Source organism: Dama dama, chromosome 8, assembly GCF_033118175.1.
Source record: "Dama dama isolate Ldn47 chromosome 8, ASM3311817v1, whole genome shotgun sequence".
Lineage (NCBI taxonomy): Eukaryota > Metazoa > Chordata > Mammalia > Artiodactyla > Cervidae > Dama > Dama dama.
In genome coordinates this window covers 4,659,320-4,790,000 of record NC_083688.1, presented here as the reverse complement: position 1 = coordinate 4,790,000, position 130,681 = coordinate 4,659,320, and the positions used below count along the sequence as shown (strand labels likewise).

Below are 130,681 nucleotides of genomic sequence, written 5' to 3'. Positions count from 1 at the left end.
GGCTGGGGCCGGCCGAGGGCCCGGAGCTCCACCGTGGGTAGTTGGTCCACTGCGATCGGGCGGGAAGAAGGCTGACGTCAGGCTCCTCGGCCCCTGTCATTTTGGTTTCTCCTAAACACCAGGCCCTGTGCTCATTCCTGAGGTGGGGGTGATTCAGGGCTGCTAGAGTGTTTATTCCTTGGCTCTCCTGCTCCACGGGTTTTAAACAGTTCAGCGTTCTTGCCAGCGTTGCCAAGTTTCCCCTGGCCCCTGGGTTCCTAACGGGGCTCTGCTCGGACAGCGCGTGGGCTGCTTCCTGTGTCCTGCCCCCATCTGCCTGGTGGGCCCCAGCTCCCCACCTCGGTCTCTAACCCCTTAGCAGGGAGTCAGCGCTGTTCTCAGAGGCTTCAAGTCGACCCCCTCTGCAGACGTGGGAGATGAGGGTTCTCAGGGGCGTTTTGTCCCTCCTGTCTCTGATTGTCCTCATACTGCCCAGCAGCAGGCACAGAGAGATGAAGGAGATTGTCAGGGTCACACAGCAAGATGGTACCAGAGCGGGCGCAAACCTCCTGGATGTCCAAGGGGCTACCAGACAGACAGGTTGGGGGAAGGAGGCCCAGCCTGCTCTTGTGGAGCCCTGAGAATGTTTCTTTACCTTCCCAACTAGGGGCTGAGCTGGAGGGTCAGCAGTCATCTTTACTGTAAGTGGCTGAGCTGAGAACCAGGTCCAGCTCCCAAGGGTCAAGACTGGGTGTCCCACCCACTTGCCGCGTGACTTTGGGTCAGCTCTTCCTTCTCTCTGCACCCCCTTTCCTCCCAAGTGCGGCCGGTTTGCTCCTTGTCAGGATCGCAGGCCAATACCACCTAGTACACGACACAGAAATGTTTCACACACTGTTAAGAACTTGAGGGAAAGTGTGATTGAAGACAGGAGGAGAAGTGGACAACAGAGGACGAGACGGTTGGATGGCATGACTGACTCAGTGGACATGAGTTTGAACAAGCTCTGGGAGATGGTGAAGGACAGGGAGACCTGGCGTACTGCAGTCCATGGGGTCACAAAGAGTTGGATGCGACTGAGCGACTGAACAACAACAGAATGACTGATTGAAGATGGGAGGCCACCCACATGCCCCCTGAACCAGTCTGCAGGGAGCTCCCAGAGTACAAAGTATCTTCCCAGTGTGGCCCGCCACTGTGCTATTGGGTTATTGCTTATAGGCACCTTATAAACTTTTGTTAAAGAACAGATAAATTGTTTCCCAGGTGGAATTGGAGAGACCAAGCCCTATACAGGGTAGAAGCAGGATTTAAGTAGTAGGAGGGCTATGGGGTGGGTTCAGCAGAAAGTTTCAGGCGTTGGCCAAGACATAAACAGCTTGGCCAAAGTCCACACTTTGATGTCAGGGTGATAGCAACAGCGAGGGAGGAGCCATCAGCAACTGTTTACGACTTTTTGTCCTTCTCAATTTTTTCTTTTCAGTTAACTAGGTAAGCGCCCTGCCCTGGTCAAAGTGCTGCATTCATTCATTCATCCACCCATTCATTCATTCACCAAAAAAGTATGCCTCGCATAATGCCAGGAGCTGGGGCTGTGGGCATGAGTGTGGATGAGACTGCTAGGTCTGTTTTTCAGTCTGGCAATCAGGAGATAGGGAGGAGGAAATTACAAGTGTGATTTCTGTTACCAAGGAGACACACAGGGTGCTGTGTGCGCAGATAGGGCAACCTGGGGCTGTAGAAAGGCTGTCCTAGAGGCCGTGCCGTGGAGGTTGTGGCCTTAAAGAACAGACGAGACCGGGAAGAGCATTCCAGGCAGGGGCAGCAGTAAGTGGGAGATGGGACAAAACTTGGTGCTCTCGGGAGTTAATTTGCCTGCAGGCTCAGAAGATGACGCTTGGGAGGTGGCCGGGGTGGGCGCGTGCAGGGAAGGCCTGGTTCAAGACTTGGGGCTGGATCATAAGGGCGGTGAGGGGAGTGATGTGGTCAGGTCTGCATTTTTGAGATAATCGCAGAGGCTGCTTTGTGGAGAATGGAGGGAAAGGGCAAGGCTGGAGGCCGGGAAACCCTTTAGGAGGCCGCCGGAGCGGCCCCAGGAGAGACCACAGTGGTCTGAACACCCGCTATAGCCCCCACCCACTCCACCCCACCCCACCCCACCCCACCCCACCCCACACGCTGCCCAGGGTGGGCGGTGCGGCAAGGAGGGGGTCTGGCCCTAGAGGCCCCCCAGAGTCCCCTGCCCTGTGGGCGTGGACCTTCCTCTTCTCCTGCTTTCCTGCAAATAACTAGCGGGCCTCCAGGAACTTTGATCTAACAGAGGAGAAAGGCGAAGTTTCCAAAAAGTTCTGAAATAAGGTAGAAAATGGGGATGTAGCTTCAGGGTCCCCCAGGCCATGCGGGTGTATCAGGGAAGGCTTTCCAGAGGAGGCGGCATTTGAACTGCTTCCTCGGGCCACAGTGAATGGAATGGAAGGCTTCCAAGGAGCCAAGCTTTGGATAGAGGACAGTGAGGAGATAGGATGCTCCTACAGAGGACAGATAGGAGATAGCCAAGCTTTGGAGAGAGGACAGAGAGGACAGTGATTCCCTGGGAAAAGACCCTGATGCTGGGAAAGATTGAAGGCAGGAGGAGAAGGGGACGACAGAGGATGAGATGGCTGGATGGCATCACCGACTCGATGGACACGAGTTTGGGTAAACTCCGGGAGTTGGCGATGGACAGGGAAGCTTGGCGTGCTGCGGTCCATGGGGTCACAGAGTCAGACACGACTGAGCGACTGAACTGAACTGAAGGTATAGTCTGGCCGGGGGTAAAGATTAATGAGTAACCAGTGCTGACTGACCCCACTGCCAGAGAGGGGCGCTGGGAGTCTGGGACCTGGGGGTCCTGCCCTTTCCCCAGTGGCCCTGAGGACGGGGTGCCCAGGCCTGTCTCGGCTCCCTGATGAGCCTCAGAAAGGCTCCCTTTCCCCACAGGGCTCCTGGTGGGGGAATTAGTGAGGGGCAGATGTAAACAGAGGAACAAATTTCTGGGAAACATTCAGGAAATAAGCTGAGAGAGGATCCAACTTCAGGGAGGTGGGCCTGGCTGCTCGATCTCCTTAAAATCTTGGAGTGCTTGTGTTAAAGGGGGATTTGTAACCACCTAATTCAACAGCAACCCACTCCAGTACTCTTGCCTGGAAAATCCCATGGACGGAGAAGCCTGGTAGGCTATAGTCAGTCCGTGGGGTCGCAAAGAGTCGGACACGACTGAGCGACTTCACTTTCACTATTTTACAGGAGGAAAGACTAAGGGGTGATGTGAGCGTCTACCATGTGCCTGGCACTTACGTGTCAGCCTTGTGACCGTCATACTAACCACAGGGAGCAGGTTCATCCTCATTACTGACCTGGGAAGGCTGAGGCTCAGTGATCAGTTAGGGAATTAGGACCTGTAAGCAGGCAGCAGCCTCCTGATTACTCAAGATTCTGGCTTCAGTCCCAAACTGCCACTCGATTTGGCAGAAACTGCCTCCCTGGGAAAACCGCCTGGGGACGGGGATGGGACTGTTGGGCAGTGGCCAGAGGCCCGGGGAGCTGATAGGGGCTGGACGCTGGCCCGGCCGACATGCTAATTACCTTTCGCCTTTGCCCAGCACTTGACAGTGAGGTCCTTCCGCCCACCCCCTTCACCACCTGTCCGTGATCCCACGGCCAACAGGTGGCAAAGCCAGGGCTGAAGCCCAGGCCTGTGTCCCCCCAGCCCAGACCCCTATCTCCCAGCTCCCGGCATTGCCCCGGGGGCCCGGGACCAGGTCCCCAGTGGCCCCTGTCTGGAGACGTCCCCAGCCTCCCGACCTCATGCTCACCGTGTGTGAGGAGTGGCTCCTGACCCAGAAGACAGACCCTCCTCCTTCCCAGGCTCCTCCCCACCAGCTCCTCCCCTCCTCTCCGGGGAAGGCAGGAGTCCGGTTACAGGGTAAACACCGCCGGGTCAATATTTACCTCCGCCTGGAGCCGGAGCCTGCCTCCCACGAGCCGCCTCCCCAGGTGTGCGGGCCTGCCCCGAGCTGGTCACCGAAGGCAAGGCCGAGGGTGGTGATGCAGCTTCAGCCTGCGGCCCTCGCCGAGACGCGCTTAGTTTTCCCATCTGTAAAATGGAGTGGCTGGAACAGACTGATTCAAGGGGCCCTTTTCAGCCATGATATGTAGGATTCCAGGCGTCGTGCTCTGGTTCAGAGCACCGGCGTGGAGTTGGCCAGACCGGGGTTTCCATCTCAGCTCTGCATTTCCTCCCTGTGAGGTCAGTCCCTTCCAGCTTCAGTTTCCCCAGTTTGTAAAATGAGCTGCTAACGGACCTGTTTTGGAGGATCACTGGTGAGGATTAACGAGATGACGCCTTGATGCGCAGAGTTTGGGGCACAGGATAAGAAGTGAGTGGGGCGTCCCTGGTGGCTCAGACGGTAAAGAATCTGCCTGCAGTGCTAGAGACCCGGGTTTGATCCCTGGGCCGGGAAGATCCTCTAGAGGAGGGCATGGCAACCCACTCCAGTATTCTTGCCTGGAGAATCCCATGGACAGAGCCTGGTGGGCTGCAGTCCACGGGGTCACAAGGAGTCGGACACGACTGAGCGACTCACACACATAGACACAAGAAGTGAGTACGTGGTGGTGGCTGGTGGTAGTGGTTGGTGGTGGCGGCTGTTATTCCAAATAAACATTTGATAATCCTCTGGATCCAGGCACTGGGTTGCGTCACTTGGGAACAAGAACCAAGGGTGGGGACTGTAACCTCAAACCCTCCTAGTATTTGGGCGGGGGGAACCCAGGCGTTGAAATAGCCCCTGGGTTAACACCACACACCACACACACACACACACACAGGAGTTGTAAAAGCCCCTGGGTTAACACCACACACACACACACACACACACATCACACGCACACACCCAGGTCCAGGACTGACCTCAGCGATCTGTGGCGTGAGAGGGGTGAGGGAGGAGGCAGGGGGAGGACGGATGCACTTCCGAAGCGGTCAGTTCACAGGAGCTTCGCGTCCAGTGCAGAGAGCAGCTGTTGCCTCCAGCCCTGGAGAGGAGGGGGCTGGGGAGGCCCAGGGGGGCTCGGCCAGCTGGCAGGAGTGGCCCCGGGTCCAGCCTGGCTCCCTCGCTTTCTGCGCTGTCTCTTGGGACACGTCACCTCTCTGGGCTTCGTTTGCCTGTCTCTCCTATGGAGATGGTGGCGCCTGCTTGGTACTCCAGTTGAAACAGTTGTATCAGATGCTGTTTCGGAAGAACCCAGCTCTCTCCTGGCACATCCAGGGGGCTCAGCCTGTTTTATCAGCCGCTTTTATGGTTATAAGAACCACTCGCTGGTCCTGCTCATCAGCGTGCTTCTTGAGGGCATGATTGTGCATTTTTTAAAATCGTGACAGAGGGACTTTCCTGGTGGTCCTGTCGTTAAGAATCCGCCTGCCGGTGCAGGGGCCACAGGTTCGATTCCTGGTTGGGGAGCTGAGATGCCACCTGGCCACAGAGCAGCTCAGCCCATGGGCCACAACCACTGAGTCCGTGCTCTGGAGCCCGTGAGCCACAACAAGAGAAGCCCCTGCAGTGAGGAGTAGCCCCTGCTCACCGCAGCTAGAGAAAGCCCACACACAGCACCGAAGACCCAGTACAGCCATGAATGTAAAATTAATTAAAACGTTGCAGCATAATTTACACCCGATGCACACATCTTGTACAACTCAGTTTTCACAGATGTACACACCTACATAACCACCACCTAGAGCAAAATACAGAACCTTCCCGCGGCCCCCAGAGAGTTCCCATGTGCCCCACCCCTTCCCGTGGGAAGTTCCCAGGTCAATCCCCCGGCTACAGGGGCCGCTGACCCATCTTCTGTTGCTCTGTTTTGCCTGATTTTGGACTCTGTCTGCGTGAATTCACACGTGTGTACGCCCGGGTCTGGTTCCTTTCCGCTTCCGTCAGCACTGAAGGTCTGTACCGCCTCTGAGCTGTGGCCAGGATTCCTGCCTTTGGGCTCTGTTATCTGCTGCTGGGTGGATGTGCACCGTCGTGGATGATGTTTGAGTTGATTCCAGGTTGGGGCGGCAGTGACATTCCCGTGCCTGTCTCTTGGGTGGGTCGTAGGAGTGGAACCGCCCGGTCGGAGGGTCAGTGTGTGTTTCCTAGAAACTGCCACACCGTTCTCCAAGGAGGGCTCTGTTCACCTCTTTGCCCGGGGACCCACGGCCTAACCTAGAGTACCTGCTTGATGAATGTCTTTTTAAAGAAAGATGGAATTTGAGTCCTTGCTTGGTCTTAAGGCTTCAGACCTATGCCGATGCCCTCAGGACTGACCGGTCTGGGCAGGGGCTCTGCCCAGATCCCGAGCTTTGTCTCGGAGCCCCTCAGTCCTCAGGGCGGGACGAGAGTCTGGCCTGGGGAGCCCAGGCCGTGAGGCTCGGCCACTGATTGGCTGTGGGGCCTTGGGAAGCCCCTCCCCTCCCTGGTCCTAGTTTTTGCTTCTCCCAAAAGTGGTGTGGAGTGAAGGTTTCCGTGGCTCCTCGTCTGGGCGCATCTGCTCCCCGTTGCTCCATGCTTTTCCATCTCCGGGCTTGCTCCGGTGCCCCTGTGTCCCGTATCTCCAAGGAAGGACCCTTTAGGAAAGTGGGTCGTCTCTTCGTTCTTGGCACCCTCGCTAAATATCTCCTCATGAATCAGTCCTCTCTGGGTGAGATTCCCCACCCCTAGAGGAGGCCCCTGGCTGTGGGAGCCCCACCCATGGAGGCTCTCCAACGGTAACAGGGCCAACCTGGATCTGAATCCTGCCGCTGCCGGCTCTGTGACCTTGGGCAAGCCAGTCCACCTCTGAGTTCCTGCATCCTCTTCTGCAGGGTTGATGAGGCTGAAGTGAGGTCCTGCCTCATGGTGGGGGCAGCAGAACCCCCGCCCATGAGGAGCTGCCTTAAGCCACAGATTTAAACAGGCAAACCAGTCCACCAGAAAGATCCCATCAGAGAAAGGAGAGAAAAGGAAAACAGGGATGAGGCTGTGAGCTGGGGAAGGGGAAACTCTCGATGGCTGGGAATGGATGAGGAGGGGTGGCCAGGCAGAGATGCGGGGAGCGGAGAGAATTCCAAACAGGACAGCAAGTGCAAAGGGCCTGAGACAGAGACGGGGGTTTGGCACAATATGAGTGGCCGGAAGGCTGGTGGGACTGGCTGATGGATGGAGGGAGCAAGGGGGAAGTGGGTAGGAAGAGGTGGGTGTGGAGAGAGCAGGTCCTACAGGGCCTTGTCAGGGGTGGGGGGTCATTGGCATTTCCTTTTTAAAATTAATTAATTTTTGGTTGCACTGGGTCTTCCTTGCTGGGCGTGGGCTTTTCTCTCCTTGTGTCTGAGCGGGGGCCTAGCTACTCTTGGTGTGGTGCATGGGCTTCGCATTGCGGTGGCTTCTTTTGTCGCCGAGCACAGGCTCTAGCGCGTTTGGGCTTTCGTAGTTGCAGCCTACGGCCTCAATAGTTATGACACACAGGCTTTAGTTAGTTGCCCGCGGCTTGTGGAATCTTCCCGGACCAGGAATCGAATGTGTGTCTCCTGCATCAGCAGGCGGACTCCCATCCAGTGTACTACCAGGGAAGTCCGGCATTTCGTTTTTCACAGTGATGGGGAACCTGCAGGGCTCCAGACAGGGAGGGGACGCATTTGGCTTTAGGAAGGCCCTGGCTGCTGTGTGGGGAGATGGCCTGTAGGGGGCAGGAGTGAGGCAGGGAGGGCCGCGTCCAGTGGGAGGGCCTTTCACCTGTCCTGCAGGCGAGGCTTCTGTTACGCCAGGACGTGGGGTTTGAGCAGCTCCTTCAGAGGAGGGGAGAGAGGTGATGGGACCATCCCAAGTGCTGAAGACATTCCTGGAAGCTGAACCTGGTGGGCAGAGAACTGACCCTTGGGGCCAGAGAGACCGGTCTTAACACCTGCCTTCGAACTCAGCCTTCCAGAGCAAGCTTCGGGTCCTCCCAGGGGGACCCCTTTCCCAGCACCCCAGGCCCTGGGAACCCAGGGACATGGAGCAAGAAGGGCCCCTCTGCACCCCCTGCCGAGAAGTGAGGCGGAGGAAGTGATGGCCTCCAGGGCTCCCAGTCCTCCCCCCTCCACAAGGCTGCAGCTCCCACGGCCCGGCTCCAGGCTGTCCTGTGGCTTTGTGGTTCCCGGGTTTCCCCAGCTGGTGTGAGAAAGGAGGCGGCCACAAGAAAGCGGTCCTTCACCTTCCTCTGCCCCTGAGTGGGTGGTTCCTCGGTATCCTGCTGGGCTTCCCCGGGCAGTGGGGAGGGAAGCCACAGGGAGGGCAGGGCCTGGGAGTTCATGGTCTCATGAGAGCCACGTGTAAGTGGGAACTTAGATGTCATCTAGAGCGGCCACTTCGTGGGAAGACAAAGGCTCAGGAAGGGAAAGAACAGTCTTGTGGACCCTGACTGCTTCCCCTTCCGTGGGAGCCCTTTGCAGCCAGCAAGAGTTAAGGTTAGTTCGAGGTCTTTCTGTATATCCTCCCTTAAGCATCTGCTCTGGCTTCAGCTGGTGTCTTTGAGGAAAAAGGGATCTGGAAGTTGAAACCCTGGAAAACAAAGGGCCTGTATCTGGGAGAGGAAAGGGATTGGAATAGAGGCATTTAGTGGGAAGAGGAAGGGAATTCAGAAGGCTGAAAAAAAGTTGGAATTCAAGCTGAATCAGCATTTGCTGAATGCACCTTCTGTGCCAGGTATGGGGGTATCTCTGCCCCCCGCAAGGGACTCCCAGGCCTGTGGGAGAGACAGACAAGTCAATTAGCAGCAACAAGTGAGAAGCCACAGTCTCTGATTTGGCCCAGGGAGGTGATTATTTTGAGCTGGGTCTTGAAGGATGAGTAGGAGCTCGCCAGCCAGGCAGAGCCAGAGTTTAAATCGAAAGAGTCTGTCTTGGCCTGGCCCCACTGCCCTGTGAGCCTTAGGAGATGTGATTCCTCTGGTCCTGGGCCGCTGAGCGTGGGCCCTGGGCAAGTGTCCAGCCATTTCTCAGCCAACCCCTGCTCCTGTCCTCTCAAACCTTGCTGCCTCCTGCTTCTGCCAGGGTGGTGAGTGGTTGACCAGCCTTGTGTGGAGAGTCTCTGCCCTCTCTCTCTGTCCAGCACTTGGGTCCTGAGAAGGACGCACAGATTCCACTGCCGGTGCACCTGTGGCTGCAGTGAAGGCGCAGAGTCGGTGAAGGATTTCCTCTTTCATTTTGCACCTCTCCTCACCTCCCTGCACCAACCCCCACCCCCCGCAACCTGAGATGTACTTTGCATAACGCACTTCCTCAGATCTTTCCAACAACCCCCCGGCAATTAGAGGTTGGTTGTCACCATTTTAAGCCTGCAAAACGCCTGACCTGCCTCTTGAGAAATCTGTATGCAGGTCAGGAAGCAACAGTTAGAACTCGACATGGAACAACAGACTGGTTCCAAATAGGAAAAAGAGTACGTCAAGGCTGTATATTGTCACCCTCCTTATTTAACTTATATGCAGAGTACATCATGAGAAACGCTGGGCTGGATGAAGCACAAGCTGGAATCAAGATTGCCAGGAGAAACATCAGTAACCTCAGATATGCAGATGACACCACCCTTATGGCAGGAAGTGAAGAAGAACTAAAGAGCCTCTTGATGAAAGTGAAAGAAGAGAGTGAAAAAGTTGGCTTAAAGCTCAACATTCAAAAAACAAAGATCATGGCATCCAGTCCCATCACTTCGTGGCAAATAGATGGGAAAACAGTAGAAACAGTGGCAGATTTTATTTTGTTGGGCTCAAAAATCACTACAGATGGTGACTGCAGCCATGAAATTAAAAGACGTTTACTCTTCCTTGGAAGAAAAGTTATGACCAACCTAGGCAGAGATGTTACTTTGCCAACAAAGGTCCGTCTAGTCAAGGCTATGGTTTTTCCAGCAGTCATGTATGGATGTGAGAGTTGGACTATACAGAAAGCTGAGTGCCAAAGAATTGATGCTTTTGAACTGTGGTGTTGGAGAAGACTCTTGAGAGTCACTTGGACTGCAAGGAGATCCACCCAGTCCATCCTAAAGGAAATCAGTCCTGAATATTCATTGGAAAGCCTAATGTTGAAGCTGAAACTCCAATCCTTTGGCCACCTGATGTGAAGAGCTGACTCATTTGAAAATACCCTGATGCTCGGAAAGATTGAAGGCAGGAGGAGAAGGGGATGACAGAGGATGAGATGGTTGGATGGCATCACTGACTCAATGGACATGAGTTTGGGTGGGGTCCAGGAGTTGGTGTTGGACAGGGAGGCCTGGCGTGCTGCAGTCCACGGGGTCGCAAAGAGTCGGGTACAGCTAAGCAACTGAACTGAACTGAACTGTCACCATCTTAAGCCTGCAGAAGGCAACAAAGAGAGGTTGAGCTGCATGTCCACGGGCACACGGCTAAGCAAATACTCTAGAATTTGCTCCTCAATTGGTCTAACTCTGCGGCCTGTGATCACGTTTCTAAGCCATGAGAAAGCAGACCTGTTCACGATAGGCTGGCCTTTCTGGTGACAGGTGCTCCCACCCCCATCCACGCAGCCTCTGGGCTTCTCATCAGGGCCCCAGGACTGCTGCAGGGGGGCGGTGACAGTATCACTTGACTGTATTAGTGGCAGCCCTGCTCAAGCCCAAGTGTGCGTGAGAATCCTCAGGGACCCCGGTGACAAGTGCACATTTCATTGCCATTGTCACACACATTCTGATTCCGTCTGAGTGGAGTAGGGCACAGGCCGGAACTTACGTTTCCAGTGAGCTTCCTGATTCTGATGCTGGTGGGTGATTGATCACATTTGGGCAACCCTGACTTACTGCACATCCGCTCTGGAGCCAGCGCCCTTGTGGGCCTTTGTACTGTCATTTCAGCCATCAGAACATTGCCTGGTGGGGGAAGTTGGTACAAAAGAAAGTGGGGAGTCTTGAGACTTTGACCAGTCATAATGAGGACATTAGTAACCCACGTGTCATACGTATTTAATCTTCAGATTAATTGGCTGAGGAAACTAAGGCTCAGAGAGGTTCAGGGACTTAGAACCCACATCCCTCAGCCGCTGATGCCTGTGTTCTCAGCCCTGCACGTGGCCTCTTTTGCACATTTCCAAACACAGGTTCTTAGAGGCCTGGAATCAAAGGAAATATGGGAAGATTGGTGGTGGTGGTAACTACCATTTATTGACCAACTCCTATGTGCCAGACACAGAGTATAGAATGGTGAGCACACAGAAGTGGTCTTGGGTGATTGCACAGATTTCTGATTTTGAGCAGGATACTGTGTGACCTCATGTCTGAAGAGTCCATCTCAGGCAGGGGTTGGGGGGAGGGCATCTCTCAGGAAGAAGCAATTGAGAAGGAATCTGAAAGGTGAGGTACGTATTAACCAGGTGAAAAGATAGAAAAGGACTCTAGGGTAAGAGAATGGCATGTGCAAAGGTCCTGAGGTGGGTGACCTATACAGCATGTTCAGCATAGCTGGAGTAGAAAGTAAAAGTGACCCAAGGTGTGCAGAGGGGTTTGCCAGGCCCTGAGCCCCATGGGGCTGTGTGACCAGGTGAGCAACTTGGACTTCATCCCAACAGCAGTGGAACATGGAAAGCCACGAGATTGTGTGTGTTTTCAAGTCAGTAAACTTTATAGGCTTTATTTTCTTCTACAACGAAAGATCCCACTTAAGCCTGTGAAGGAAGAAAAGGCAAACATGTCTAACTCGAGGGGTGGACGGTCCACCCGGCCCTGGATGGGGTGCCAGCAGGGGATGGCAGGACCCGAGTCGCCTTTTATTAAACTCTCTCTGGCTGCTGAGTGGAGACAGGCTAGGGTGAGGGGGCAGGAGTGGAGGTGGGAGATGGTGGCCCTACCCGACGGAGTGGAAGGGAGAAGCAGACAGAGATGCTGGGGGTTGAGCTGATCACTTTGATGAGTGAGGACAGGGCCCGGGAGGTGTGTGAGCTGCTCTGGGTCAGGGTCACTCAGCTTGTTGGCAGGCCTTCCCGCAGAGCTCTGACTCAGGGCTGAGCTTCCGGGCAGCCCTTTTGCAGAGGTCCTCCTGCCAGGCCTTCTCATGCCTGCACCCACTCCCGACTCCCCAGGGGTGGGGCCTGCTGACTTCAGGGGTGTGGGGGCTTCATGGCACAGATCTGTCTTTGAAGCATCTACCAGGGGGAAGGTGGTGCTCTGACCCCCGGATTCTTTCCTTATGACCTCTGCTCTCTGCTCTCTGCTCTCTGCCCGGCCATCCCCAGGCTTTGAAGGAGTCCACAGAAGTGGGGCTGGGATGGGGACTGGAGCCGCTGTGCTTACATGGCCTCTGCTTGGGCAGGAGTGGGGGCCCTTCCAAGGATCTGAGGAGATGCCCTGCTGCGGAAAGAAAGGACCAGAGCCTGGGCCTCTGCCAGTGGGGTCCCCCCGCCAGAAGTAGGAGACGCCCCTGCACCCACACCTCTTGAGCTGGAAAGAGCTGGCTGCCATTTAAGGTTTTTCTCCTCCCCCTCCCAGCCCCACATTAACTCCCTGGCACATGCCACCTCTGAGATGTTCAACTAGATGAATTTCTCACCCTGCAGGCCTCCCCCCTGCTCTAAGCCATCCCCTCTGCGGTTCTACGAGCCGTGATGCTCCTGCATGAACCGCATCCCCTTTGTATGGGAGCTCCCATTTTCCTCTCTGTGGCTCAGGCTCCCCTCTCTTCTCTCCAGGTTCCAGAGCCCACTCTCCTCTCGGGACCCTGCTCCCTGGGAATCGTCCCTGGACCTTGGACCTGGGTGTGATCTCTCTCTGGGGCCCAGGTCCCCTGCTCTCCCAGGGATGGTACACACACACAGACGTGCACACAGACACACATGTGCACACACATGCACACACACGTGCACACAAGGGCTGGGTCCTTCTCCCCCTGACACACAGGGTGTGCGCGCTCAGTCTCTTCAGTCGTGTCCGACTCTTTGCGACCCCATGGACTGTAGCCCGCCAGGCTCATCTGTCCCCGGGATTCTCCAGTCAGGAATACCGGAGTGGGTTGCCATACCCTCCTCCAGGGTATATTCCTGACCCAGGGATCAAACCCACATCTTGTGGCGTCTCCTGCATTGCAGGCAGATTCCTTACCGCTGAGCCACAGTAGGTACACAAGTAGGTAGTGACACATAGTAGGTACTCAAGAAATGTATTCTCTTTCTCCTCCCACCCCCCCAGCCTTGTGGCCCCTTCTGAGTCCCTCTCCCCTACATGGGTATTTTTGCTTAGGGGGCCACATGCTGTGTGACACCCGGGCCTGGGAAGCAATTATTAACTCGGGACATTGGGACAGGGAAAAGGCTCAATGCTACCAGCCCAGCCCCCTGCCCTGATGTCTTGTTGAGTCGGTTTGAGGCAAGTGTGGGATACGACAGAGGAAGTGCCCTTCCCACCGCCGGGAGCTCAGCTGAGGACATTGGTGCCCTGGTAGGACAGGGGCAGCAGCATTGGAAGTGAGCTGGGGGTTGACGTAAGAGCCACTGGTGGCTTCTTGGGGAAAGAAGCCAGGATCTCCCGGGCCTGGAGGACCGTGTCTGGACGCCTGCTGGATGCAGCGCTGTGGGCCACCTGTCCTCCCCGTCCTCGTACCTGTCTGCTCCGCGGCGCGGGAGGCAGCAGCCACCACCGAGTGAACCCTACCTCCCAGCCGGCCCTGTGGCGAACGGCAATTGCACATCATCAGAGTCAGTCTAAAGAAATGGGTCCTGAGACCTGCCTCATGGTCTGGTGGTTAAGACTGCACTTCTGCTGCGGGGGACGTGGGTCCCATCCCTGGTTGGGGAGCTAAGATCCCACATGTTGCACAGCCACCCTCACCACGCCCCCCCGCCCACGCCAAAAAAAGAGAGAGATAGGTCCTAGTGTGTCCCCATTTAACAGATGAGGAAACTGAGGCTTGGTGAGGCAAGGGGACTCGGCCAAAGCCACACATCTCAGAGCTGTGACTCCAGAGCCAGGAGTGTTTTGCAGATTCCTCTGGAGTGTCTTAACTTCCGGGCTGGGTTAGGGTGGGCTTGTGGCTCAGAAAAGCCATCAAGCAGTGGGGAGAGAGGCTAGCCAAGGAGCATGAGAAGAAGATTGCTCTGGAACCCTGACTTGGGATCTCCCTGGAGGAAAGCAGGTGGTCCCCTCCAGGGAGGGACCAGGCGGCCGGAAGCAAGTTTTGAGCTGGATGAGGAGCTGGCACTGTTCTGTCCTCTGGGCACTTAATGCCCTTTAGTTGTGCCTGTGGCTTCCCTGCCCTGGAGGGGAAGCCCTGGAGGGCAGAGACCCTGCCTCTTGGCCCACCTGCTCTTGGCAGACGAAAGACGAGTTGGGGGTGGGGTGCAACCCCACAGTGCTGGAAGAGGGGAGCTATCGGGATGGAGAACAGCCTTCCCGGGCCAGAGGGATGGTCCTGGAGCCAGTGCATGGTTCACAGGATCACCAGGGACGGGCTATTAAGTGTTAACGCCAGCTAATGGCGACATAGAGTACGATACATAAAAATTGCACTTTGCAAGCAATTGTGAGCCCCGTCTGTTGTGTCATATGTTTCTTTCAAGAGCAGATCTGGAACAAAATGTCAGGGAGCATCTCTGCCACTGATCTAGGATCCCTCCAGACTGAAGAGGGATTTTTTTTCCCTTCTTTGGTGATCTGAGAGTTTTCTTACTGTCCCCAAGTGCCAGTGAGTCAGCCATAAAGCTCATTCAGGAAAGTCCGGAGGAATCTTTCTCCTTCGTCAGGTTCCATCTGGGCAGGGCCAGGTGACACCCAGTGACACAGTCGAGGTTGGGGGAGGAAAACCAGGCACGCTCCACCAGCCGCTTGTCCCTGCCACCCCCGCCTGCGTTTGTCATCCGTTCCCAGGGCACAGAGCCATCTCAGCCCGGGCTGGCAGGCAGATCAGTGACCGCAGGGCTCCTCCAGCTTGACTCAGCGCAGCCCTGGCCCTCTCTGGGGGAACATGAGTCACTTCTTCAACCCTGGAGTGTTTCTCTTTGTGTGGAAAGAAGGGGAACGGAATGGGGGTGGGGATAGCCCCACTTGGGGCTCGTTTCCCAGGCCACAGAGGGAGGGGTTCCAGGCGACTGTTGGAGGGGGCAGCCGGACCCAGTTAAGTCAGTAAACTGCTGAACTGAGCAAGTGGAAGGTCCCTCCCCTTGACCAAGCCTGATCTCTTTCCTCTGCCCGCCCCCCAGCACCCTCAGTTCAGTTCAGTTCAGTCGCTCAGTCGTGTCCGACTCTGCAACCCTGTGAACTGCAGCACGCCAGGCCTCCCTGTCCATCACCAACTCCCAGAGTTCACCCAAACTCATGTCCATTGTGTTGGTGATGCCATCCGACCATCTCATCCTCTGTCGTCCCCTTCTCCTCCTGCCTTCAATCGTTCCCAGCATCAGGGTCTTTGCCAAGGAGTTGGCTCTTTGCATCAGGTGGCCAAATTATTGGAGTTTCAGCTTCAGCATCATATCTTCCAATGAACATTCAGGACTGATTTCCTTTGGGGCATGCTACTCCTTTCTATCCCTTGTGAAGTGAGTGAAGTGAAAGTCACTCAGTCGTGTCCAGCTCTTTGCAACCCCGTGAACTATACAGCCAATGGAATTCTCCAGGCCAGAATACTGGAGTGGGTAGCCTTTTCCTTCTCCAGGGGATCTTCCCAACCCAGGGGTGGAACTCAGGTCTTAACCGCTCTTTAACTTGACTAGGTTAAGAAGGTATCTGGGGATGGGAGATGTTAATTAGGATTGACTGTTCTGCGGATTTGAAAACCTGACTTCAGCAAGGGTGAGAGGTGTGATGAATTCCATCCATTAGTGGTGTCTGCCAGGGCGTGGGGACAGGGGTGCCGCTTCGCTGGAGAGGAACTGGGAGGCCTGGGTTTGCCCTTCCCCTCTTGCCCAGATTCCCTGTTATTTTCTAGGTGACCTTAGAAAAATCCTTTTCCTTCTTTGAGACACTTTTCTCATCTGTAACACAGGGCAAACAATTACCGCCCACAGGTGTTGAAAGATAAATGAGGAAGCATCTGCAGAGCAGCCTCATTTCCTTTGCATCCTAACTCAGATGTCACTTTCTCAGAGACCCCTTCCTGGCCTCACTCCTGAAAATTGTCCCTCCCTTCATTTTCTGTCCGTTTCCCTGCTTGATTTTTCTCGTTAGCTCTCACTACAATCCAACACACTGCCTATTTTTTATTCATTTTCTTTCCTTCTCTCACTAACCCATAAGGATTTCTGTGGGTCTTGTTCCCTGGTCTAGCCGCTTAGAACGGGGCTGCCACGTGGTAGGCGCATAAACATTTGTAAAAGAACGAGTAAGTGAAAAAGCGAGTGAAAAAATGAACAAAGTCATGTGAGCCCGGGGCACAGTGCATAGGCGTTCGTAGGGCCTGGGTTCCTCTTCGTCCTTCTCCAGCTGCGTTATTCTGGACGGCTGAGTCCTTTCTCCCCACTCTCTCCAGGTCAGCTCGTCCACTGTTTGAAAAATGGTTTGGCTTTTCTGGGTCTTAGTTGCGGCATGTGGGATCTGGTCCCCTGGATGGAAGCTGGCCCCCTGCATGGAGAGCTTGGAGCCTTAGCCTCTGGACCACCAGGGGAGCCCCCTGCCCACCCACTTTTGAGGGTTCATACTAGTGCATGAGATTGCCCTGGGCAATAGAGTGGGGGGCGGTTATAATAAAATTAAAAGTTACTGGGGGAGGTGGGAAGGAGGTTAAAGAGGGAAGGGTATATATATACATATACTTACGGCGGATTCACGTTCTAGAGCAGAACCAACACAACACTGTAAAGCAGCTATCCTCCAACTAAAAATAATAAATAAATAAAAGGCACTGTTTTGGAGTCAGATGCAGAAGGTACATGCATTTTTAAGATTGTGTTTTTAAAAGAAGCTTCAGCGAAGACTTTCCTCCGTGTCCTCAGACCTCCCTGGCTCCAGACTCAGTCTCTGGGTTTCTTTGGGAAGGTGTGAGGAGGCTTGGTTTGGGAAATGACCCCAATCTGGAAGCCCCACGGCCTGCCCTCCCTCCCTTCTGAGCCCCTGCCCGGGATTTCGGCAAACGTGCACGGTTTCTGCAGGGCACACACCCCAGCGTGTCTCATCCAAGGCCTCGGCCGATCCCCTTCTTAAGCTGTTTCTTTTTTTCCAGGAGAGTCAGTCCCTGGGATCTGGAGCCTTGAAACCTCCTTTCTTTAAATAAGCATTTTGTTTTGAAATAATTTGGGGCTTCCCTGGTGGCTCAGACAGAAAAGAATCCATCTGCCATATAGGAAACCCGGCTTCGATCCTGGGGTTGGGAAGATCTCCTGGAGAATGGAATGGCTACCCACTCCAGTATTCTTGCCTGGAGAATTCCATGGACAGAGGAGCCAGGCGGGCCACAGTCCATGGGATCGCAGAGTCAGACATGACTGAGTAACTTTCACTTTGGAATAATTTTAGGTTAACAGAAAGGTTGCAAAGATGATAAGGCGTTTCGGTTTCCTCCTCACCCAGCTCCCCCTCATGGTATTAATAACATCTCTCATGACCACAGGACATTTGTGAAAACCGAGACACCATCAGTGGTTCATTGAGGTTCATTAAACCCACTCTGGATTTCACTGGTGTTTACATGCATGTTCTTTTCTGTTCCAGAATCCCATCTGAGACACACACGACAGTTAATCGTCCTGTCTACTTAGCCTCCTCTGGCCTGTGACCGTTTCTCAGACCTGCCTTGTTTTTTATGACCTCGGCGATGTTGAGGGCACAGGGCAGGTATTTTGTGGAACATCCTTCTGTTTGGATTTGTCCTAGGGCGTCTTTGTGATGCCTTCCTCTCTGCTGCGCAGTGGTCCCCAAGGCCACGGCCTTTTCCTCTGCCCTGGACTCTACCCACCTCTCTTCCACTGATGCTGCCTGTCCATGGTGAAGACCGCCTCCGCCCTCCTGTGTCCCAAACCTGGCTTTTCCTGCCCTCAGTCAGTGGCTTATCTGTTCAGTTGCCTGCTTGGAGCTCAAAGTGCCACCCAGATGCCTCCTTGCTCCGGTTCTATCAATATCCTGCCTCCCCTCCACTTTCCACCCATACCCTCTATCAGCCACCCTTGTCCCTGGCTTAAGGCGAGGTCTCCTGCCCTCACCTGCCTCCAGCCTTGCCCCTCCAACTTGCCTCCTCACTGCAGCTTTGGCCAACTTTCTGAAACATGTCTGGCCGTTCTGCTTAGATGCACCCCATTGTCCTGGGAGAAGTCAGACTCCTCCATAGGAGTTCTCAGGTTTTCGTGTCCGAGTCTTTGCCCCTTTCTCCAGCATCATCTCCGGCCTTTCTCCACCCTGTCATCCCTGCTTCAGCCAAATAGAGATACAGTACCCTTGCTGCCCCCCAGGGCAGCTTACTCTGCCCTTCAACCTCTACCCCTCTGCATAGACTGTGCCATCTTTGTCTGTTTCCTGCCGTTAGAATGTGAATTTCATGAGGATAGAGATCTTACTGGGCTTGTTCTCCACTTCCCTACAGTACCTTGGACAGTGCCTGGCACATAGTAGGTGCCTGATGGTGGTGGCAAGATGGGGTGGGGGGCAAGATGGGTGGCAAGAGGGGTGATGGGGGTTGCCATTTCCTTCTCCAGGAGATTTTCCCGACCCAGGGATCAAACCTGCATCTCTTGTATCTCCTGCGTTGCAGGCAGATTATTTACCACTGAGCCACCAAGGAAGCCCAGGTGCTTGATAAATACTTATTAACCAAGGTGAGAAGAGCATGGGGTAAGAAAGTTATTTATCAGATAATCTCAGATAAGCGTGAAAGTGCGGCAGTGAGAAATGCTGTGAAGGCAGGGTTCATGGTGCTGCGCGTGCCTGCGTTAGGGGCCTGGACTCGTGGAGGTCAGAGAGATAATGATGCTGTCCGTGCAATCTGAGGGGAGGTGCTGTAGCTAGGAGGGGAGAGAAGAGCATTCTAGGTACAGGGCGTGTGCAGAGGCCCGGTGAGTGAAGGGAATATGAAGGACTGGAAAGAAAAGCAGAGTTAGTGGGGCCCAGCCAGGGTAGGGAGAGCGAGGGAACGTTGTGACGTGAGGCCAAACGGGGCGGCAGGGCCAGAGCTTGGGGTGGGTGCTTATCATTGTTAGCTTCATCCTCAGAGCCCTATGAGGCCACTGATGGGGGTATGAGAGACAGAGAGAAGGAGGGGGAGAAGACAGGGAGAAAGAACCATGATCGTGTCTAGGGTCCGTGACTTTGGACAGGTCATCTAGTCTGCCTGAGTGTCAGTCTCCTTGTTTATAAAACTGGGGACAGAACCACCTACTTTATAGGGTCGTTGAGGGGATCAAATGAAATAAACGTAAAGCACTTGGTCCCATTTTGGTGCATGGTTGGGGGCCTGGTAAATGTCCCATTTCTTCCCTCCCTTTGTCCCCCCACCACCAGCAGCAACAGACTGGGAAAGAGACGTTAACGAGCCCTGTTCACAGCTCAGCCGAGCTCTCTGCTCACGGCCCTTCCCCTTTCCCTGCCATCTCAGCCTCTGCCCAGCAGGGAGGGAGGCGATGCCCATCTGTCCCTCCCATCCCAGGCCCACCTCCTGCTCTGACCAACCGGGCGCTAGGATCCCCACGGCCTGCCTCTCCCTGGGCTCTGCAGGGACCAGCGAGCGACAGGAAAGCCAGCCGACGTGTTCAGCTCGCTCTGGGGCTCACGAGTTTGAGTGCAGAAGGGCTGTGCCTGTCCTGGTGACCCAGGAGCCCACCCAGGCCCGCCCACTGCTCGCAGAGCACCACCCGCCCTGCTTTGTGGCCACCATCTCTCAAGTTCCCTTCTGTACGCGCTTTGCACTCATCACCCTGTTGAAGCCACATCCGTGCAGGACATGAATCAGTGTCCGCTTTTCACAGATGAGGAAACTGAGGCCCAGGGAGGTGACATGACATTCCCAGGCTCTCACTGCTTGTTGGTGGCAGGTCCACCTGACCTGGAGACCTGGCGCCCTGCTTTGCCTCATGTTGGACTTGGAGGCTAAGAACCCTGGGAGGAGCCTTGGAGGTTATAGCCAGTGCCTCTGAATGCAGCCAGTCTTGGCATATGGAGAGAGGCAGTTTGTATTATTTTGCAAGATTGTCCCACATAGAGCAGAAAGTGAACAACTCTGGCCCCTAGGCTTAAAGGTGAGTCCTCCCCAGTCATTTGACAACCAAAAGTGCTCCCAGATATATCCAAAAACTCCTTAGAGGGGTAGAAGTGCCCCCAAATTGAGACCTGCTGATAATTGAGTAAAAAGAACGGTTATACTAACATTATTGAGGGCCCGCTGCTGCTTCTGTGTCGTCACTGCAGTCATGTCTGACTCCGTGCGACCCTACGGGCGGCAGCCCATCAGTGTCACACAGTAGGTGAGCATCGGGGGTGAGTTTGAACTCAGGACTGGCAGAGCAGCATTCTTTTCACTCCATCTGATGCTCAGGACAAGATGAGCCCCGCTGACTGGAGCTAGCCAGAGAAGCCACTGGCCCGTGGTCAGGGGAGGAATTCCACCTCTGTAGCCTGATGCCTGGGATCTACTGCCGTTGCCTCCACCCAGACACCTTTGCTGTGTTTGTCCTCATCCCGTTTCTCTCCCTCCATCACCCCGAATCTTATGCCCTTGGACTGGGCCCATCAAGCCCCTCCTCTAGCCTCAGTCTTTCTCCTCCTCCTTGGAATTATCCTAATCTTTCACGGAGTGGGACATTTTAGAGGATCATGTGGCCAAACTCATATGAAGAAAGTGCTGGTGTGGTGCCAGGCAGGTCCTGTGGGTTCAGGAAATGTTTGCTAACTCTGACCTCCATTGTCCTGCCCGACTCCATCCTCTGACTGTCCCTCTGTCCCTCTTCCTCTCCTCTTCATCTCTGACTTTTTCGGTCCTCACCTGGTTAGGTATGTAGGCCAGCTTCTGAAGCTCAGTGACAAGCCGGCCCCACCTCCCTGTCTCCTATGCCAGTGGTTGGCACTGTTGTCTTTGCCACAGGGCCGGGGGCCTTGGCTGGAGCACATGAGAGGAGGGGGCCCTGGCATGGTCCCAGCATGTGCCCTCAGCCTGCCCTTTGCACTGACCAGGTAAGAAGGGCTGACTGGTCTCCTGCCCTCAGAGCACCGCTGGCATTTCCATGGCAGCTGTATAGCCAGGCCCTTGGCTCCTGCTGGGCAGAGTCACCAGGTGCCCCCCAGGTGCCCCCAGTTCCTGGACGGTCAGCCTCTGTTTGGAGGCTAGAGGTGGGCAACACTCACCTGCCCTCAATTCTTAGAGAGGGGAGCAGCACGTGGCTCAGGTGGGGTGTGGGGTCTTCCGGTTTCATCTGACATACCCCTGTCCCCAGTCCATCTGACTGGGCAGCTGCCCGTGACTTCTCTCTGAGCTTTGGTTTTCTTATCTATAAGATGGGGATGTAATGCTGATCGCAGAAATCGTCCCAGCTGCCTGCATGAGCCTGGGGGTGGTGGGGCAGGGGGACACCTTGGTCAACGAGCCTGGAGAAGCTGTCCTGGGACAGAGCTGAAGGGAGGCGGGAGCAGACCAACAGGACACGGCTCTGTTTCATTAGGACTTGGGAGTCAGATCGGCCCATCCAAGCAGAGTGGTCTGCGCCTTTCTTCTCCAAGCCTCTGTTTATCCTCCCTAAAGTGAAGATAGTTCTTCCTGTATGACAGGATTGCTGGGAGCATGGAATAAGATATATGTGGCATGCCAAATGTGGCGCCTGACCCAGTATACGAGAGGTACTCATTAGGCGTTGATTACGTTTAAGGGCACTGGGTAGTCACAGCCCCAAGGAGGGGTGTTTCCTGTGGTCAGCCCTGCCTGCACAGACCTAGGTCCTCCACAGACGCCATTCCTGGGCAGGGTTGCTGGGCGCCCCTAGGACGTGCCCCGCCATGGGGAATTCCTCCTGCGTTATTCACACAGACTTCCCCAGGAAGGCCGAGCCCCTCTCTGTAAACGTCCCCTGCCGCCCCGTTATCTGGCTTTCCCTGAAGGCCTTTGTCGATTTCTGGTTTGTGTTAGGTTGTTTGTGTCCCGTCTTATCTCCCCCAGGAGACAGGGGCAGCCAGCTGAGTCACAGTGACCTGCGTGTGGGTCCCCAGCTCTGCCACGATCGGCTGTGGGGTGCTGCGCAGGTGCCTTCACTTCTTGGAACTTCGGTTTTCTCTTCTGTAGAAATGGGGATAATAAAACCTCCAGCACAGAGTGGTCATGAAGATTATATGAAAAGGCCGTATGGTGCCTGGTGCGGGGCAGAGGATGAGTCAGAGAGAGCCTGTCCCCACCCCCTTTTCCAAACCAGCAGCAGCGGGATCCTGCACACTCTGACACAGGGGCCAGGGAAGAACCTCACAGATAATCAAGTCACCCACCACCTGGGCGATGGGCAGAGGCAGCTGCACAGCCTCCGTCTGCTGGAAGTTCCCAGGACCTCATGGCTGAGAGGAAGCTGGGACCTCAGGAAGTCTCCCCGGAAGGAAGAGTGGAAGAGAAGACACAGATGAGACCCCTGCAGGGATGTGGGCAGGCCTGGAGGTTAAGAGCACAGACTCTGGATCAAGCACTCACTTCTTCCACTTAATGAGGGCTGTGTGATCCCAGATTAGTGAACTGACCTCTCTGGGCCTCAGCGCTCCACCTGGGAAACAGGGTACAACGATGCACCCCATCTCCTGGGCTTGCTCTGTGAAGGTGATGAGGTGAAGCATGAAAAGTGCTTGGCACTGTTTGGTCAAGATTTGCTGTTATTTATTTTTAAGAAGTGCTCTCTAGGGCCTACCGAGTGCTTCACCAAACTCCTCAATTTCCCCTAAAACAATTACCGGTGAAGTTTTGTTGTTGTTGTTGTTGTTTAATTTTACGAGTTTATTTTTCCAGTACCTTCCAGGAACCAGGCACTGTGCTTCATGCCTTCATCATTTTAACTCACATAATCCTTTTTTTTAAGTTGGTTTTTTTTGTGATGTGGACCATTTTTAAAGTTTTTGTTGAATTTGTTACCATATTGCTTCTGTTTTACGTTTTGATTTTTTGGCCTCAAGGCCTGTAGGATCTTCGCTCCCCCACCAGGGATCTAACCCACACCTCCCGCATTGGAAGGCAAAGTCTTAGCCACTGTACCACCAGGGAAGTCTCTGCCCCATGTAATCTTCATTGTCATCTCTCGTCCCCATTTTGTAGACGAGGAAACTGAGCCTCTGAGAAACTGGGCCACCTGTCCCGGTCCACATGGCCCTTGACTCCCAGAGTCCAGCCCTGTCTCACTTTGCCCCTTTTCTGGGGATCGTTATGGACTGGCTTGGGAATGTCTTGCCAGGTATCAGCTGGATACAGCAAACCCTAAACACAATCTGTGCGGAGAATCTGTAAACAGAGGATCCGGAGTGGGGTGGAGGCACCCGGGAGAGTGAAAGCCAGCTGGGAAGGGAGCTGGAGGCAGGAGCCTGTGACCGCGTGTGTTTATTCAGCCTGTTCCAGGCAGGCAGGGGGCCCTGGCCAGCCAGTGTAAACATCCGGCCTGCCTGTCGGCCTGCTGGGGGGAGGCTGAGGCAGCCGAGGAACCAGCAACCAGGGCCGCCTGGTGGCAGCTCGGCGGGGTACCTTGTAGACGAGAGGACGGCACTCAGTGTTGGGCGCCTAGTACGTGTCATGTCACTTACACAGAGCATCTTATCACATCTTTTACAGTAGCCCTTTTTGGTCTCTCTCATTATTTTTACCTTGCTGATGAGGAAACAGCCCTGGGAATGGTATAGCCCCCAGCTGTCAAAAGCGCACAGAAGTTGGTTTGCTGAGAGGGTGAGTTTGTCAAAGAGTAGCTTAGACAATATTCCTTTGCTTCCACTTCTGCTGGTGCCACTCTTCCTGGACAAACTTTGCTGGGACCCTAATTCCCTTTCTCTCCTGCTGGGGTGTGCCATCTGGGAGCTGTAGTCCTTGCTGTAAATCGCCTCCCCTGATTTAGTGCTTCTTAGCCCATCACCGCGTGCGGGACTGGCCGGGCTGAGGAAGGCTGGCTCAGGGTTTCTGCCTCTTTCTTGACCAGGGAAGGGAATTTGGCTGGCGCTGGTTTTGCGGCCTTGCGGAGTGAGCCTGATGGATTGACAAGACCTTAGGTCTCATTCCCGCCCATTTAACAGATGGAGAAACAGAAGCCCAGAGAGGAGAAATGTTTGTCCCAAAGACTCGCCGTGAATGGCCAAGGCAGAACCGGTGTTCAGGTCTCCGGGGAGGACACCCCTAGTCCTTGTTAATGGGGGTGGGGGTGGGGTTAGGAAAGGACAGGGATGGGGTAAGTGTGTTCCTGATGCGTCATGATCAGAAATCGGATTTCACGGCCACCCCACTCCCTTCTGCCCTCTCCAAGCCGTGCCCCAGAGATGCCCTTGGACTCTGGGAAACTCGGATAAAATCCTGTGTCTGTGCCAGCGGGTTGGTCTCACTTGGTTCCAGTGGTTGAGAGCCCATGCAGGGGCCCTGCTCCCCCACCTGCTGCCCCTTTCTGCCCCAGGTCTTGTCCTGCCCCATCCCCGTACGCTCCCACCACCCCCAACGCCACCCTACTCCCCCCCACCCAGGTTCATCTTGGAGTCCAACAGAACGACCACTTGCGTTGTGCCAAAGCTGGGAGGAATCATTTAAATATTGACTTGGCCAAAAGGGTCGTTTTGGGTCTTTCTGTAAATCTTACAGAAAATCCTGAACGACCCTTTTGGCCAATCCAACATGACAGCGTCCAGCGCCTGGGCACTGGATGCCCATGGGGCTCAGGCCGGACCAGAGATGTTCCTGCCCCCCCTCGGAGAGGGGGCTGGCGGTGGCCCCAGTCGGAGGTTGAGGTCACACCTCTTGCCTGGATTTGAACCAGGATCCACACACCCAAGGGTCCACACCCTCGGCCACACCTCTTAGAGCCTGGGATCTGGGACAGCCACCCCAGAGGGTTGGTTTGGGTACGAGGCGGTTCAGACTCCACCTGGAGCGTAAGGAGTGCAGTCTCAGGTGAGTCCGAGGAGATTTGGGCGGGCAGGGAGCCCAGCTTTGCTGCCCACCTCGCAGCTGGAAGGGGCGCCGAGGCCAGAGCCGGCGAGGCTGAGGAGGGCTGGGGCCGCGGTGGGAGTCTGGCCAGCCAGGCCCATGACTCTCCTCCTGTGTCCCGGCCAAGGGACCACGATTGCCCAATCCCCACATGCGTCACCAGTTAGGAATCACTGAAGGCCGGGCCTCGGGATGAGTGAACCCTTTTCTCCTCTTGATCTGAGGCCTGTGGACTGGCCCTGCACCTCCATCCGTTTGTTTTGGGAGACTCTCCCCACAGCTGTGGGGACAAGAGCAGCTGCCGTGCGCCTGGCCCCGCAACAGCACCCCACACCCTACGGGGTGCCAGCCCCCGCCCCTGCAACTATGCACCAGGCTCTTTCCAAACCCAGCCGTGTTTGATTCTCAGATAAGTTGTGGGAACTAACAGAGGGTCTTATGATCCCACTTCCTGGAGGAGAAGACTGAGATCTCGCAGCCACAAAGCCCGATTCTGCCTCTCCGTCCAAGTGTGCCTGCTTCCAAAGCCCATGCCTTTTTTGATATGGGACAGAATAGTTCAGACATATAAAAAGCATAGAGTTCAGCAAAAAAGAAACACTGGTGAACCTACCATCCAGCTTAAGAACTAGAACATTCCAGATGCAGCTGAAGGCCCCACATGGCTCCCTCCCTGATCCCATTGCCTACCACACCCCCCCCCACCAACCCCGGCTTCCAGAAGAAATGGCTTTCTTAAATGACCGCCTCAGTTCTTTTACTAGGTCTTTCTGCCTCCCCTGATGATACATGTGTGTGTTAGTCACTCAGTCGTGTCCGACTCTGTGCAACCCCACGGACTGTAGCCCACCAGGCTCCTCTGTCTGTGGGATTTTCCAGGCAAGAATACTGGAGCGGGTTGCCATTCCCTCCTCCAGGGGATTTTCCATGACCCCGGGATCAAACTTGGGTCTCCTGCATTGCAGGCAGATTCTTTACCGAATGAAGCACCAGGGAAGCCCAAATGGTACGTAGCATTGCTTCTGTGTTTGAAAACTTAATACTAGTAATTGGTACAAGGCTTTTCTCTCTGCATGTTGTGCTGGGTTGGGCCCAGGTCGCTGCAGTGGGGTAGCGTGTCATGTGTCACATGCATCGGCACGGTTATGCCAGCCGGGAGAGGCAGCCATTTAAGTTGCCACTCATTCACTACTTTTTTTTTTTTTTTGAGGCAGTCTTTTTATTTTATCTTATTTATGTTTGGCTGTGCTGGGTCTTCACTGCTGCACGGGCTTTTTCTCGTCTTTGCAGCGACTGGGGGCTACTCTCTGGTTGCAACGTGAGGGCTTCTCATTGCGGTCTTCTCTTATTGTGGCGCACGGGCGTAATTGTCCCGCGGCATGTGGGATCTTCCCGGACCGGGGATGGAACCCATGTCTCCTGCATTGGCAGGCGAATTCTTCACCACTGAGCCACCAGGATAGCCCCCTCATCCACTATTTAGATGATGCCACGGAGCTTCCTTGTCCGTGTCTCTGAACACGGGAGAGTGCCCAAGTTGTGTATATATTTGGCTACCTGAGGCAAAGAGCCGACTCATTGGAAAAGACCCTGATGCTGGGAAAGATGGAGGGCAAGAGGAGAAGGGGGCGACAGAGGATGAGATGGTTGGATGGCACCACCAACTCGATGGGCATGAGTTTGAGCAGGCTCTACAAGATAGTGGAGGGCAGGGAAGCCTGGCGAGCTGCAGCCCAGGGGGTGGCGAAGAGTCGGACACGACTGAGCGACTGCACAGCAACAGTGTTAAGGAGGGGCTTCAGTAAGCCCCCTGTATCACAGGACTCTCTGCTGAGAGAGCTGATGAATAATTTGGGGGGAGGTTCCTGCTCGAAGAGTTAAAAACCCATAATGACAAGAGTGTTCCTATTTTGTCTGCTGCTATGAACTGCACCCAGAACAGTGTCCGGCACATAGTAGGTGTATAGTAGATACCTGTTGACTAGGTATGCGTGTTCCAAGCTCTATGTGAAGCCTTGACGTTCACAGCCGTAAGCAGTCTGCTGTGCAGATGGGTTCCTTCCACCTCACAGATGAGCTAAGGCCTCAGAGAGGTTAAGTCATGGTCCCAGCATCCCAGAGCCAGCAGCAGCCCAGTCAGTCAACTCCAGAGCCTGCTCTCTTTCCTAATTCCAGGCATCCTCTGAAATTGTCTGTGTAGTCAGCGGAGGCTTCAGAGGCTAGGAGCTACTTCTAAACCCTAGTTACTTGGGGACTTCCCTGGTGGTCCAGTGGCTAAGACTCCACGCTCCCACTAAAGGGGGCCTGGGTTCGATCCCTGGTCTGGGAACTAGACCCCACATGCCTCAACTAAGACATAGTATAGCCAAATAAATACATAAAAATAACTAGGTATTTTTGAAAAATAAAGTCTAGTTGGCTAGATAGAGGTGCTTAGGGCTTTTAAGGTGGTCTGGAGGCTGGCAGGGTGTGGTGGAGTCTGCTGGTTGTAGCTTGGAATGCCACCATGGGGTCGGCGGAGTGGTGGGGGTGGGGTGGTGAGTAACATCTCACTTTTGAGGCTGATCCATGGGAGAACTGCAAAGGCTGGGACCATGCTGGGTTCTGATGCAGTCAGTGGGAAAGACCTGTCATAGTGCAGGCAGCCTCACCCCTCAGAAGAATCATTTGTGTGGGGCGCGAGCAAACCCAGATTCAAATCCCAGACCAGCCACTTAGTAAATGTGTGGCTTTGGGTTAAGTCACTCAGCCTCTCTGAACCCTGTCATCTCCATCTGTTCAGTGAGGATATGGACTTTCTCTTGCAAAGTTGTTAATGTGTTTAGAATTGAGCATAACAGGCGCAGTGCCTGGATAGCACAGTAACTGCAGTGCAGGGGAGAAGGATATTCCGTTAGGGATACATACACATCACTGCAGGTGCTCACAGACGGGGCAGCTTAGGACACTTAATGGAGGACATCTGATTTGGGTTCTGAATGGTGAATAGAAGTTCTCCAAACCAAAGAGTAGACTATAGGTCCAGCAACTTCTACGTGTCCCGACTGGACTTGGTATTGAGAGAAACATCATAGTGTTGCTTTCAAAAAGCAAAGGGAAATGTAAGTTGCTTACAATCTGATAGAGGTGCGTGACCTCTGATGATGATGCTGACCACATAGATAAAGAATCAGGAGTTAATGGTACTGGGATCCGAGGAACACATGAAAACGGTGGGCTAGGGCAGTCAGGAAGTTCTGGGGGTAAGTGGTAGGGCTTGAATGAGAAAGGAAGATGAGAGGGAGAGAGACTGCGTGATTCTTGGCTTCCTGGCTGGGCTAGGGGAGGGAAGGGGCCTCCCCAGCCTGGCAGGCGACTGGGGACAAACCGTCTGTGTCACCAAGCCTTGTGCTGTTTTCGCCTTTCGAAGAGAGGTTGTTTCTGATTGTGCAATTGCAGATTGGCTCCTGCGCCGGCCGGAGGAGAAGCCAAAGCCCCAGAGGGAGGGAGGAAGAGCCCGAGCTGGATGGCTACGCAGCCAGGAGTTTGGGGGCCCAGGAGGGGGTTCGGGAATGGCGCTGAATGAGTTTCCCAGGCAGGGACGCCAGCCTGGCCTTGGCAGACCTCCCTGCCCAGAACTCCCCTGCCCAGAACTCCCTCCATTCTGCAGGACCCTGTGGTGCCCGAGAGGTGGGCGGACTGGGTTTGGATTATAGCCTCTCCCCGGCTGTGTGACCTTGAACCAGTTACCTAACCTCTCTGTGCCACTCCTTTCAAATCTCTCACATGTGACCGCTGCGATGGTTAAACCAGAAAGCACGGGTAACGCGCACGGGGCCTGATGAAGTCGCTGCTCAGGGAACGGGTTCTGTCGCTGCTGCTCTTGTGATTTAGCAGCGGCAGCGGCTACCCCATGGCGGCCGCTATCTGCCGTCACCGCCCCCGTGGCCCAGGCCACGGTCTTGCTCCGGGGTGAACGCCAGCGTCATCCCAGCTGCCTCGCCATCTCTCCCTGAGCCGGAATGTTCCTATGCCGTGGTATTAACGTCCAGCATCACAGCCTGTCCCCTCGGCGGGGGCCCCTCTTAAGAGGGGGCGGAATTTGAGCTCTGATGTGCCTTTTCCCAGATTATTTCCTTAATTCTCACCCTGTGAAGTAGGTTCAGGTGTCTCCACTTTGTAGTTGAGAAAACGTGCTCCGAGAGGTACGGTGCCTTGCCCAGGGTCGCATAGCAGTAAATTACAGGGATGCAAGCCCAGGTCTCTCTGATCCTGAACCATCACTCTTCCCACCCCAGGAAGGGGCGGCGGCTTGTTCCCATGGCCGGGAGCCTGGTGCTGTCCCTCCCTGCAGCCACCCTGCGCCCCCTTTTTGGCCATGTCCCCCAGCTCCTTGTTCTCCAGCCCCCTCGACGGCTCTGCACCTGGGGACCGCTCTGGGCCAAGACTGCAGACGGGGCAGCCTGTGTCATCCCCCACCGTCAGCAGGAGTCGGGCCTCCTCACCCCAGCAGGCATTTCCTCCCGAGCTCCCCAGGCAGCCTGACACATGTGTGATGAGGGGAGTAATGGGGACCAGATGGGAGGCTGAGCCCGGGGTGGGCTCTGTTAGGCAGACATTCCTGGTCACTGAGGCAACGCCAGCCCAGTAGCATCTGGTTTGGCCAAGGGTCCAGCCTGATTGGCTGGGGCTGGACTTGGGGAGTTGCACCGTCGCCCCCCCCCTCGCCGCCCCCGGGAGGCCCTGATGTGGCAGCAGGTGGGGATGAGCAGGTGGTTCCTGCTGAGACAGCGTTTAGGAGTCCAGGAGGCAATAACAGGGCCCGGAGGGGCAGAGGGAAAACAGCAGGGCGTTCAGAGCCAGACCTGGCACCCGGTCCTGGCTGTCACTCTCGGTCACTGTCACCCCAGCAAGTCATTGCACTTCTCTGGGCTGCAGTTTCGTCATCTGCATCGTAGGGAGACAATGATAGTACTTACGCCATGGTTGCTTGAGAGAATCAAATGCATAGCAGTGCTGAGGTCAGAATGCTTTACATATTTTATTTCATCTCATTCTCATAGCCACCCATGAGACTAGTCTGTGGCTCTGTGATGGTCTCTCTTTTACGGGTAAACTGAGGCTCAGGGGTCATGGCACTTGCAAAAGTCAGACAGGTCATAGGAGGCAGAGCTGGGACCTGAACCCAGGCTTCCAGGGACCCTTTAAGATTTCACGGCTGGGTGACTGGGACAGCCGCATACCCGGTCCCCAGGGCAGCCCGTAACCCCAGTAGCATGGTGGGATCTGGTGGTCAGGTGTGCGGAGTGCCGGGGAACACAGAGGAAGGAAAGCGTGTGGGGCCAGGGTCTCCGGGGTGTATCTGTCAGCTGCCCTCCCCCCTCTGCTTGCTGACAGTAGCCCTTCCCTTTGGAAACTGCCCCTGCCCTGCTCCTCAAGCTGTCAGCTGGGCGCCAGTCACAGGATCTTGCCCTGCCCCTTCCCAGGGAGGTCACATGCCCCAGGCCTGGCCAATCAGAGCCCTTCCCTGAGACTCTCTAATTCAACCCAGAGAAAGGGAGGGGTTCTTTTCTCTAGGGCTCTCAGCTGCCCAGACGCAAGCCTGGCCCCCTTCTGTGGGTTCCGAGGATGTCAGGAGATAAGGACATGGGACACACAAAGGGAAGGTGAGGGTGGGAGTAGACGCAGGGGGAGCTGCTCCAGCAGCCCAGCGCCGGAACTGGCTTTCCTGCTGCCCGAGGTCTGATCCTCCCTCGCTTCCAGGCAGTTGCAAGCCCCGTTCGCTTTGTTCCAAAATTCCGTAGGAGCTGAGCTCCTGTCACTTACAATGCTGAGGGCTTCCCCGGTGGCGCAGACAGTAAAGAATCTGCCTCCTAACACAGGAAGCTCGAGTTCCATCCCTGGGTCGGGAAGATCCCCTGGAGAAGGGAATGGTTAGCCACTCCCAGTATACTTTCCTGGGAAATCCTGTGGACAGAGGAGCCTGGCGGGCTACAGTCCACGGGGGTCATAAACAGTCGGACACAACTGAGTGACTAACATACACACAACCATGAGGGTCCTGACTGAGGGGGCTTCACAGAGGAGGTGGCGTTTGAGCCACGTGTTAAAGGGGTTTTTGGATAATCAGCGATGGTGAGGTGGCCTCAGGCAAGAGAAGCTGGTGAGAAGAGCCTGCTTGTGACTTGCCTGCGGGGCTGGCAGAGTGTGAGGTTCGGGCAGTGCCTAATTACATCGTCCTAACAATCTGGTGAGGTCGACGCTGTTATTCTGTCAGTTTCTAGATGGGAAAACAAAGGCACAGAGGTTCAGCAGTTTGCTTACGATTACATCGCTGGTAAACGACATAGCTGGGGCTTTGAACCTAAGCCGTCTGGCTCCAGCGCTCCTTCTTTTAACCACAGAGTAGAAATGACCACCCTCTGACTACAGCCTCGAGTTCTTTCCATGGAACACCATGTCTCATAGCCCAGCAGGGACGCAGCTGCAGAGCCCGCAATTGGGATGTGGCCCCAGGACTCCAGGGTCCCAGCGTGGGCTGGGCAGCGGAGAAGAGAGGGAGGGAGGCCCCTGTGGAACCTTCCAGAGGAAGTAAGGTGCTCTCCTGGCCCGGTTCCATCCCGGGCTAGCCGGGAGCTTCAGCCAGGTCTCTTGCCAGGTGCCCTGCCGTTTCTGTAAGCTGTGATAATCTCCAGACACGGTGAATGATGGGCTCTGGTTGTGTCTGGCTAAGCCCTTGGCAGGAGGTCAGTGACTTTAAGAAGCTCTGGCTTCCAGCCGAGGTGCTGGAGAGTTATAAAACCACTTCCAGCCCGGGAGGCCCTGGGCAGGCAGGAAGAGGGGAAGGACTGCGCTGAGAATGGATCCCCAGGGATTATCAGCCTCAGTCCACAGCTCCCGCCTGCCCCAGGCTCCGGCACCTCCCCTGTGTTGACAGCTTTTTACCCTGTACTTACAGCGTTAGGGAGCATCAGCCCCATATGATAAGCGGAGAGGCTGAGGCTCAGTGAGGCTTAGTAACCTGCCCAAGGACACACAGCCAGATCTCCCAGGTCTGTGTCCAGGGCTCTGAACAGCCTCACTTCTGCCTCTTCGGCCCCGTCCCTCATCTGAAGGATGTCTGGAACACACGCCAGAGCCCCCTCAGTTCTCCTGGTCTTTCCCCCAAAACACTTCTTCCCTCCGATTCCAGAGAAAGGATTCTTCCCCCGTGAGAGAGTACTTTTCCATTTCTCCACTGGAGGAGCCCCCAGCCCCTGGGAGTCCCACCCATGTGGTTCTGGGCCAGGGGTTGGGGACTGAGACTTCCACCTGTGCACCCGTGTCTGGGCCCTGGCAGGCCCAGGGGAGCCAGTCTTGCTTGTTAGGCTCAAGCTCCGAGGGAGGAAGACTTTCAGTTCAGTTCAGTCACTCAGTCGTGTCCAACTCTTTGCGACCCCATGAACCGCAGTACGCCAGGCCTCCCTGTTCATCACCAACTCCTGGAGTTTACCCAAACTCATGTCCATTGAGTCGGTGATGCCATCCAACCATCTCATCCTCTGTCGTCCCCTTCTCCTCCTGCCCTCAATCTTTCCTAGCATCAGGGTCTTTTCCAATGAGTCAGCTCTTTGCATCAGGTGGCCCAAGTATTGGGAGTTTCAGCTTCAACATCAGTCCTTCCAGCAAACACCCAGGACTGATCTCCTTTAGGATGACTTTAGTTGGGGGCAAAAGAAAGGCTGGGTAGGCTGAGCCTCAGAAGATTAGCCCTCCCAGAGTAGGGCAGGGAGCAAGGCTCTCCAGGTGGAGAAACAGCGAAAGTGAAGGTCCAGAGGTGTAGCAGTGGGCGTGCTCTAGGGCACCGCCTGGCCATCACTGTGGGTCTCATCTTGGCCAGTGAGGCAGAGCATCCACCCCCAGCCCTCCCTTGTTAGCCTCAGCAGTGCAAAGAACCCCAGACTCTTTGCTCTAGACCCAGAGCCCCAGATCTGGCGGGGACAGGTGACCAGAACGGCCCCAGGCATGCAGGGAAGCCCCTCTGGGAGGCCACGTGGCCCTGACATCCTCCCGTCCGTGACTGTGACACCGACGTTGAGAGCTGCCCTTTGTGAAATGCCTGCCCTGTGCCTGCCCCTGTGTTTCGCGTCCCCCCCAGGTCCCGTTTGACACTCAGGACCACCTTGCGGGGAGGCCCCTGCTCCTCTTCTTGCAGGGGAGCGGCAGCTCCAGAGGTGGCGCGACTCACTCAACGTCATGTCACTGAACAGCTGAGCCGAGCGGGTCTGACGTCAGAGCCCGTGTCCCCAGCCACGAGGGGTGGTCCTAACTCAGCCCTCGGGACTGCTGTGGGGCGTGAAAGCAGATTCAGAGGTGCGATCAAGCAGGGCATCCAGGGCTACACAGCCTGGGCCGGTGAGACTTGGATGGGGGACCGGAGCTGACACCCTGGACCCAGGAGGAAGGCGGGGGTCTGGGTGCAGGGAGACGAGGGCCCTTCCATGGCCCTCAGCCATCCTAAGCCCACGTCAGCTCCTTCACCAGCACTGAGTCCTTAGCAGCCACGGCTTTGAAAGGAGGGTCCAGAGGCCTGGCTTCTGGTCCTGGCCATGCCCGCTTGCTCAGGGGACTTCCTCCCTCTGGACCTCAGCTAGTTCATCTGTAGAATGGGCTGGGGCAGGCATGCGGAGTGGTCAGACGAGCGTCCCCCCCACCAAGACTCCAGCCACACTGCCCTTCTTCCCACTCCTTTTTTGTTTAATACAGGTGTATACATTTTTAAAAATGTTATGTATTTATTTTGTTTCTGGTTGTGAGTCTTGCTACATGCAGGCTTTCTCTAGCTGCAGCAGGCGGGGGCTACTCTAGTTGCGATGCGCGCTTCTCACAGTGGTCGCCTCTCTCCCCGCAGGCCCCAGGTACGTGGGCTTCCGTCGCTGTGCTCTTGGGCTCTGTGGTTGCAGCGTGCAGGCTTAGTTGCTCAGAGGCAAGTGGGATCTTCCCAGCCCCGGGACTGAACCTGCGTCCCGTGGAGTCTCAACCACTCTGCAGGCGGACTCAAACCCCAGGAAGTCCCCTCCTGCCCCTTGAGCTCTGCTTGGTCCTGTCTCTGCTCTGGCTGTTCCCTCTGCCTGAAGTGCCCCCCTCACGGCCGGCCCCCCAGCGTTCTGGTTTCACTTGGCGTGTCACCTGCTCACGACGGCCGCTCCCGTCTTCTCCAGTATCCCCCGCCCCACCGCCCTGACATCCTTTCTCCGTAACACAGGTCACTGTCAGCACTGAGACAGTCAGGGTACGGGTTAGGGTTTAGGGACACCAGAGGCAAACTCAGTTCAGGTCAGTCCATTCGCTCAGTTGTGTCTGACTCTTTGTGACCCCGTGGACCGCAGCACGCCAGGCCTCCCTGTCCATCACCAACTCCCGGAGTTTACTCACACTCATGCCAATTGATTCGGTGATGCCATCCAGCCATCTCATCCTCTGTCATCCCCTTCTCCTCCCGCCTTCTATCTTTCCCAGCATCAGGGTTTTTTAAAATGAGTCAACTCTTCCCATCACGTAGCCAAAGTATTGGAGTTTCAGCTTCAACATCAGTCCTTCCAGTGAACACGCAGGACTGATCTCCTTTAGGATGGACTGGTGCCTGGGTTCAAATCCCAAAGTCCACCCCTTAGAACTGATGATCTTGGCTATAGTCTCTGTGTGCCTCAATTGCCTCATCTATTAAATAGGGTCAATAATAACAACATACTGTCATTTTTGTACGGATTAAGTAATGTGTTAGAAAGCACAGTTGTCAGCACACAGTAAGCACTCAAAACGTCAGGTGCTGTTAGGATAGATAATAACTCTTAGCAACATTATTCCATCTCTGACCCCCCACCGCGCCCCACCCCACCCCGCCTCGCTTTAAACATCCAGCTCCTGAGAGCCAGGACTTTGTCTTGTTCAATGACGTATATCAAGCATGGAGCCATTTCCTGGCACACAGTAAGTGAAGTCGCTCAGTCGTGTCCGACTCTTTGCGACCCCGTGGACTGTAGCCTACCAGGCTCCTCTGTCCATGGGATTCTCCAGGCAAGAATACTGGAGTGGGTTACCATTTCCTTCTCTAGGGGATCGTCCCGACCCAGGGATCAAACCCAGGTCTCCCCCATTGGAGGCAGACGCTTTAACCTCTGAGCCACCAGGGAAGCCCATGGCACAGAGTAAGTGCCTAATAACTGGTTGTTGAGTGAGTGAACGGGTGGACGGATAAATGCTGACATTCCCAGCTTCTCAGAGGCTCCGTGTGTCTGGACATGGGGGAGGATGGATTTAGGGAGGACGACGCTGGGCCAGCCCCAGCGCAGTGTCCGGCAGCCCTACGGCGGGCACACCCAGCCTGCCCTCATGTGTCTGTGGGCGTTTGCTGCTGTTTCCCAGCTCAGGGTTGTGGATTTTTGCAGTCGTGCATGGAGGCTAACGTAGATTTTCCCCTGTGCTCAGCGGCCTTCCCTCTCAGACCTGCAGAGTTGGGCCCAGCCTAGTTATCTTTACCATTGCCCATCACCCTTCCCCCAGCCCAGAGCATCAATTTTTTTTTTTTTGGCCATGCCATGTGGCATGTGGAATCTTAGTTTCCCAACCAGGGATTGAACTTGTGCCCCCTGCGCTGGAAGCTCAGAGTCTTAACCACTGGACCGCCAGGGAAGTCTCCCAGAGCATCTTCACAAACGAGTCTAATAGAAATGTCCTCAACCGCACCCCCCATCATTCCCATGTCTCCCTCTTGTTCTAGAATTCAGGGTGGGACTGCTGACCCATCCATCCCCCTGCAGGTCTTTTCTTGGCTCCTGGGCCTCTGAGCACCCCAAGAGGTGCCCAGTCCCAGCAGGGAGGGAGAGATGGGTACGTCGCTATCTGTGCAGACAGTACTGAGGCTCCGAGGGGAGGTTTGCTGGAGGCCCTGCGCTGGCAGTGGCCAGAGGCAGAGTTCAAACCCAGGTCTCAACATTTGCTTCTTGTTTTCATTCATTCATTCGTTCGGCTCAGTTGCTGACCAGCTGCTGTGTGTCAGACACCACACAGTGCTCACAGCGCCTGCCCTGGCTGGGGGCCCAGAGTTACCTGGCGACATAGCCAGCTACCCCCATGCTGTCCGCTGGAACTCTGACATGGAACTGTTCTACGTCTGTGGCTGCTAACCATGTCTGGCTACAGGACATGTGAAATGTGACTAGTGCAAATGTGGAACTGAATTCTTTTTTTAAAAAATTAATTTATTTTAATTGGAGGCTAATTACTTTACAGTATTGTAGTGGTTTTTGCCACACATTGACATGAATCAGCCATGGGTGTACATGTGTTCCCCATCCTGATCCCCCCTCCCACCTCCCTCCCCATCCCATCCCTCAGGGTCTTCCCAGCGCACCAGCCCTGAGCGCCCTGTCTCATGACTCGAACCTGGACTGGTGATCTGTTTCACATATGGTAATATACATGTTTCAGTGTTATTCTGTCAGCTCATCCCCCCCTCGCCTTCTCCCACAGAGTCCAAAAGACTAATCTCTGTATCTGTGTCCCTTTTGCTGTCTCGCATATAGGGTCATCGTTACCGTCTTTCTAAATGGAATTGAATTCTTAATTTTAACTTTAGTAGCCACACGTGATTCATGGCCACTGGGTTGGACATTATGGATATGACAGTCCCCTGAGGAGCAGCCCTTCATGGCCTCAGATGGTAGGTCTCAGACTCAAACATGAGCAGGGGGACCGCGTTGATTTCCCAGGGGGCAGCTTAAGGTCTGTCTCCTTTCCCAGTTGTCAGTATATTAAACTCACAGGTGTTTGCTTCACACCCACAAAGGAGTCAGTCACTGTTTTCTCTGAAATGCAAGACCCTCCTAACCCATCATGCAGTCTTCCCTGTTTTTTTTTTTTCTCCTTATTGAGGTGTAACTTATATAGAGTAAAATCGCACAGTCCAGAAGCAAACGGTTTGACGAGTTTTGACAACTGTTGACACCCGTGTAACCCCGGTGGCATCAAGATAGACACAGCCGGAACGTTTCCGCTTTCCCAGACAGCTCCCTCCTGCTCCTCCCAGTGAGTCCTGTCCTCAGAGCAACTTCTGTGCTGACGTCTGTCACCTTAGATTAGTTTTGCCTGTTTTTAAGCCTCAGAGTGATCATTTTTGCACTTTTGACTGAGACAAGGTTATAAGAAATACGTCCCTCTGTTGGAGACACAGAGCACCAGCATGATGGAAAACGGCAGCTGAACCTGGGTCGCAGCGAGGAGGAGTCCAGAATGTGGGGAGGGGTGGGGGCCCGTGGGGGCCTGGGGCTTGTGGCCAGTCCAGAGGGGGCAGCCGCCCTTCAGCTCGAGCTGGCTCTGGCTACTTGAGAATGTGGGCCCAGCGCTTCCAAGTCTTTTTTTTTTAATCCTTTTTTTTGCTTCTTCTGCCAAGTCGTTTTTAAAGGAAAGCTGAAAATACTGGTTTTCATGTAAAATCTCCTTAATGTCGGCATTTCAAAATGTGTTACAACACTGCCGGCCAGGTAATTCACATCTGTGTGTCAGACTCGCCCTGTGGACTGCCGGGACGTGAGTTCTGCCTTGGGCTCATCACGATGTTAGTTACCATTCTGTCTGATATCTGTGGCGTGGGCCCTTGGCTTCAGGTCCTGTTCCAAGTACTCGATGTTATTAAGTCCTCTAATCCTCTTAATAATTTATTAACTCATCCATTTCACAGATGAGTAAACTGAGCTGCGAGAGGGATTACGTGACTCGCCCAAGGTTACAGGGTACTTGGCTGGCACTTGAGCCCTGACTGCCTGCTTTCTGAGTCCCAGCTCTTAACCACTACACGTGCTCCCCCTTGAGGAGCGGGGGCGGAAGGCAAAGCTTCCCCGGGGATGGTTATGCCACTCGGGGTGCAGCTTGGCCAGCCAAGAGCGCTCCCGCCCTGAGCGAGCGGCTGGGGCCCGCCTGCTGGGCCCACCTGCCTGGCACAGTCCGTTTTCATGTCCGGGCACCTTGACTGTCAGCTGGTGGAGCCCCAGTTTTGCAAAGTGCTGGGAACGCAGCCAGGGGTGGGGCTGGCAGGCTGGAAGCCTGGCTGAGGGTATCTGGGAGCGCTGGGCAAGTGGGGACAGAAGCCGCAGTAAGCTGGCAGGGGGAGGGCCCAGGCCTGGAGGGTGACAGGCGCTTGGAGGAGGTGCCAGCTGCAGAATAAGCCCGCTGGCCCGGGTCAGGCCAGGCCGCCGCTACGGGGAGCTGATGGCTGCGGGATCCCCATCCGCTGATGCTGCGCTCTCACGGGCCTGTCTCCTGGGGAAGGTCGGGAAGGGGAAGGTAGGGATCCCAAGGCCAGACAATGCTGCCTTTCCATTCTCCCCTTGCGCTTCCGCACAGGGGGGAAACTGAGGCCCAGAGAAGGCACCGCCAGGACTCAGACCTGGACTTCCGGCTCCCCGTCCTGCCCTCTCTCCGTTCCATCTGGGTCCACCTTCTTCAGGACCCAGAGATGTGGGGCAAGGAGGTCTGTGGGCACTGGCAGGCAAGCGTTCCAGAAGCCAGAGGCACGCGCCAGAGGGAGGCCAGACCTTCCCCTCTGGCCCTTGTCTGTGTCACTGAGCCAGGGCCGGCCCTGTATTAAAGACGCTTTTGCCATTATTATTTTTTTTTCTCCAGTTTGATCATCACACCTGCTCTTGGGAGATGTACTCTTATTATCCCCCAGTATTACCAGTGAGAAAGTCAACGCTCAGAGAGGTAGAGACCCCTGCCAGAAAGTTGGTGGGATTGAACGAGTAATGTATGTCGAGTGCTCACCACCGTTCTGGTACGCAGCAAAGGGTCATGGGCTTGTGGGCCGGAGCTGGGGTGAGGGGTGAGGGGTGAGGGGTGAGGGGGCAGGACTGGGCAAGGAGGACCTCCTGCATAAGGTAACACGGACTGGGCTTTGGGGAGCTCAGCCTCTCAGGCAGCTGGTTCCCCTAAGGTCAAGGATGCTTCCTGAGTAAGACCAAAGCACCACATAACGTGGGGGTACCCCAGAGCTCTCACAAACCTTTCAGCAGCCCACCCCCCGACATACAGGGGAGCCCTCCAGGTCTGGTTCCAGGTCTTGTGCGTTTTGAAGGAGCAGCCTGGCCTTGAGGTCCTCTCGTCACCTCTCTGAGCCTCAGTTTCCTCATCTGTCATATGGGTACAGTGCTACCTACCATGCAGGGTTGTGATGAGGGCCTGGCATATGATAAGATAGGTGCTCAGTAAACAGGCATCACAGAATCTCTAGGAAACACCTATTGAATTGAGTTGAACTTTTAAGGACAGAGGACAGGCACATTCCAAGTGTAGCCCAGGAGAGCTTGATCCACACTTTAGTGCAGAACCAAAAAAATCTCAACTACAACTTTTGAGGGTCCTGTTTTAGAGGGTTAAGAGGAGCTACTCAGCCCTCTTCAGCTATGTCTACACTGGAAGAAAGCACTAGGGAGCAAGTTTGTCATTAGTTCCCCCGCCCACCCACCCAAGAGTTGCAGACACTTACTGAGCACTTACTGTGTGCCAGGCCCTATGCTCAGCCCTTCCTTTATGTCATCATTTTATACAGGAGGGAGTGGGCTTGGTAACTGGACCCTAAACCCTCCACCAGTATGTGGTGGCCTTGAGATCTGAACCTACATAGTCTGGCTCCAGACTCTGTGTTCTTAGGAATGGAAAATAATCTACCAGAACTATGTGCAAATATTCACTGGGAGCAGTCTTTCACAGTTCCAAAGCCTTTGCATGCACGTGACCCCGTTTGGCCCTGGCGTCACTAGAGGAGGATGGTTTCATGCCCATCTTACAGTTGAGGATGCGGAGGCCCCAAGAGGGGGTGCAGGTGGACTGAGGCTGGAATGTGGGTCCATCACCTGATTCCATGTCCAATGTTCTTTCTCCTTCTTCTCAGTCACCTCTTGGGGAAACAGTTGTCTAAGCTGAGTGGTGACAGCCAGCAGCCCCCAATGAGCTCGCCATCGCTGTGGCCCAGCCTGGCCCACCGCCACCATGAACCCACCCTCACTGGGCAGGCACCATCCCAGCCCCAGACCCCGTTTCCTGCATCCGTATCACTTTGATATCAGAGCTTTAGAGCCATTAGCTCTCAGAGAGAAACAGAGATGAGGGATTTTCAAATTCCGGTCCTCAGAACCCCTGAGGAAAGCAGACCCAGGGTCAGGATGTGGGGTTACCGAGTGCGTGGGTGGCAGCTCCACTCAGCTCTGTTTTGTATTTTGGGTTGCAGTGTTACGTTTTCAAAAAACAAGCGGCTCGACAGGACCCAGGCCCACGCACCAGCAGGCCAGGAGCCCTGGCAGCCAACTGGGCCCCCACCTGCCAGTGTGGCCACAGTAACTGGCTCTACCACGCCAAAGGGCTCGCCCAGCCCACGCAGGGGTCCCCACATGGCTCTGGTGACTAGTGGGAAGTGTTTCTGTTGACTTACCGGACGTCTCCTGTAACAGGCCACTTTTTCAAAGACTGGGAAATGTAATTAACCTACCTAATACGTGGAAATAAAAACAGAAATTAGGCGAAACAAGGCAACAGAGGAATATGTTCCAAACAAAGGAACAAGGTAAGACCCCAGAGGAAGACCTAAATGAAATGGAGATAGGCAATCTATCCAATACAAAATTTAAGGAAATGGTCATAAACATGTTCAATAAATATGGGAGAATGGATGAACACAGAAGTTTAAGAAAGAATTAGAAAATAGAAAGGGAAATTGAATAGCTGAGCAATACAATTGTTGTTCAGTCAGTAAGTTGTGTCCAACTCTCTGTGACCCCATGGACTGCAACACACCATGCTTCCCTGTCCTTAACTATCTCTCAGAGTTTGCTCAGATTCATGTCCATTGAGCCGGTGATGCTATCTAACCATCTCATCATCTGCCACCCTATTCTCCTTTTGCCTTCCATCTCTTCCCGCATCAGGGTTTTTTCCAATGAGTCAGCTCTTTGCATCAGGTGGCCAAAGTATTGGAGCTTCAGCTTCAGCATCAGTCCTTCCAATGAACACCCAGGACTGATCTCCTTTAGGATGGACTGGTTGGATCTCCTTGCAGCCCAAGGGACTCTCAAGAATCCTCCAGCACCACATTTCAAAAGCATTAATTCTTCGGCACTCAGTCTTCTTTATGGTCCAACTCTCACATCCATACATGACTACTGGAAAAACCATAGCTTTGACTATATGGACTTTTGTTGGCAAAGTAATGTCTTTGCTTTTTAATATGCTGTCTGGGTTTATCACAGCTTTCCTTCCAAGGAGCAAGCGTCTTTTAATTTCATGGCTGCAGTCACTGTCCACAGTGATTTTGGAGCCCAAGAAAATTAAATTTGTCACTGCTTCCACTTTTTCTCCTTCTATTTGCCATGAAATGATGGGACTGGATGCCACAGTCTTAGTTTTTTGAATGTTGAGTTTTAAGCCAGCTTTTTCACTCTCGTGAAACCTCATCAAGAGACTCTTTAGTTCCTCTTCACTTTCTGCCATTAGAGTGGTATCTGCATATCTGAGGTTATTGATATTTCTCCCAGCAACCTTGACTCCAGCTTATGCTTCATCCAGTCTGGCATTTCACATGATGTACTCTGCATATAAGTGACAGGGTGACAGTATACAGCCTTGATGTACTCCTTTCCCAGTTTTGAACTAGTCAACTGTTCCATGTAAGGTTCTAACTGTTACTGCTTGACCTGCTTACAGATTTCTCAGAGACAGGTAAGGTGGCCTGGTATTCCCATTTCTTTAAGAATTTTCCAGTTTGTTGTGACCCACACAATCAAAGGCTTTAGTGTAGTCAATGAAGCAGAAGTAGGTGTTTTTCTGTAATTCCCTTGCTTCCTCTATGATCCCAGTGAATGTTGGCAATTTGATCTCTGGTTCCTCTGCCTTTTCTAAACCCAGCTTGTACATCTGGAAGTTCTCGGTTCACGTACTACTGTAGCCTTACCTTGAAGGATTTTGAGTATAATCTTACTAGTATGTGAAATACTAATACTAATACTTGTATGGTAGTTTGCGCATTCTTTGGCATTACCCTTCTTTGGGATTGGAATGAAAACTGGAATGAAAAATTTTTCCAGTCCTCTGGCCACTGCTGAGTTTTCCAGATTTGCTGCCATGTTGAGTGCAGCACAAAAACAGCATCATCTTTTAGGATTTTAAATAGCTCAGCTGGAATTTCATCACCTCCATTAGTTTGTAGTAATGCTTTCTAAGGCCCACTTGACTTCATACTCCGGGGATGTCTGGCCCTAGGTGAGTGGCCACACCATCATGGTTATCTGGGTCATTAAGACCTTTTTTGTGTAGTTCATTTGTATATTTTTGTCACCTCTTCTTAATCTTTCTGCTTCTTTTAGGTTCTTGCCATTTGTGTCTTTTATCATGCACATCCTTTCATGAAATATTCCCTTGATATCTCCAATTTTCTTGAAGAGAACTCTAGTCTTTTCCATTCTATTGTTTTCCTCTACTTCTTTGCACTGTTCATTTAATAAGGCCTTCTGATCTCTTCTTGCTATTCTCTGGAACTCTGCATTCATTTGGGTATATATTTCCCTTTCTCCTTTGCTTTAAAAGTGGAACAATACAATAACCAGAATTAAAAATGAGCTAGCAGGAATCAACAGTAGATTAGATGCAACTGGAGAGTAGCCCCTGCTCACTAGACAAGAGCCCACACAGCAAGAAAGACCAGTACCGCTCCTTCCCCAAAAATATCCTGAGCAAAATAGCAAATTGAATCCAACAATGCCTTAAAAGGATCATACACCATGATTAAGTGGGATTTATCCAGGAATACAAGGGCGGTTCAATATTTGCAAATCATTCAGTGTTATACATCAAATTAACCAATTGAAGAATAAAAATCATATGATAATCTCAATGCTGCTGCTGCTAAGTCACTTCAGTCATGTCCAACTCTGTGTGACTCCATCAACGGCGGTCCACCAGGCCCCTCTGTCCATGGGATTCTCCAGGAGCATAAAAAAATTTTGACAGAATTCAACATCCATTTATGATAAAAAAAAAAAAGTCTCAACAAAGTGAGTATAGAGGGACTATATCTCAGTATAATAAAAGACATATATGACAAGCCCACTGCTAACATCATACTCAATGGTGAAAATCTGAAAGCATTTCCTCTAATATCAGGAACAATACCGAATGCCCACTCTTACCACTTTTATTCAACATAGCATTGGGAGTCCTAGCCACAGCAATTAGACAAGAAAAAGAAAAGGAATCCAAACTGGAAAGAAAGAAATAAGGCTATCACTGTTTGCAGATGACATAACACCATATATAGAAAATCCTGACGATTTCATTAAAAAAAAAAAAAACTATTAAAACCAATAAATGAATTTAGTAAAGTTGTATGATACAAAATTAATATTAAGTAATCTATTGTGTTTCTGTGCAGTAACAATGAATTATCAGAAAAAGAAATTAAGGAAACCATCCTATTTACAATTGCATCCAAAAGTAAAATACCTAGGAATAAATTTAACCAAGGTAGTAAAAGAACAGTACACTAAAAACCATAAGACACTGATGAAATAAATTGAAGAAGACACCGAAAATGGAAAGATACACCATGCTTATGCACTGGAAGAATTACTGTTGTTAAAATGATCATACCACTCAAAGCAATATACAGGTTCAATGAAATCGCTATCCAAGTACCAGTGGCATTTTCACAGAACTAGGTAATTCTAAAATTTGTCTTGAAATACAAAAGACCCCCAAATAGTCAAAATAATCTTAGGGGAAAAAAAGCACAAAACTAAAGATGTCATCCTCTCTGACTTCAAACTATAACAAAGCTACAGGAATCAAAACAATATGCTGCTGCTGCTGCTGCTAAGTCTCTTCAGTCGTGTCGGACTCTGTGCGACCCCATAGACGGCAGCCCACCAGGCTCCCCCATCCCTGGGATTCTCCAGGCAAGAACACTGGAGTGGGTTGCCATTTCCTTCTCCAATGCATGAAAGTGAAGTCTCTCAGTCCTGTCTGTGTCCTAGTGACCCCATGGACTGCTGCCTACCAGGCTCCGCCTTCCATGGGATTTTCCAGGCAGGAGTACTGGAATGGGTTGCCATTGCCTTCTCCCAAAACTATGATACTGACGCAAATACAGACACACTGATCAATGGAACATAATTGAGAGTCCAGAAAGAAGCCCACACTTACATGGTCAATTAATCCATGACAAAGGAGACAAGAATACACAATGGGGAAAAGACAGCCTCTTCAATAAACAGTGTTGGAAAACTGGACATGGAAAAGAATCAAACTGGACTACTTTCTCACACTGTATACAAAAAATAAACTCAAAATGTATTAAAGATTTAAATGTAAGACCTGAAACTATAAAACTCCTAGAAGAAAACATAGGTAGTATGCCCTTTGACATTTTTTTAGGAGTATTCTTTGGATCTGTCTCCTCAGGCATAGGAAACAAAAGTAAATAAGCAACTGGGAACACATCAAGTGAAAAGCTTTTGCATGGTCAGTGAAACTACCAGTAAAATGAAAAGGCAGCATACTGAATGGGAGAAAATATTTGCATATGATATATCTGATAGGTTAATACCAATATATATAAACAACTCATACAACTCAACATTAAAAAAGCAAACAGCTGGGTTAAAAAATCGGCAGAGGACCTGAATGGTCATTTTTCCAAAGACATACAGCTGGTCAACTGACACATGAAAAGAACGCCCAACATCACTAATCATCAAAGAAATGCAAATCAAAACCACAGTAAGATATCACTTTATACTTGTCAGAATGACTTTTATAAAAAATGCAACATGGAGAAGGAAATGGCAACCCACTCCAGTATTCTTGCCTGGAAAAGTCCATGGACAGAGGAGCCTGGCGGGCTGCAGTCCATGGGGTTACATGACTGAGCATGTGTACACGAGGGTGGAGGGAGATGGGTTGGTAGCAATAAAGTGGTAGAACTAAAAAAAAAAAATGCAACACATAAACGTTGGCAAGGATGTGGAGAAAAGGGAACCTTTGTGCTCTGTTAGTGGGAATATAAACTGGTGTAGCCTCTATGAAAAATAGTATGAAGGTTCCTCAAAAAATTAAAAATAGAAGTACCATGTTATCCACTCCTGGATAGTTTTCTGAAGAAAACAAAAACACTAATTTGAAAAGATATATGCACCTCAATGTTCATTGCAGCATTATTTAAAATAATCAAGATATGGAAGCAACCTAAGTACCCATTGATAGTTGGATGGATAAAGAAGATGTGGCACATATATATGCATATGTGTGTATATATGTATATATACAATGGGATATTACTTAAAAATGAAATCTTGCCATTTGTGATAATATGAATGGACCTAGAGGGTATTATGCTCAGTAAAATAAGTCAGACGGAAAAAGACAAATACAGTGTGATTTTACTTACATTTTAAAAAATGAATAAATGTATCAAAAAGAAACTGAGTCATAGATACAGAGAGCAAACAGGTGGTTGCCAGAGGGGAGGCAAGTAGGGGAAAATGAGTGAAAGAGGTGAGGGTGATTAATAGTACAAACTTGAAGTGACAAATGAGTCTTGGGAATGAAGTGTATACCATGAGGAATAGTCAATCATATTGTGATCATTTTGCACGGTGACTGATGTTAACTAGACATTGTGGTGATCATTTTGCAACATATAGAAATAGCAAATCATTATATTGTAGGAACTAGTAATAACAGCGTTTGGGTCAATTATACTTTTTGAAAATATTAGAATAAAATTGGATGTGTTAACTAAAAATAACAGTAATAAATAAAGGACTCTACAGGGTTAAAAATACATATGCTTTCAAACCATTGTTTAAATCCAGCAATTACTTCCCCCTTTTACAGATGGAAAAAGTGACTCCAAAGCATGTGCTTTTCCCATAAATGATGATAAGATTCAGGCATGTTCCAAGTTTCTTAACTTACTTAACCCTTACAACCCTGAGGGCAATAGTTGTCTCCATCTTACTGATGAGGACACTGAGGCTCAGATGGTTAAGGGCCCTACCTCCCGAGTTCACACCTTCAGCCACTCCCAGCCTGACAGGCATATACCTCTTTTTGTCTTGGAGAGGGGAAACCGCTCGCCGAGGCCCAGGGTGAGACAGTGTCAGAAGTGGGTCCAGAACATAGATCTTCTGCCTCCCAGCCCACGCCCTGGTTACCTGTTACCAGTCCAGGACGTCTCTGGACTGGAGATGGAGACGACAGGCCTGTACGGAGCCTGGCTCTGTTCTGCGCTGGCTGTGTGACTTTGCCCCTGTGAACAGACCTCTCTGAGCCTGCTCCCTCTCCCTGGAAAGGGAGTGACAGGGCCCACAGCGTGGAGTTTATCATGAAATCTAAATAGGATCATCCACATGAGTAAGTCTGCCCAGGGCCTGGCGCAAACCGAGGGCCCTGGTCACCCTCAGTTCAGAGATCTGAGGGATCCCCAAAGCTTCCTGCCCCACCCGCCTCCTCCCTGCCTTCTCCCCAGCCCTCTCCCGCCCACCTGTGTAACACAGATACTAATTACAACCATTTCCAGGAACCGCTTCCTGCTTGAGCCTAATTAGGCAGTGCAGTCATCACCATTATAAATGTCACTAAGTGAGACAGAATAACTTTGTCCTAGGCTTTATGTGATTAGATCAGCAAATGCTGAGGCACAGTTGGCATTCCCAGCCTGAGACTTACCCAGCCTGCTCATCCCACACAGCTTAGGGCCTGCTCCAAGTGTCTGGTCAGTCTCAATACCCCTGATGGCTTGGTTATAACAGCAGGCAACTCGGCCCCTGGGACTTCCCTGGTGGTCCTGTGGTTAAGACTCCACGCTTCAAATGCAGGGCATGGGGTTTAATCCCTGATCAGGGAACTGAGATCCCACATGCTGCACTGTACAGCCAAAAAAGTTTCTTTAAAAATCAGACAACTCAGCCCCTTTGACCTGACTGAGAGGCGGTGCCTGAAGTGGAAGGACAGAGCAGGTTGGCGCTGCCTTCATATTTGTCATAATGGCAAAACCACAGGCTTTGCACATAGACACACCTGGGCTGCGGCCCGGGCTTTGTTAGGTACCAGCTGTGAGGCTCTCGGGCAAGTCACTGACCCTTCTTGTACCACAGTTGCTTTACACTGTGTAATTGGGAGTTAAAGTTAAATTACACTGTATAATGTCAAGTTACAGCATGGTGCCTGGCATGCCATGGGTCCTCCCAGTTCCTCCCCTTCCCGTCTTCCATCATCTTCAGTGTGAAGAGCCAGCCCTTTCTGAACCCACCGCCCGCACAGTAACATCGCCTGAGCTCTGCTTCTCTGTGAGGCACTGGGCTTTAGGCATCTTATTTAATGCATATAAAGACCCTGGGACTTCCCTGGTGGTTCAGACGGTAAAGAATCTGCCTGCAGTGCAGGAGACCTAGGTTTGATCCCTAGTTCTGGGAGATCCCCTGGAGAAGGGAATGGCTACCCACTCTGGTATTCTTGCTTGGGAAATCCCATGGACAGAGAAGCCTGGTGGGCTACAGTCCAAAGGGTCACAAAGAGTTGGACATGACTGAAGTAACTTAGCAGGCATGCATAAAGACCCTATGAAGCAGATATCACAATCATTTGATAGGAGAGAAATCAGAAGTACAGACAGCTCTGTCAAGGTCACACAGCTGCAGTTGGCTGCTGGTCACTCTACTGGGGTGAGACGCTAGAAGCCTGTGTAGCTGCCTTCAGGGATCACAGTAAAGTCCAAGAAGGCTGCCTGTAGGAAGATGCATCTGAGCTGAGGGGTTAGACAGGGGAAGGAGGAGAGGAAAAGCCTCCCAGACAGGAGACAGTGGATATGCCAAGGCCTCGAAGAGAAAGCAGAGTGTGTTTAGGGGCCTGACTATTTGTATTTTTACTGAGATTCAGGCATCATTGGGAGGCTGGAGAGGATCCAGGAGCAGACTGAGAGGTGGGCGGAGGTTGGGAGCCCCACCAAGACTCACGCTTTCTCCTACCAGTTCCAGGGAACCTTCATGAGAAGGAGGAGAGTGACTGGATCATATCAGTTAGTTTAAACAGTTCTGCTGGAGCCAGCGGGAGGTGGCGGACTTGGGGGAGTGAGGGGTTCTAAATCAGGGAAGGCTTCTGGGCAGAGGAGGGGCAGAACCAAGTGGGCCTGGATAGAGGGGCAGAGATGGAGGCAGGCAGGTGCGGTGGAGAGAGGTGAGGTGGGAGCCTCGCAGGGGGCTGGACAGTCAGCAGGATGGTAGGGGCCTGTGTCGAGGAGTCAAGAAGAGGCTGCCGGCCAAGCTGGGCTTGGGTGTGGGCTGGCAGGCTCGGCATGCACTGGGGTGCAGTCCGCTGAAGGCTCTCAATGCCTCCCGGGGCCCCTGGGCAGGTAAGTCAACACCAGGCCAAGTGGGCGAGTGTTTTCCAGCTCCCTGCATGTGTGGGCCGGTCTCCGACTGCCAGCATGTGAGGGGGAGCCCAGCCTGGGACTCTGGTCCCAGCCTAGGGTGACTGACTCATGGACTGGCAGAGCTGCAGCCTTCTCCCTGGAGGTGGTGAGCAGCCTTGACCTCCCGTGTAAGCTCTGTGCCCTTGACCTTCCGGTCTTCCTCCCCTTTAGGCCTCCCTGAACTCCTAACTGCCCCCTCGGCCCAGCTCACCTTCCCCTCCTCCACGCTCAGGCCTCTGGCCCCACCCGGCCCCACGTGCAATCTCTCTCCCCGACCCCACCCCCGGTTGTGTTCTTCTGTTTCCCACGGGGCAGCCCGTCGTCTCCAAAAGGAGTCGACCTAGAGAGCCAGGCCCCAGGGTAGCACAGGGAAAGAGGAAGAGGATCTCAGAGGGTCAGGAGGATCTGGGTTGGAGTCCCAGCTCTGCCCCAAGGGCAAGCGGCTTCCTTCCTCTGTCCTCAGTCTCTTCATCCATGAAACGGGTCCCTGGCTTTGTTCCACAGGGTCACGTATCGTGAGACACAAATGAGACCAAGGTATAAAGGAGCCTTGAGAATGGGGCAGTGCTGGGCTTGTGGTGGTGTCAACAACTTTGTTTTCTGGTTTAGGGGGCACCTAGTTATTTTTTTTAAATAAACATTTTATTTTAGAACTGTTTTAGATATATAGCATTATTGGGAAGATTGAAGAGAGTTTCTTTACACTCCACACCCGATTCCCCTATTATTTACATATGACATGGTACATTTGTCAATTAATGAACTAACACTGATACATTGTTACTAACTAAAGTCTTTTATGCCTTTTTTTTTTTTTTTTTTTTTGACTCTGCTTTGCGGGATCCTAGTTCCTGGATCAGAGATGGAATAAACCCAAGCCCCCTGCACTGGATGCATGGAGTCCCAACTACTGGTCCACCAAGGAAGTCTCTTAATTTGTCTTTTTTTTTTTTTAATTTTTTTTTTTTTTTTTTTTGCCACGTCACATGGCTTGTGGGATCTTAGTGCCCCTAGGGATTGAACCCTGGGTCACAGCATTGGAAGCACCGAGTCGTAACCACCTGACTGCCAGGGAATTCCCTCAGTTGTCTTTAAGTTTCTGCCTAAGGTTCTTTTTCTGTTCTAGGATCCCACCGAGCATGGACTGTGCTTAGTCGCTCAGTTGTGTCCAACTATTTGCAACCCCTCGGACTGCAGCCCGCCAGGCAGCTCTGTCCATGGGGATTCTCCAGGCAAGAATACTGGAGTGGGTAGCCTATCCCTTCTCCAGGGGATCTTCCCGACCCAGGAATCAAACCGGGGTCTCCTGCATTGCAGGCACATTCTTTACCAGCTGAGCTACCAGGGAAGCCCCCCACCAAGCATACCCCATTACGTTTAGTTGCTATGTCTCCTTAAGTTCATCTTGACTGTGGCTGTTGCTTTGGGGAGGAAAGCACAGAGGTAAAGTACCATTTGCATCCCATCATGTCAGGAGTACATCCTATCCTTCAGTAATTGGAGTTATCCTTGTGGACATTAGCCTTGATCACCCAGGAAAACGGTTGTTTTTGCCTTGAGCAGGGCAGCAGAGCGAGATGCACAACAAACGTGAACTGAGCTAAGGTCAAGGTCAGAAAACCTGGACGGGTGCAGAAGCAAATGGGAAAGCTGAGGAAGGAGAATAAACAAAAGCCTCTCATCAGGCTGCAGTGTTTCCCCCCACGTGCCAGGTCACTTGGGGATGGGATGCTCGGTCCCAGGCAGTTTGCTTCAGCTCATTACATCTTTTCAGGGACTCCCCTGGTGGTCCAGTGGCTAAGACTCCACATCCCAACGCAGGGAGCCTGGATTCAATCCCTGGTTGGGGAACTAGATCCCACATGCCACAACTAAGAGCTCATATGCTGCAACTAAGACCAGTGCAGCCAAATAAATAGATTAAAAAAAAAATCTTTACACTGAACCATTTTATAGATGAGGAAGCCGAGGCCTTAGGAGGGAAATGACATGGTCACATGGTCCAGGGAACCTGGGTTTGGGCCCAGGTCTGTCTTTACTGCTTCATTCCTGCTATTGAAAAAATACATTGACGCTGCAGTCCCAGGAGAGTCCAGTCAGGGCAGGGATGTTTCATGATGCAGGTTGTTTCAAACTCGCTTTATTCCAAAAAAGATTCATGATGGGTTGTAACTGAAACACATTCAATCAAATGATACACAGAAGAAATGAAAAATCAGGAGCAGAGAAAATAGAGCAGAAAATGTGGACAAGGACAAAGCCGAACATAAAGGCCAGAAAAGTGCTTGATTTGGCTGTGAGCTCCCTCAGCTAATTCCTGTAATTCTTCTTATCAAAGAGCTAAGAAGCAGTTCACTCCTCCCGGAACGTTGTGGTAAATTTAAAAAGGACTTAATCACATGGAAGGACTTCCCAACGGGTCCAGTGGCTAAGGCTCTGTACTCCCAATGCGGGGAGCCTTGGTTTGGTCCCTGGTCAAGGAACTAGACCCCACATGCCGCAACTAATGGTTCTCATTTGCTGCCACTAAAGATCCTACGTGCTGCTGTTAAGACTAAAGATCTCGAGGGCTGCAACAAAGGCCTGGCACAGCCAAATGAATAAATATTTAAAACAAGAAAGAAATTAAGCACATGGAAATTTCTCATGTAAAAGACACTGAGCAATGTTATAGATCATGTAACAGCAGTAGTAGATGTTACCTGGTGTCATGTTCAGGAGTCATGGCTATATTTTTACTATATGCTCCTTGTCCAAAGTTGTCCTATTTGAATTTTACTTGTCATCAAGCAACTCAACCCTGTCTCTTCTTCACTGAAGTCACAGATGCCTTTGCCCGAGTGAAAATCTTGGATACAAATTAACCAGTTATTGATATACTTGGTTCTGTGCTGGATACCAGGGATGGAGGGAAATAACGGAATTGTTGCCCATCCCCCAGGTCCATCCCTGTGATGAAGACACCTGGACAAACGCCTGAATGAAATGCAGATGCTGTGATTGGGGTACACCAGAGGGGCGGGTATAATCCCCTCTGACTGGAGAGGAGGGGGGACTTCCTGGAGGAAGAGGTAGGCTAGACATGGGGAGACAGCATAGTCTTTTGTATTGTTTTGGCAGCATCGAGTCTTAGTTGTGGCACGTGGGATCTAGTTCCCTGACCAAGCATCAAACCCAGCCCCCCTGCATTGGGAGTGCAGAGTCTTAGCCACTGGACCACCAGGGGAGTCCCAAGGGGGGGACTTGGGAGAGAGGGTATCAGTCATAGGTCCCTTGAGGGTGGGGAGCAAGTGCTATCCCCTCAGCTTACAGCCTGGGGCCTGACAGACATCATGGACTCAGCGAACTCCTTTTGGGAGGTCAGCACCCACAGGGATAGCTCAGGGGTCAGGGTGATGGCCGTACACCTGCGAGGTGTGTGGAGGGTGAGTCTGGGGAGGCAGGTTTGGGCCAGTTCAGGTGAGTCCTTGCATGTCAAGCTAAGGAGTTTGGATTTTGTTTTTAGGCAGTGGGGATCAATTGGAGGCTTCTGAGCCCCGTGATGATACAAATAGTAAGAGTGAACACTTGGTGGGAATATGCTAGGTGCCCAGCACTGTTCTAAGCACTTTATTTTTAAGTTTTAGGTTTTTAAAATATCTATTTTGGGCTGCACTGGGTCTCTGTTGCTAGGCACGGGCTTTCTTTAGTTGCAGCGTGCAGGGGCTACTCTTCTTTGCGGTACGCAGGCCTTATTGCAGTGGCTTCTCTCATAGAGGCGGTGGGCTCTAGGGAATGCAGGCTTCAGTAGTTGTAGTACACAGACTTAGTTGCTCCACAGCATGTGGAATCTTCCCTGACCAGGGATCGGAACCGTGTCCCCTGCATTGGCAGGCGGATTCTTAACCACTGGATGACCAGGGAAGTCCCTAAGCACTTCATATTAACTAAGTGTCACGACAGCCCTATGAGGGAGGTGTTATTGTTATCATCCCCGTTTTACAGATCAGACTGCCAAGGTGGAGAGGCTGAGTCACTTGTCCAGGCTCACACAGCTGGGACGTGGTGTAGTGAGGCTCTGGACTGAAGCTTGGAACTAGAGCTTTTCCTCACTCTATTATTGTCCTTGTTAAACATAAGTATTTAACTAACATAAAACACAGAGAAGGAAATGACAACCCACTCCAGTGTTCTTGCCTGGAGAACCCCAGGGACAGAGGAGCCTAGTGGGCTGCCGTCTGTGGGGTCTCACAGAGTCGGACACGACTGAAGCGACTTAGCAGCAGCAGCATAAAGTATAAGTGTGTGTTAGGTGGGCTTCCCAGGTGGTGCCAGCAGTAAAGAGTCCACCTACCAACGCAGGAAGCGAAGTGAAAGTCGCTCAGTCATGTCCGACTCTTCGTGACCCGATGGACTGTATAGCCTGCCAGGCTCCTCTGTCCGTGGAATTCTCCAGGCCAGAATACTGTTGTGGATAGCCTTTCCCTTCTCCAGAGGATCTTCCCAACCCAGGGATTGAGCCCAGGTCTCCCATATTGCAGGCGGATTCTTTACCCTCTGAACCACCAGGGAAGCCAACTGCAGGAGACACAGGAAACACAGGTTCGATCCCTGGGTCGGGAAGATCCCCTGGAGAAGGGAATGGCTCCCCACTCCAGTATTCTTGCCTGGAAAAATCCATGGACAGAGGAGCCTGGAGGGCTACAGTCCGTGGGCTTGCATAGAGTCAGACACAACTGAACACACGTAGACGTAAGGATTCAACAGATCCCAACTAGTTACTGGCATAAAAGGCAAGAACTGATGGGAGCTCTGGCCACATAGGGCAGCATCTCTGAGAAGCTGAGACTTAGAAACAGAATGTGAAAACGACTTGTGGGCTGTGGTCAGGGAGTCCCAAGCCTCCGAATTTCACCCACAGCTGCTCTTTTTTTTTTTTTGCCATTTTTTTTTTTTTTTTTTTGCCTCTGAGGAGCTCTCAGTTTCTTGGAAGATCCCCCTCCTTTGGGCAAACCAACACAAAAGCCATCAGTGACTCACATGATTAGGAAAGATGACCTGGTGGGATCACCCCCGGTGCCACTGAGCCCAGAGGCTTCTGTCTTCAGAAACACATGAGCGTTTATAACACTTCTCGTTTCTGTTTCAGCCCAGGCCTTTGATTTCCACAGGGTGGGGTTTCCAGAGCCGGGCACCATCACAGCCTCCATCTGTCTCTCTTTCATCACCGTGTCTGTGATGGATCTGGGGACCGTGGTTCCCACTGCTCCGATCCTGGTCTTCACCCAGCGCTTCTCACGAACTCCAGGCCCTCACTTCTCATCCACGGCTCAGCGGGGCCGGGAGAGGAGCATGCAGATCAGGGTAGCATCTCCCCAGAAAGCCGCCGTTGTTCGTCCCTTTCCTAAAGCTCCCTGGCTGTGGGTGTCCTCATGACCTGGCCTGCCACTCACTGCCCCCGAAGGCCAGGCCATCCCCGCCTGGAGCAGCAGCTCCCCTTCTGCAAAGAGCAGGAGGCCAGGAGGCCCCACAGTCCAGGTCCTGCTCTGCCACGCAGGAGCTGAGCGCCTGGGCTTCTCTGCAGGCTGTGTGGTGGGCTGAGGCAACCAGGACTCCCATCCCGGTTCTCTGACTCTCTAGCCAGGGAGGGGACTGGCGGGAGGGCTGGGGGGGAGCGGGAGGAGGGTGCTGCCGCCTCCCCCATGCTCAGTCTCCTCTGCCAAGTGGAAGTGGGAGGTGGAGATCCCACCGCACTGGGCTTCCCGGGGTCAGGAGGGATACGGATGCCTGGGGCCCAGCAGCTCAGCGTTGGTTGATGTGCCTGGCCCCCTCCCACATCTTCTGTGAAAGGGAAGTGATACCTGCTGAGGCCAGGGCTTTGGTGGGTGTGGGGATCCAACAAGACAGTGAGCGGAGGGTCCCACCCAGAACCGGGCAGGTAAGAGACAGGGCTCCCCCCACCCAGCCGCCCCCCACACCCCTTGTTGGAATGCCACCTGCTGACTGGGGCCCACGGTGCTCCCCATGGATGGAGACGGCTAAGCCATTCCCACGTCCGAGGTGGCTTCAGTTTCACTCCCCGGCCCCAGGGTAGGCGGCATTTCGAGAAGGCCCCCTCATCTTTTGTGTGCTGAAAAATAATAAACAGCTCTCCTCAGATTTCTACTCCGGAGGTATGTGAGCTTCCCTGGTCATCCCTGCATGGACAGGCCGGCCTCGACCCCTGGGATGGGCTGCCAGCCTCCTCCCTCACCTCTTACTTTCGCTCAGATGCCGGTGGAAGCTCCAGCCCCACTCTAGGCCTTTGGGGGTGTAGGGCCTCGCAGGACCCAGTCCTCCCTTCAAGGTTCTCCTAGTTAAGGTGCTGTGTGCATCAGTAGAAGGAAACCCGGGATGTGGCGAGGGGCGGGGGAAGGCCAAGGACACAGTGCAGGGGGCCTGAGGCTGCCTGGGGTCAGAGAAGGCTGGGCAGGAGAGCTTTCCAGAAGGACTGATCTCTGAGTTGAGACGGAAGGAGGAGAAGCCATTGCTTCACTGCACCTGGGCCAGTTACTTCCCCAAACCTCGGTTTCAGGTTCTGTAAAAGAGACTGATGATACCTCCTTCAGCGCGAACAGCGAACAGTGAGAGGCTTCAGTGAGATGATGAGTGTAAAAGAACCGACAAATACCTCGTCCCTCTAAGCGCCCAGGAAACAGTAGCTGCCTGCCGTGCCAGGCATGGGAGGTGTTTGGTGACTTGAATTTCTTTTTCAAGGGTCTTTTTCCTGGGGCAGTTAACACCTGTTACTTAGAGTAACTGGTTTCCAAAAAAAACCCAGGGTGAAATTAAAACAGCCCGATGGCTCTTTCTGTTTCTCCCGTGAGTAATGGGAAGTCCTTCCCCCCAGTGGGAGTGGAGCAGAAGACCCCAGAATTAAAATTCTTCCCACGGACCCTGCCTCCCCCAAGGTCCTCAGACATGTTCCCCTTGTCCTTGGGTATTGCAAAATTAGATGCATTTTCAAGGCCCTTCCCCAGAGTAATTTTCACTTCTCCTTTACTTGTTCTTGCATTCATTTTAACAGTGTTTGGAGCGCCTATGCTATGGCAGCTGATGGGGATTCTGTGTCAGACAAGGTCCCAGCTCTGATAAAGCTCACAATTTTGGTGAGGGGGAAGGAGACAGACATTAAAAACCAGCATAAATAAGTAACAGACTGCAGCAAAACAGGTTGCCATGATCGATAATTTGGGTTCTGCTCCGGGTGACTGGGACATTTGAGGGTGTGACATTTACGCTGACCTCTATCTGCAACAGAAATCTGCATTGGGGGGGGGGGGGTGCAGAGACATGTTCCACACAGAGGGAACAGTGCTATAAAGATCTCGAGGGCAGGAGAATCTGAGGAACAGAGGGAGGGCGGGAGAAGTTGGGGCCTGAGTCAGCGAGGTGGGACAGGGGGCAGGGTGGGCAGGGGCCATGGAGGACCGGTAAGGGGACTGTCCCCGCAGAATTGGGAGCAAGGGTAACAGGATCTGAGTTTCCTCTTGAAGGCTGGGCTCTGGCTGCAGAGCAGGCTGTAAGAAGGCAGGAGGTGAAGCCAGGAGACCTTGGGATCTGTCACGGTGACCATCACCCCAGGTGTCACTCAGCCTTCTGTACCTGTTCCTTCATGCATCTGTGAAGTCAACTATGGGAGGGAACAGCAGCGTGCTTTGGAAAGCTGAGAAAAATGTATAAATGCAGGGGGGTTCCAGGTCTCATCGGACATGGAGGGTCCTTTGGGAAACTGCTGAGTAGGCTTTTCTGGGGCCTTGAGGGGCAGGGAGAGCGCCCGGTGCCCACCTCTGAGGGAAGGTGGAGGGAATGGGCCTCTTCTTGGCTGTCAGCTGGCCCCAGAGCCGTTCCTGTTTTGAGGGTAAGATCACACCTTGGAGCCTGGAGCCAAGCATGGGCTTCCCTCCAGCACGCACAGAACATTTTTCATTCTAAGTCAGGAGAGTGCTCTGGAATTTTCTGAGATCATCGTGAACTCTGGCTTAAAGACCCCTGAACTAAAAAGGAAGGGGGAAATGAGGGGGGGGGGGGCACATGCCTTTTTTATTCCCCCTGTGTGTGTGTTTTCCCCCAATCCTTCTCGCTCCCATGAGAGAGGCCGCTCTTGGCGCAGCTAAAGGACAATGGCGAGAAAAACTTCTCTCTTGACCTTTGTGGCCAAACTCGGGGCCCTTTCCTAATACCTGGCTTTTGGCATCTGCCACCACGGCTTATAGATGGGGGACTTCATGTTTCTTAGAAGGAAGGGTGGCCGCGAGCCCCTTCCTGCCTGCAAGCGGGAGGGGCCTCTCCCCGACCCCCACCCCACTCCCCGACCTCTGGGAAGGGTGAGAATGCTTCGTCTCCCTGGGGACTCTGGGGGGCGGTCTCCCGGCGCGGCCGGGGAGGGAGCCGGAGCCGCGCGGACCAGGCTCCGCCCTCGAAGGTGGTGCGAGGCCGGGCCCAGCCCCACGGCCGGCCCTCCCGGGCCAGAGCCGCGGGCGCGCGGCGGCGGGGAGCAGGCGTCGCGGGGTGCACCATGCGGAGCCTGTGGCCGCCGCGTCCGGTGGCCGCGGCGCTGTCGGCGCTGGGGGTAAGGCGCGGGGTTGCATAATCGGGGAAGGGGCGGGGGTGGCGAAGGGAGGCGGGAACCCCTCCGCCTCCCCCGGCGCGGGCCTGGCCGTGGGCCGGTCCCGGTGTCCCGGCCGGGGCGGGGCGCGGCGGCGGCAGCGCAGGCGGCGGGTGGCCGCTTCCCTGTTCTCCCCATTCGGGCGTGGGAGCCATGGAGGCGCTAAGAGAGTCGGTGCTGCACTTGACTTTGCAGATGTCGACCTACAAGCGGGCCACGCTGGACGAGGAGGACCTGGTGGACGCACTCTCCGAGGGCGACGTGTACCCCAACCACCTGCAGGTAGGCGCCCCCAGCCTGCCAGCCACCGGGGGGTGGGGGGCCCGTGCCAGCCCGCCAGCCCTTGGGCTCCGTGGGTTTAAAAAAAGCCTTTTCTGGGTTAGCAGTACCCCTGAGGCTCTGGGCTCCCCAGCAGGCCTCCCCTCCCCACTTCCACGCGTCCCCAACCCCTCCCGACCACCTGCTGCTGGGTTACAGACCATGTGGCCGAGCAGAAGCAGCACCCTGGAGGGGTGAGCTGGTCCAGTTCTCTCTTCACCGGAAGAGAACTGTCCCTGAGTGCTGAGACTTGCCCAGAGTTTTAGGCAGAGCCTAAAACCTTCCGAGTTGTCGCATGGAATGTCCCGGAACCCTGTCAGTCCTGGGCAGATGGGGCGTGGTTGGTCACCCTGTCTGGCGGACATTACCCCACGTTCTTCCTCTTCTTCCCCAAACCCTGCGTCCTGGTGTGGGAGCCTAGCCTCTGCTCCCTGGCTCTCTGCCCCTTCCAGCCTGTACTCGGGAGGCCCAGGCCCTCCCCTACCAGGCGCTGCCCCCCTGGGGCTCAAATGTGCCCACCAACTCCGCTCAATGCGGCTGCTTTCTGCTTTTCCCCCCGGAGGGATGAGCTGGGGCATCCAAACCAGGACCTCAACCCCGGTTGGGCGTGAACCGAAACAGGTGGACCTGAGGAATTTGGAAATATCAAAGGATGCCCAGGGGGGCCCTGTGAGCTGACACCTGAAGAACCGGCTTGCAGAAGGCCCGGTGAGCCACTCAGTCTAGGAGGACTTCTGCCAGGTCGACCTGGGGAGGCCTAGAGGAGGGTCTTGGGGCTGCTGCAGGAACTGATACCAATTCACAAACCGCCCCCAGAAGGAAAGCATAGGTTGTGTGGAAACTTAGGCTGCCAGGCCCAGTCTTACTCGGGCACACCTCTCAGAAGCTGGGATCATGATACCAGTAAGGGAAACAGCACTGATTGATACTCATTCAGTAGGCCCCGGGGAGGTCCAAACCCGACTCTGAGTGGTCTGCACGCACTGCAACAGGACTCTCTAACCTACATGGTCCCACTCAGCCTTCAGGAGCAGCCCGTGAGTTATTGTCTTTACTGCTTCCCCTCACAGACGAGGAAACTGAGGCTCTGAAAGGGGAGACAACTTGCCTTAGGTGCACTGGAGCTAGAAATCCAGGAGTAAGAAATCAAACCCGGTCTGTCTAGAGCCGCTTCCCCATGGACCCTTCTGAAGAGGCTAAATCCAGCAGGAAATTAGATTCCTGTGGCAGGCGCTTTTGCCTTCCCGAATCAAAACAGAATCTAATCAGCCGTCTTTTTCAGTCTCATCTTTCACAGAAGGTTCTAAAAATATCAGCACAAAAGCATTTCGGAATTCACAACAACGTGATGGCTGTGTTGTTATCGTCATAACGGCAGCCCGCGCGGGTATAGGCTTTCTCAGGCCACAAAACACGTTCGTCGGCCTGAGGCCGCCTGGCAGAGGGGAGGCACCCAGGTCTCTGAGATGTGGGGGGGCCCAGGTGCGAATCTGACACCACCTGTGATCCTGGGCGATCTGAGCTTCTCTTCCTGCATCTGCACAATGGGAGTTACGAGAAAATGAGTGTGGTGCATGTTTCGGGGCCTGCCAGGATTGTTGTTTGTGATTGTGAGGTAAGGGCTCTTGTGGCTGTGTCACACTTGTCAAAGCGGAGTCTCAGAGAGGTTAGGGACATTCCTGTGGTCACAGAGCAGTCATGTGGTTGGAATGTAGTGTTGATGCCCGGACTCCAAGCCACCCAACCGGGTGTATCGTCCACTTTCACTACAGAAAAAGCCCAAATGCTTGCCCTAAGGATTTGGAGGCATTTCTGTAGGTACCCAGCCTGGCTTTCCTTGAGCCTCCACAACTTCCCCAAAGCAGACTAGCTAACAATTGTTCTTGTAAGAGTCGAGACCTTTTCATTTCATCTTACAGAGTTTTCTATGAGTTTAATGTCTTTAATCACAGGAAGTTTTTTCCAGTATAACAATTTTGCATACTAATTTGTGAAAAAAAAGAGTCAAGTATAAAAAAACATTGACAAAGAGACAGTAACCCCACCACTCAGAAATAACTACTTCTCATTTTTCACATTTGCATGTATTTCACATACATTTGTATGTATTTTTTAATGTAATTGAGCTCACTCTACATCCATAACATTTTGTCCTACTTTTTTCATTTAGTGCCACTTCATAAGCATTTTTTTGTGTTGTTAGAAACTTCGGAAACATCAGCTGTACCTCAGTTTTAAAAATATTCCAAGGAGTTCTTGATGGCTTAGTGGTTAGGACTTGATGCTTTCACTGCTGAGGGCTGGGGTTCGATCCCCGGCCTGGGAACTAACACCCTGCAAGCCTTGTAGTACAGCCAAAAAAATAAAACAACACTTCCAAAACATGCTGCCATTAAATATCTTAATACTTTATGGTACCAATATATAAAAATACATTTACTCAATCTGCTACAATTGGACAATAGACCCAGTATCTGTAACACTGTGGGTGACCAGCTTCTAACCTTTCAAATAATTTTCTATGAGTAATTGCTAGAAACTCAACTGTTCCCTCAATTTTAGGCTTTTTAAAATGGATCCAACCCCCCTCCACCACCCACCAAATCTCCATCCCTTGACAGGCAGCTATAAAAATCAGCTACTTGATTTTTCAAGATTTTGAAGCCCGTTGTTCCTGAAACTCCAGAGTTGTCAATACCAACACTAGTAAAGACAACTTGCATCTTTCAGCCAAACTTGCCACCTTTTGCCTGAGCATGCTGGCAAAGTGTTGTATTTAGCTGGAGCAAATTTCTACTTGTACCTCACCTGAAAGGATTTTTCTTTTCCTTGATCTCATATGTGAGGTACGACTTAATTGCCATCAACTAAAATTCATCAGCATGGACTGAGTGCAGAGTTTAAAGCCCCAGCTCTGACATGGAGCTACAACTTTGCCTCTCATGGGCTCTGAGACCTGAAAGCTACTCAGTTAACCAGCTTTTTTTTTTTTTTTTTTTACGAGATGGGGTTGATAATAATCCACTTAGAGCTGTTGCAGAGATTGAAATGAGACAATCCAAGTGAAAGCACGTAGTGTAATGCACAGAAAATGTATTTGGTTTTGGGATCATTATAAAAACTCACCCGGCGTGATATCTCAGTGATGCCCTAAATGTAATAGCTTTGCCTCTGTTTGGCTCAGACTGGCTGCCTGGTCTCTGTCCCTCCCGGTACATGCCACACCATTTCAGTGGCTCAGAGGGAAATAACTAAAGTCATACCTGCAGCTGGGGCTTCCCGGGTGGTAAAGAATCCTCCTTCCAATGAGGAAACACAGGAAACAGGTTCGATCCCCGGGTGGGGGAGATCCTCTGGAGTACGAAATGGCTACCCACTCTTGCCTGGAGAATCCCATGGACAGAGGAGTCTAGAGGGCTACAGCCCACGGGGTCGCAAAGAGTCGGACACAACTGAGCCTAAACTGGGGGAGCAGAAGGCCACTGCTGCTGCAGCTTGGCCACTTCAGTCGTGTCCAGCCCTGTGCGACCCCATGGACTGTAGCTCACCAGGCTTCTCTCCAGGGAATTCTCAAGAGTACTGAGTGGGTTGCCGTGCCCTCCTCCAGGGGATCTTCCCAACCCTGGGATCGAACCCAGGTCTGCTGCCCTGCAGGCAGATTCTTTACCACTGAGCCACCAGGGAAACCTCCCACAGAAGGCCACAACTATTTACCAAAACCTTTGAAGCTCATCCAGTTACCCCTAAAAATCAAATTTATTTTTCAAGAAAAAGGAAAGCCAAGATACTTAATTCTTAGTGGTGGTTTTCTCTAATCCCCCCCACACCCCTTTCCTTCATGCACAGAGCTGTCTTTTGTCGGCAATTGCAGAGACAGTCCCATTAAGTACTTTAAAAAGATCTCTCTGCTTTCCAGCAGACTCTTTCAACTCCATCTGCCTGTTTGATCTTTTTACTCTTGACCGTAGGGTTGCTTTAGGACCCGAACTGGTCAGACCTTACACCTCATCTAGCTTCCTCATTTTAAAAATAGGTGACTGGGACTTTGCTGGTGGTCCAGCAGTTAAGATTCCACAGTTTCAATGCAGGGATGCAGGGGGCACAAGTTCGACCCCTGCATGGGGAACTAAGATCCCCCAGTCTGCATAAAATATATATATATATATATAGGTGACTGAGGTCCAGAGGCTGCCCAGGGACACACTCGTGATCTTGATAAAGCCAGGGTTGACCTTTGACTTCTCAGGTTCATGCCCTTTCTCCTGTGCCATTGACAGCTGGAAGGTACATCTTCTAAATGTTAGACTTGGATTCCTGTTGAGATGCAAGGAGTCCCCTCCCCCCCCCCCCCACCCCCCGCCGACAGGTACTGATTCAAGCTGCTCTTGGTCATTGGGAGAGTCAGGCAGTGGGGCTGAGGGGCTGGTAGGGCTCCGGGAGGAAGTGGAGAGGACAGGAGGGCTTCATAGTTTCAGCCTGGCCTGGCCCCAGTGGCCTTAGCCAGAAGCTCACCATGTAGAAACTGTCTTGGAAGAAACTTCCCCAGCCTAACACAGGATATCACGCAGCGCCAGGCTGTCACGGTCTGTCTGTTCTGAGGGGCTGACTCGGAGGCAGGCGGCCCCGTCTCCCTGCCAGCCCTCCCCGGGGTGGTCTGGCCTCTGGGCTGCAGGTGTGGGCTGCAGGGTGGGCTCCCTGCCAACCCTTTGGCCAGACTGACTCCTGTTGGCCGCTCCGCTCAGCTCAGGTTGCTGGCGGACCAGGCGGTGTCTCAGGAAACAACTGCCTTCCCTGCGGACCCACTGCTTCCTCCGAAAGCCAGGCTCCCCACCCCTTCTGCTGCCGGCTTGTCTCCTGGGCCCCAGGTGTGGTGGCCCGTCCTCGCCCGTAGAACCCGTTCTTGCTGGGAGCCTCACTGAGCCAGGCACTCACCTCTGTAACTGAATATTTATCCCTCAGCAGGGCTTTGTTCCCTTGGCTGTGGCAACCCTGGGAACTCCCGGGCTGGATGGCTCAACTGTTCCTCTCTCTCTTTCTCCACCTCTGTTTCCTGCTTGGTCTTCCTCTCTACCTTTCTTTTCAGGCATCCTTTCCTTTCTATCTCATGCTCTGTCTGCCTCCCAGGACCAATCACTAGGATGCTAAGCCGGCCAGCGAGCTGAGCATTCACGATGATTGTGACCCCATCTTCCAGGATGCTCCTTGGCTGATGCTGCATCCAGTTACCTCTCTCGAGACCAAGTGGGCTGCCTGTCACCAACCCTCCGACCCTCCACGTTGCTGCAGACCCCTCTCTCACAATCCACATGCCGTCATTTCCCAAAGGCGGGCTCTGAAGGAGGCAGGGCGGGGAAGGGACTCACTGAGCCAAACAGCCCCAGCCCCAGCCCCGGGCACGGCACCCGGGAATTGGACAGCCTCTCCTGGAGCGGCCTCTTGACCCCGGCACAGTCTGCTGGTGACTTCTCCTGCCGTGGGAGACTGTATCTGGACTTCGGCCCTCAGAGGCAAGGCTTGTCCAGAAGCCAAGAGGCCCCTCTGCCTGGTCGTTAAATCCAGCAAAGAACCATACAAAGGTTAAAAACTCTGCCTTCAAATTCCGTGTGCCCTTTCTCCCTGGAATTATGAATGTTTAATTTAATTTTGACTTAATTCTGTTTGCGTTTTGCAGTGAACGCCATCTGTCTGTTTGATGTTAAACAGTGAGGCGAGGCGAGGCTCGGGGCTCCTGGTGGGCAGCGCAGCCACGGGGCTGATGGCTGTGGGCTCGGGGGAGATGTGGGTTTTCTTATCACCCTCTCTGCCCCCTGCTTCCTGTGTTTCTTCTGGAGCTAATACTCACGCCTACTCGTGGGGGTGCTGGGAAGATGGAATAGCATCATCCAGCAACAGAATAGAATTAACACGGGCACCCAGAAAGCCCTCAAACATCAGCTGCCGTGATTGCTGCTTTTGCCCTCCTTCCCTTTGTCCTTTCATCCTCTTCCTTCTATTTCTTCTTTCTCTCCCTTCACTTCCTCAGATTCCCCTGCACCTTGCTCTGTCTACATAAGAGTGAGTTTCCTGCCAAATGTCAACATGAATCAGCCATAGGTATCCATATGTCCCCTCCCTTTGGCAGAAAACAACAAAATTCTGTAAAGCAGTTATCCTTCAGTTAAAAAATATTTAAAAAAAAAAGAGTTTCCTAGACTCCCCTGGTGGTCCAGTGATTAAGACTCAACCTTCCCAAAACGGGGGGTGCAGGACCAGTCTCTGGTCAGGGAGCTAGGATTCCACATGCTGAGCTGTGCACCCAAAAAAAAAGACAGTTTCCTGCTTCCCCAGCCCCGACAGCTGTGCTCCCTGGCTTCCCAGGGCTCTGGTGCCTCTTCAACCAAGGTTAGCCATCGCTTAGCTTTCCACCCTTCTCCCCTTGAGGTGAGCCTTGATAATGGGGTCACTGAGAGGCCCAGTGGGGGAGACAGAAGGGGAGCTCAGTTCCATGACCCAGAAAGAGTGAGAACAAATGTCAACATCCCCAGACAAGGCAGCTTCTGCTTCAGACCCTTTGGGGGCCCTTCTGGACCCCAGTGCCCCCAGTGAACTGGGTGAAGGAATTGCTACCTCTGAGAACGTGCTTCATAGACATTGAGGCTGTGAGTGTGTCAGCATCGTCCCAAGCTATGTCTGCACCAGGAGCGTGGTCAGAATCTTCATGTCTCACCATTTTAAAAAGGTTCTTCAGGGGAGCTCCCTGGTGGATCAGGTGGTAAAGAATCTTACTGCAATTTAAGAGACCCGGTTTTGATCCCTAGGTTCGGAAGATCCCCTGGAGAAGGAAATGGCAACCCACTCCAGTATCTTTCCTGGAGAATCCCATGAACAGAGGAGCCTGGCGGGCCACAGTTCACGGGGTCGTAAAGAGTGGGACACAACTGAGCGACTCACACTTCAGGGCTTTCGGGAGGCGGTGTCCCTCCCTGTACCTGCTTTCATGTCCCAGCCTCCTGGACCTCCACGGAATTCTCACCAAGCCTCAAGTTCCTTTTCTCGGTTTTAGGATCCATCATCTTTTTTTGCATCCCCACAAGGAGTCCTCGTCTTCCCCTTTCACCAGTGCAGCAATCCCTAGTCATTTCCTGTTCAGAAAATACCCAGCGATGACCATGAGGCTGCTCGATGCCCTTCGCTTAGGTGACTGGCCTCGGGGTCCCCAGGCGTCGGTGTCAGACTCCCTGGAGGCTGTGCCGTGGCCCCCAGGGGCAGCCGTCCTCTCAGCAGTTGGGGGCCACTCTCAGGTCAGAGGCTGGGTCTCCCCATCTCCCCTGGCAGGCTGTGGGCCTCCCTGCCTCCATGCCTGTTCCCCTCGAGCCTTGCTTCTCCTTCCACCTTGACTTTTCCAAAGGGTGAATCTAATCCCATTGCTCCAGCCCTGGGAAGAAGTCCCCCACCTGTAACCCAGTTTATAGCACCCCTGAGCATCTAGGCCTTGCCCCTCTCCTTCTCCCTTCCCCTCCCCTTTCACCTGGTCAGCTGCTTATTCTTTTAAGACCCAGCCCAGGGGCCCCCCACCTCCAGGAAGCCTTCCCTGACTGAACCCCTGCCCAGCCCAATCTGTTTCTGTATCTGTCTCTCTGCTGGGTGGTGAGAGCTGAAAGCAAGTGGCCCTGAGTTGGTGCTCGACTGTTGACACGTGGCCACAGTGTCACTGAACTGAACCCCACCTTCAGGGTTCCCTTCCTGTCCCGCGGCCCCGGCTTCAGCAGGAAGCACCTCGTGGAACAGAGGGGAGCCCCCAGCGGGCTTCGGGTGTGAAGGCCGGGCCCTGGGCTCTGAGCACTGTAGGCTGGTGGGTCCCTCCTCAGCTTGGAAGGCCCTGTCACACCCTCCCCTTCCTCCCATTGTGCCTCCTTTCCTGTTTAGCTGACTGTGAGTTAGGCCGAGAACGTTTTTTCCTCCCTCTGAGAACCTGCTGAGATGGAGCCGTTTCCCCTTTGCATCCCCTCTGACGTCTCCCAGGACTCGATGCTCTGACCCATGGGTGGGCTCTGGGATCCATACCTTTGGACCCAGATCCGAGCTCGACCCATCTAGCCGTGTGAGCAGAGGCAAGGGGCTCACCCCTCCGGGTTGCGGTTTCCTCATTTGTAAAAAGAAACCGAGCGCGCAGTCCTCGCGGGGCCGAGCCGGCGTCGGCGGCCCAAGCTGCCCGTGCCCCCGTCTGTGCTGCGGTCGTCAGGCTGGGGGTTGTGTCCCCCTCAGAGCCCAGCCGGATGCGCCCTGGATGCCTGCGCGTGCAAACATCCTGTTCTTCTTTGAACTCCTTACTGGAGAAACAGGGAAAAACCCAATCTTTTTTTTTTCCCCTCCTAAACCCGGATCGGGTGACACAGAAAACACAGGCGTGGCTGGCCTGAGCTGCTTGGCTGCGGGCTGCTGAGCAGCGTGGCCGCTCCTCTCCCGGGTTAGGACGGGTTCCGTGGGAACCAGGCCACCCCTGAGACGGGAGGGCGGCCCTGATGTCTCCCCGGGGCCAGGACCTGCTGCACAGCCCCCTCCTCCTGGGCAGCGAGGGCCCCGGGCTCACGTCCTCCCTGTCCCGCCTGCCTCCCGCCCTGCAGGTGAACTTCCGAGGCCCCCGGAACGGCCAGAGATGCTGGGCCGCCAGGACCCCGGTGGAGAAGCGGCTGGTGGTGCTGGTGGCGCTTCTGGCGGTGGCAGTGGTGGCCTGTCTGGGAGTGCTGGGCATCCAGTACCGGACAAGTAGGTGCCTCTCTCTGGGACGGGTCTGGGCTCCGCTCACGGCCGCCCCGGGCCGTGGCCGCGTGTGTCAGCGGCTGGCCTCCGAGGCTCGGGGGGAGCTGGGGCTGGGGGGCTGGGGGGGCTGCTGCAGACCGAGGCCTGGGAGGTGGGCAGTCAGGTTTGGGTGTCAGGAGGAGTGAGTGTGAATCCTGGCCTGGCAACTTGTTATCCTTGTGACTTTGGACAGGTCACTCAGTCTCTCAGAGCTTGTGTGTTTTCTGCTTTCAGTGGAGACACCGGTGGTCAGTTTGAATTCCTCCCACAACTAGCCCACGTTTCTCTGTCCAAACCTGTGTAACAATATGATCAGACCCCACTTTGACCTCTGAGGATTCGGGATAATCCTCAGATTATCTACCGGGCACATACCTGGTGCCCGGTAGACCTTCTCTGGCTTCAGTTCCAGGTACTCTTACTGTTAGGATGTGGGCTGGTTAGACATGCGGGCTGACCCTGTCGCCCATCAACAGTTCCAACAAAGCAGCAGTAATGGCTTCCGCTTGCTGAATACTTTCCATGTACCGAATACCTTTATAGATGTAATCTCGTTTCCTCCTCGCTGCCACTGTGTGAGGTGTGGTTGCTTCTGGCCCCGTTTTCTGCAAAGGAAACTGAGGCAGTGAAACTAAGCGGCTTGCCCAAGGTCATGTGCCTAGTGCAGGAGGGATTCAGCCGTGGGCTGGTGGGCCCCAGAGCTCGGGCTCTGTCTTCTGTGTGATTGATGGTACACCCCAGTGTGTGTTTACCACCCCCAGGAAAGCTGCTCTTCTCTGAGCCAGGGGACCTTTGCATACCTCTGTCATCTCATTTCTCTGTCCTACCTTGTATAGTAATATGATCAGACCCCAGTTGGATCCCGCTGTCAGGGGTCTGAGGCTGGTTCTCTGTGTCTGGTTGAGTGTATGTAGCAACTGCCTCTCGCAGAATCCATGCTCCATAAGCTCTTATGGACCAGGAAAGGGCAGATCCAAGCTAATAGGGATGGGAGTCCAGATAATTCCAGGATCTCTTTCTCCTCTGTGCCCTTGTATCCAGCTCTCTGATGGCAAGAAGCCACCTGGATGAGCAGCCTCTGGGGCTTCACCAGGAATTTAACCCCATCGACTTTGTCACCTGGGGCTCATCCCATCAGAGAGATTGTGAACCTTCATAGGATCTGTCAGTTCAGTTCAGTCGCTCAGTCGTGTCCGACTCTTTGTGACTTTGTGAACTGCAGCACTCCAGGCCTCCCTATTCATCCCCAACTCCCGGAGTTTACCCAAACCCATGTCCATTGAGTCGGTGATGCAATCCAACCATCTCATCCTCTGTCGTCCCCTTCTCCTCCTGCCCTCAATCTTTCCCTGAATCAGGGTCTTTTCAGATGAGTCAGCTCTTCACATCAAGTGGCCAAAGGATTGGAGTTTCAGCTTCAGCATCAGTCCTTCCAATGAACACCTAGGACTGATCTCCTTTAGGATGGACTGGTTGGATCTCCTTGCAGTCCAAGGGACTCTCAAGAGTCTTCTCCTACACCACAGTTCAAAACCATCAATTCTTCGGTGCTCAGCTTTCTTCACCATCCAACTCTCACATCCATATATGACCACTGGAAAAACCATAGCCTTGACTAGATGAACCTTTGTTGACAAAGTAATGTCTCTGCTTTTTAATATGCTGTCTAGGTCGGTCATAACTTTCCTTCCAAGGAGTAAGCGTCTTTTAATTTCATGGTTGCAGTGACCATCTGCAGTGATTTTGGAGCCCCCCAAAATAATGTCAGCCACTGTTTCCACTGTTTCCCCATCTATTTGTTATGAAGTGATGGGACCAGATGCCATGATCTTAATTTTCTGAATGTTGAGCTTTAAGCCAGCTTTTTCACTCTCTTCTTTCACTTTTATCAAGAGGCTCTTTAGTTCCTCTTCACTTTCTGCCATAAGGATGCTGTCATCTGCATATTGGAGGTTATTGATATTTCTCCCGGCAATCTTGATTCCAGCTTGTGCTTCCTCCAGCCCAGCGTTTCTCATGATGTACTCTGCATATAAGTTAAATAAGCAGGGTGATAATATACAGCCTTGATATACTCCTTTTCCTATTTGGAACCATTCTGTTGTTCCATGTCCAGTTCTAACTGTTGCTTCCTGACCTGCATACAGGTTTCTCAAGAAACAGGTCAGGTTTCTGGTATTCCCATCTCTTTCAGAATTTTCCACAGTTTATTGTGATCCACACAGTCAAAGGCTTTGGCATAGTCAGTAAAGCAGAAATAGATGTTTTTCTGAAACTCTCTTGCTTTTTTGATTATCCAGCGGATGTTGGCAATTTGATCTCTGTTCATAGGATCTGGGAACATCAACTCCAGACTTTGTTGAGCCTTCTCCACTGTGAACTTGCTGGCCTGCATGACTGGCCACACTGCATTGGGGTTGGGGAAGGGGTTTGGAGGCCTGAAAAGAGTGCAGGGCTTCATCTGAGTCATCCTCCCATCCCTCCTGGATCAAGCAGTCCTTCATTCACTCATTATTCATTCCACAAACATTGAACGAGTGCTTACTCTATGTCAGGCACCTAGGTGGTACCTGAGAAATAATTGCTTAGTTATTTAACTGACTTTTAATGGTTTGTAGATGTTTTACCAAATGTGCCTAGCCCAGCAGGTGATTATTGCATATCTGATTAATTAATTAGTGATTTCCTAACCATATATGCTCAGCATAATGCCTGCATGCCATAGGATACTTTGCAAAGTGAATAAATAAATGATTGAATGAACACAGAGCAAGAAGGAAGACAAAGTGGGAACAGCCTTTCTCCACTGATCACCCTTGTCCTGCAGCTGCCATCTTGCTTCGTCCTAAAGCAGGTTTAATTCCGGGCAGTGCAGGCCTTCTCCAGCCGTGTCTGCCCAGCATGGGAGTTGATGAGATTCCAACACGCACTGTTGCCCTGAGGTTGCCCCTAGAAGTTCCAAGGACGTTTCTCCATCAGAAACCAAAAGGGAGCCCCTAAGGCCTGGCTTCTGAGGATGGGGCCGCACACATGTCTGTCGTTGCCAGGTGGGGCCCACAGGGAGGAATCCTGCTTCAGTCTATCCCGTCTGTCTCAGGGCTCCAGAAGGGTTTTCCCCAGCCTGGTCCTCGGTGAGGGGAACTCTTCCCCCAGGGTGGAGCTGGACTGGGGATCTGGTGACCCTTGAGCCTGTTCATGTGTCTTTATCAGCTGCCTGAGCCTGGGAAAGCAGTGGCCGCCCCGGATGCTGGTGATAACCTCATTACCCAGCAGCAGGTGCTGGCACTATCCACATCTGGGCAGACATTGGGCAGGTCAACGCAGATTTTGGTGATTCTCAAAGATGCACCTGTAAGTTATGTCTGAGCACTTAAATACATATTTATCCACCTTCCTGTTGCACCCTTCTTTCCAGAAACTTACAGATGCTTTGCAAACAAAGGCAGCAAAACAAACAATACATTTTCCAGAAAATATTCTGAGTGTCTCACTTAGTGTTGAGGCCAGGCACCATCAGAGCCTCTAACCTTTAGCTACATCTGGGACCTGCTCCTGCCTTCTCCATGGATCATGCACAACCTAAAGGGAAAAAGGATTTCTGCATCTACAGGTGGATCAAAGGCTGGACAAATCTCCTTTATTCATTCATCCATTCATTCAACAAACACTTAATGAATAGCTGCTGGGTGCCAAGTTTGCTGAGCAAAGGAAGTGTGAATGCAAGTAAGATGTTGGCCCTGGGCTTTGCAGTGGTAAAGAACCCACCTGCCAATGCAGGAAATATTAGACTAGGGTTTGATTCCTAGGTCAAGAAGATTCCCCTGGAGGAGGGCGTGGCAACCCACCCCAATGTTCTTGCCTGGAGAATCCCATGGACAGAGGAGCCTGGCGGGCTTCGGTCCATAGGGTCAGAAAGAGCTGGACACCGCTGAAGTGACTTAGCACGCACGCACGCACGCATGCAAGATGCTGGCCTTGCTCCCAGGCTCACTTCCTGGTGGGGAAGGCAGTTGGGGTGATGGTCATGACACGCAGTGTGCCCAGGTGGCAGGCCTCCAGGCAGCCAAGGGGACCAGGCAAGGGTGAGGCTTCCCCAGGGAGGGAGAGCCTGGGCTGAGTTTTGAGGTTGTTGACATGGGGTGAGAGGCACGTAGAAATTATGAATTAATTAATCAAATGTACACGAAGCACCTCCTAGGCTAAGGATCGTTGATAAGGGATCTACAAGCCAATAATAGTTAAATAGCCAGGCAATTATTGCCTAAGTATCACCTGGGTGCTTAAGTATTGCTGTGTGCCTAGCGGAGTAGGTGCTTAAGTGAAGAACTCAAGCCTGTCAGACTGATTCCTGGGGACAGGTTTCCTATTTAAAACCAAGGCCCGCTGTGATAACTGCAGATTATCTCTCTGTCTCTCTCATGCACACACACACATGCACAGATTCTGTCTTGCTCCCTCAGGATCAATCTCTTTACAACTGGCCTCTGGGTTTTCCCAGCAGCCAAGTATTTGTCAAGCTTGACTTCCTGCAGTTAGTTGTATAAAAACAATAGGTATTCTTTTCCTTTTCCAAATATGAAGTTATATCATAATAGTGAATAGGCTTTTTCAGATGACACAGAAACTCTTTTCCCCCACCCCCATAAAGACTTTGGTACATTTCCTTAGTTGAAAAGCAAGGCATGCAACTCAAAGGTCTCATCTAGAGATATTTGAAATTGTGCCATGTCCCCTACCATTTCCTTTCTCTATTTTCATGCCTAAGGTGAAAGTCACTCAGTCATGTCCAACTCTTTGCGACCCCATGGACTACACAGTCCGTGGAATTCTCCAGGCCAGAATACTGGAGTGGGTAGCCTTTCCCTTCTCCAGGGATCTTCCCAACCCAGGGATCGAACACAGGTCTCACGAGTTGCTGGCGGATTCTTTACCAGCAGAGCCACAAGGGAAGCCCATTTTCATGCCTAACAGTTCAATAATCTTTAATTGTTGCACAGTCATCTCAAAACAAGAAATTAGTGGGTTGGCCAAAAAGGTCGTTCCAGTTTTCTGTAATATTCTCCAGAAAAACCTGAGCAACCTTTTTGACCAGCCCAATACCTTGAAATAGAATCGCCCTGACTTTTGAGCTGTCCTGCAACCCTTCTGAGCCCTTCGTCCACCCTCAGGACCTTGGGTTTATCATCAGATGTTAATTAGCACACAGGTTGCCCAGCCCTGGCTAGCGCTGCATCTCCAGGTGAGATGACGACCAGCCCTGCCAGCCGGTGCATTCTCTTCTGCTCTCTGAGGGTTCATCTGGGAACATCAGACACTAAGACTCCAGGGAGCTGAGTCCCCCGACCCCGCTGCCCAGCCACGAGGTCACTTCCTCATCATCAGGCAGTTGGTCCTCCTTTTTCTCATCTCCAGAGGGAGAAACCGAGCTTCTGAGGGATGAGGTTACCAGCACGAGGCCAGAGGCAGAGAGCTGGGCTTTGCACCCAGGTCTAGGAAGGAGCCCCCAGCATCTGCCCTCCCTCCTCCGTGCGTGGTGGGGAACTGAAGGGCCGGCCAAGCGGCAGTGCAGGCAAGTGGGAAGAACCCAGCTTTGGCGTTGCCGAAGCAGCACAGAGCGGGTTCAGCCCGGGCGTTCCCATGCTGCCCCGGGACGCTCAGAGCCTCGCTGAGTTTATGTCCTCATCTGCCCCCGGGGGTCTCACCCCCGTTATCGGGAGACCATCCCTCTGTCTGCTCCGGTCGGGTTCGTCTCACCACCTGGGCCTGGACCCCCGCTAAGGCGGCCCTGGCTTGCTTCCCCCGCTTGAGCCCGCTGACCGACCTCAGGGCCGGAGTCAGGCCCCATCCACCGGCCTCTGCCCCAAGTCCTATAGAATCAGCTCAAAGTGAAAACTGAAGTCGCTCAGTTGTGTCTGACTCTTGCGACCCCACGGACTGGAGCCCACCAGGCTCCTCCGCCCATGGGATTTTCCCAGGCAAGAGTACTGGAGTGGGTTGCCATTCCCTTCTCCAGGGATCGAACCCCCATCTCCCACATTGAAGGCAGACACTTTACCGTCTGAGCCAGCAGGGAAGCCCATAGAATCAGCTCAGAGGAAGCGGATTTCTTTGTTCCTTGTGCTTTGGGGGCACTTGTAGGATTTGGCAGCCCTCCCCCCGGGCGCCTGTCATCATGGGAAGAGCTCCCTTCCAGCCCCAAAGCAGAGAGAGGGTGGGACTCAAACCCCACTGGCCACTGAGCAGGGAGCTTAGTCTCCCTCCCTGTGCCTCTGTTTCCCAATATATAAAAATGGTTTTAAGCAAAGTGATCTCTTAGGATTGTTTCCTTTTCGCTTTTTTGAAAATTCAGTGAGATGATTCTCCTGCCTTATACCCGGTGGGAATGGTTTTTCACGGCTCCTTCTGTTCCTCAGTCTTTCCTTCTTCCTGGCACCTCGTCCATGTCACAGATTTGGCCCACTCAGTGAGTTCGTGTATAATAAGCAACGGACATTTCTCCTTCTGTAGTCTTTTGACTTTTCTTAAATAAGTTTGTATCTGCCACTAAATTATTAACTCCTGAAGGAAAAGACTATGCTTTTATATCTCCCACTACACACACACACCTATCTGCACTCAGCAAAGAACCTGGAAGATGCTCAGTAATTACTTTGTTGAATAAATGAATGCATGAATGAGTAAACGAATTTGTTGAGCATCAGGAAATAATTTTAAAAAATCAATGAATATTTATGGCAGCACTGATTAAAAGAAGCACCTTGGTTCTGGTTTTAAAGTCATAGGAAGGATTTTAGGCAACTCAACAGAAGTCTTATTTTACAAGCCAGGAGATCATAAATCCACTGAAATCTTTGTCTCTGTAGTGTTTGGTCTCTCTGTTTGGTCAGGGCTGGGGTGGCCCAGACCACCTGCACTCTATTTCCATAGCCTCCTCCTGCCTGCCCTTCACTGGCCTCTTAACCTTGACCCCTGCCAGGAACGCCCTCGGTGTGCCTAAGTGAGGCCTGCATCTCAGTGACCAGCTCCATCTTGAGCTCCATGGACCCCACGGTGGACCCCTGCCAGGACTTCTTCACCTATGCCTGCGGAGGCTGGATCAAAGCCAACCCCGTGCCTGATGGCCACTCACGCTGGGGGACCTTCAGCAACCTCTGGGAACACAACCAAGCCATCATCAAGCACCTCCTCGGTAGGCACCCGGAGTGGGGACTGGGGAACGGGCTGCAGAGGGGGGCTGCCCTCTGGACCCGGCCAGGCTCGGCTGAAGGATGAGGTTCGCAGGATGGGGAGATGAAAGGGTTGGGAGCAGACAAGGCTGGGTTAGAATGTCTGCCCCGTCTCTGGGTGTGTGATCCTAAGTCACTTATCACTGAGCCTCACTTCCTCTATCTGTAAAAACGGGACTAGTAAGGCCCAAACTGTGGAGTTTCAAGTGCTAGAGAGCACGTGTGTGAAGCATTGGCATGGTATGTACAGCATGTTATAGGTGTGTGAGTACTGTGTGTGTAGCTGTGGTCATAATTTATGGCTTCGAGCTGTGGCTTAGTTTTTGACTGGTTTTGACTGGGAGTTTTGCAAGTTGTGAGCAAAAGGAATGAAGGCATGCTGGATCCAGATTTTAAGGTTGTGAGCCGATCCAGGTTCTGACAACGGTTTATCTGAGAATCATCCAAAGGCAGGAGTCTTCCTTGGCCTTGTGGTAATCCGGCTTGTGTGATAAACCGTCTCACCAAAGTTCTTCGCTTTATACCTTGTTAAGCCATTAGCACTTCTAGTTGACCTTGGTGTTGGTGGTTTTATCCTCAGCTTAGAATCCCATGTCTGTCTTGTTTGAGGCTGTGTCCTTAGTTAAAGTCTGTTGAATTAACATCTGCCCCTGAGGGCGCTCCTCCATGTGGAATCAAAACACGCTGTGTTGTAACCTGTAGAGGTCCCAACTTGAACCCCTTTGGGACCAAGACCTTCACCATGCCTGTCTCCTGCTGACCCCTGCCCCATCCTGGGACCCTCAATGCTGATAGGAGCTCGATCATGAAAAGTCAGTCCATTAATTCACCAATGATAGAACTGAGATTGAAGAAGTACTTACTAAATTAAAAAAATACTTTCTTAAAATATAATACCTTCTTAATACTCAAAAGTCGGTAAATTGATGAAGACATCTAAAAGAGGGCTCAGTCATGTCCGACTCTTTGCGACCCTTTAAACTATAGCCCGCCAGGCTCTTCTGCCCATGGGATTCTCCCGACAAGAATACTGGAGTCGGTTACCATTGCCTCCTCCAAGGGGATCTTCCTGACCGAGGGATCAAATCCTCATCTCCTGCACTGGCAGGCAGATTTTTTACCACTGGCAGCACCTGGGAAGCCCCTAAAAGGGGACAGATGGTCTCAACGGGACAGAAACCTTCCTATGAGACAGGAAAAGATTTCTAACTTGATGATTATGAATTTCAGGAGACTGTGTCTTTAAGATGAAAGTGGAAATCAGCAAACCAGATTAAGGAAACCTTTGCTTTCTTCACCTCAGCCCCAGCAGCATGGCTGCTGCAGGGTGGAACTCACCCACCACTTCTCCCTGGTACCCAGCAGCTCCAGGGCAGGGCCCCTGGGCACAAGGAGACCTGCTTGTCTCCCTGAGGATCAGAAAAGGTGGTGGGTGGAGGTGGGGCGGAGGGAACCCCAGGTCAGGAATAACCCAGCCCCCTGTATGCGCTATGCCACCTGCTTGCCTTTGCAGGGGAATCCAGCTTTTTATTTCAGAACTAAAGGCAAGTATGTCTGTGGTGGCCAGATCGAAACTCAGGGTTGTCCTTTCCCCAGCATCTAAAGACACAGCTGGAGACTGGGCAGGGATCATCAACCAAAGCAGGAGAACAGAGGACTTCCCTGATGATCCAGTGGTTTAGATTCCACACTTCCGCTGCAGGGGGCACAGGTTCAATCCCTGGTTGGGAAATGAAGATCCCATATGCTGCACGGTACAGTCCAAAAAATAAATAAGTTGTATTTGGGGACTTCCCCGGCAGTTCAGTGGTTAAGAGCATGTGCTCCCAATGCAAGCAGCACAGGTTCGATCCCTGGTCTGGGGACTAGACTAAGATCCCACTGTGCTGGGCAGCGTGGTCAAAAAAATGAAAAACACGGCAAGAGGATAGTCTCGGTAGGATAACAATATGGGCTAGTGCCTCTGCGTCCTTCACCAGGACTTGGATTCAAGTCCTGGTTCTGCCACTTACTGTGTGATCTTGGGTCAGTGACATAACCTCTCTGGGCTTCTTGTCTCATCAGTACAATGGGAACCACACCTCCTCCAGGTTGTGAAAATTAAGTGGAAAAATATCTACAAAGCCCTTTGCTGGAGCCAGGCATATTGTGGTGGCTGCTGGCTGTGCTGGTGTTACTCTTGTTGTTCACCCTTGACCTTTGCCCAACACTTTCCAGTTTACAGAGCTCTTTTGTAGATAACCATTCCTTGTGACCCTGCTCCTGTAGGAACTAGGAAGCTGTTGCTCACCCCACTTGATAGATGAGGAACCGGAAGTCCAGAGAGCTCCCCAAGATGGGCTAATAGGTGGCAGAACTGCCACTGCCTGAGTCCTGGCCACATGTCCCTTTCCTGTCCCACGCCACCTCCTCTGGGTACCAACGATGGTACAGCTCCCTGCCCATCTTTTTGGGGAGAACTTGCAGGAAGCACACGGTGTTGAGAGTCTGAAGGAAAGAAGGAAACAGACTGGCTCTTGCTGAGCGTCTGCTCCGCGCTGGGCTGTGTACTAGGCTCTTTATATCCACTGCCTCCTTAATCCTCACGGTTACCCTGGGACTTAGGGACTCGGGTCCCATTCCTGGATGACGAAGCTGAGAGAAGTTAAGCTCGCCAAGGACACCTGCTGGTCCAGGGGCTTCAGCCAAGGGGACCATTTCACACCAAGAGGGGACTGCGGAGAAAGGCAGACGGGCCCGCGGACTCCCCAGTCAGGCCCCGAGCTGGCCCTTGTGGGGGGCACCCCTGGGTCCTGATCTGCTGCTTCTGGGAGGATCGTGGGTCTTATCAGGAAGACCTTGAGTCTAGGCCGAGACTCAGCCCATCCGCACACCCTGCCCACCCCCACAGCGGTGGCCTCCCGTCTGGACTCTGGCCCTTCATCCCTGCTGTCCCTGAGGGCGGGGAGCTGCAATGAGCTGGCATGCAACAGCCAGGACCCTGTGTTCAAGCCCCTGACCCCAGGTCAAGGCCCGGTGGGATCAGGAGCCCCAGCAGGCTGGCCGATCACGTGTGGCCTTGGACGAGTGACGCGCCTTCTCTACAACTTAGTTCTACGGTCTGTAAAATGTGGATGATGGTGTTGCCTGATGCTCAAGGTTACTGTGCGTATCATCCCGCGTGTGATGGGTTAGCGTGCTCGGCCCAGAGCCTGGCACCCAGTAGGCGTGCAGCAGAACTGCCCTCCTTGGTGGTGGGTGTGGGTGAGTTCCAGGTCAGCCCCCTCCCTACGGCCTGTGTGACTGCAGAGGGCTGCCCCGCCTGCTTCAGCCCTTCACCTATGAAGTAGGAACCAACTCAGAGTACCGGCAGGGGTGTTCTGAGGATTCGTGGATGGTCACAGAGAGAGTAATTATTGTTTGTTTGTTTTATTTCTTTTATTTCTTGGACTTGCCTGGTGGCTCAGACAGTAAAGCGTCTGCCTACATTTCGGGAGACCCGGGTTCGATCCCTGGGTGGGGAAGATCCCCTGGAGAAGGGAATGGCAACCTGCTCCAGTATTCTTGCCTGGGAAATCCCATGGACCAGAGGAGCCTGGCGTGCTACAGTCCATGGGGTCTCAAAGAGGCAACACAACTGAGCCACTTCACCTTTCACTTATTTCTTTTAAAAAAAAAGTGTAATCAGAGTCTAGTTGCTTTACAATGTTCTGTTAGTTTCTGCTGCACGGTGTAGTGAATCTGCCGCACATGTGCGTACATCCCCCTCCGCTTTAGGCCACCTCCGAGCATTCCGGTAGAGTTCCCCATGGGGTACGGTAGGCTCTGCTTGGTTATCTGTTTTACACGGAGTATCAGGAGTGTCTGTGTCCGTCCCAGTCTCCCAGTTCATCCGAAGCCTCTGCTTTCCCCACCAGCATCCATAGGTTTGTTCTCTGCATCTGTGACTCTCTATCTACCTTGTAAATAAGATTGTTTATACCGGCTTTTTCAGATTCTACACATACGTGTTAATATACAGTGTTTGTTTTTCTCTTATAGAAGCCCTGATGGAGCCTCTTATCAGAAGGAGGTATGAGAGTGTTAGTTGTGTCTGACTCTTTGCAATCCCATAGTCAGGATGCCGCTTTTTTTCTCTCTTAACAGATGGGAGCTAGCAGTTCCAAAAACACTTCTTTAAAATGTATTAAAAAAATTGGGGAGAAGTTTGATCCCCAGAGTTTAAAAAGACCCTCCTGATCTTCTTTTGTGATACTGAATGGCCACAGTATCCTTTGGAAGACGGGGAACACTGGCCTGTTAAAGGGTCTCTCAATTACAATACTGTTTTCGTTGGCGAAGGAAATGGCAACCCGCTCCAGCACTCTTGCCTGGAAAATCCTGTGGATGGAGGAACCTGGTAGGCTACAGTCCATGGGGTTGCAAAGAGTCAGACATGACTGAGTGACTTCATTTTAGCCAGGCTTCTCTGTACTTGGTATTCTCCAGGCAAGAATACTAGAGGGGGTAGCCATTCCCTTCTCCAGGGGATCTTCCCAGTGCAGGGATCTAACCCCAGTCTCCCGCATTGCAGGCAGATTCCTTATCATCTGAGCCACCAGGGAAGCCTCAAGGAGGTATGGGTGTATCCATGACCATGCTGGGTTGTTTACTTGTGTTATTTTCTTCAAGCCATGGAGTATATGCCCATTTTACAGATGTGATTCACAAGTACAAAGGAAACGGATCTCCTGGGAGATGGTGGAGCTGGGGCCTCAGACCTGTCTTCTTTCTCTACTGATTCTGCTGTGCAGAGGTCAGGAGCAGCCCAGAAGTATGGTCTGCCCTACAGTCTCCTTTCCCTGAGAGCTGCTTGATTTTGTTCTCCAGGCCAGGGGACATCTGGCCTGGGCCCAACGAGCAAGTAGCTGGGGTCCCCTCATGTCGTAATGACCGAGAGCTTCCCCACAAGGTTATATCCTGACATCCCCTCCCCCCAGGCTCACTCTTGAAAACCAGTCTGGAAACGGCCCCTCCCCTGTGGGCCTTGATACCTGGAAATTCCTGAAGGGCCAGGAAGTAGGCGAGCAGGTGAACAAAATATGCAGGAGTGTGGGCCAGTGCATTCTTGGGCTCCAGGTCAGGCTGGTTTCAGCTCCCCCAAGACACAGGGGTCAGCCAGCAGGCCCTAGGAGGGATTGGATACACAGAGGGCCTGACTGGGCAGGCTGGCCTGGGTGGGGGCGGCTTCTCTGGGCGGAGAAAGACAACTCCAAGGCCCATGAGGAATGTTATCAGCTGGCCGGGCAGGACCCCTGTTACCATCAGCTTGCCCCGTGACCTTGGGTGAGCCGCTTCTTTCTATGAACGGTGGGTTTGCTCTGGCCCCCTCTGAGGAAATCCAGGGACATCTGTAGCAGGTGGATTGAGCTGGGCCAAGTGCCACCGTGGCACGTCCTGGCAGCTGCTGGCTAGAAGGGGGCAACCTCAGCCGCATGAGACCCAGGTGCCTCAGCCGAAAGACCTTCTGCCGTCCATACACACTGCCAGTGTGGGCTGCCCTCATAAGCTTTGGGGAGACCAGAGGGTGTCCTCACTTTATCAGGGGAAAGATGCGGTTGGACCTGTCATCCCTTAGGCTGGGCCTCACCTTAGGCATTCTACCCTGTGTTTTTAGCACAGGCTATTCTGCCATCTAGAATACCTTCCCCATGCCCTCCCAGTCCTGCAAGACTCTGTCAAACCTGCTACTCCCGTTATGCCTTCTGTGGTTACCGAAGGGCCTATCCAGGCTTGAGCTACAATTATATCTTGTGTACTTGTCATGTTTACTGTATTTTATATTCTAAGATGAATCATGCAAAAAAAAAATAATTGATGCCTACTGGTAACAATTCAAGTAATGCAGATTCCCTAAAGCCCACGTTAATGGTTTCCTTTTCTTCTACTCCTGACCTGATACACACAGAATCATCCCCATGGCATCAAATCTGCCCATGTCAGTGACTTGGCAGTTAATCATGTCACCCTGTGACATCTCTTCTACTGTTATTTTGTTCTGTCTTTCCAGTGTTTACCGTCTAATGTAGCTTCATCTTCCTGTGCACATTGAAAGCTCGGTGGACAAGAGCTGCATGTGAAATGCCTCCTATCCAATGTCATTCCTGCAGTAGCGGCCCTTCTTCTTCTTTCATGTCTGGTGGGGGGGTGGTTAGATGGATTGGTTTTTTGAATCAATGCTTTATTTGTTTTTGGCGGCGCGGGGTCTGGTTGCTGTGGCCGCGCGGTCTCTAGTTGTGGCGAGCAGGGGCTCCGCTCCCTTGCCGTGTGATAAGGTGGCCGCTCGTTGCAGAGCTTAGCCTCTAGCTGCCCAAACTCAGTTGTTGTGGTGCATGGACTTAGTTGCTCTGTGCGTGCATGTGTGCTAAGTCACTTCAGTTGTATCTGACTCATTGCAACCCTATAGACTATAGCCCGCCAGGCTCCTCTGTCCGTGGGATTTCTCCAGGCAAGAATACTGGAGTGGGTGGCCATGCCCTCCTCCAGGGGATCTGCCTGACCCAGGGATCGGACCTGCGTCTCTTGCGTCTCCCGCATTGGCAGGCGGGCTCTTTACCAGTAGCGTCGCCTGGGAAGCCCTAGCTGCTCTGTGGCATGTGGGATCTTTCCAGACCTGGGGCTGACCCTGTGTCCCCTGCATTGGCAGGCAGAGTCTTCACCGCTGGATCAGCAGGGAAGTCCCTAGATGCATTGAGTGATGAGTTGATCCAAGGATGGGAGTGGGTGTCCAGGGCTTCTTAGGGGCAGCTGGATTGCTTCAGATCTCCCTCCGGTGTTCCAGGTCAATATGCAGGAGGGGAAAGGGAGGGCAAGAGAGCACAGGCCTCTGCTCTGACCTTAGCCACTCACTGATGTGACCCTGGACCCGTGACCCAGCCTCTATAAATTGGCACCCACTGTGGAAGCGGCTGTGACAAGATACACATACACAGCCACACCCACACACAGGAAGCTGTGTGTTATCTCCGGGAGGCCTGAAAATGCGTGTGTTCAAATTCCAGCGTGCCGCCCATCACCTCTGCCTTCCTAGGCAGCTTCCTTCATCTCCCTGGACCTCGTTTTCCTTCCGTGTGTAATGGGGTGACCACATCCACGGCAGCGTGTCCGTGTGGTGATGAAGAGATCCCAGCACATGGCCTAACCCATGGTGCGTCCCCAGTAAGTGGGAATGGTCTTATCATCTCGTCCTTCTGTAGAAAAGGGCACCTCCTTATCAGCTGCCCCTTAGCCTCACCGGATGGCGCTCCTGAGGCCTGTGATTGTCAGAGCTGCGTCTGTGGTTTTATCTAAAACCGACGCCCGTCCTGCCCTGACGTGGAGTCGGGGCCCCACGGGCTCCTGGCCGGCCGGTCTGCTGTGCACAGTGAGAGGTGCCCCGGAATTTTGGGACCCCCATCTCTGCAGCCGCCCAGCGTCTGTTTCCTCCCCGGGAGAGCTGTGGGAAAGGGTGTTCCAATAAAAACTTCCAGAGGAAGAAGTGGGCTGATTAAATGGGATGCTCGCTTTCCTCTCTGGGACTTTGGGGAAGTGGCAGAGAAAGTTTCTGGAATTCGGGGTCCCTGGAAGGAAGTACCCAGGCAATTGGGAGTCCTGTTGTCTGGTCCTGGGCTGCCAAATTGTTTCCAGACCACTGGGGTCTTAGAAGTGCCACCATTTTCAACATATGGCCCCCTTCTGGGTGCCGGGGCCTTCCCTGGTGGCTCAGTGGTTAAAAAAACAAAACAAAAACTCCACCTGCCAGTGCAGAGACTCAGGAGACGTGAGTTCGATTCCTGGGTTGGGCAGATCCCCTGGAGGAGGAGATGGTAACCCTCTCCAGCATTCTTGCCTGGTAAATCCCATGGACAGAGGAGCCTGGTGGCAAGAGATATGACTCAGTGGCTGAGCACGCACGCACACTGGGTCCTGGACACTGCCCAGCCCCTTCCTCCTAGGCCGCTCTCTACTTCTGGGAAGAAAACACGGTTGGGGTGTCTTAAAGGAAACCAAGCTTTTTCTCAGGAGCAAAAAACCATGCCTGATTTCACTCTGAAACCGAGCCTCCTCCCTTGGGCCCAAGTGATGGACGCCTGTGTCTGTGGAGCCCCAGACACACCTTCCCTCGTTCTCTCAACTGTTACATACTGTCCGCTGACTGTGGCACAGCTTCGCTAGGTGCCCCGGGTCGTGTAAGGAAGTTAACAGTCTTTCTTTGTGGAGCTTCCATTCCCACAGGGGAGACAGACAGTCAACAAATTAATGAGTTAATAAATGACTTCAGCTTGTGAAGACTTCAGCTCAGTTCAATTCAGTCACTCAGTCGTGTCCGACTCTTTGTGACTCCGAGAACCACAGCACGCCAGGCCTCCCTATTCATCCCCAACTCCCAGAGTCTACCCAAACCTATGTCCATTGAGTCAATGATGCCATCCAACCATCTCATCCTCTGTCGTCCCCTTCTCCTCCTGCCCTCAATCTTTCCCAGCATCAGGGTCTTTTCAGATGAGTCAGCTCTTCACATCAGGTGGCCAAAGGATTGACGTTTCAGCTTCAGCATCAGTCCTTCCAATGAACACCTAGGACTGGTCTCCTTTAGGATGAACTGGTTGGATTTCCTTGCAGTCCAGGGGACTCTCAAGAGTCTTCTCCAACACCACAGTTCAAAACCATCAATTCTTTGGTGCTCAGCTTTCTTTATGGTACACTTCTCACATCCATACATGACTAATGGAAAAACCATAGCCTTGACTAGACAAACCTTTGTTGACAAAGTAATGTCTCTGCTTTTTAATATGCTGTCTAGGTTGGTCATAACTTTTCTTCCAAGGAGTAAGTGGCTTTTAATTTCATGGCTGCAGTCACCATCTGCAGTGATTTTGGAGCCACCAAAAATAAAGTTAGCCACTGTTTCCACTGTTTCCCCATCTATTTGTTATGAAGTGATGGGACCAGATGCCATGATCTTAGTTTTCTGAATGTTGAGCTTTAAGCCAACTTTTCACTCTCCTCTTTCACTTTCATCAAGAGGCTCTTTAGTTCTTCGCTTTCTGTCATAAGGGTGGTGTCATCTGCATATCTGAGATTACTGATATTTCTCCCGGCAGTCTTGATTCCAGCTTGTGCTTCATCCAGTCCAGTGTTTCTTGTGATATACTCTGCATAAACATTAAATAAGCAGGGTGACAAAATACAGCCTTGACGTGCTCTTTTCCCAATTTGGCCTTGAAAAAGAACCAAGTAGGAGGCAGGACCAGAGAAAGGAGAGGTCTTGTGGCCATGGTGATCAGGAAGGATGGGCCTGTGGAGGAGCAGCCCCTTGACGCGAAGCTTGAATTAGAGAGAGAACAGCCCACAGGGATGTGAGGGGAAGGGTGTGGCCGGCAGCAGGAACAGTGAGCACGGTGGCCCTGGGGTAGGAGCGTGGGATCAAGAGGGCGGGAACAGAAGACAGGCTCGAGCTGGAGGCTGCGAGGTGGTGAGGCCCAGATCATTCAGGGCAGTGTTTCCCCATCTTTTTTAATGACTGCCCCCTCCCTCAAATGTTAATGCCTTAGATATACGCTTGTTTCTGTACTGTTATTGTGGTTTAGTCGCTCACTAAGTCGTGTCCGACTCTTTTGCAACCCCGTGGTCTCTAACCCAGGCTCCTCTATCCATGGAATTTCTGAGGCAAGAGTACTAGAGTGGATTGCCATTTCCTTCTCCGGGAGATCTTCCCAGCCCAGGCATCGAACTCACATCTCCTGCACTGGCAGATGGATTCTTTACCACTGAGCCACCAGGAAAGTCCTCTATGTATTCATAGAAAGGATCAGATGTTTCTAGGGACTTCCCTGGTGGTCCAGTGCTTAAGACTTCGCCTTCTAGTGCAGGGGTGTGTGTGGCTTCAGTCCCTGGTTGGGGAGTGAAGATCCCACATGCCTCATGGCCAAAAAAAAAATCACAAACATAAAACAGAAGGAGTATTATAAAAATTCAACAAAGGGAAAAAAAATAGTCCACATTTTTTAGAAACTTAAAAAAAAAAAAGACTCTGATTCCACTGCAGAGGGCACTCATTTGATCCCTGGTCAGGGAATGAAGATCCCGCATGCTGCTTGGCACAGCAAAGGGAAAAAAAAAAAAAAAAGATGTTTCTGCTATTTAAGAATTAATTTTTTCTCCCCTTTAGGAGCAATATTGCCCCCATTGAGAATGCATGCTATAGGGCCCTCTGTGCAATGTTAAGGATTGTGTATACGCCTTTGCCTCTTTGAGCTAAAAGTATTCAAGACAGCAGCTCTGTCAGCTGCCCCCAAGGTTCCTTGTGGATGGCCGATAGATCTCAAATGTAAAATATCTGAAAACCGAAGTGTTCGTTCCACTCCCCGAACCTGCACTCCACCCCCCACTTCTGTAGTTCAGCCCCCCCTGGCTCAGGCCGGGGAAACCTGGAAGCATCCTGACTCCTGTTTCCTCTCTCGTCCCTCCCACCGGCTTCTTGGTTCTTCTTTCTGCCACCCTGGCCACCCCATCATTGCCCCATCGCTCCATCTCTCCGCCGGTCTGCTGCAGCGAGCTCCCAGCTGGCCCTTTCACCCTGGCTCCTGTCCCGCAAGGAGCCTGCGGGGTCGCAGGTGCCCTTGAGCAAGCAGGAAGGAGAGGAGGTGGAAAAGATGCTGTGGGTGGTCCTGATGGGCGCAGGAGCCAGGCGGGGGGCTGGGGGGCCGTGGAGGAGCTTGGCCTGCTCACGGGGCTCCGGCCCCAGCCAGAGTGGGCAGATGCTGGGGACGGCACGTGCTCAGTCCCTGAGGGACTTGTCCTCTGTTCCTCCTTGCCCGCCCCCCCCCGCCTCCTTTCCTCCCCTTGCCAGTCTCCCCTGGGCCCTGGCCTTAGCACCGTCTCATCCCCCAGATACAGCATCTTCCTCATCAGACGCAGACTCTGGGCTCTGTTTTTTCTGCACCCATCACTGCGAACTGCTGTGTGCCCGCCCGATGCTGGGGAAGCAGGGGGAACTCGGCCGTGGACTGGTGGGCGAGGCCGCCAAGCACCACGTCCACAGTTGCTCCACGTCCAGCTCATCCTTCCTTCCCAGAGCTCCAGCATGGAGTTCCCGGGCCTCCCCAGCCATCCTCTTCCAAGCCCCTGGACTTTCTCCTCATAGCATTACCCCACATGTAATCGGATGTCTTGTGTGGACCACACTGTTATCCATCTGGCCTGTCAAGCTGCGGGCCTCACACCAGCAGATCTGTGTGTCCCGAGTTGCCCAGTGCTTCCTCCGCACCCAGCCCAGCAGCCCCCACACTGTTGGAACGTAGTCAACGTTTGTGGGGAAATGAGCCGAGGTTGACCGCAGGGGTGTGGAGCCAGGAGGAAGGAAGTTTGAAGCAGAGAGGGAGGTCGAGGCATTTCGCCTCCTCCCAGCCAGCATTCAGGGTCGTATCTGACGGGTCTGCCTGGAACTCGCTATAACGAGTATAGCCAGGCTGTTCTTGGGAGTCTTTATTTGGGCCTCTTATCTCAGTGGCCTTGGAGTCATGGAGGAGGGCGATGCTAGGCCCTTCTGTGGGCCAGAGCACACAGAATGTGCCTCCCCTGATGCTGGTCTGGCATTTCAAGGTCACGGCCAGAGCTAGCTGTGGGCAGTGGGATGCTGGCTGCTTCTTGGGTCTGGTGAGCAGTGATAGTTCTTCAAAAACCTAGCTCCTGGGGGATGTTGCCGCAGAAACGAGGCCCCTGGGAGGCAGTGGGAGCCCCCCACTTTGCATTCCCCGATGTTCTGCTTTGAGAGTCTGGGGAGCCGGGCAGCTCTTGCCCCATCTGCCCCACCCCCGCCCCCAGAAGGCTCTTCTCACGCTCCAGGAGGGCCCCGGGGGCCCGCTCAGGCATCTCCAGGGCTCAGCAGTGGTCCCCTGCGAGCTCTGGGGCTGTGTGAACCCTCCACAGCCCCTCAGCACGCCCTGGACCTCCGTCTCCATGACTCCCTTCAAACTCCCGTCGCCGGTTCAGGGCCGTCTCCTTGACGGCAGCCAGACAGGGGTGCTGACGTCCTCGGCCAGTGGTCCCTGTGACGCTGTTTATGGTAAGCATTGGAGGGCAGGGGCGCGCTGCGGAGAAGGGCTGGGAAAGCTGATTAGACCGGTCAGGAAATGACTCCCGCCCTTGTGAAACCGGCTCCGCCAAACATTTCTTTTCTCCCAGGCCGTTTTACACTTCCTTGCTTTGCCTCATCCTGTCCAGCTCCCCGCCCCCCAGCCAGACCGAATACCCTTTCCCTTCATTTCTGCCTGGTGAGTAACTTTTTGTCTTTCAGAACCAGCTCAAACAGTAGAACATCCTCTGGAGACCAACACCCCCGGCGCCCCCCTGGCCCCCGCAGGCCCTCCCCACTCCACCAAAGGGTGGGACCTTTCTGTAGGTGGCAGAACCATTTGCATTAGTGAACGCACACGCTGTCTTGAGGTTGTGTCTTTGCACGCCTGAGTCACCAGAGGCAAGAGTGGGTCCCGTTCATGTCTGTAAAACCTCGTGCCCAACCTGGTACCTGTAGGTGCTCAGCGTTGAGGCCCTTCGTGAATGAATCTCTTAGGAGGAGCCTCGTAGGCAAGGTGGCCTCTGAGAGGCCTTGGCAGCTGAGTGTGGTGTGAGACCTTTTCTTTATGCGTTTCCTTGTTTAGTATTTGTATTTGTATTTATTATTTGTATTTATTCCTTCAAAAGGAAGCTCCATGGGGACGGGGGCATTGTCTTTTGTGTCCCCAAAGCTGGCACAGAGCCTGGCATAGAGTTAGCAACTAGTACCTGCTTTGTGAATGAATGGATAAAGTTCTGCCACAAGAGTCTTCATGGAGGAAGTGGGGTGTGGGGAATCGCCCCAGGAAGCAAAAGGAGGGGTTTCAGGGTCCAGGAGGAGGAGTGAGGAGTGCCCGGGGGGAGCCAGATGAACAGACACAGACCGCCCCTTCACCTCCAGTGGGGCAGACAGGACCCTGCCCCTGCTAGGGCACATGCAGGAGCCTGGTCCTCCGTAGGTGGCGTCGGGACCAGGGCCCCGGGGGCAAGGAGAGGGGCCAGGGGTCCCTGGGTGAGACCCTGAGATGCTGCTCGTGGGGGTGGGGAGGGACATGGCAAAGGGCCTCTGTGTCAACTCGGGGTCAGACGAACCTGCCCAGCCCCTCTGAGGAAGGGCGCCGAAAGGCAATCTGTGATGAGCGAGGCCTTTAAAGCACTGCCCAAGTCCAGTCTTGATCACGAGAGAGGCTCTCGGGAGTCTGGAAAAAAAAACCCAAGACAGGCATCTGTCCCGCACAGCAGGCGGGGGTGTGGGGCCACGTGCCAGCTGGCAGGGATGCCGACTCGTCTGCTGTCCAGGGACAGGTCTGAAGGCGTCCAGTGGAGGCGGGGCTTCCCCTGTGTGTGGCCGGCGGGAGTGAGGACCCCTCCAGCGTGCCCCCCGCGGAGGTCGCGCCTCTGCCCTGGCCCGGCTCGTTGCCTGCACTGACAGGCCCTCCCGGGGCCACCCAGCGTGGGGACGGGGCTGTGCCGCCAACTGCTGTCCTTTGTCGTTCCAGAAAACTCCACAGCCAGCGTGAGCGAGGCAGAGAGGAAGGCCCAGGTGTACTACCGAGCCTGCATGAATGAAACCAGGATTGAGGAGCTCAAGGCCAAACCCCTGATGGAGCTCATCGAGAAGGTGCACCCCGGCCCCCGTCTCCCCCTGCCCCCGGCCCCTGCTTCCACCTGGCTCCCACCGCCAGGGCCCAGCCACCTCACACCTCACCCAGCTGGACCGTGGAGTCTGCTGACGTGTGTCAGGCTGCCTGAGTGTGTGTGCACATGTGTGCGTGCATCTCTGCATCGGTGGGGATGTCTGTCACGCGTGTGTGTGTGTGTATGTGTGTGTGTCTGGGCATCTGTGAGCAGGGCAAGGGTTTCTCTTTCTGGCTGCTTCTATTCCCTCAGAGGGGATGTTTGTGTGTGCAGAGGGGTGTGTCTTGCAAGGACCCGCAGAAACTCTGGGGTCAGGGGCAGAGCCCTCCCGCTGAGGAGGGCCACACTGACCCGGGCCCCCCGTCCCCCTGAGCTGAATGCCCTCCCAGGCACCGTCCAGTCAGCCTTGGAGGGACCCTGACGGGAGCCACCCAAGCTGGCCACGCTGCCCAGCGCACACGGAAGGGTGGGCGTGGGTGTTCCCGGGGGCCTGCTGTTCCCCTGAGGGCCCCCTCCTAGGTGGGCTCCCGGGGGACCCTGAGGCAGGATGGGGCACCACGGACTGGACAGCCCTCCCCTTTGGCACAGGCCGAGAACACTGGAAAGTCCCAACTCAGAGAGAGACTCTGTTAGACCTTAGCTCATCAACCTTGTAAAGAATATGGATCCATTTTTTTATGGACGCAGTTGAATTTCTGCTTTAATAGGAGTTACATTCACATGATTGATTATTCAAAAATGAACAGATACAGGATGGGTCAGCCACCTGGGAAGCAGGCGCCATGTTCTCGTGACTCAGTGGTCAGAAACCCCCAGTGAAGACCGGCCAGACCTCTCGTTTGCTCCTGAGGCCCTGAGAGGTCGGGGGACTGCAGAGGGTCATGCACCATGTCCACTGCAGAAGCAAATCCACGTCTGGTCTCCACGCGCCTCATCCCCTCCCTATCCCCTCTCCCTCCCCACAGCTCGGCGGTTGGAACATCACGGGGCCCTGGGACAAGGACAACTTCCAGGACACCCTTCAGGTGGTCACATCCCACTACCACACCTCACCCTTCTTCTCCGTCTACGTCAGCGCCGACTCCAAGAATTCCAACAGCAACGTGATCCAGGTGACTGGCCTGGAGGTCTAGGGCGAGGACGGGCTTGACCTCCAGGCCTGATTTGCGTTTAGCAAGTGGCGGGGTGGGGTAGGGTGCAGACCTGCCGTGGCCAACGGGCTTCTGGTTTTTGAGCTTGGTGTCTCTGGCAGCTCCGCACTGAGGTTTAGGGCACGGACGTTGGCAAAGGGCAGGCTTGCCCTCCTTGGGTAGGTGGGGCACCTGCAGTGCAGGTGAATTTGGGGGTTCTGATTGGTCCCCGTGGGCCCCAGGGGTGTCGGCAAGTCCTGGACACAGCTGGAGCCACCTCCTGGTCACCCCACCTCTGTCTCTCCAGCCTTGGTGGCTCTGATTGGCGTAGCTTTGAGTCCACCTCTTCCCACCAGAGCCTGCACCAGACGGTCAGCACACCCAGGGGAGCACCAGCCCTGGTCTGCCCACTCTCAGATGCAGAAGTGAGAAACCCAAGCTTCTCCTGGGTTTCTCCCCACGTCTACCACTCACTCACTGTGTGACCATGGGGGAGTGCCTCAACCTCTCTGGGCTGCAGTTTCCTTATCAGTCAAACGAACTATAATAACACCTACTCCAGGCATGTCAGAGGGTGACCGAAGGCTCTCTCAGGAGCTATCAGGGATTGACCCTGCCTCCCTGCCCAGCACCCAGCAAGCCCTTCACGGGCACTCTCTCCTTGTACTCTCCTCCCAGCTCTGAGGACTCAGTGGTTCCCCTGTCTTCCAGCTGAAGAAGCTGAGGATCAGAAAGGTTCGGTAGCTTGTCTAAGGTGACATAGTTCTGAGTGATTCTGAACCGCTCTTTATCTTAGGAAGTGGTTAATTAAACAGACAGGGTCTGCAGAGCCTTGGAGTTTAAAGAGGAGGATGGCTCCGTCTGGCCCTTGAGAAGGGCCCTGAACCCCTGCGCTGACCACATGCGTCTGTCCCCTCATGGAGGGCCCATCCCAGGCGTGGCCTCTGCTACCAGCTTGTGCTTCTGTGCGCGCCCATCCCTCTGTTGCTATGTGCCTGCTGTCCCTGGGGCTGGTGGAGGCTGCGTGGGTGTGCGTGCATGGGTATGTGTGTGCAGATGTGTGTGCACAGGTATGCGTGTGCAGGTGTGTGTGCATGGATGTGCGTGCACGGGTATGTGTGTGCAGATGTGTGTGCACGGGTATGCGTGTGCAGGTGTGTGTGCATGGATGTGCGTGCACGGGTATGTGTGTGCAGATGTGTGTGCACGGGTATGTGTGTGCGGGTGTGCGTGCACGGGTGTGCGTGCACGGGTATGTGTGTGCAGATGTGTGTGCACGGGTGTGCGTGTGCAGGTGTGTGTGCATGGATGTGCGTGCACGGGTATGTGTGTGCAGATGTGTGTGCACGGGTATGCATGTGCAGGTGTGTGTGCATGGATGTGCGTGCACGGGTATGTGTGTGCAGATGTGTGTGCACGGGTGTGCGTGTGCAGGTGTGTGTGCATGGATGTGCGTGCATGACAGCAGATCCCCTCTCACCCCTCCTTTCTCTCCAGGTGGACCAGTCTGGCCTGGGCTTACCCTCAAGAGATTATTACCTGAACAAAACCGAAAACGAGAAGGTGGGTGTGCCTCTTCCGAGAGAGTGGCTCCTACCCAGCCCACCTTCCTCCGTGGCTCATCCCCCTCGGTGACCCCTCAGTATCCACACCTCTGCAGGTCTTTGAAGCTAGAGAAGCACACAGGGGTCCCTTACCTAGCAGTCCCTGGCAGGGGGGAGGGGCCTCACTTGTCCCCATTTTAGAGTGAGGCTCTTCCACGTTTCGCCCTGTGGGCGCAGTAGACAGGGACAGATGTCATCTGTCCCCGTTCCAGAGAGAGGCAGATCTCACGGCCACTACCTCTGGCCTTCCTAGTGATCCTGCAAGTCCTGAATGCCTCAGTGGTGAGGCTGAGACTCTCATCTAGATCCACTGACTCCAAACCACCTACTTCCCCCCTCCCCCGCCCCAGCTGCCTCCCGTGATGTCCCAGGGAGACGTGGCCTGAGGTTCGTCATCTGTTCATTCACGATTCTACCCGCTTCTATTGCGCGAGTGCGTACTAAGTGCCTGATGCTGGGGAGACAGTGGTCTATAAGGCCAGCCTGCTTCCCGCCCCGTGGGGCTTCGAGTCTAGGAGAGGAGGCAGATGTTAAATAACTCACCAGCAGATTCGAGGCATAATGAGCAATTGTGCTAAGGGAAGGGCGAGCTGAGAAGGTAACCTGAGGGTCTAATTCAGATCTGGGGGCCTGGCAGAGCGGGGTGGTTCAGAAGTAGTGTGTTCCAAGACGAGAACTGAACGCTGGCCCCACTGGTGGCTTTCATGTAACGAGCATCCCAGAGGGAGTGTGGGATGCAACAGCAGAGACCGACCCACGTGGGGCCCTGGGTGGGCCTTATCCTGGGGGCCATGGGGAGCCAGTGAAGGGGTATGCTGCCAAAACCATTCCTGAAGCTGGTTTCCTGGGTAGAACCCCCAGCTCCCTGGCTGCCCGCCCGGGGCTGACCTGACTGCCCCCCCGGCTTGTCCAGCGGGCAGCGGGTGGCAGCCGCTGATGGAAGTGGGGGGCTGGGTCCCACAGGTGCTGACGGGGTACCTCAACTACATGGTCCAGCTGGGGAAGCTGCTGGGCGGAGGGGCCGAGGACACCATCCGGCCCCAGATGCAGCAGATCCTGGACTTTGAGACGGCGCTGGCCAACATCACCATCCCCCAGGAGAAGCGCCGGGACGAGGAACTCATCTACCACAAAGTGACGGCAGCCGAGCTGCAGGTAGCCGAGCTGGCTGACGCGGAGGCTGGGGCGGCCGTGGGATTCAGGATGCAGGGCGCTGGGCTGGGGGCGTGGACACCTCCTTCACCAGAACAACCCCGCGAAGCACCGGGGTGGTTGTTATCACCAATTCACAGATGGCACTGGGGCTCAGAGAGGTCGAGTTGCTGGCTGAAGGTCACACAGCCGGTGACACCAAAGCTGGTCTCTTGCTGTATTCCAGGCTGCTTTTCTGAAACCGTAGTTAGCTGGGGAGAGTCTGTGCTTGTGACAATATTGAATCGTAGTGATTGGGCGTGTCCATTCTCTCAAGCTCCTTGAGCCTGGCACATAGCAAATAAACACAGCAAATAAATCTGATGTCACCTTCCTTTTGCCAAGCCAGGAGGTTAGGTGACGTGCTCAAAGCCTCCAGGCTTCTAAGTGGCAGGGGAGCTGGGACCCGGACTCAGGCTTTGCTCACTGGAGCTCTGTTCTTGACCATACTCTTGACCATGACCCCTGCGGCCTCCTGGAGCTGTAGCGGGGTTGAGGTCAGCACTGAACGGCTCTCTACTGGGTGTAACCCATCTGAGAAGCCACTGTCTTCTCTGTAGATCAGTTCACTTCAGTCCAGTCACTCAGTCATGTCTGACTGTTTGTGACCCCATGGACTGCAGCACGCCAGGCCTCCCTGTCCATCACCAACTCCTGGAGTTTACTCAAGCTCAAATCCATGGAGTCAGTGATGCCATCCAACCATCTCATCCTCTGTCGTCCCCTTCACCTCCTGCCTTCAATCTTTCCCAGCATCAGGTTCTTTTCCAATGAATCTGTTCTTTGCATCAGGTGACCAAAGTATTGGAGTTTCAGCTTCAACATCAGTCCTTCCAATGAATATTCAGGACTGATCTTCTTTAGGATGGACTGGTTGGATCTCCTTGCAATCCAAGGGACTCTCAAGAGTCTTCTCCAACACCACAGTTCAAAAGCATCAATTCTTTGGCTCTCAGCTTTCTTTATAGTCCAACTCTCACATCCATACATGACCACTGGAAAGACCATAGCCTTAACTAGACGGACCTTTGTCGGCAAAGTAATATTTCTGCTTTTTAATATGCTGTCTAGGTTGGTCATAACTTTTCTTCCAAGGAGCAGATGTCTTTTAATTTCATGGCTGCAGTCACCATCTGCAGTGATTTTGGAGCCCAAAATAATAAAGTCTGTCACTGTTTCCACTGTTTCCCCATCTATTTGCCATGAAGTGATGGGACCAGATGCCATGATCTTAGTTTTCTGAATGTTGAGCTTTAAGCCAACTTTTTCACTCTCCTCTTTCACTCTCATTGAGAGGCTCTTTAGTTCCTCTTCACTTTCTGCCATAAGGGTGGTGTCATCTGCATGTCTGAGGTTACTGATACTTCTCCCTGCAGTCTTGAGTCCTCTGTAGATCAGCCTCTACCAAAGTCTGCCCCCTGGTGGCTGCTTGGGACTTGCAGGTGATGAACAGGCCTTGATGCCTTCTTTCTTCTTCTTTTTTTTTTTTTTTTTTTACTTTTTTGGCTGCACGGGGTCTTAGCTGCGGCATGTGGACTCTTTGGTTGTGGCTTGCAAACTCTTCATGGCAGCATGTGGGATCTAGTTCCCTGACCAGGGAGGAAACCTGGATCTCCTGCACTGAGAGCATGGAGTCTTCACCACTGGACCCCCAGGGAAGTCCCCAATTCCTTCTTTCTGGTTCGTGGCTTGCAGACCTTCCCCCAGGCCCCGGGGTCATAGAGGAGTCAGCAGAAAGGCCTCAATCAATCCTCCTGTTTCCTGCCATCGCTTGGCTCCCCCCCAGGAAGGATGTCCAGGCCACCTCTGCCCACCAAGTCCTGCCCATCCACTCAAGTTCAGCTCATTTTCTCTCCTTTTCAGAAGAACACCTAGACCCCTGCCCCCTTTTCTGTCTCCATCTCTCCCTCCAACAAGCGTCTGTAGGACCACGCTGGGACCGTGCTCTTGCCCCCCTTCTGGATGAGCTGGGGACACCAGCGAGGAAGCAAGTTCAATCTCATTGCCTCGAGCTTTGTGCAGAAGAGGCTGAGCCTTGGAGCTGGGGCCGGGCAGAGTCAGGGAGGGTGAGTCTCACACGGGGGTGAGTGGGAGCCAGGCTGCCCAGGTGTCCCAGGTGGGCACACAGCCCACACAAGCCTGGGGATGAGGGCCAGAGAGCCTGGCCTCCTTCCGGGTGCCAGCTGCCCTTCAGGTCCCCAGAGAAGCTGGCATCATGGGGAGTGGTGCTGAGTGGGTTGTTATGGAGATCAGAGGCCTGTGCTGGGAACCATCTGGCACTGTTTTTCCCTCTCCGAGGCCAGGAAGTTGAGGGAGATGCTGTTTGCTGATGCAAGTTGATTTGGTTTGCTCCAGCCGGTTCTCAGCCCAGAGGGCTCCGGTGGTCCCTGTCCCCCCTACAGTGGCCATGAAGCCCAAGAGTGGCTGAGAAAGCAGTCGCCCTGGGTGCATCTGCCCCAGAGTGGCCTGCTGGCTCCACCCCCAGATGGCCTTTCACCATTTCAACAGGCTTTTGCTCTGTTCTTCCAAGTAGAAAGGAAAAGCTTTTCCTCCCTCCCAGCTGCAGAACTCCCCAGGTGGGGAGGATTTTAGCAGAGGCAGCAGCCTGGAGTGGTGTGAGCAGAGGATTGCCCCAGCCCAGTCCCACCACCAGCCTTGGGCAAGTCACATAACCCCCTCCTCCTTGAGGCTTGGTTTCCTTCCTTATAAAATGGGCTTTGCAAAAAAAAAATTAAAAAAATAAAATAAAATAAAATAAAATGGGCTTTGCTCGCTCATTCACACCTGCTGTGTTCCAGAACAGAGACAGATGAGGGGCAGATCCTATCCTCGTAAGGGGCGTGGTTCTTACCCACCCTTTTTTTTAAAGATTTATTGTTTATCTATATTTTTGACTGCGCTGGATCTTTGTCGTGGTTCACCTTCTCTAGTTGCAGCTAGCGGGACTACTCTTGTGGTGCATGGGCTTCTCGTTGTGCTGACTTCTCTTGTTAGAGCTCGCGGGCTCTAGAGCACAGGCTTAACAGTTGTGGCACACGGGCTTAGCTGCCCCACGGCATGCGGGATCTTCCCGGGCCAGGCAGGGAACCCCTGTCCGCTGCTGTGGCAGGCAGATTCTCAACCGCTTGACCACCAGTTCTTACCTTTAACTCACAGAGTTTTTGGAGGCCAGGTTGAAAGGTATGGAGTGTCTCCAAGGGGATGGGTATATATTACAAAATGACGTCTAAGTGTTTAAAGAAGTGGTGGACACCTGAAGCCTGGTGTGCTGGATGAGAATCTGCCCTGCCCTGCCCATGGGGTTGCATGACGATGAGATGAGGCAAAGGCTGAGATCTCAAACTTTGCAGACTGGCCTGCAGTTCGAACATGCGACAGTCATCGTTCTTAGTACCGTTCCTGCGTCATCAGTGATGACAGCCCATGTCTCTGGCCCTAAACCAATTTGACTCATTTCACCCTTGGACAGGAGAGGATGTCTTTTTGTTCCTTGGTATCTGGAAATGTAGTCTTCTTCCTACACTTCAGGGGACTCAGAAGTGGGTGCCCCAGCCTTTCACAGTGTGGTTCTAAGAAGCCATGGCTAGTTCCAGGCCAGCCCCCAGCAGCAGAGTCTGAATTGAGGACCATGAATCAAACCTGCTGTGGCTTCTCTAAGGGGCATGAGGACCTTCCTATTCCTTCCTAGGACCTTCCATATCAAAAATTGACTGGGAATGAGCCCCATCCTCTGATCTAAATTCTCTAGCTGAGGTGGAATCTGGGAGCATGCGTTCTCTCCCTTTGCAAGCCGCCTTGAGCTGGGGGCTTGGTGACCAGCAGGACTTTTCTTCGGCAGCAAGTGTGGAAAATAGAGCTCATCTGTGTACCTCAAAGGCTTAGAGTCACAAGTGGAAGGTCCTGGTTGGTTAAAACAGCTGTCTCCATGGACACGGACCCAGGCACACGAGTTTTAAGTTAGGTGTTCGCTAAAGCAATAAAGAGTGAAAATTTTGGTAAACAGCACACACCTTATTTCAGAGTGGTGGGAATTTACCTGCCCAGAACACCTGCTCTCCCTAAGGAAACAGGCTTGTGTTAAGTACATAGGGATTTATCATCACCTGTATCTCTACCCTGATCGGAGTCCCAGTCACCAGCAGTTGTATAAAGCTCTCGTTAATTGTGTAAACAGTGACATTTTGTCAACTTGGCTATTCTCCCAGGGCTCTTTGCCAGCAAGTCACACAGTCACATGGCACTAAGTGTTGGGCTCTGTCTGACCAGCTCACCTGGACACCATCACGTTTTGCAGCCACAGAAATTTGAGGGGGAGCCCCAGAGGTTACTTGCTTAAGGAGCTCCTGCCAGGAAAAGAGAGTGGAATGGACAAGCTGGGGAAAAAAGAAGCTCAATTTGTTGAGTAAGCCGTCCCAAGAGGCACTTGGCAGGGATTGTTGTCTCCATTGAAAGAAAGCCTGTGGAGCGACTTGAGGTCCCAGAGCTGGTTCATGGTGGGCACCCCACTCCAGGTCTCATGCAGGACACGGCTCTTAATATTTATTTATTTATTTGGCTATGCTGGGTCTTAGTTGTGGCATGTGGGACCTAGTTCCCTGACCAGGGATTGAACCCAGGGCCCCTGCCTTGGGAGCATGGAGTCTTTGCCACTAGACCACCAGGAAAAAATCCCTGAGAGCCATTCGCTAAATGTTTCCCAGCTCACCACTGCCCACAGGACTGGCCCCCTTCTGTCCTCTGAGGTCCTTGCTCCCCAGCAGCTGAGCTGCCCTTTAAAACCAGAGAGACTGTCAAGTGGGAGGTTTCCATGGCTGCCTGTGTCACTGAAGGCATTATAAGTATTTACCAGCCAGTTATGGGTTCATCAGTGTAACAGGTTGAGTTCACTTTCTTAATTGATCTTCCCGTATGAAGGCCGTTTATAATGCAGCTCTCACTTCCTTAATTTGTCTTTGCACTTTACCCATTTTCACGGGAACAAAGAACAGAATTTGGAATCAGTCCCAGGACCACTCTTGGGAGACTTTGAGCAATGATTGCAAAGCTAATCAATGATTATAATAACTAACATTGATTGAGTGCTTGCTCCATGCCAGATACCATTGATATTAGAAGCATTTTTACTGTAACACAGGATATGTAGTCCTGAAAAACCTTTCTTTCTATAAAATTACAGAACTAAAAATAACAGAACATATGGGGGAAACAGGACCAGAGCAGACCATTTGCAAGTTGTGTAACTTGAGGACATCATGCTAAGTGAAATAAGCCAGTCACACAAGGACAAATACTGCATGGTTCCACTTATATGAGCTACAGAGTAGTCAGATTCGCGGACAGAAGGTAGAATGGTGGTTGTCTAGGGCTGGGGGTTGGGGAGATATTGTTTAATAGAGTCAGTTTCAGTTTTGCAAGATGGAATCTGGGGATGGATGGTGAATGTACTTAATGCCATAGGTAAGGTGGTAAATTTCATGTTATGTGCATTTTACCATCATTATTTAAAATGTAGCATGACTTTGTAATCAAAACACTCCCAAGACAGTAACTGGAACCTTGGGAGAGAGCTTGGCATGGCTGGAGGCTACCTGGGGAGTGGAATGGCGCTCCTGGCTGTGGACACCGAGACCCTGCAGACAGACAGACAGACAGACAGGAGCTCTGTGTGTGAGTGGGCTGCCGTTCGGTGGGCCCAGGGCAAGTGCAGCCCTCTGGGAGCTGAGTTATGCAAAGCAGGCATGTGCCCCTGTGGGGACAGAGCCCTGGGTGCAGGTGTTCCTTTTAAATTTTCTTAAAATAGAGCCGACCGGCTTCCCGTGTGTGTCTCCCTTTCTTGCTGAGGTTGACATCCTACACTTGCTTTTCCAGCTTCCAAGCCTGAGAAAAACTCCCCTGTGGACCAAAGCACTCCACACGCTCTACGGCCATCCTTCTTGTAATTGACAGTCATGTAGAGGACTGATCATGTAGAAACTAACGAATGTTACAGAAGCACTTGCTAAGTTGAACAGACGAGGTTAAGTTGTTTAATCCCCGCATTAACCCCATGGGATGGTTTCTATGAAGATAAGCCTCACTTTTCAAGATCCTGAGGCACAGAATGTGAAGCGTTAGTCGCTCAGTCGTGTCTCTTTGTGACCCCATGGACTGTAGCCGGCCACAGACTCCTCTGTCCATGGAATTCTCCGGGCAAGAATACTGGAGTGGGTTGCCATGCCTTTCTCCAGGGGATCTTCCTGACCCTGGGATCGAACCTGGGTCTCCTGCTCTGCGGGCTGATTCTTTACCGTCTGAGCCACCAAGGAAGCCCTTGAGGCACAGGGGGCTTCATCAGCGTACTTGAGATGACAGAGCCAGTGAGAGTGTGAGCCCGGGCGGTTTGGCTCCGGGTTCTGCCCACCCCCGTGACACATGCCCCTGAGGCTGTTTCTTCATCAGTGAGGTGGGGATAATGGTACCGACCACCCAGGCTTGTCGGGCAGCCTGGCTGAGCGAGGACGTGTGTCACCCGCAGTGGCTCCTGGCGTTGGAGGGCCCTGACCGGCAGCTGCTGCTTCTGTCCCCGTGTCTGCTCTTCTTCCCCCTCAAGTGACCGATCGGCGTTCGGCGCCTTGTATGGGTCCTTCTGTGTAACAGGACTCTGCCAGCGGTCAGCCGGCCCGGGCCTGACGTCTGCCCAGTGCCCTCTCAGCCAGCGCCCGCTTCTCCCGCTTTGTCGGTGGGTGGGGAGAGGGGGGCTCCTTCTTCAGAAGGGCGACCTGGAGACCTGGGCTCTGAAGAGAGGCAGCCCAGCCAGAGTCACCCTGTCCACTTTCCTTCCAGACCTTGGCACCCGCCATCAACTGGCTGCCCTTCCTCAACACCATCTTCTACCCTGTGGAGATCAATGAGTCAGAGCCGATCGTCATCTACGACAAAGAATACCTGAGCAAGGTGTCCGCCCTCATCAACAGCACAGACAGATGGTGAGGGCACCCAGCGCCTGGGGACGGGCCCCTCTGCTCAGCCAGGACAGGGGCACGCTGACCCGGGACGTCGGCCCGTGGGCTGGCTTTTTTTTTTAACATTTATTTGGCTGCACTGGGTCTTCGTTGCAGCACTTGGATGGTTTTAGTTGCAGTATGTGGCATCGAGTTCCCCAACCAGGGTTCAAACCTCAGCCCCTGCTTTGGGAGTACAGAGTCTTAGCCACTGGGGCAGTCCCCTGGGCTGGCTTTTCTGAGAGGCTGCAGGGCACGCTGTCTCCTCCACTGGCCCCCTTGGTAGCCTGGGGCACATTTCTTTCCCTTCATCGGGTTCATCGTCCTCATCCATGAAGTGAAGATACAAATAGCACTTACCACGCAGGGTTGTTGTGAGAATTGAGTGAAACAAGTGGTGTGAAGTGTGTTAACACAGTGCCTGACCCCAAAGACTCAGTAAATGTTCGCTAACACTTTTAGTTAATATTTATAATTGTTTTTAATTTTAAAGATTTGTTGTAGCGAATTCCCTGATGATCCAATGGTTAGGACTCTGGGCTTCCATGGCAGGGTCCCAGGTTCAATTCCTGGCCAGGGAGTGAAGATCCCACGATCCTTGTGGTATGGCCAAATAAAAAGGACATGTTATAGAAAATTTTTTAAACTACAGAAAAAAAGCAACAAAAATTAAAATTACCCAGAGCACCATTGTTGATCTTATGGGATGTGTGTGTGTATGTGTTTGTGTGTGCATTTGTAGAGAGAAGCATGGATATGTAAGTGAGAGAAAGAGAGAGATGGATGTTCTAATACATCATTCCTTTTTTTCCCCATCATTGTGACCACATGGATAGTTTGCCTTTCCTTAACATTTATCATAAACATTTCCCCATGTCAACCCAGGCCCTCTGCACATCTCATTTTCCATAGCTCCACAATAGTCCATCAAGTATAAATGATTATTTATTCACCATTCAGACATTTAGGTTGGTTCTGGTTTGAGGCTGGATGTTCATTATAGTGAACACCCTGTGTGTGTGAAGGTGACTTGCCTACAAAGGTGATATCAGCCCCTGATGACTATCTGCGCTCCGGGGGTGGGGGCAGTGAGAGCTCCCATTCATGGAGACTTGGGCCCAGCTGGTCAGAGCGTCCTTTCCTGCCCACCCGATTCTTAGGCCCTTTTCCCCTCTCTGGCCCCCTGGCCAGGACATCCTCAAGCTTTGGAAGTGGCCACCCCTCCCCTGCTTTGGCCGAGCGGCACCCACCATCCAGCGGGCGTGTCTGTGACCCCTCGAGGTCAGTGGGGGGCTTGCTGCGTCCGGCCCCGGGCACGTCTGAGCCTGTCTGTGCTCCCGCTGCAGCCTGCTGAACAACTACATGATCTGGAACCTGGTGCGGAAGACAAGCTCCTTCCTCGATCAGCGCTTCCAGGACGCCGACGAGAAGTTCATGGAAGTCATGTACGGGACCAAGAAGGTGAGCCTGTCGGCGGGCGTTTCCCCCACTCACGCGGAACGCCTGCTGGGCACCAGGCCCTGAGCTCACAGGGAGGGAGGTGCCAGGCTGCGGAGGAAGAGGGCCGCCCCAGGGGTCCGCCCTGGTGTCCGCCAGCGCGTGGGAGGGGACCTGAGGCAGCGGGGTGGCCAGGAGCCCCCAGGAAGGGGCGGTTACACTGAGTCTTCAGGTATAAGGGCTTCCTTCCCAGGAGGCTCAGCGGCCAAGAATCCACCTGCCAAGGAGGAGACTTGAGTTCGATCCCTGGGTCGGGAAGATCCCCCAGAAGAAGGAAAGGGCAACCCACTCCAGTATTCTTGCCTGGGAAATCCCATGGACAGAGGAGCCTGGCGGGCTACGGCCCACGGAGTCGCAAAGAGTCAGACACAACTAAACTACAAGTATAAAGTAGACCCAGAGGTTTAGCTAATTTATGGCAAAAAGTGGCTTCGGTTCTCTCGCTGCTGACTTCTCAGGTGCGATGGTTCTAAGGCTTTCCTCGTGTAAGAGCACTCCCGTGACTGTCACATCCCTGCAGAGTGGGTACCACCCTCAGCCCCCTTTGACACAAGGGCTCTTCAGCTCCAGTAATCCTACTTCTTCCCAGTACATATAAAACCCTTGGAGCAGCCCCCCTGACTCCTGGAAAGTACGACACCACTGTCCACCGATGTTATTCTCCCAGGCCCCAGTTTGGGGGGGTCTCTGCTACTGTAAATGCCCCACTGTGACCCCTGCCCACCAGCTGCTTCCACCTTCTCCAGGAAGCAGAGGTCATCTCTGTCTGTCGTGGCCACCTGCTGTGTGCCCACTGGCCCATGCCACTGTGCGCTCCGAGCCCAGTGTGCCCACACTGAGGTGGGGGCTGTGCCCGAGGCCCCCGTGTCTGCTGAGGGAGCTGGTAGAAACAGATCAGCCCTCGCAGGTGCGAAGGGGACCCCAAAGCCGAGAGGTACCCCAGCCGCAGAGCAGGAGAGGCTGGAGAGCCAAGCCTTTGGCCAGCGCGCCCTGCCCCCACCCAGGACCACAGCTTGCAAGCCCCCAGGGGGCGGGCACAGCTGGCTCCCCTGGGCTCTGCCCCACCACCCCGCCCAGGGTCCAGGGGGAGTGGGCGGGGCCAGATCAGGACTCAGGGGATGGCAGGATGTGGGTCTCAAAGTTCATCCTGGGGCAGGGTTCTCCGTGTCCCTCTCTCTGGTGGGAAGAGGGCTGAGGAACAAGCCCTGATCCTGAAGAGAGGGGCTTCCTCAGCCTGAGGGCCGCCCTGGCCCTGCAGGGAAGGGAGGGGAAGAGCTGGCTGCCCTGCCCGCCTCCCCGCTCCAGCTGCTCCTCCTGCCCTGGGCCAGCCCTGGAGGAGCGCCTGGGTCCAGACCTGAGCAGGCCGGGACTCTGTGCCCTGGAGCCCTGGGCCTCCCGGGGGCCTTTATACGGGAGGGGCCTGACCAGGATCCGGCATGGCACTTACTGAGACGGCCCTGTGTATGGAGCACACACCTCCACCATTGCTTTCCCCCGACCCCTCGGGTTACAGATGAGAAAACGGAGGTTCAGGGAGGTCAGGGCTTTCCCTCGTCACCCTGCAAGGAGGCCGTCAAGCTCAAATTCAAACCCAGATCTGGATGACTACAAATTTTAGTATATTTGGCTACCCACTATTAGTAACAATAAATAAAAAGTAGCCTTGTTGGATGTTTACCCTTATAGACATTATCTCCCCCAAGTTCCTACAGTAGTGCTCTGTGTTGGAAACTACTACCATCATCCCATTTTACGGATGAGGAGACCGAGGCTCAGTGAGGCAAAGGGACTTATTCAGAGTCACACAGCTCCTAAGTGGAGAAAGTGAAAGTGTTACTTGTCCAGTCGTGTCCACTCTTTGCAACCCCGTGGACTATAGTATAGTCCAGGCTCCTCTGTCCAAGGGATTCTCCAAGCGAGAATACTGGAGTGGGTTGTCATTCCCTTCTCCAGGGGTTCTTCCCAACGCAGGGACTGAACCCAGCTCTCCTGCATCACAAGCACATTCTTTACTGTCTGAGCCGCCTGGCAGTTCCGTAAGTGGAGAGTGGCTTTCAAACCCAGCACGTCTGATTCCACAGCCTGTCCTTCTAAGCTCTGTACCACTCAGCTTCTGCTCTGCAGGAACCAAAAGTCACGACTGAGCGTCCTGAGAGTTGCCAGGGGCAGCAGGTGGGGAGGGCAGAGTGAGGAGTTGTCAAACAGGTAGAGAGTTTCAGATCTGCAAGGTGAGATGTTCTGGAGATGGGTTGCACAACTGGTAAATATAACACTGCTGGACTTTATACTTAGAGTTCTCTGGGCCAGGCTCAAACTGCAGCTGCCGCTCTGACCAATGAGACGCTGAGAGCTGGTGGGACACGCGGAGGCCTGGGCAGAGGCAGGGGTGGCTGGGAGACCCTGAAGGTGCGAAGTTCTGGGCCGGGGGTCACTGGATGCCCCCGGATGGAGGGATGGAAGATACCGCCTATCTGTTTCTCCTTCTCTAGCCCTCCTCACCCCCCGTCATGACTGCTCCTGGGTCCCGGCCGGGTCCACCCAACTTATGTCCAGCACAGCTCAAATCACAGCTCCGCTGTGTGACCTTGGGGAGTCCTGGTGTCTCTGAGTCTCCGTTTTCTCATCTGTTCTTTGGGATCATGCCTGACCTCATCTCACAGGACCCTGGGGAATGGCCTCCATGTAAAAACACTTTTAATTTCCTACAGCTTTATAGAGCGTCCTGTTGTCCATCGGTATAGGGAGATAATAACGCAGAACTTTGTGTCAGAAGATCTGAGTTTACAACCACACAGCCTTTTTAGTATAAAGTTTTATTTATGTACTTTTGGCTGCTCCGGGTCTTCCATTGCTGTGTGCAGGGGCTTTCTCTAGTTGCAGTGCTCCGATTTCTGACTGTGGTGACTTCTCTTAGTGGGGAGCATGGACTCTAGGTACACGGGCTTCAGTAGCTGTAGCACACAGGCTTAGTTGCCCTGTGGCATGTGGGATCTTCCTGGACCAGGGATTCAACCCGTGCCCCCTGCCTTGACAGGCAGATTCTTTACTGCTGGACCAGCAGGGAAGTTCCTAACCACACAGTTCAGTTCAGTTCAGTCGCTCAGTGTTGTCTGACTCTTTGCAACCCCTTGAACTGCAGCACGCCAGGCCTCCCTGTCCATCACCAACTCCCGGAGTTTACCCAAACCCATGTCCATTGAGTCGGTGATGCCATCCAACCATCTTATCCTCTGTTGTCCCCTTCTCCTCCCGCCCTCAATCTTTCCCAGCATCACGGTCCAAGAGACTCTCAAGAGTCTCCTAACCACACAGCCTTGGGCAAATCACTTCATTAGATCAGGGAGTTTAGTCTTTTTCTCTGTAAAATGGGATAACTCATCACTGCCCTGTTACCCAGAGGGCTGACTGGGATTACGCAGGGGGATCCGCACAAAGTCTGCTCTAAAGGGTACCACATTCCACAAAGGAGCACAGAGAGAACCTGCCTCGTAGGGTTGTATGAGGGTTCTAGGGGACAGGGCCCAGAATCCAGTGCAATTCAGTCACTCAGTTGTGTCCGACTCTGCGACTCCATGGACTAGAGCACACCAGGCCTCCCTGTCCATTACCAACTCCCAGAGTTTACTCAAACTCATGTCCATCGAGTCAGTGGTGCCATTCAACCATCTCATCCTCTGTCGTCCCCTTCTCCTCCTGCCCTCAATCTTTCCCAGCATCAGGGTCTTTTCTAATGAGTCAGCTCTTCGCATCAGGTGGTCAGAGTATTGGAGTTTCAGCTTCAGCATCAGTCCTTCCACTGAACACCCAGGACTGATCTCCTTTAGGATGGACTGGTTGGATCTCCTTGCAGTCCAAGGGACTCTCAAGAGTCCTCTCCAACACCACAGTTCAAAAGCATCAGTTCTTTGGCGCTCAGCTTTCTTTATAGTCCAACTCTCACATCCACACATGACCACTGGAAAAGGTCCGTATAGCTTTGACTAGACGGACCTGTGTTGGTAAGGTAATATACCCAGTAGACGTTTAATAAGCATTAACTACTGTTGCTGATGCTGTTAAGCTTGTTGTGCGTCTGCTTCTTCCCCCAGATGTTCTGGGTGCTTCAGCTGAGCTACTTGAGGGCAGGACCCAGCACTGTCAGGGTCCAGCTGAACTGCTCAGAGAACACTGGCTGTGTGAATTAATGAGCACAGACATGAACGGATGGGTTAATGCAGAGAATCTCCTGAGAAGACAATGAGTAAGAATTGTTCCATCATTCAGCTGCCCCAGCCTGGAGCCTTCACAGAACCCAGGAGCTACAGTCCTCTGGTCCTGACCTCCTGAGTGATCGGCCTCTGCAACTGGGGCAGGTGGGGCACATGGCTGGGGGAGTTTAAGTGGATTTAACAGCCAGGAAGTGAAAGAACTTAGGAAAGGCTGGAGGGCCTCTTTCTTTTTTCCCTCTGGTGTTTAAGAAACTTTTAAACTAAAGCGTAATTTGTTGTTGTTTTTATTTGGTGGCTAAGCCCTGTCTGACTCTTCTGGGACCCCATGGACTATAGGCCATCAGGCTCCTCTGTCCATGGGATTTCCCAGGCAGGAATACTGGAGTGTGTTGCCATTTCCTTCTCCAGGGGATCGTCCCAACCCAGGGATGCAACCTGAGTCTCCTGCTGGGCAGGTGGATTCTTTGCTGAACCACCTGGGAAGCCCAACTCTAATTTACATACAAGTAGATGGGGAAACAGTGGAAACAATGAGAGACTATTTTGGGGGGGCTCTAAAAATACTGCAAATGGTGACTGCAACCATGAAATTAAAAGACACTCCTTGGAAGAAAGTTATGACCAACCTAGACAGCATATTAAAAAGCAGAGACATTAAAAAAAAAAAAAAAAAAGCAGAGACATTACTTTATCAACCAAGGTCTGTCTAGTCAAACCTATGGTTTTTCCAGTAGTCATGTATAGATGTGAGAGTTGGACTATAAAGAAAGCTAAGTGCCGAAGAACTGATGCTTTTGAACTGTAGTGTTGGAGAAGACTCTTGAGAGTTCCTTCGACTGCAAGAAGATCCAACCAGTCCATCCTAAATGAAATCAGTCCTGAATATTCATTGGAAGGACTGATGCTGAGTCTGAAACTCCAATACTTTGACCACCTGATGTGAAGAACTGACTCGTTAGAAAAGACCCTGATGCTGGGGAAGATTGAAGGCGGGAGAAGAAGGAGGCGACAGAGGATGAGATGGTTGGATGGCATCACCGACTCGATAGACATGAGTTTGAGTAAACTCCAAGAGTTGGTGATGGACAGGGAGGCCTGGTGTGCTGTGGTACATGGGGTTGCAAAGAGTTGGACATGACTGAGTGACTGAACTGAACTGATCGGACTAAAAATGTGTACATTGAGTATGCAGTTCAGTGAGAGTTGACAAATGAAATCACTCCTGCTACCACCAGCCCAATCAAGGTAGAGAGCGTGTCCATCACCCATGTGTCCAGAGTGCTCTGTGTAGGAGGTTCCCTTGCACCCCCATCGGTCCCCCCACCAGCCCTGCCCCCCCGAGAGGTGGGTGTAGATGGAACCACACACCGCGTGGGCTTCTTTTGCTCAGCATAACGGCAGTGGAATTCATCCACATTGTGTCTATCCATCGCCCCTTCTCCTTTTGTTGCCGAGTGGTGTGCTGTTATATAAAACTACCACATTTTGTTTATCCATCTGCCTGTCGACGGGCATTTCATTTGTTTTCAGTTGATGGCTATTATGAAGCAGGCTACCCTGAGCCTGGGTGGTTTTCACCACCTGTTCTTCCTAGTTAAGAGGACCTGGCTTCCTCTGCAGCGCGGGGGTAGTGTGAGCAGGGCCACCGCTTGTGGTCATGCGAACTGGGTGGGTGAGCGGGCAGCGCTGAGCCCAGCCTCGGTGCTTGCCCCCAGGCCTGGCTCCGTGAGGCTTCAGCCCAGCTGACCCGTCGCCAGCCTGCAGCATGTCCTGTGGGCTGGCGGGCTTGTGGGTGAGACCGAGGTCGGATGAACACGTCCAAGTCCCGCAGGGTCCCGGTGGCAGCTGTTTCTCCAAGAGGCTTTAAATGGGGCTGCAGCCCTTCTGGGGTTTTCTGTTACTTGGGGGGTAGAAAGGGAACTTCCCAAGGTTCTTTGCGACCAGGATCCTTAGCATCCTCCAGGAGAGAGGAGTGGCGTGGGGTATGGAGTCCGGCATGTCATGGTTCCGGCCGCGGGGGGCCTCTGGACCAGCGGCTTCCCCTTGAGGACTGTCTGTGTCCTCATCTGCCTCCCAGGTCTGTTTTGGTGGCTCTGTAGAACACACTGGCATCTGTGGAGCACTCTGCAGGAAGTGATGGATGACAGGGATTAGGGTGATCCCTGGGCCTAAAATAACTTCCGCTGGGTCAGGAAAGGTTTCCCTCCAGTTCTGGACGGAAGCACGGACCCCGCTGTCCCGCCTCCCGGACAGACAATGCCAGGTAACGCCTCTGACTTGTGTTTTCCAGACCTGTCTTCCCCGCTGGAAGTTTTGCGTGAGTGACACAGAGAACACCCTTGGCTTCGCCCTGGGCCCCATGTTCGTCAAAGCGACCTTCGCCGAGGACAGCAAGAACATAGTAAGTGCCCGCCGCGCGCGGAGGGACGTCACACCCGCCACCCCCGTGAGCCTGCCAGGCCGCGCTGTCATCCGCTCTGGACCAGCCCTCCCCCAGGCCAGGGCTCCAGCCCTAACTCCAAGGTTCCATTTTCTAAAGCCTTGCGTAATCTGAGTTACCTACAAGAGAGAGCATGATCACAGTGGCCGGTCCTTTGTCTGTGGGATTTCATGTAGCCCTCCTGGCTTCCCAGGGAGGCTGGTCTAGCCGTCTCCACCTCCAAGGGTAGGCAGGGCCCAGAGAGGTCATGTTAGCCGAACAGCTTGACATGAAGTGATGGCGGGCAGAGGACACCCGTGGCTGAGCATCTGGAGACAGCCGGGCCCCAGCCCGGATGCCAGCTTTATCTCTTCCTGGTGGGGGGTCTTGGGACAGTACTCTGACCCCATGGACATGGAGGTGGGTGCGCCCATCCTTCAGGCGGAGACTGAATGGCATTATGCACGTGGAGAGCAGCTGGCGCAGAATAAGGGCTCACGGAGCGGTAGCTGCTATGTCTTCCTTGTTGTGGTTCAGCCGCTAACTTGTGTCCGACTCTTTGCGACCCCACAGACTGCAGCACGCCAGGCTTCCCTGTCCTTCACCACTTCCCAGAGTTTGCTCAAACTCATGTCCATCGAGTCGGTGATGCCATCCAACCATCTCACCCTGTGTCGTCCCCTTCTCTTGCCCTCAGTCTTTCCCAGCATCAGGGTCTTTTCCAGAGAGTTGGCTCTTCGCATCAGGTGGCCAAAGTATTAGAGCCTCAGCTTCAGCATCAGTCGTTCAATGAATATTCAGGCTTGATTTCCTTTGGTCCCATTTTTATTACTAACTTTAACTGCACAGATTTTTATTTGCAGTCAGAGGTTAGCAGACTGATTCAAACCTCTTACGTGACCTTCCTGTTACTGGCTGATGCAGATTCTGAGTCGAGTTCTGTCTGTCTTCAGTCTGTCTGCTCCTCCTGCTGCCCGACTTCCCATTCCTCTGCTCCGGAGTCTTTTTCAGCCTCTGGATCTGCTTTTGACATTCATCTCCAGCCTGAACAGAATCTTTCTGGAACCACCCCTCAGAACTTGGCTTCTCTAGATTTTAAAGCCCAGTCCATCCGAAAGGAATTCCATCATCTGATACCTCTGAGAACAGCTACATGTCCTAACATCTCTGAAAAGAATCGCAGGGCATGGCGCTCAGTAAAGGCACTGATAAGTCCTGCCATAAGAGTCTTTTCCAATGTTCCCAGAGCTTGCCCTGAGTGTAAGTGACCAGGGAGCCCTGTTTATAGAAATCCGCCTCATCTCACAGGATGCTAGCATTCAGAGGAAGGAGGTTGGGGGACCGTGGCTGTGGACCCCCTTCCTCAGCCCAGCACCTCGGAGCATGAGGCCTGGAGCCAGGATCTGAGTTCAGGCTCTGGCCCCATGGCATCCTTCTCCAGGAGATGCCCGCTGCCCATGGGCAAGGTCAGTGCCCACACCTAACTGTCTCCTCAGGCCAGCGAAATCATCCTGGAGATCAAGAAGGCATTTGAAGAGAGCCTGAGCACCCTGAAGTGGATGGATGAAGATACTCGGAAATCGGCCAAGGAAAAGGTGAGGCTGGCCGGGAGCTGGGAGGGGCCCCGCACAGAGGGCAGCGACCTCAGAGGAGGAGGTGGACGAAGGAGGGGCTGGCTCTATCCGGTGAGCCCACCACGGATGCCACGGGCAGTCCAGTGCGATGGGGGGAGAGCCGTGAACACATGGCTCGGATTAATGACTGGGTGGAAACAGACCATGCTAAGCGTGCAAGGGAGGGACTTCCCTGGTGGCCCAGTGGCTGAGACTCTGCGATCCCAGCGCTGGAGGCCCGGGTTCAATCCCTGTTTGGGAAACTGGATCCCTCGTGCTGCATCTAAGACCTAGCACAGCCAAATAAATATAATTTAAAAAAAAATGTGTGCAAGGGAGAGGTGCAGAGCGACGTGACGGTGGAGTGGACATGGTCCAGAGCAGCAGGGAGGCCACGGAAAGCTTCCCGGGAGAGCTGACATTGAGGCAGAGATCCCAAGGACAAGCAGAAGTTAGACAAGAGAAAGGGCCGTGAAAGCCCTGCGCGGGGAGGAGCCTGGCCACTTTCCCTGGGCCCCGACCTTGAGCCCACCACCCACAGAGCCCTGCTGGGCACTCATTGTCCTCCGTGTCTCTCCTGCCCAGGCGGACGCGATCTACAACATGATAGGCTATCCCAACTTTATCATGGACCCCAAGGAACTGGACAAAGTGTTCAATGACGTGAGTGGCTCCCTTGCCTTCTGCCCCCTTGCATTCCTGAAATGCCCCTGGGGGGCGAGGGTAGGGCAGAGGCTGATCTGGGTGGGCTGCTGGAAGCACCATGACTGTCAAGACGTCTTGAGATGAAGTGGTGTGGGGTCTGGGGATGGACTGGGCACCAGGGGGCCAATCTCTCCTCCTTCCTCCCTGGGGCCAGCCGGTGGCCCCTGCCCCCCAGGACCCACCAGCAGCCCTTGGCCAGCACAGCACAGTCCGCTCCATTCAATGAGTGGGAGTTAATGGGGGAGGGGGGCAACCAGATCACAGAAGGCGTAGAGATGATCTGCATCCCTAAAAGCATCAGAGTGGAGCCCCTATACCTGCCAGCCCCCAGAGAAACCTGGACCTGTCTCCTGTCCCCCGGCTTCTCCCCACCTCCCCAGAGAAACCTGGACCTCTTGTTCAGACCTTGAAATGCTAATGGAAAGGAGGAAGCTTAAACCCCAGATGCATGTTTAAGCTTAATTCAGGCAGCAGGGTAGTTGATACGTCCCTGGTGGTTAGAGCTTTGGGCAAATCACTCCGTTAAGTGGATTGTGCTTCTGCCCCGAACGTTTTATACCATGTAATTGAAATTTGTGAATTCAGGCATTTGTGAAATTATAATAACCTCTCATTATGGTTATATTTAAAACCTAAGAATATGAAAATTACGGCTGAGAATATGGGACTCATCCACAGCCTTTTTCCTTGAGAATAATTTTAGACGCTCCAGGGTATCATGATACAAGATGAGGGGCTCCTGGAGACAGCCCAGGCAGACCCCGTCTGGACTAGAGTCTGGACCCCAAGCGCCTGGCCTTTCACTGGAGCCCTGATGTAAAGAGCAGGCCTGAGAGAGAACCTCACACCTGTGGCAAGAGCCGAAAGGCCAGGCTGAGTGGGGAGGAAGGGGTGCAGTCATGCCTGCGCCCTAATAGTTCACAGATCCCCCTGGATTTATGAGATCTGTGCTGGCCTGTGTGGCAGCTACTAGCCACAGATCTCTACTTTTGTGAATTAAAATCAATTAATTCATTAAATTAAAAGGTTGCACTCACCACATTTGAAATGAGCTAGAGCCACATGCGGCTGATGTCGACCATATCTGACAACACACGCATAGAACCTGGCCATCATTGCAGAAATTTCTGGACCCTGCTGGACGTATTGCCCACCCAAGGCCCTGGCATGATGGCAGGGGCTTCCTGTTGCCCCGAGGCCCTGCTGGGCCGCCCCAGGTGAAGCTCTTAGTGTGTCCTTGAAGGGAGAGGATGCCAGCCCCCGGCCAGGATGAGGGCCAAGGAAAGAGCCCCAGCCTGCAGCCCCAAGCCCCCCGTTTTTGTCTGCCCTGCGGACCAGTGCCCAGGCCATACAGGGTTTCAGCTTTCTCGGTTTTAGAAGACAGGGTTTGTGTCCGAGGCCTTGAGCGTGCTCTGACCCTGTGGCTTGCTCCCTCCTGCATAGTACACCGCCGTGCCAGACCTCTACTTCGAGAACGCCATGCGGTTTTTCAACTTCTCCTGGAGGGTCACTGCCGACCAGCTCCGGAAAGCGCCCAACAGAGATCAGTGAGTCCCTGGGCCTCGCTGGGGGGACGCGGGCTCCCGCGGGGGGTGTGGGGCCCAGCGCTCCTTCAGCCTGAAGCGTGTGCGGGGATGTAGCTGTCCTGCCGGCCCTCTGGGGTGTGGGGACTGCTGTTATCCCGCTCGGCTGCCGGGAGCCGGGGTCAGCCTGAGCCCGTGTATCCTTAGTGTCCGGCCTGTTGGCAGAGGGGGGGTCCACCTGACCTCACTGCCCAGCTCTGCCACTGCGGTGTTCAAGCCTTTGCTTCATTGTCTGCAGATAAGATGTGTGTGTGTGTGTGTGTGTGTGTGTGTGTATATACACGTGCACGCGCTCAGTTGTGTCTTAACTCTTTGCAACCCCATGAACCGATGCCCACCTGGCTCCTCTGTCCCCGGGATTTCCCAGGCAAGAAGACTGGGGTGGGTTGTCAGCTGCTACTCCAGGGGATCTTCTCGGCCCTGGAATCAACCCCACTTCTGTGTCTCCTGCGTGGCAGGCTGATTCTTCACTTGCTGAGCCTCAGGGAAGCCAAAGGGTGGAAGCCGCTTCTTTCTCTTTGCCCCTGGTTCCCCCTTGTGGACAACAAGGGTTAGAAATCTCTGTTTGCTCTTTTTCTGTCTTCAACCACGGTACACCCTAAACACACCAGAAAGTGGTCTTTTATCTCCAGAATATGCTGCAGGCACTACCCCAGTGTTGTGAATTTACTAGAAGTCTTTTAACTTAAACTTTTCCATTTAAATTAAGTCTCCTACTCATTAATGTATCCGTGCTTAATGCATCTCTGTGGGACTCACCTGGAGGAGACATAGTGACTAGCTAGGCTCTCGGAGAAAATATCCTTTCTGTCTCACTCCACCCCCCACTGGTCCTTCATATCAGAACAATCATTGGGAGGCCAAATTTTTCATTAATATCTATCATCAGAGCCTCTTCTATGCTCAAAAAAATCATTGAACCCCCAGAAGCTTGTTTATGGGGATTGCACTGACTTTTCTGAAAATTTTATGAAAAAGAACTGTTTTTTAAAGTTTACTAAAAAGAGAAGGATTGTTTTACTTTTTACAAGTTTCTTTAATGTCTGGCTTAATGGGAGACAGCAGGACTCGCACATCTGCTCCTGCCTTCAGCCTGCTGCAATATATTGTTTTGAAATGTGTAAAGATATTCTAGCCTTACACAGATGTGTAGTTAGAAAAGGAAAGAATATTTTAAGTCTTTTTGATACGTGTGCACATCCTTCATTGGTACTACTCCAAAATGTGACAGGCAGTACTTTTTTTTAATTAATTTTTATTGGCATATAGTTGCTTTACAATATTGTGTTTCTACCCTAAGGAAAATGAATCAGCTATACCTATACATATATCCCTGCTTTTTCGGGCTTCCTTCCCATTGAGGTCACTGCAGAGCCCTGAGCAGAGTTCCCTGAGCTATACTAGTTCTCATTAGTTATCTATCTTATTCATAGTATCAGTAGTATATGAATGTTAATTACAATCTCTTGATTCACCCTACCCTTCTTTCCCCGCTTGGCGTCCATAGGTTTGTTTTTTGGCTCTGTGTCTCTGCTTCTATTTTGCAAATAAGATTATCTGGTTAATTGTGCTGCAGAGCCTGAAGCCATGCTCATAAATGTTTCACATTCTGTTACACTAACGTTTCATCAGTATGTCTGGCCCTTTGAATGGATCCTTCCTTTACCCATGCGTGACTTTGTAACGCCATGCATTGGTGATTTGGAAAACAATGCTTCACTGAGTTTCACATATCTTCCAAACAGTAATATCTTCATTATATATTATATATCCAGAAAAATCCACATCGGGTAATATCACTGCTGACCTCCAGAGGAAAGTCTAGGTATTGGACAGCTATCAAGTTTGCCATGGCCGATACCAGTTTTTCAAGTTTTTGCTTGAAATTTCAGTTGTTTTGAAACCTTGAGTTTTTATCATTTGTCAGTTTTATCAACTGACAAACCACGTCAGTTGTTTTGCTTGAGGTGATGTGCTCACTCTTCATTTTCAAGAAAACGCCTGCCAAACACCCATCATCCTCTCAACTACAAATGGCATTCTGTGAAAAAAAAATGCTGGGACTTCCCTGGTGGTCCACTGGTTAAGACTCCATGTTTCCAATGCAGGGGACATGGGTTCAATCACTGGTCGGGGAACTAAGGTTCCACATGCCACAGTGTGGCCAAAAGATTAAAAAAAGAAATAAAAACAGAAATGCTTACAAGTGCTTCCTATCTGGCCACACAGACTATTAAGAGACTTGTACTCAAGGGTCTAGGTTTAACGAAGTTAATAATTATTATGCTGCATCATCAAGGATGTTCTTAAGTGAAAAGACCTTTTTTTTGGTGAAGAACATGGTGACCAACTGAACTGGTACCACTGCCTTGACTCAGCTGAGGCTCCAGCAGTTTTACCCAGCGTTGCCTTTCCCCCATCAGTATAATGTCAACACAGTGGGAAAGGTAAATAACATCTTAGTATTTTAATGAAAATAGTTTTGGCCTCACAGAGCCCCTGAAAGGGAACTGGGGGCTTCCCATCTCACCAGGTGTCCATGCAGCACAGTTTGAAAACTGCTGGCAGATTCATTTTTGAGCCTGGAGAATAATGACTTCTATAGTATAGAATGGTCCATTTTGTTCTTTGTGGGTTTTTTTTGAGATGTTCAACATTTTTAATAGTGAAATGAAATGTAAAATGAGATTTCATTGTACACTTGCTAACACGGCTAAAGTTGATAGTTTCTAATGCTGAAGAAGATGCTAGGCACCTGGAAATATCCAGCCTGGCAAGTGGAGGTGTAAAATGGTACAACCATGGTGGAAAACTGGGAGTTCTTTTCTCTTTTTTGGTTTTTAATTTTTATTGCAGTACAGCTGATTTACAAAGTTGTGTTAGTTTCAGGGGTACAACAAGACGAACCAGTTAGTTCTCCACATACACATACCCACTGTTTTTTAGATCCTTTCCCCGTACAGGCCTGACAGAGCCTTGAGAAGCCTTGACCACTGTGCTTTACCGTAGGTCCTTACTAGTTACCGCATTTTGCTCTTTGCAGGGGTCTCCCTGTGCGATGTGACATCGAATTCAACCAGTTCCTTCCTAACAGACATTTGGGTGTTTCTAAGTTTCCTCTCTCAAAAGCAGGGCTACCTCGTGCTTGCGTGCCCTGGGCCGGGGTCAAGGGGAATCCACACTTTCAGGGCTCCCAACACCCCGCAGATGGGCTGTCCCCGCCTGCTGTCCCCCGTGGGTCGGAGCTTCCACGAGTGTCTTGCTTGCAGGTGGAGCATGACCCCGCCCATGGTGAACGCCTACTACTCGCCCACCAAGAACGAGATCGTGTTTCCTGCCGGAATCCTGCAGGCGCCCTTCTACACCCGCTCTTCACCCAAGTAGGACGCTCCTGGGGCTCCGTCCCATCTCCTCCCTGCCCGCCCCCCACCCCCGCGACCCCTCAGCAGACCCCCAGCCCAGCCTGACAGCAGGGTCAGCCCACAGCTGACCCCGCCTGCAAGCCTGTCTCACCGAGGGCTCCTTGTCCCACTAGCCAGGAGACGTTGCCATGGAAACAACACGCTCACTCCCTATGCTTCCCTCCGGGGTCTCCTAGACCTCGAAGTCCCTACATAGTGGGAACTCAGGGGCCCATCATGGAGGCAGTTCAGCTTAGTCGCTCAGTCGTGTCGACTCTTTGCAGCACGCCAGGCCCCCTCTGTCCATCACCAACTCCCGGAGCCTGCTCAAACTCATGTCCATCGAGTCGGTGATGCCATCATGGAGGCAGGAGCCCCAAACAGGGGAGTGCCCCTCTAGTGGTGTTCTAGAACAGTCCCAGCTTGGAAGTTGGGAAGGGTGAGAACTCTCGGAAGTGAATTCCACACAGGCCTGGATCTGAACCCCAGGCCTGCTCTCTGCCGACTGAGTGGCCCTTGGGCAAAGTGGCTGAACAATCCCACACCTCCATTTGCCCCCTTATAGTCAGTTACTGAGGCCTAGCTCTTTGCGCTAACCCAAGAGGGCAGTGCCTGGCACGGTGCTTGGAGTGCAGCGGGCACAGGCTGACACAGCCGGCTCTCCAGGCCCTGGCCGGCTCGGGGGCCCAGCTCCCGTGTCTCCAGACTGAGGAAGTGGTGGGCCCTCTGCACATGGCATCACCCTCACCCCCGTTTCTCCCCCTCCAGTGCCTTAAACTTCGGCGGCATTGGTGTCGTCGTGGGCCACGAGCTGACTCATGCTTTTGATGATCAAGGTACGGGTTCCTCGGGGTCCCCTTCAAATGAATCCCCGCCGGCTTCCTGGCCCCACTACTCCTGCTTTTTTGCTTTTATGCATCTTAGCCTTGGAGACAGAAAGCGATAGAAGGTTAAAATACTGGCCCAGGCACCTACCAATTTGTGTGGATTCTCACAAGCCCCATCATTTCCGTAGGCCTCTATCTTCTTATCTGTGAAATGGGCGTGATCATGTGGTGATTGTGAGGACTGGGCAGGCTCACAGTGGGACACCCTGCTCCCCGAGGGTGTGCAGTGCGGGGGTTGTATAGCGCTCCCCCCTATAGTCAGTGGGGAGCAAACGTTTCTCCACCACCCCAGAGACTTTTCTGGTCCAACAACAAGTAGAAGAGTTTGTGCCTCACCAGCTAACGTCCAGAATCCCCCTCATTGTCTCCTGCCTCGGGGACCCCGAGACCGAGAATGAGGAGGCAGGACCTTCCTGTGACCTTCACCCTGCCGCTGGGCGCAGGGTCAGAGGCCCCTCACCAGCCTCGACGGTGAATCCAGCTCCACCGAAACTTTGAACGTGTGGGTCCTCAGTCTGGTCACGTTCCTCCATCCCCCACCCCGCCCCAGACCGGCTGATTCATCCAGGTCCCTCAGCACCCAGCCCGGCCTCATCTCCGCAGTGCTGGGGGGTAGACGGCCGGACACGTGGCTGGCTGATTTCTCCCTGGGAGGAGAGGCGTGACCGCAGCACGGGGCTCTGGCTGTGTGTCTTCTCCGCCCGGCCTGACGCTCCCCTCTGACCCCGCAGGCCGAGAGTACGACAAGGACGGGAACCTCCGGCCCTGGTGGAAGAACTCGTCCGTGGAGGCGTTCAAGCAGCAGACCGAGTGCATGGTGGAGCAGTACGGCAACTACAGCGTGAACGGGGAGCCGGTGAACGGCCGGCACACCCTCGGTGAAAACATCGCGGACAACGGGGGCCTCAAGGCGGCCTATCGGGTATGTGGCCCCTCCCTGCACACCCCAGACCCAAGTCTCCGTCTGGCCAGGTGCTCCTCGGTTGAGAGTGGTGGGAGACAAGCTGGGCATGTGCAACGGGTCTGTGGGCCTCAGTTGCCGCATCTGTGGAATGGGTGGCCGTGAGGACCGAGTGTAAGGGTGTCTGTGAAGCACCCAGCTCAGAACTGGCACACAGAGGCTGTGTACCCCAGGTTCAGCCTCCAGAAAGGGTTGGGCTGGACCCACCTGAAGACCTGCCTGTCCCTCTCGTTGCAGGGGGAGCCACCCCTGACCCAGGCAGCAGTGGCCCCGGGAAGGGAGGGAGGGGGACACTGGTCACGGAGCCAGTCCCGGCTCTGGTCCTGGTTCTGCAATGAGTCACTCAGCCTCCCTGAGCCTCGGTGCGTGTGGCTGTGTTCATCCCTGCATTGCTGGGTGTGAGAGAGATGGCACGTGACAGCTTGGGCACAGGGTCTAGTCCGGGGTGGCCCTCAGCGATGTTGGCTGAGTTGGAAGGGAGAGATGCCAGAGGCTAAGGCAGAACCTCCTCCTCCTCCCCGTGGCAGCAAGAGCAGGAAGCCCGAGAGATGCTGTGTGTTGAGGCCTGTGGGCCGGGTCCCCTGAGATCCCTGCAATTAGGTATCTTACGCCCACTGTGCAGGCGACAGAAACAACCAGAAACGTCCGGTGACTTGCCTGACGTCCGTTAGTCGGTGAAAGTGTGTTGCACACTTTTGACCTGCCGTGTCCTGTTTTTGGTGCTGGCGGTTCTGGGATGAAACAGCAACGGGTCCTGCTCTCGTGAAGCTCCCACCTGTAGCGGGTCAGGGAGGGAGAGGAAAGGCAGTTCACACCCCTACGGATAAGTGTGACGATGTCAGGTGCTAATAAGACGAAGAAGAGGAGACAGGCCAAAGGAATAAAGAAAAATAGGGGAGACGGTGGTCAGGAGAGGCCTTCTAGAGGGGATGACCTTGGAACAGAGTCCAGTAGGGTGAGGAAGAGGCAGGGAAGAACAGTAAGTGCCGAGGCCGTGAGGTGGACCCAAGCCTCGCACAGTCCAGGACAGGAAGACGGACGGGCAGGGATGGAGGGCACGGCCCGGTGCAGGAGGGGCGGCTGGAGCGGTTGTCCCGGCTACGGCCTCTTTCGACTGAGCAAGGACCTTGGTGTTTATTCTGGCTGCAGCGGGAGCCACTGCGGGGGTTCACACAGGGGAAGGATCTGCGTCACCCTCTACAACCAGGTCAGCAGGCCTACAGCCTGTGGGCCACATCCAACCCTTAGCTGGCTAAATCAATAAAAATAAAGTTGTGGGAGAGAGGGGACAGCTACACCCACTCATCTCCGTGGTGCCTGTGACTGCTTTCATATATCAGGGTGTTCCTTGAGCCGTTGCAGCAGAGAAACTGTTTGGCTTCCAAAGCTGAAAAGACTTACTCTCTGACCCTTTACAGAAAATGTTGCCAGCCCCTGTTTATGAGGATGACCTGAGTTGCTGTGTTGGGAGGGGGTTGGAATCGGACCAGTTTGAGGTCAAGGAGACTAGTTAGAAAGCTGCTGTGAGGTTGTCCAGGCAAGAGATGGGCTAGAGCAACGTGAAGGGTGAGATGTGGTTAGATTGGGGTTGTTTGGTTGATTGAAAGAAGATGAATCAAAGGAGAGTCCTGGGGTTTGGGCCTGAGTAACTGGGTGGTTCAATTCAGTTCAGTCTCTCAGTCGTGTCCGACTCTTTGCAACCCCATGGACTGCAGCATGCCAGGCCTCCCTGTCCATCACCAACTCCTGGAGTTTACTCAAACTCATGTCCATCGAGTCAGTGATGCCATCCAACCATCTCATCCTCTGTCGTTCTCTTCTCCCGCCTTCAATCTTTCCCAGCTTTAGGGTCTTTTCAAATGAGTCAGCTCTTCACATCAGGTGGCCAAAGTATTGGAGCTTCAGCTTCAGCATCAGTCCTTCCAATGAATATTCAGGACTGATTTCCTTTAGGATGGACTGGTTGGATCTCCTTGCAGTCCAAGGGACTCTCAAGAGTCTTCTCCAACACCACAGTTCGAAAGCATCAGTTCTTTGGTGCTCAGCTTTCGTCGTTGGCATCATTTACTGTAATGGGAAAGCAGTGTGTGTGTGTGTGTGTGTGTGTGTGTGTGTGTGTGTAAAATGCATCTTGGATGTCCAGCTGGTGCAGTTGAATGTTCCCAAGAAAGGCTGGGGCTGGCAGGTGCAACTGTATTTAGAAGGAGGTGGTACTTAAAGCCGTGGGGTTGAATGAGCTCCCTTTGGGATGAGTGCAGCAGAGGGCGGCTCCTCTAGGCTGAGTTGGGCTCAGGGCTGAGGCCCAAGACCCCCAGAAGCCAGGCCCTGTCCCGACGGGGTGCATCTTCCCAGGTCTCCCCCCACTAGCCCCCCGCTGCCACCAACTTCTTCCTATGTCACGGGGACCCTGAGCTCTGCTCTCCCCCCAGGCCTACCAGAACTGGGTGAAGAAGAACGGGGCTGAGCAGACGCTGCCCACCCTGGGTCTCACCAACAACCAGCTCTTCTTCCTGGGCTTTGCACAGGTGAGTTCTTTAGAGAAAAGCTAATACCCAAGCACAGTCTGCCATCTTGAGTTCCAGGAGCGCTGAAAACCAAAAGGCAAATTTCTTCAAATAGAGAAGCCCTAGCTCGTGGGTGCATCCACAGGGCATTTACCCTGTAAGAAGGCAAGCTTCATCTTTGGGGAAATTCAAGGAAGGGTCGAGAACCCTGTTAGAGGAATTCCTGCATCAGGTAGAGGAGAGGACAGGTTTGCTTGGATGGCTAAGGACCCTCCCAGTTCTGCGGTTCTAGAAATGTCTTAAACTCAAGGCGTCCCAGGTCGTCCCTAGAGTTGGCAATCAGCATGTAGCCTTCTGTTGGTGCCCAGAGTCACAGGGCCATGAGGCAGTTGGTTCTGCCCAGGAAAGGAGTGATCTGGACTCAGTGCAAAGTGTTCAAACTGGTTTGGGGGCAGAATCCTTTGTGCAGGTGAAGCGTAATGCAGATGCCTGGGACAGACATTCAGCTGGTCTTGCTGCAGGAGAGGAAGCTGGATGAAGGCCCCCCAGCCCTCTGCTTCTTCCTGACCCAGGTGGCGGGCCCTTCAGGGGGCTCTCAGAACCAGAGGAGCACTTATTTCCCTGTTAGGGTGATGGGGCAAATCTGGCGGCCTCGGGGACCCGCAGTGACTCCGCCCTCTCCCTTGTCACCCCCTCAAAGGTCTGGTGCTCCGTCCGCACCCCCGAGAGCTCGCACGAAGGTCTCATCACCGATCCCCACAGCCCCTCCCGCTTCCGAGTCATCGGCTCCATCTCCAACTCCAAGGAGTTCTCAGAACACTTCCACTGCCCGCCCGGCTCACCCATGAACCCACATCACAAGTGTGAAGTCTGGTGAAGGGCCAAGCACCCCGAGCCGAGATGGAGGGCGAAGGGGGGCCCAAGAACATGCCCCCCGGGCCCACAAGACTGCCCCCTCCATCCGGCAGCCAGCCCCCTCCCCCGACACTGCAGGGTGGTCAGCCGGAACCAAGCCTGTGATGTGAGCTCTCACCGTAATCTGAGATTTGACCCCCTGTGAAGACCCGGTCATCCCAGGCACACGTGTGTCAACTCTGATGGGTGTTGGGGCATCAGCCACGTTGCCCACCGGGTCTGGACCCTCGCCGACAAGGGCAGGGGGGCCCAGCCCCCTCCGCCCACATGCAGCACCAGATATACCACAAATACCACTGTGTCAAATGCTTTAAAGATATATTTTTGGGGAAACTATTTTTTAAACATTGTGGAATACACTGGAAATCTTCAGGGAAATGATGCATTTAAAACACTTTTTTTTTTTTTTAAGGAAAGGATCGGTATATTTATTATGTTCTCTTTTTCTAAATAACCTGTGGACAAGGGAAAGCCCCTGACTACCCCCCCTCTCTTCCTTCCTCGCTACAAGGTTGGGCTGAAGCAGGATTCCCAGCCACCGAGCAGGTCCCCACGTGGAGAGGTGCTTCTTCCTTTGGGGTGTGTGGTTCCAGCCCCCTCCCCTGGTTCTTGCTCCCAGCAGAGGGAGGGGCAGCTCGTTGGCAGCTCCCCCCGGGGGTGCCTGCCTCTGAACCCAGAGTCCATCAGGGGGACCCCCAGCAAGGAAACTCTGGCCCCCAGACTCACACTAGGGGACTGATGGCTGCGTGAGGCCAGGTCTGTGCCCTCCACCCCAGCCTGGAGGTGCCTGAGCACCCCGGCCCCGGGTCATGAGCCCTGCGAGGCTGACACCCCCCGCCAGAGCCCTCTGCTGTGCCATGGGGCCCTCTCTCCGTCCCCTTGCTTTTGGGCGCCTCCGTCAGCCCGGGACCCGTGGCTGCTCTGCAGCGCCCCATCCCAGCCGTTTCGGAGTCTGCCTTGCACACCTCTTCTCCCCGGGGAAGAAGAAAAGAGAAAGCAGCGCTCATCGCCCCGGGCCTGGATCCTCCCTTGGGCTCTGACCTCCACCACCTCCCTTCCTGGCTCCCAGGACCCCTGCCAGCCCCAGCCTCCCCGCTCAGTGCCTTATCTGGGGCTGCACCCCTGCCGGAGGAGACCGCCCTCTGCCCCCAGGGGCCCTCGGCATCCCCAGGGAGCTCCCGCGTGCCCTGTCTGGAACACCAGGCCATGCCCTCCGACCCAAGGCCCACACAGCTGCCCCTCACGGCTGCCCAGCGGCTCGGCTGGCCGGTCAGCGGCACCGCAGCCGGGAGTCTGGGGACCCCCTGAACGTGCCCCGGGCTCCAGCCCACCCTCAGCCCCTTGGCTGAGTGGAGACAGTACTGGCCGTGGACCCTCCTCTTCTTGGGGGGTGCTCTTAGCCCGGGGAGGGGGGTTCAGGGGGCAGGCACGGTGGGTCTGGCCTGAGGTGTCAGGGCACCGGGAATGCGTCTCCTCCGCGCGGCCACAGCTTGTCGGGATGGCCGCATTGGGTCGCCCCGACCGAGCGGAGCTCACGGAGCCCCAGGCCGGCCCCCTGGGGAGGCGGGCGCCCCCAGAGGAGACCCGCCGCCCCCAGAGGAGTCAGTCCTCCCGGGAGGAGCAGACGGCAGCTCGGCCACCGCCAGGCGCCCTTTCACCCGCCCTTGAGCTGGGGCGGGGGTCGTCGGGGGGCTCCAGGTGAGGCCCTGGCCCCCACAAGCGGCGGCCGGGGGCAGAGAAGGGGCGGAGTTCGGAGCCTGCCTCTCATCCCGCCACGGAGGGCCGGCTCTCGGGGGCCGGCCAGGCTCTCTCCTGCCCTCCAGCCTCCCCAGAGGAGGGTCCCAGCCCCCTAGTCTGGGGACTAGGACCCCCCAGCGAAGGCAGGCGTCCCAGGGCCGAGGGTCCAGCCAGAGGCAGGGCAGGGATGGAAGCCAGGGGAGCCCCACCCCCGAGCTTTGGGCAGCCGCCCTCTGAGCCGCCCTCCCTCCAGGCCCGGGGAGCCCCGCGGGGCCGGCGCCTCTGCGGGGACAGGGGTGTGGGGTTTGCAGCTGGGGATCTATTTTTTTGTATTATCACGTTTCGTGCTACTGTAGTCCTGTGTGGCACCATTGTAACTGAAATAAAGTACTTACACCGAAGGCCGTGTGACCGGGTGTGTGTCCTCCCCCAGGCGAGAGGTGTGTCCCGTGGAGCCGCCAGTGTCCCCGGGGCTGGCCGCGCCTCCTCCCCGGAGCAGAGGCCTTGAGTGAGTGAACGTCGCTCAGTCGTGCCCGGCTCTTTGTGACCCCGTGGACCATACAGTCCCTGGAATTCTCCAGGCCAGGATACTGGAGTGGGTAGCCTTGCCCTTCTCCAGGGGATCTTCCCAACCCAGGGATCGAACCCAGGTCTCCCACATTGCAGGGGGATTCTTTACCAGCTGGGCCACCAGGGAAGCAGAAGCCCTGGACCCTGACTAATGAATGCCTGTGCCCACCTGGCCCCTCCTTCCGTCATCACCAAGAGCGTGTGAGCGCCCCCTGCTGGTGAGAACGATGCAAGTCGCCACATGGGCTCAAGGGACCTCCTGGTAAAAATACTTCTTCCCTTATCTTGGAATGAAAGATGTCATCACTGTTTCCAGGCCTCAGGTGCTTGGGCAGGGCAGGCAGTTCAAGGAAGAGTCTCTGACATACCCTCATGCCTCTCCTGGGTTTTACATATATTCTTCCCTCTGCCTGGAATACCCTACCCTGACTTCTTTTGGCTGATGAACTCCTACTCATCCTGCGATGCCCAGGTCAGCATCACCTCTAGGAAGCCATTCCTGACTTGCAGTCCAGATCAGGTGGCTGGAACAGGCTTCCCTCTCCTACCAGACTTACAGCCGGGGCTGCCATAACAAAGTGTCACAGCATGGTACCTTACACAACAGAAATGCATTCTCTTGCCATTCTGGAGGCTGCAAGTCTGAGATGGAGCTGATTCGTGCTGAGGAATGTGAGGGAGAATCTCCCCAGGGTTTGCTGGTTCTCTTTGGTGCTCCCAAAACTTCTCCCTTTGGTGCTTCTGGAAACATCCCTCGTCTCTGCCTTCATCTCACATGATGTTTTCCCTGTGTGTGTCTGCCTCTGTATCCAAATTCCTTTCTAACTTAATTTTTATTTTATATTGAGGTATGGTCGATTAACAATGTTGTGTTCTTCTCTGTTTTTATAAGGACATCAGTCATATTGAATTAGGGCCTACTCTGAAAGCGAAAGTGTTAGCTACTCAGTCCTGTCCAATTCTTTGCAACCCCATGGACTGCCTGTCCACAGGACTTCCCAGGCGAGAATACTGGAGTGGGTTGCCATTTCCTTCTCCAGGGGATCTTCCCGACCCAGGGATGGAACCTGCGTCTCCTGCGCAGGCAGACTCTATGGTCTGAGTCCCCCAGGAAGCCCAGGGCCTACTTTAATGACCTCACTTGTATTCATTTATTTATTTGGCTGCGCTGGGTCTTTGTTGTAGTACGCTGGATCTTTTATTTGTGTCATGCAAACTCTTAGCTGTGGTATGAGGGAGCTGGTTCCCTGACCAGGGATTGAATCCAGGCCCCCAGCATTGGGAGCACGGAGTCTTAGCCACTGGACCACCAGGGAAGTCCCCTGACCTTATCTTGACTGCATCCAAGTTCATGTAATGAACTTATATTACATGCATTATATATATATATTACATATTATATATATGTAATATGTTACATATATTACATGCATCTTAATTGCATGTGATATAACCCTCTAAGGTCATATTCTGAAGTACTGGGGATTTCAGCCTCAACATGAATGGAGGGGCGGGGGCAAATTCCGCTCCTAATACAGGTCCCAATTCTGCAGGCTATGGAGGTGCCTGCCCCACCCCCAGCAGCCCAGTGCCCGGAACCAGCCAGGGACTATTGGAGAAACGGGTGAGTGGGTGGGTGGATGGATGAGGGAACGGACAATGGCTGTAAGTGAGACACGATTGAGACAGCCACCCCACAGCACACCAGCACCTAAGAGATCAAGTCCCGTGGGCTGAGGTGACGGAGAACACTTGCTAAAGGGGAGAGATTTCATCTGAGCCTAGGCTGAAGGGGGAGGATTGAGATTCACGCCCCAGAGTGGACGGAGTGATGGCCCCAGGCAAGCACCTATCTGAGAGGCAGGACTCCTCCCGCTGCCTTGCTTTAAAGGGAGTGAGTTATTTCTCTTCTCTTAGATCCCGCTATTCCAGCTCTCAAACAGACAATTAGCTCTCTCTGTTGTGACCCACGGTGCTGGGGAGATGTGAAGATCCTGGAGGCGGTGATGCACTTGGAAGCTCGTCGGCCGGCTTACAGGAGGCGAACCTTCTTACCGACCTGTGTGCCTGGCCCCTGGCCTCCAGCGTCTCTCAGCGGGACAGCCTGGCCTCCTACCCTCCCACTGCTGTCTGTCCTAGAGGAGTACGCTGCTCAGAACTATACCCCCACCACAAAGTTTTAAAAAAAAGTCACTCATAGTCTCATCACCTGAAGATTAAAAAAGAGTAAGCTGTTTAAAGATCTTACTTTCGCTCCCCGTCACCAGCTCCCCCTCCCGCCTGAGTCTCCTTTCTGCACATTACGCAGTCCAGGCCCTCTCCTGCCTGTCCTTCAGAGTAGAATGTTCCCCCAACACACACACACACACACTTGCCAGTGAATGAATGAATGCAGAATTTTAAAAAAGCTTCCCCATACTGCATGCCTGCTGCGAGTCAGGCTGTGAGCCATGTGCTGTATACACATCCTCTCCTTGAAGGCTCACAGCAGCTTTCTGAGAGAGGTGCTTTATCACCCGGATCACCAGGGAGCTGTGGCAGAGACGGATTCTGAAGCCAGGCAGCTACTTGGGGAAATGTGAGAGGCTGCCAAGAAAGGGCCACTTTGAGAGTCACACACACGTGCACACACACGCACGTGCGCACACGCACATGTACGTGCACACACGTGCACACGCGCGTGTGCACACACACACACACAGGCTGAAGGTGCAGAAGGGAGACATTTCTTGCTGCAGAGCCCATCTTCCTGACGCTCTCCCTTTCCCCATGACCAAGTGAACAGGCTCCTTTCTCTTCCCTGGAGTTCGTGCCTCTCCCTTCCTGAACCTCCTCCCTTTTTTGTAAGTGACAGATCCTCTCTTCTTAAAACATGCCCCCCTCCCCAAGCAGGAATATTAAAACCCCAGCTCGACCCTCTAGGAGTTTACCATACAGTTAAAGAGATAGAAACACATGCAAGATGTGACTAACTAGAAAATGTATGCAAACTATGGCTTCCGAGGTGGCGCTAGTGGTAAAGAACCTGCCTGCCAATGCAGGAGACATAAGAGATGCGGGTTCAATCCCTGGGTCGGGAAGATCCCTTGGTGGAGGGCATGGCAACCCACTCCAGTATTCTTGCCTGGAGAATCCCATGGACAGAAGAGCCTGGTGGGCTGCAGTCTATAAGGTCACAAAGAGTCGCACACAACTGAAGTGATTTAGCACGCACACACATGCAATCTAGTAATAACAATCAACTGTGAAAGCTAAAGGATTCAGCAGAGACTCTCCATGAGGGTTGAGGAACTGCAGAAGGAGGGATAAGACAATATTCTAAACTTTTAAGAATCTACTACAGTAATAAAACAATGAAAAATGGGCAAAACCCTTAAAAAAAAAAAAAAAACCTGTAAAACTTTCCTGAGGAACATAAAAGAAGACCTGAATAAATGCAGATGAATATCCTTATCACAGATGGAAAAGTTCAACACAATAAAAGATGTCAGGTCTCCCCGACATGAATCTCTAATTTCCATGTACTTTCAACCAAACTTCCAAGATAATTTCCATGGAATTTGATAAGCTGATTCACATGGAATGGAAAATGTACCAGGGCCAAGACAATTTTGAAAAAAATTAATGAGGGAGCTGGGCCTCTCACAATATGTTATAAAGCTTTAGTAAGTTGTATAACATGATGCAGGCATAGGATTAAAGAAATGAAAACAACTTGAATAGATTAGAGAACCAGAAACAATTCTATGTGTATGTGGGCATTAGTATAGGAGAAAAAGAGGGGGTGCTTCGCAAGTGGCTCATGCTCAGTCAGTCAGTCATGTCCTGTCCTTTGCGATCCCGTGCAATGTAGCCCACCAAGCTCCTCTGTCCATGGAATTCTCCAGGCAAGAATACCAGAGTGGGTTGCCATTTCCCTCTCCAGGAGATCTTCCCCACCCAGGGATCGAACCCGCATCTTTTATGTCTCCAGCATTGACAGGCAGGTTCTTTACCACTAGCGCCACCCGGGAAGCCCTTCCCAAGTGGCTTAGTAAAAAAGAATTCACCTGCCAACGCAAGAGACAAGGGTTTGATGCATGGGTCAGGAAGATTCCCCTGGAGAGGGAAATAGCAACTCACTCCAGTATTCTTGCCTGCGAAGTCTCATAGAGGAACCTGGCAGGCTACAGTCCATGGAATGGCAAATGAATCAGACACAACTTAGCAACTGAAAAACAACAATAAAAAAGCCCTTTAAATCAGTCGGGAAATGATGAACCATTTAATAAATGTTAGGATATCCATGTTAGGATACCCACCCAGGAAAAAATGAGATCTTGCCTTTCTCACACAGTTCTCACACGCAGTGATCATGGCAATAAATTCTATATATACTAGAAACCTAAACGTGCAATAACTATAAAAGTATCAGATGAAACAGAAGAGAAGTTGTTTAAGAGTTTGGGTAGGCAAAGCTATCTTTGAAAAGACACAACTATTCATAAATAGGAACGTAATTGTAGAATTTCTAAAAATATAAAAACCTCTAAAGAAATTAAAACATACCTTAATCCTATCATCCAAAAAGTCACAGACACACACTCAGACACACGATGAAGAAAAAAAGGAAAAGATTAATATCTTTGGCAACATCAAAATGTAATTCATTTATAAACCAGATATAATAAATAAAATTAAAAGATTAGTTAGACAACAAAGACCTACTATACAGCACCGGGAATTATATTCAATATCTTGTTATAACCTATGATGGAAAAGAATCTAAAAAAGTACACACACACACGCGTATCTGAATCACTTTGCTATACACCTGAACCTAACACAACATTGTAAATCAACCGTGCTTCAATTTAAAAAAATTAATTAAAAGATAAGAGACAGATTGGAAGAAAAAATTTCCAACATGTGCAGCTAATGATCCAGAACATATATAAACAACTCATAAAATAAAACAGCCAACTAGGTGAAAAAGAGAGCAAAAGATTTAAAGAGTTCATTCAGGGAAGAAAACAGTAAAAAAAAAAAAATTATTTTGAAAAGGTAATCCCACTAATAATATGGGAAATGCATTTAAAATTCCAATCAGGTAACACTTTTCACCCATCAGCTTGACAAAAGTGATGGTATTTGACATGAAGCATTGATGAGAATAAAGGAAACTAGATACTGCTGCTCACCGCTAGGGCCAATTCAACAGTGTTTTTTCAATATCAGGTGCATTCACCAGGACTTCCAGGCTTGGAAGAAACGGTGGCTCCCTAATTTCAAATCAACCCACTCACCCTCCTCCCAAAAGAAAGTAAATCAACAAAGAAAGGAAATAAAACCACACAAGAATCTTTGAATTAACCAAAGCAGAGAAATAATCCAAATTCCAAGAGAAGTCACATCAGATACAGCTGCAAGCCTGTGGGTGCAGACTGATGGAGAATAAAATACCAAAATCGTATCATAAATGAAGATTAAAAAGATGTTCAAGGGAGAATAGATCCAAATGTAAACTTAATAAAGGACATTGAAGAAAATCCAGAAAGCAACCATGAGAGTGAAAATTAGGTGAAGAAGTAAAACTGGTCAGAGAGAAAATGGTAGAACTGAAAGATAGGCAAAGGGTTAGCATTTTAAAAACTATTTATTAAGTTGGTGCAAAAGTAACTTCAGTTTTGCATTGTTGAACTTTGCATTGTTGACAACTTTACACATGGACATCACCAGATGGTCAACACCGAAATCAGACTGAGTATATTCTTTGCAGTCGAAGATGGAGAAGCTCCATACAGTTAGCAAAAACAAGACTGGGAGCTGACTGTGGCTCAAATCAGGAACTCCTTATTGCCAAATTCAGACTGAAATTGAAGAAAGTAGGGAAAACCACTAGACCACTCAGGTATGACCTAAATCAAAGCCCTTACAATTATACAGTGGAAGTGACAAATAGATTCAAGGGATTAGATCTGATAGACAGAGTGCCTGAAGAACTAGGGATGGAGGTTCATGACATTGTATAGGAGGCAGGGATCAGACCATCCCCAAGAAAAAGAAATGCAGAAAGGCAAAATGGTTGTCTGAAGAGGCCTTATAAATAACTGAGAAAAGAAGAGAAGTGAAAGGCAAAGGAGAAAACGAAATACATACCCACCTGAATGCAGAGTTCCAAAGGACAGCAAGGAGAGATAAAAAAAGCCTTCCTCAGTGATCAATGCAAAGAAATAGAGGAAACAATAGACTAGGAAAGACTAGAGATCTCTTCAAGAAAATTAGAGATACCAAGGGAATATTTCATGCAAAGATGGGCTCAATAAAGGACAGAAACGATATGAACCTAACAGAAGCAGAAGATGTTAAAAAGAGGTGGCAAGAATACACAGAAGAACTGTACAAAAAAGATCTTCAAGACCCAGATAATCACAATGGTGTGATTACTCACCTAGAGCCAAACATCCTTAGAAGTGAAGTCAAGTGGGCCTCAGCAAGCATCACTATGAACAAAGCTAGTGGAAGTGATGGAATTCCAATTGAGCTATTTCAAATCCTAAAAGATGATGCAGTGAAAGTGCTGCACTCAGTAAGTCAGCAAATTTAGAAAACTCAGCAGCGGTCACAGGACTGGAAAAGGCCAGTTTTCATTCCAATGCCAAAGAAAGGCAATGCCAAAGAATATTCAAACTACCATACAACTGCACTCATCTCACACGCTAGCAAAGTAATGCTCAAAATTCTCCATGTACTTCAACAGTACATGAACTGAGAACTTTCAGATGGTCAAACTGGATTTAGAAAAGGCAGAGGAACCAGAGATCAAATTGCCAACATCCATTGGATCACCAGAAAAGCAAGAGAATTCCAGAAAAACATCTACCTCTGCTTTATTGACTATGCCAAAGCATTTGACAGTGTGGATCACAACAAACTGTGGAAAATTCTTAAAGAGATGGGAATACCAGACCACCTTAGAAATACCAGACCTCCTGAGAAATCTGTATGCAGGTCAAGAAGCAACAGTCAGAACTGGACATGGAACAGACTGGTTCCAAATTGAGAAAGGAGTACATTAAGGCTGTATATTGCCACCTGGCTTATTTAATTTATAAGCACAGTACATCATGCAAAATGCCAGTCTGAATGAAGCACAAGCTGGAATCAAGATTGCTGGGAGAAATATCAATAACCTGAGATACACAGATGACACTACCCTTATGGCAGAAAGTGCTGCTGCTGCTAAGTCACGTCAGTTGTGTCCGACTCTTAGCAACCCCATGGACTGTAGCCTACCAGGCTCCTCCATCCATGGGATTCTCCAGGCAAGAGTACTGGAGTGGGTTGCCATTGCCTACTCCAGGCAGAAATTGAAGAAGAACTAAAAAGCCTCTTGATGAAAGTGAAAGAGGAGTGCTCGCTTTGGCAGCACATATACAAAAATTGGAACGATACAGAGATTAGCATGGCCCCTGTGCAAGGATGACATGCAAATTCGTGAAGCATTCCATATTTTTCATGGAGGCAACCTAGATGCCCATCAGCAGACGAGTGGATAAGGAAGCTGTGGTACATATACACCATGGAATATTACTCAGCCGTTAAAAAGAATTCATTTGAATCAGTTCTAATGAGATGGATGAAACTGGAGCCCATTATACAGAGTGAAGTAAGCCATAAAGATAAAGACCAATAGAGTATACTAACGCATATATATGGAATTTTAAAAGATGGTAACGATAACCCTATATGCAAAACAGAAAAAGAGACACAGATGTACATAACAGACTTTTAGACTCTGTGGGAGAAGGCGAGGGTGGGATGTTCTGAGAGAATAGCATTGAAACAAGTATACTATCAAGGGTGAAAGAGATCACCAGCCCAGGTTGGATGCATGAGACAAGTGCTCAGGGCTGGTGCACTGGGAAGACCCAGAGGGATGGGATGGGGAGGGAGGTGGGAGGGGGGATCGGGATGGGGAATACATGTAAATCCATGGCTGATTCATGTCAATGTATGGCAAAAACCACTACAATTAAAAAAAAAAATTTACTCATTTAAAAAAAAGAAAGTGAAAGAGGGGAGTGAAAAAGCTGGGTTAGAACTCAACATTCAAAAAATGAAGAGTAAGGCATTGGGTCCCATCACTTTATGGCAAATAGATGGGGAAACAATTGAAACAGTGACAGTGTCTATTTTTTGGGGCTCCAAACTCACTGCAGATGGTGACTGCAGCCATGAAATTAAAAGATGCTTGCTCCTTGGAAGAAAAGCTATGACCAACCCAGACAGCATATTAAAAAGCAGAGAGGGATTTCCCTGGTGGTCCAGTGGTTAAGAATCCGCATTCCAATGCAGATTCGATCCCTGATTGGGGAACTAAGATCCCACATACTGAAACCAGAGCGCTCATGCATGACATTTAAGACCCAGTGAAGCCAAAAATAAATTTTAAAAAATAAATAAAATTCAATTTAAAAAATAAAATTAAAAGAAGAGACATTACTTTGCCGACAAAGATCTAGTCAAAGCTATGGTTTTTTCCAGTAGTCATGTATGAATGTGAAAGTTCGACTATAAAGAAAGCTGTGCACAGAAGTATTGATGCTTTTGAACTGTGGTGTTGGAGAACTCTTGAGAGTCCCTTGGACTGCAAGAAGATCAAACCAGTCCATCCTAAAGGAAATCAGTCCTGAATATTCATTGAAAGGACTGATGCTGAAGCTGAAACTCCAATACTTTTGGCTACCTCATGGGAAGAACTGACTCACTGAAAAAGACCCTGATACTGGAAAAGGTTGAAGGCAGGAGGAGAAGGGGACGACAGAGGATGAGATGGTTGGATGGCATCACTGACTCAATGACATGAGTTTGAGCAAGCTCTGGGAGTTGGTGATGAACAGGGAGGCCAGGCGTGCTGCAGTCCATGGGGTCACAGAGAGTCAGACTGAACAGAGCGAATGAACTGAACTGATTGTTGAAATTTGCCATTTGATATTGAAGTACATTCTTAAATAAGTGTAGTTACATCATTTTCAAGCACATTTCTTGGTTTATAAGATTTTTGCTAATGAACTATTACTTGCTATTTACTTTATATGTATTTTAGACTATGAAATGATTTTAGACAAAAAGCAAATTCGAGTGATTTTCTTATTCGAGTTCAAAATGGAGAGCAATTCTTATTTGAGTTCAAAAGCAGCAGAGACAATTTGCAACATCAACAACGCATTTGGTCTGGGAACTCCTAATGAATGTTCAGCGCAATTGTGGTTCAACGAGTTTTGCAAAGGAGACAAGAGCCTTGAAGATGAGGAGTGCCTGGATGGCCATCCAAGGTTGACAATGAACACCTGAGAGGGTCATCGAAGCTGATCCTCTTACAACTGCAAGACAGCTTGCCCAAGATCTCAGCATCGACCATTCTATGGTCATTTGGTGTTTGAATCAAATTGGAAAGGTGAAAAAGCTCGGTAAGTGGGTGCCTCATGAGCTGACTGCAAATCAAAAAATCGTCATTTTGAAGTGTCATCTTCTCTTATTCTATGCAACAACAGTGCTCATTTCTCAAAAACATGCGACGAAAAGTGAATTTTTATATGACAACCAGCAACAACCAGCTCAG

The 130,681-nt window shown here is 52.7% G+C and overlaps 1 protein-coding gene and 1 non-coding gene across 2 annotated transcripts; both read left to right on the top strand.

Moving 5' to 3' along the window:
• The first annotated feature begins 57,034 nt into the window (after positions 1-57,034).
• ECE1 (endothelin converting enzyme 1) lies at positions 57,035-120,908 on the top strand. Its single transcript, XM_061148105.1, has 19 exons — positions 57,035-57,122; positions 57,354-57,440; positions 66,080-66,221; positions 73,231-73,443; positions 87,034-87,155; positions 88,138-88,284; positions 89,800-89,865; positions 90,870-91,061; positions 97,920-98,062; positions 99,424-99,538; positions 106,073-106,183; positions 107,698-107,796; positions 108,400-108,477; positions 109,963-110,066; positions 113,372-113,482; positions 114,272-114,339; positions 115,122-115,312; positions 117,781-117,876; positions 118,556-120,908. The coding sequence occupies exons 1-19, from the start codon at positions 57,069-57,071 to the stop codon at positions 118,730-118,732; spliced, it is 2,316 nt and encodes a 771-aa protein (XP_061004088.1). The 5' UTR covers positions 57,035-57,068; the 3' UTR covers positions 118,733-120,908.
• Positions 120,909-128,469: 7,561 nt separating this feature from the next.
• On the top strand, positions 128,470-128,573 carry LOC133061118 (U6 spliceosomal RNA). The gene has a single exon (XR_009693948.1). It is a non-coding gene; the product is annotated as a U6 spliceosomal RNA (small nuclear RNA).
• The last annotated feature ends 2,108 nt before the right edge of the window (positions 128,574-130,681 follow it).

Bases quoted from the DNA above. Each gene is read 5' to 3' on its own strand.
- ECE1 (XM_061148105.1), top strand. From the start codon at position 57,069: ATGCGGAGCCTGTGGCCGCCGCGTCCGGTGGCCGCGGCGCTGTCGGCG. The intron at 66,222-73,230 runs GTAGGTGCCTCT...GACCCCTGCCAG, and splicing joins GGGCATCCAGTACCGGACAA to GAACGCCCTCGGTGTGCCTA. The intron at 88,285-89,799 runs GTGACTGGCCTG...CTTTCTCTCCAG, and splicing joins CCAACAGCAACGTGATCCAG to GTGGACCAGTCTGGCCTGGG.